The sequence below is a fragment of the Muntiacus reevesi genome, chromosome 20 (genome assembly GCF_963930625.1).
Source record: "Muntiacus reevesi chromosome 20, mMunRee1.1, whole genome shotgun sequence".
NCBI lineage: Eukaryota > Metazoa > Chordata > Mammalia > Artiodactyla > Cervidae > Muntiacus > Muntiacus reevesi.
Window position 1 is genome coordinate 28,127,903 of NC_089268.1, and position 121,896 is coordinate 28,249,798.

The window sequence follows — 121,896 nt, forward strand, 5'->3', positions numbered from 1 at the left end:
ATCGGCCCCGGGGAGACCTTCAGCACTGGAGCCTGAGCTGACCTCCACCCCTGGGAGGCTCACAGGCTCCTCCAGAGAGGGACTGCTAAGGGCAACAGGGAGCCCCTCACACCTTCCCACCTTGGAGCAGACTGTCAGGGACACATCTCCTGAACTAATCACGAAGTATGGAAAGAGAGTCCCAGAGAAGGAAGCCTGAGGGAAGGAGAAAATGTGGGAGCCATCAGCCATGTTGTAGAAGGAGACGTCCCCTGCCTGGTGGTCCAGGAACACCCCCACCCTAAGCCTGGGGTGGAAAGCCTGCATGAGGGATAGTGGTGTCTGAGGTACAGTACAGGCACAATATCCTCTTTCAAATCTCCCCACAGCCCAGAAACCCTTATCTGGGGACTCTATATACCAGCCTTTCCTGTTCACACCTTCCTGACAGACCCCCAGGGCCCACTCGTTTTGGTCTCCATCCCTGATCTCCACCTCCCAGTAACAGCGCCCTGATGTGATGCCCTCAAAGCCCAGTACACTGAAGGTATCTGCAGAGTTCACAAAGGAGTCCTTCAAGGTCACACTTGTGTTTTCATGAGAGATGACAAGGTCTGAATGGGCAGATGCTGGATCCAGAGTGACAGGCCCTGCAGAGAAAGTTATCTATCATTCAAGGTCCTCCCCTCCCCGAGAACACACAACCACCCCTCAAACCGGAATCCCAGCTGCATGGGAGGAAGGCTAAGCACCCTGACAGTAGGAACTTGTGATTCAAGTCTATGGGCCTCCAGGCAGGAAAAGGACCCACAAGACTGATTTCAGGGTGAGATATGTCACAGAGCCCTTGAGGACCAGCCTGCTCTCCAAGGACAGAAGGATGTCTATTTAGCATTCAATACCAGCCGAAGTCATCAACCCCACCTGTGTGTGACTATCAGCACCACATCCCACCCCACACTATTGCTGGTGCCAGAATCTATATCACCACTGAGAACTGAAGGAGAGGCCACGGGGACAGCAGTAGGAAAATCCAGAAAAAACACAGTCACTCACAGGCCTGGAACTTCTCCTTCCGCCAATCTACAAGGAAAATACACATTTCATATCAGGGGTTCGTAAAGACTGTAAAACACACATTAGGGTGGGTACCTAGGGTGGGTACTGAAGCTGCTAATGAAGGATTTGTGGGGAAAATGTTTGGAAACATTCACTTGATACATTTATTGCTCTTTTATACACACACATTCACAGAGAATGATCATTTTGCAACCTTTTGATGAAGACCTAGCCACAAACCTTAATACTCAGGGATTGAGAAGCAGGAGACTGACCTGAACAGAAAGATCTTTGCCATATTTGCCTACCAAATTATTCTATCTCAAGGCCTTAGCCACATATCTATAATGAAAGATAGGTTTTCTAGAGAAAGAATTGGGGAGATAAAAACTTTTGTTCACTATTGAAGAACTGATGGAGCTGAACTTGGAGGTTGTGTCTGAGCCATGGGTAGAGAGAACACAACTGGCTAAGCTGAACTTGGAGGATGACTAAGTGCCAGGAGAGAAGAGAGCTCAGCGTACAGCACTCGAGAAATCTGACCCAGGTAGAAGACAATGCAGAGGTTTCCAGAGATGGAGACATTCAAACAAGGAAGCATGACAAGCGCTGAAAAGATGAAATACGAATAACTTCTTCGATTTTTGTAGGAACAAAACCATCCCTATAGATATGGCATATGGTGAAAATATTTTAAAATGCTGACTCTAGTTTCACGGTACTGTTTCCTTTTTGTTTAATGAAAGGTATAGAATAAAAAGTATACATTAAAATAGACATACATTAAAACACATGCAACTTAAATTTGGCAGAGAAGGTGAGAATGGTAAAAGAAGACCACACAATTGTTACTGTGTAGTAACAAATCCCTGCAAGAATCAGTAAGGTGTCTGAGGTGGCTTCTCACCCATCTGGTACCCAGGCCTCCTTCACCCTCTGGCTTCCCCACGGTCTCTCACTATCTGTATTCCTGACCCTAAACAGAAGCATTCCAAGCAGGAACAGAGCCTATGACATAGGCTCAGAGGGCGCAGAGCCTTCACTCACCCCACGGCTAAGGGTCCTCGAGACCACCCTCACTGCACTAGCATCCCTGGAACCACACACCTGCCCCAGCTCCTCTGGAAGGTAGAAATGGCCTCATTATCAGAGGCAAACTCATTATATGCTTACCTTAAAAGGGCTTAGGAATGGAAGTTTTTCTGAAATATTTTAAAGAGGACTCAAGGAGTCCATTAAATTTCATGTCATGAACCTTGAAAACTCTCAGTGCACTTCCCAGATTCACACCATGTGGCTATAACTTTTGACCTTGTGACCTTTGGCCTCTCTTCATTCACTTGGTCCACTCAAAACCTCAACAGGGCATATCCCCCCCACATTCCTATACTTCCTTCACATCTCCTCCTCTCTTCCCTCTAATCTTTTCCTCAGTGATTTGTTCCCCTACCCCTTCTCCAGGAAGTAATTTAACCTCTCACTGTCTCCTTTTCCAATCTTCTACATTAACCCTGAAAAGGGGAGGAGGAGCCTGAGCCCTTCAGACAAATATTCTCCTAAAATGGAAGGTGATGGTCATAAATAATCCATCATATGTTACATTTTTAGCTTTGTGACAAAAAAACGCACTTTGGATTTTCCATATAATTTCAGATCTTTCACACCCTCATCCAAGGAGTCCATAAATATCCCAAAGGTGGTGGACCCCAGAGTCAGAACACCTCCTCCTCATCAACCAAGGAGGCTTGGAGGATGAAAGCCAGCCTGGACATGGGGTCAGAGCATGAGGAAGCAGAGACAAGACCAATATTCCACAGGACCAGGGAGAAACAGGGAAACCAAAACTAGAGCCCAAGAGAGTAGGAATTGTCGAGCAAGAAGGATTCAAACCAAAGGTCCCATAAGCAAGCGAGCATGACTTCTGAAATCTTCCAGAGATGAGCAAATTCTGATCCACACAGCCATTACCCTGCTGCCAACCCTCCTCACCACTGATGCCTCCTAGTCCCTGTCACAAGAAGTCCCGGTTACACCAGGTGTTGGGGAGGCGCTGCTGACCCTGACAGCGCCCTGCAGTAGAGGACGGGCAGGATGGAGGCACACCTGTGTTCCGAGGAGGAGTCCCTGCAGTCTCCAGTTGGAGGTTACAAAGGTGACAAGAAGACCAAGGACACCTACCCACCCTGGTGTGGGGTCCCCTCAGGGAGAAGGCAGCAGAGTCTAGGTTGGGGAGGGGAGGCCACAGGAACTCAGCGCCACTTACCTGCATACAGCTGGGCCTTCCTCCAGGCTGAAAGGGAACACACTCTGGTGAGACCTCAGCCAGAAGAAACCTGCTCAGTGTGAATCCACTGGCCGTTGCCTCCCCTCTGCTCTGCAGGTGAGGCTAACTACAGTGGGGGAGAGGCTCAGAGGAGGTGACCTCCTGCCACCTGTAGACAGCAGGTGAGGTGGGGAATCCCCTGGAGCACAGGTCAGAAGCCTGCAGCTCTCTGCACTGACTTCCACCACTGTCCCACTGCTGTGTGGCCTTTGGCTAGTTCACCTAATTGCTCTTCCCTCAAAATCCTTCAAAACTCCTGTTTCACCTGCTACTCCATGTTGCTACTCAGGCACAGAAGTTGCTTGTTTGAATATATTTTAGGGGAAAAAATGATAAATTACTCCACAATTTTACAATTAATTATTGCATCAGTATTTTCTGGAAAAATATTTATGAAAATTTGACATGGGGGATTTCTCTGGGGGTCCGGTGGCTAAGTCTCTGTGCTCCCAATGCAGGGGGCCCAGGTTCGATCCCTGGCCAGGGAACTAGATCCCACATACTGCAACTAAGACCCAGCACAGCCAAATAAAAATAATTATTTTTAAAAAATTGACATGAAGCAGGAATTTTAAAAGAACATAGATATAAGGTCAACTCCAAGGTAGAACTGGCCAAGCATTCCCAGAAGAAATCATTCTAGAGACACATGTCATTTTTCTGGGCAGCCCATGACTTTTCCATGCACAGTCAGCCCAGGTATCCCTTCAATCACTTTCTCATCATCATCTTGAGGAAGTGGAGAAAAGAGACTCTCCCTGGATGGTTGCTGGGATAGAGGAAGGAGGTCACACACAAACTTAATCACCATTTATTTGTGTAGCTCCTTCAGTGAAATCTCAGGGCATGTCGTTTTGGTCCTCGGGTACTGATCAAAAACCAGATGCATTCAGGCTACAAAGCTGTCAATAATTTTCAGGTTGATCATGGTTGGAATAAGACCCAGGGTCTGTGAGAAACTCTGAGGTGGCCATCAGACCCAAGTTCCCTGCCAGCACAGTTCTGCAAGGGGCCTAGGAGCTGGGTTCTGCCCCTCCAGCTTCCACTTCCACCTCACAAAAGGGGGTCCACATGTCTAGACAGAAACAAGGAAACGGACACCTTGGCACAGGTAAGACAGACCCAAGGACATCTGGAGAGTCACTCACCAGCCAGGTAAGCAGATTTCCTCCTCTCTGAAAAGCAAGAGACAGGAAAACAGGTAAGCTAAGAACCAGAATATCTCCTGTGAAGGGGGTGCAGAGAGCTCAAGAGGAAAAGTAGTTTACCTAGTTCTTCCTGAAGTTTAGCTGAAAGAGAAGGAAAACAAAAAAAGGATGAACTCCAACCCCTAAGAAAAAGAATTCACAAAACACCACCTCTCTGTGTGTAACCTCTGGGGAAGACGTTCCAACTGCAGACACATCGGAGCCTCCACCGCTCCAGCTCCACCCAGGTCTCCCCAGCCACCTGCTCTGGACTGGAATTTCCCCAGAGCCCTGGACTCAGGCCTGTGGTCAGCTCCTCCCTCTCAGCACCAGCCGCCACATTTACCAGCCTTGACCCGTCCTGCCTTACCTGCATCCTTCAGCACTTCCTCCTTTGTCTGACGGTCCTGCTCTCTATTCTGGCACAGAGTCTCCTTTTCTCGCATCTCCTGCACCTTCAAGGAATGTTCTCTCTTGGTGTAACATCCAGCCCCAAGGAGCAAGATCACCAAAACAGTCAGGCTCACCGAGAAAACTACCTTCCAGGGAGAGGCCTGGGGGAAGAAGGGCTCTGTGGCCCAGCCAGACACCCCGTCAGGGCCCCCGCCCAGGACAGCCCAGCCCAGAACACCCAGGAACACCCGGCCCCTCCTCCAGCCCTGCTGGAAGCTGGGAGCACCTCTGACCTGGGATGAAAATGGCCATGGCCTTCTCCTGGCCCAGGACAGGGTTGAGGATGGAGCAGGTCACGTTCCCCACAGAGCTGTCTCTCACCACCAGAGCCGCCTCCATACTGAACAGCCCTTCAGCATCCTGGGTGTGGGCCTCGGAGAATGCCAGGAACTTCTCTCCGCTGAGGTCTCTCCACTGCACCTGGGGCTTCGGGAACCACCCCAAGGCCGTGCACACCACTCGGACCCCATCTTCCTCAGGCCCTGTGATGCGCACCTGAGGGGCAGAGCCCACACCTGCGGGAGGCAAGATGTAGAGCCCAGGGACCCAGCAGTGCCTACGTGTGCGCAACTCTGGGGGTGCCCTGCACTTGGCATTCTGGGGGCTCTGGGGACAGTCTGCTCCCACAGGGAGCAAGGAGGCAGCCCTGCCTTGGGAAAGAAAAGGAAGGAGCATGGGGACCCCCAGCGTTTCAGAGGGCTGGGCCCCTTCTCCCTAGTCATGCAGGAAGAAAGGCAGATGCCATGTAAACAGGGGGAGGAATGTGGTCTCAGGTCCACCCTCATCCTTGACTCTCCACACCCCACACTCTCCCAGGGCGTCTGCTTCCACACCCACTGCCTCTCTTTGTAAATCACCAGGAAAATTAGGTCAGCTGACACCCCTGTGCCCTGAACTCCGCTTCCTTCCATCCTCAGGTTTACCTCCACCTGACTCCTCACATATACTTCCAACTCATAATTCCAGGACGAATATGTGATTTGGCCCCATCTCTGATGGCTTGATGATAAAAATATTCCCACGTCTCCACTCATCTTTATCCACAGCTCCCTGTCTGCCACACTCTTGTCCCTTCTGAACACCATGCCCCCTCACTCATGTCCACCAGCCATGACGAACCCATGTGTGCCTAGAACACACCAGCCACACACCCTCCTCAGGCCATTAATGTTGGCTGTTCCCTCCCCTTTGAACTTGCAACCCACAGATGTCCAAGACACTGAATCTTTACCTCCTTCCAGTCTATGTTCAGATACACTTTCTCCATCAGGACCAGCCTGCGCCACTGTGTAACACTGCAGCCTGGCCTCACCCCAACCCCCAGTCCTGATCCCCTTCCCCTGTTCCACTTGGCTTCTCATCCTCGGCATTTACCACATTCTAACATCACCTATGATCTGTTTATTCAGCATGACTGCTTGATCTTCCACTTGAGAATATACACTCATAACAACAGGGATCTTTATTAGGTTCTCTGATGTATCCAAGGTGCTTAGAACAGGGCCAGACACACAGTACACGCATGCTCAGTCGCTTCAGTTGGATCCAATTCTTTGCGACCATACGGACTGTAGCCCTCCAGGCTCCCCTGTTCATGGGATTCTCCAGGCAAAAATACTGAAGTGGGTTGCCAATTCCTCGTCCAGGGGAATCTTCCCAACTCGGGGATAGAATCCATGTCTCCTGCATTGCAGGTGGATTCATTACCACTGAGCCACCTGGGAAGCCCAGACACATAGGAGGGACTCATTTGCATTTAATGAATGAATGGATCAAAGAGCCTCCCTTCATCCTATGATAAATGTGGGGCTGAGTCATTACTTTCAGATTCCTCCCAATTCCAACACCCCAAAACTCTAATCTAGTTACCCAAGTCACCAACCTGCCACCTTTAGCTCCAAACCAGCCTTTTTGTAGAAGCCTCCTTTTCTGAAGAAGCAGGTGTACAGCCCATTGTCAGAAGCATGAACCCTCTGGATGCGCACGGCAGCATATCCCTGGTTGAGGAGGTCCCCCACCAGTGAGGTCCGCCCTGAGTAAGGAGCCATCTGCTCCTCCTTCTGCTCCTGTCGGTTCTGATAGACGAATACGGCTTCCAAAAAATTGGAGCGGTACCACCTCAGCTCCATGTCCTCTGCACTGACAGCCGGAAATAGGGAGCAGGGCAGCATAGCTTCTCCACCCAGCACTGCCACGATGGGGTCCAAAGGGCCAATCACCCGGAACTCCTCTGTGGACATGGAGACGGCAGTGAGAGAGGAGGAGAGAGGCAGACCGAGGGCAGGGGACACGCAACATCAGGTGGGAAGGCCCCAGTGTTGGATGAGTTGACCATGGGACTGATGGATTGAGCTTGATGACTCTGAATCTGGGCAACATCTCTGATCACATTTTTGTGACCCAGAAACAGTTTTGAGGAGAATCCCTCATCCTCCTATTCTCCTGGTCCCAGGTCCTTCTCTGAAGGCCTTCAGCGTGAATATGCAACAGAAGCATCATGAGATCAGGGGAATCACAACTGGCAGGGACCCCCTCCATCCCCCATACACCTTCTGATATTCTAGGTCTGAGGTGGATCAAAGGATGTGCCTTTGTAAATAGTTCCTCGAAGGCTGATACTGATGCTCCACGGACCACACTTTGAGAACCACAGCTCTATCCTGCCCCCCACTCCTTCGGCAGGACTGAACCCTGAATAAAGTACATACCCGGGGTCTAGGTCAGAAATTCTTGATCATTCAGCCACATCCGGGAATAACTCTATTCCAGCCCTAACTTTCTTATGTGTGTTCATGACTTCCTCCTCGGCTCAAATGCATGCTAAAAATCAGATCCAAATGCTAATTTCGTTAAAAAGCTGCCTTTCTTCTCATCACCCACAGGAACCCATATTCACCCCACTGACATCTTGCCAGAGCCTTTGTCCTTCTGAGACCTGATGGATGGGTCATGACATGACCCCTGTGCAAGACAGCCCTGCAGGATCTCTGAAGAAAGGTTTCAGCAGCTCAGAGTTGGTCTGAGTCACCATTGTCTCTCACCTGGAGGACAGTGGTACACTGTGCTCCCTGTGTGTCCTCTCCCCACTCCCATGGGGTGAGGACTCACAATCAGCCCCTCACCATGAAGGACAGGCTGCTCTTAACAGCTATCCGCCTTGTCCCTACTCGGCTCAAAGTCTTGCCATGGCTCCTCGGTCCCCTCAGTGGACCTCAGGCCCGATGGGGTCGACGCCCGGGACTCTCTGACTCCTGCTCTTGGTCTCTCCCTCTCACGCAGTCTGCTCCAGCCAAGACCTGCCTCCACGGTCCTTTGAGCATTACAGGCACACAGGCAGCTTTGCACTGGCTGTTCTCTCCTACAGAAACCATCCTTCCACCGGAACGGTCACAGACTCACCCCCTCCTCCAGGTCTTTGTTCTCCTCTCACTGAACCTGCTGCCACCTGCTCCCCACCTCCCCACCCCTGGCTGCCTCCCTCCAGCCTCACTACTTCACTGCACCTACTCTCATCTCCTACAACAAACTGTCAATTACACTCTTCTGTGCATTTATTACTCACAGCTTCCTTCTACATTGTAAGCTCTATAAAGATACGATCTGTCTGTTTTGTTCAAGAACAACACCTAATGGACTTCCCTGGTGGCTCAGACGGTAAAGAATCCCCCTGCAATGCTGGAGACCCAGGTTCAGTCCCTGGATTGGGAAGATCCCCTGGAGGACGACATGGCAACCCATTCCAGGATTCTTGCCTGGAGAATCCACATGGTCTGAGGAGCCTGGCAGCCCCCAGTTCACAGGGTCACAACCCCTTGGTCGAGTCGGACTCGACCAAGTAACTAACACTTTCACTTTCTTACTGTCACATTTTTGTTCTTTTTATTTTATTTTGGAGGATAGCTGGTGGCTCAGTTGGTAAAGAATCCACCTGCAATTCAGGAGACCTCAGTTTGATCCCTGGGTTGGGAAGATCTCCTGGAGGATATCATGGCAACCCATTCAAGTGTTCTTGCCTGGAGAATCCCCATGGTCAGAGGAGCCTGGCTGACCCCAGTCCACGTTGCTGCAAAGGGTTGGACATGACTGAAGCAACTTAGCACACAACACATAGACATTTAACAATGTTGTGATAGTTTCAGGTGGACAGCAAAGGGACTCAGCTACACATATATGTGTATCCACTCTCCCATGGTAACACTTTTCATAGTTGCCTTTTTTGCTGCAAGGCATTCATGACCAGGTATCCTAACCAGCAACAAACTTGTGCCTCTGCAATGGAAGCATGATGTCTTAAACACTAGACCCCCAGGCAAGTCCTGATACTTGACTTTTGAAAACATCATAATCTCCACATTGGAAAACTGTCAAGGTCCCTTACTTTATGGTTTAGAAACTCTTCTCAATTATACAATGACAATTACTGCCTGGGGAAGCATCATAATTATTCTAGAGAAGGGGTTCCTCGAATACCCACCCACTGCTGGTGGAGAGAACCAGCCTAGCTCCTGAGGACCCACACAGGAAGGGGGTGGGAACACACTCACCTGTGGACTCCCCAGTGGGCAGCAGGAGGATGAGGAGCAGGGAGGTGAGGTGGCTGAGCCCAGAGATTCGGGAGAAGTCCTTCATTTCCTCAGAGCTGGGGAGACACAGGGAGGGAGACGGGGCTGGCCCAGAGCTCAGAGACCCCAGTGGGGAAGAGGGCTCAGGGCCAGAAATAGTCCTGCAGGAGCAGAAACCCCCACTGGATCCCTGTGCTGATGAGCTGCTGGACTCCCCACAACTCTGACACCCACAAAGCACGGAGCCTGGGCTCCTCCCAGCCCTGGAGAAGCCTCTGTGTGGCTGAACAACCACAAGGTTTGCTTGGGAAAAGTACCCCCTTTCCCTTCCCACACTAATGGCACCTGCAGCCGAGCCCACTCTGCCCAGAACACCAGGTGCTTCCTTTCCTAGCACAGGGGACCCAAGGTGGGACCATCCTGCGTCTTCCCATTATTCACAAGCACCAGTGATGCCCCGGGACAGCGGCCAAGACTCAGCTCCTCACTGAAGTGCAGGCCAGCTCCCACTTGGGGCCCCACAAACGTGCTCCTCAAGGGGGCTCTGGGTCCATCAGAGGCACCATGTGCTGCCTTTGCTGCTGGGTTAGTTCGCCTGGACTTCAACCCCACCCCGCCCTTTCCTGCAGGGACCAAGGATATGGCCCGCTCCCTGGTGCCCAGTCAGTCCCCACAGACAGCTTAATCCTCATCTGCAGTCTTTGAAGAAGATTTCTGCATTGGGGTTGGACATCCCGGTGGAAACAGAGCAGCCGAGGAGAAAAAATGAGTCCTTGTCAGAGAAAAGACCCCAAAACACTTAATGTTTGAGGTGGGGGAGGAGGCAGCTTAGGGTCCTGGGAAGGACAGATGCTGGGGGCTAAGCACTGAGCCCTCCCCCCAAGACGGGGCCCCTGTCTGTCAAGTTTCTCAACCATCCTCGTGTTATTACTCATCTGCAAAATGAGGATATTAATGGCATTTCTATCTCAAGGTTTTCATAAGAATCACATGAATTTATATTTGTAGTCACTACATGGAGTTAGAAAGCAACCTATTACTACTAAGTGCTATAGCAATAACACTAAAACAAATGAATGAGGGTACACCCCTCACTGTGGTGGTCGTGGGTCTCCCTAGAGCAACTCCACCATCCAGCACCACCCTGCTCCCAGCCCCGCCACCTATTCAGCCTCCTCCTCAACCCTGATGCTCCCTGCTTGCTCTTCTTGCCCACAAGTGTCTTCAAAACCCACTTACCTGCTCTGAAAGGCCAGGATTTCAGAAGCGTCTCTAAACTCAGCATGAGAAGATTCAGGGACCCTGGCAGACCCCAAATCTGCCCTCAGAATTTGCACCTGAAATTAGTCATTCAGAGCCCCAATCCTGATGCAGATCCAAGTCTGAGTTTCTCATGTCTGGGGGCAGGTGGTCTCAGGAGAGTGGAGAAGCAGCAGAGCCTGGCCCAGGGGTGTCTGCAGAGACCAGACCGTGGGACCCTCGGAAATGATCCCGGACAGCTCAGTCCGCCCTTCTCTGGTTCCTTCACTATTGGAAAGGGAAACCTGGATAAAGCAGTCCCAGTAGACTCTGCCCTGCCCTCTGGACAGTCACCCAGTTATCAAGAAGAAAATGGCCTGATCGGAGCAGCAACAAGAGAGTAGATTCAAGTAAAGCTGAAACCACCCTGAGGGGGACAGATAGACACACAGGCTCAATAACCATTCTCGACAAGTGCTCCACTCCAGGTTGACAGGCATCTACCCTCGGAAGTGGGGCCGTGGGTGGCACAGCCAAGACTAACATCTAGTCCCTGCCTGGTCTGTTCGCACCAGCCTCTCACCACTGAAACGATTCCACGTCGGCTGGCAAACTGCACAGGGCATGGCCCCCAGCCTGGCTGATTTTTCTTCCCCAACAGATGACCCAGGAGCTCTCACAACCTGGCCCCCCATGGGTTAACCTCAGACATCAGATGGAGCTTCCAGGACCAGCGCCAGGCTGAACAGACAGTGCCCTAAGGCTTGTTAAGATTGTGTGTCACCCATTGCCTGGGTACAGCCGTTCAGACTCCCTCCCTGCCTGGTCCCAGTGAATACCAGGCAAAGCCTGATCCTCTGGTCTCAAAAAAAAAAAAAATGAACCCAAGGAAAATGGCTTTCCCTCTTCAGCTCATCCCATCCTGCATTTTCTTTACCTAGTAAAGGGCACTTGTGTTCACTCAGTTTTCTCTGCCAGAAACTTGAGGGGCATCTTTCACACCCCACTCTCCCACCCAGTGTGCTTCCAAAATGTTGGATTTTTCACAAATTCATGTCAATGGCCACTACATACTTCCAAACCACCGTCAATTCGCCAGAGTCTCAAGGAGTTGTCTCCTCATGGGTCTCCCACCCCATCTCCAGCCCCACCCTCTCCAGTTCATTTTCCTTCCCAGGTCATGAACCTCTTATTAGTAAGTTCTGTCACTGAGAACACTTAGTCCAGACCCCTCACAGAGAAGGGAGGGGTTACAGCTGCAGGGTAACAGCCCCCCAACCACAAACATCCTCTCCCAGCCTTCAAAGCCAGCCCAGCCCATCCCCAGCTCCACAGGACTCCACAGGAAGCAGCAGCAAGCAGGGACCTTGGACTCAGAAATGTCCCAAGATTTTCTGACCAGAAAGCTTATCTTACCAGCCCTTTGAGTCCATGTTGGGAGGGGGAATGGGTGGGAATGACAAAGTAGAGGCAATATTTAGCACACTGCAAGAACATTTGAACACAGTGGCAAGATGGACAAAAACAGCCAACTGCACTGCCAATCCCCCACTCCCGCTCCTGCCAAGGCATCAGTGGTCCTGTGCCAGCTGCGTTAACAAGAAAGACTGCTCACTGGCCACAAATGATTTTTCTTTTCCAAATTACAAATTATCCTAATGTTAGTGGGGTTATCCTAATTATAGTCAAATTCCAAGTTATCCTAATATTAATGGACTGTATAGTCCATGGAAATCTCCAGGCCAGAATACTGAAGTGGGTTGCCTTTCCCTTCTCCAGGGGGTCTTCCCAACCAAGGGATCGAACCCAGGTCTCCCACATTGCAGGCGGATTCTTTACCAGCTGAGTCACAAGGGAAGCCCAAGAATACTGGAGTGGGTAGTCTATCCCTCCTCCAGCGGATCTTCCCGACCCAGGAATTGAACCATGGTCTCCTGCATTGCAGGCAGATTCTTTACCAACTGAGCTATGGGGAAGCCCTTTTTTCAAATTACAAATTAGCCTAATGTTAGTGGGGTCAATATTTTACTTTCCTTTTTAACACACATAACAGATCTAAGCCATAAAACAAATGTGAATGTAAAATGAATTGTAATTTTAAAATGTGAAAGTTTATAAAAAGGATTACATCCCTTTTCTTAAAGATATAATTAATAAATTAATTGACAGTGTTAAGGTGAAAAGTTCACTGTACTGCAGGAAAAAGTTGAAGAACTGTTTTCTGCTTATTTACTTAAAGACACACAAACACAAGCACACACAAAGTGATGGCTTGTTTTGACTTTACCATTTGTCCTTTCTTCTCTCAGCACCAGTGATTCTGGCTGGTGAGCAAGCTTTGCCCTGGAAGTCTGCTGCGCAGAGCCCAAGGGCATAGCTGGGGCCAAGACCTTCCTCTGAACCTGTACTTCTGCCCCTTCTCTGAGTGAAAACAGCTCCTCCCAGAACAGGCTGTCATCTCCAAAACTAGAATATCCAGCAAAGGCAGCTCAGAACACCCTTAGGCCCCTCAGTCCTTCCTGAGAGTGAGCACTGCCTGGCCCACCCAGAGATCAGCTGCAAAGCCCACCTGGCCCACAGCACCAACCCCACCACCCTCTGAGTAGACAATCCACTCTGATTCAAAAGTTTCAGATTCCTTCCAGGGGACATATCTCCCACTCAAGCCCTGAGATGTGCAAAGGTAAAGGAGGGAGACTGGGGAGGAAGACAGTCTTATAGAAATTGTAATAAATTTTATTAATTTGATGAATAGCAAAAGAAAATAAAAGATTAGAAGGAAAGGAACCAGAAAAAGATAGTGTAAGGGAGGGAGGAAGGCAGTGATGAAGGGAGGGAGGGAGGAAGCAAAAAGGTAGGGATAGGATCCCCCCGGCATTCAGCCCTGGCAGGTCTGCCCAGAGTGTGTCAAGCACGTTCCCCAGTCACTGAGATGCCAGTGAACTTTGCAGAGATGAGTTACTGCACTGCGCACATGCGTGACTCACTCAGTGACCTGGGAAGTATTTACTCACTCTCCCAATCCCCTAGGTCAAGCCCACCCATGGCCAAGGGTAAATCAGGCAAGTCCTGCTTGGAGGCATTTGAGTACCAATTTCTGGGAAAGGACTGAATGTTTAGTCCTTTCTGGCACTTTGGCCTCCATCCGTGAGAGAATCAGAGGAGAGAGGTCTGGGGCAATAGAGGCAGGAGCAGCCTGACCAACCCTGAGAGGCTGGTTCTAACAGTCCCCAGGATGCCCACCCTGTTCCTTCATGTCAGACTTGTCTCCATAGGCCGAGTTGTGGGCTAAAGCACTGAGGCCAGGCCCTGCTCTCTAATGATGTCACCAGATACTTAGGCACACTGTTCACCCAGTGCCATTTTGCTCTGAACATCACATACTTTATTACAATCCTCAGAGGAAAGTCTTATTTCTTTTTACATAATGAGATTTTACAGCTGAGATGAGACTCATGAAGGGACCTGCCCAGAGTCATGCCCTTGTGTGTCAAACCCACAGGTTCCAGGCCCCCTAATGCTCAGCTGAACCCTAAACGGGAGCCCCCAAGTAGGGGCAAACCCACCCCAGGGGTGCTCTAGGGATCTGAAGGCAAGAAGGGAGACAGAAGAAATATTAGAAGTTCTACTATAAATGCTCTAACCGATCTCTTTTAGTGTGTTATTTGTGTTGATTTTTACAACATGTACAACATTTGTGTGTATATGTTAGGCATATGTTAAAAAATACATTACTGAAAGGAATGCATGATCTAGAAAGTCTGGAGACCCAAGCTCCAAAATTTCGCTCCAGAAATCCTCTCTAAAGCAGCAGGTTTCAAAGAGGGAGGCAGCAGCACCACCCTGTAGCAGCTCCCTGGGAAGCAGCCCAGAAAGAGGACGCTACCTGGGTGGAAGGAGAAACCGGGAGCCAAGACCGGGCTGCTCCGCTGGGTCAGCCCAGGTTCCACCGGGTTCTGCTGCCCCCTTGTGGCCAGCGCGGTGGACTGAGAAAGGGCTTCTCTGGTGAAGGACGCTGAGGGAAGGAAGGAAAGGAGATCCAGACAAGGAGTGTTAGAAAAATAGACACCGACACAGGAAGCCAGACACAAAAGACTGCAGGCTACTGAGTTCCTCATATGTGAAGTTAAATAATACGCAAAATGTGTCTGTCACAGAAGTCAGATGAGGAGGTCCCTGGCTTGCTGTAAGGTTTAGGGTTAGGGACCTAAGGGACTGTCCTGGGGTGGAGGAACTTAATTCAAATACTTACTGACTTACTGGAGAGTTAGCTCTTATTTATTTTATGTATTGCTTTTATTTTATTTGGTTATTTTTAATAAAATAGTGTTGTTTTAAGAACAAAATGGAGTTCCCACAGGAGGGTGTCGCAGCAATATCAGCATCTCTGTCCAACCCAGTCCCGCTCACCAGTCATGCCCCATGGCTCCCCAGTCTTACTGCTCCCCTGAAGTCTGAGAAGGGAGGATCTCCCCCTTCATGGACCGCTCTGCCAGACCCCTCCTAAATACACGTTCATGAGAGCACGCACGCATACACACACACCCTGACTTTGCAAAGGCCCAGCCTTGGGTCTGCCATTTCCTCCAAATGGAATTCTTTCTTCCTTCACCTGCCCCCTCCCCTTTCACCTCTCCCGGCATCCCTAATAGAAACTTACAGGACACACTCCCCACATAATCACTGGCTCAGTGGGCATTTGTTGATAGCCGTGGCAGGCAACTGGGGAAGACAAAAAGGCATGCTCAGGCAGCCTCACAACCTGGCCACCTGACAGGACTCATGGTGAAGTGGACAAAATCACAAAACAAGAGAACCTTCGGGTACACCAAACATAAGATACACCTATCGGAGGCCCTGGGCAGAGTTGCAGAAGAAGTGCTCTCAGTTTCAGCTTTGACTCCCAAACTCCAAATTCCTGGAACTAAGCTGAAAATTGGGCTTCCCTGATAGCTTAGTCAGTAAAGAATCTGCCTGCCATGCAGGAGACCCCAGCTCGATTCCTGAGTGGGGAAATCCCTGGAGAAGGGGTAGGCTACCCACTCCAGTATTCTTGGGCTTCCCTTGTGGCTCAGGTGGTAAAGAATCTGCCTGCAATGCAGGAGACCTGGGTTCAATCCCTGGGTTGGGAAGATCCCCTGGAGAAGGGAAAGGCTACCCACTCCAGCATTCTGGCCTGGAGAATTCCATGGACTGTATAGTCCGTGGGATTGCAAACAGTCAGACATGACTGAGCGACTTTCACTTTCACTTTCAAGCTGAAAATGGCTGGTCAGAGCCTGACCTCTCAGAAGAGACATCTTCCTCACTGAGAAGACTCGGAGAGCCGGGTAGAGGGAGAAGCTAAAGGCTGAATCCCAGAAGGCAGGGAGATGAAGATGAAGCTGTGAACTCTACCCTCCAGGTTCTGCTGAGAAAGAGCACAGTCCAGAGTGAGAAGAGAGTGTCTTCCCCACTATCCCACCACCCCCACCCCCAGCCCTGCCGAGGAGAAACTGGGTCCTGGTCCAGCCCCTGTGAGGACAGGAGGGAGAAAAATGAGAGATGAAGGGTCTCAGTGGGAAGCAGAACTCCACTGGGAAGTTTCAAGGACAGAGCTGTAAAGAAGAGGCTGTTTATATGGGTGAGGGCTGGGTGAAGGGAACAAAGGTGAGTCTGAGGCACTGGGAAGCTTTATAGCCCCCATCACACACACACACACACACACACACACACACACACACACACATGAGAGGACAATGCGAGGAGCCTGGACACTGACAGGGAGACAATGTGAGAGAAATACCCCCATCCTCCCTCCTTCCCACAGTGAGTCTCCCCCTATTGCCTACCATTGGCCAAACCCAGTGAGAAGCCACAAGCAAATTCCCACTCCCTCACTCCCTCACGGGTTCAATCCCTGGTCCAGGAAGATCCCACATGCCAGGGGGCAGTAAGTCTGGGTGCCACAACTACTGAAGCCTGCACGCCTAGAGCCTGTGCTCCGCAAGAAGAGAAACCACTGTGGTGAGAAGCCTGTGCTCTGCAACGAAGCATAGCCCTGCTAGAAAAGGCCCCTCAGGCAGAAACAAAGAACTAGCACAGACAAAAATAAAATAAATAAGTTATTCTTAAAACAAAAAAGCTCCAAGGACTAATGTGAGTTAGCAAGGTCACAGGATTTCAGATTAACAGACACACATACAAAAAGAGCCACCACCCTGAGGAGTCTTAGCACCTTCTAAATCTTCACAGGGCAGAAGACGCTCTTCTTCCAGCATGTGGGCGTGGGGACCCCAAACCACCACAGTTCTGTGCACCCCCACCTCCTTCTTGAAGAGAATGCAGGCCAGTCAGCCCCACCAGCCCCACCATCCACAGTGACCGTGATGGGAGCAGAGGGCTCAGTGCCACGACCGTGGACTGTCTTCCAGGCTCTGTGGACCCCAGACCTGCACTTCCTTCAATCGGCTTGTCCTTCAAGACCACCTCCATCAGCTTTTACCTTTATTATAAAGTGTTTTAAACTTATAAAAAGTAGACCAAACAGTATAAAGATGACAGTATAATAAATACCCACTTACCCACCTCCTAGCTTCAGCCATGTTTATTCCCACCCACTTCCCCCTCCGACTGGATTATTGTGAAGCAAATCTCAGGACTCATATCGTTTCATCTACCAACATGTCTGTTTCCTGGCATTTCATACCCCAGGAAAAACAAGGCTTCCTCTTGGATAGCATCACACAGTTAATATTTGGAGAAGAGACTCAGAAGGTTGGAAGCAGGAGACCAGCAGAAAGGCCACAGCAAAGACCCAAGCAAGACCAGGGAGGGGCAGAGCCTCTGCCAGTCCTATCTGGGCCCCACTGCTTTGACCAGTTGTGCCATGTTCGAAGTGGCCATAAAAAGGGGTCAGTGCTGGATTAATTTGAAGGCAAAGTGACTGGATTGGCTGGTGAACTGGATATGAAATGTGAGAGAAAGAGGATGATTGCCAGCTATCTGGCCTGAGCCATGAGATAACAGCTTTGTCAGGACTGGTGCGGGGGGAGGTGAGGCGTTGTGCAGGGCAAACCGCTGGAGCAGGGAAGCAAGAGTTTGGATTTAGACAAACTCTGTGGACTTCCTTATTAAACATCCAGCAAGAAGAGGTGGAGGACACAATTGAACATGTAGACCTTGAGGTCTGGGCTGGAGACATCATTATGGGCTCCAGGACCATCTGATGGTGGCCGGAGCTGTGGGGATAGAGAACCACAGGGCTTCTCCCCATGGCTTCCACCGCTAATGTTCATACCACTTCCCATCACACACAGGGCTCTACTTGTAACTGTCAGGATCTCCCACCTGGATGCGGAACCTCTGGAAGGTAAAGCATAGGAGGCCGGAGATCCTTGAGTGCAGACAGATTCTCATACCACCCAGAGCTGGGTCAGGCTCAGAGACCCCATGAGGAAGGTGGGCCATGGGTGGGTAGCCCTTGACCCTCAACCCCCAGGCTAGGGCCTGGGACACAAAGAAGTCACTGCCAGCCTCGAGGTCAGCAGAGGCCGTGGACTGGAGAATTTACCTACTACCCCAAACACCCAGGAATGACGGGTCATGAGCAGACCAGGCCAGCCTGGTGGTCTTACCACCTCCAGCTGCCTCCATCACATATTACAGCCTGACTGCCCCCTGCCCACACCACATCTTGGGACCCTCTGCTGCAGCCTTTCTAGACCACCCTCAGCTGCTCCAGGTGCCAGCATTTAGCAGCCTTCCAGATGTGACCCCCTTTCCTCCACCGTCATTGAACAGTTCAGCGTCTGGGTCATTGTCTTTTCTTCATCCCACTCTTGCTACCATTCTTGGTGATTTCTCATCAACCAAGCCAATCCACCCAGCACCCTGGCCACACACCCTGACCCCTGTATCTCCTCATCTCCAGTGATGCTATCCTCCCTGCACTGCAGCCCCCACCCCCCCACGGTCATACCTTGGTCTTCTTGTTACCTGGACCGGTAACCTCTCAATAATCTCAGCTTTAAGCCTCCCACCCTGAGCTCAACACCCCCCTGTTCTTTGCAAGTCACTCTCTCGTGGGCCCTCTCGCCAACAATTATTCTACTCCCCAGACTTCCCACCCCTTTGCCCCTGATACAAAAGATACTGCCCTGTTCCAACCTTACCCCTCTTAAATTTAATGACCCATTGCTATAATAGCCACCTTGCATACACAGTCTCCCTCACTTTCCCACATCATACCAGCCTGGCAAAAGCTCAGTTCTGGCTGAATCCAACTTCCCACCTCCTCTATCCCTGTACCCAAGCAGTTGAAGTGGTTGGATAAAATCATGGGGTATGTATCATCACAAGCCTCAAGTTGGCCATTTTCTTGGCCACTCCATCACAAACTTTCAAGGCAATTATTTCACGTTTCCTTTTTCTTCATTACACACCCTCCCTCCTCTTCACTTTCAACTGATAACCAACCCTCCACTCAGGCACTGGACCCATCCCCTCTCACCTACTCAAAGATATTCTTTCAGCAAAAATCCCTCTCCCACACCATCACCTTTACCTCTGCAGGGGATCACACCCATTACCAAACAAACATGTTATACATCCTATCTTAAAAAATAAAGAAGTAAAAACCTTCCCTTGCACCCAAATTGGGATCTTTTGTACCATTTCCACTAAAATATATATACATATGTAGCCATATAAGTACAAGATGATCTTGATGGCAAGAAGGCTATCAAAGGTATTAGAATCTTATCAGCTTGAGGCTCAAACTCACCAAATATGGGACAAATTAAGCATCAATAAAAATAATCACTGAAAGGGATTAACACATATTAAATGGATTTATTCATAATTATACTAAATAAAAATTCATTTGTTACCTTTGGAGAATACTAGAGAATGAACTCATTATTCTGAAATGTAGTAAAATGAAGAGTAAAGTAAATGCCTTTCCTAAATAAATCATACTGAAAGAGTAATTGAGGCATAATTTATCTGTATAAATAAAATAACAGAGACAAAGTGATAGAATTAGAATATCACCATTTCACAACCCCTAATAAAACCATGGACCTAGGCAATGCTTATCAATAACTGCCAACTAGAATTATATGCCTCCTGGTGGAAAAGCACAGCACACACACTACCTATGACATATCCGTGCCAAAAAAATAGATTCTGAATCATATCAAGCCTTTAAATTTAACTACCAGCTTAGAGAGGAAAAATGAGGGAGGCAGAAAAAAATGGTAAATGGCACAGGGTTGCAATTAGCAGATTTTAGAATGTGAAAAATTCTACAGGAAACAAGCCATTTCTTCAACAAATAAATGCCAAGGAAAGAAAGATTAAAAGAAACTTAAGCTTCCAATCTAACCATGAGAAAAACACCAAACTAATATTAAAAGAGGGGCATCCTACGAAATATCTAACCAGTACTCTTCAAAACTGCGAAGAACATCAAACACAGAAAAGTCTGCAAAACTGTCACAGCCAAGAAGGGCCCAGGGATACAGGACAACTGCATGTAAGGTGATATCTGGGATGTGATCCCGACACAGATAAAGAGCAATAAGTAAAAACTAAGAAAATCCAAAGCAACTATGAACTTTAATGATAATTTATCAATATTGATTCATTAATTACAACAAATATACTTTACTCATAAGATGTTAATAATAGTGAACACAGTGCAGGGTCCTTGACTCTATACTATGACCTCAATTCTCTATAATACTAAAACTGTTCTTAAAAACTGTTCTTAAGACAGAGAGACTAAAGAGACACATCAACCAAATGCAATGAGTAGATCTTGTTTTGACCCTGATTCAACCAAATAAACTGCATATGTATTTATTAGAAATTTTGGGAAACTTCAACATTGCATATTTTAGGATATTAAAGAATTATTTAAAATTGATAGACATCATAATAACACTCTGGATATGGATTTTTTGTTTCTGTTTGACTGTGATAGGTCTTTGCATGGGCTTTCTCTAGTTGTGGTGAGTCAGGGTTCTTCTCTAGCTGTGGTGCACGGGCTTCTCATTGAGGTGGCTTCTATTGTTGACGAGCACCCGCTCTAGGGCTCACAGGCTTCAGTAGTTGCAGCTCCCAGGCTCAGTAGTTATCTCACAGGCTTAGTTATCCCATAGCATGTGGAATCTTCCCAGACCAGAGATCAAACCCGTGTCCCTTATGTGCTGGTGGGTGGATTCTTAACCACTAGACCATCAAGGAAGTCCTGTGGATATATTTAAGAGCCCTTATCCTTAAAAGATACTAAAATATTTATCATAGAAATAGGAAGCAACCTAGATGTCCATCAGCAGATGAGTGGATAAGAAAGCTGTGGTATATATACACAATGGAATATTACTCAGCAATTAAAAAGAGTGCATTTGAATCAGTTCTAATGAGGTGGATGAAACTGGAGCCTATTATACAGAGCGAAGTAAGGCAGAAAGAAAAACACCAATGCAGTATATTAACGCATATATATGGAATTTAGAAAGATGGTAACGATGACCCTGTATGCAAGATAGCAAAAGAGACACAGATGTAAAGAACAGACTTTTGGACTCTGTGGGAGAAGGCGAGGGTGGGATGATTTGAGAGAATAGCATTGAAACACGTATATTGCCAAGTGTGAAATAGATCCCCAGTCCAGGTTCGATGCATGAGACAGTGTGCTCAGGACTGGTGCACTGGGATGACCCTGAGGGATGGGATGGGGAGGGAGGAGGGAGGGAGGGTCAGGATGGGGAACACATGTACACCCATGGCTGATTCATGTGAATGTATGGCAAAAACCACCACAATATTGTAAAGTAATTAACCTCCAATTAAAATAAAAAATAAAAATAAATAAAATATTTATCATACAAATAATATAATGTCTAAAATATCCTAGACACTATATTACTTCTGTGGTATGGAGACACATAGTTTCTTTAACCGTTCACCCTTTGCGGGTCATTTGGGTTCTTTACAGTTTGGAGTTGTTAGAAATAAAGTTGCTATAAAAATTCTTGTACAAGTTTTTGTGTGAGCATAAGTCTCCATTTCTCTGGAATGAATGCCCATGAATGCAATTTCTGGGTCATAAAGTAACTACATTTTTCAGTTCAGTTCAGTTCAGTTGCTCAGTCATGTCCAACTCTTTGCAAACCCATGGACTGCAGCATGCCAGGCCTCCCTGTCCATCACCAACTCCCAGAGTTTACCCAAACTCGTGTCTATTGAGTCAGTGATGCCATCCAACCATCTCATCCTTTGTCGTCCCCTTCTCCTCCCACCGTCAATCTTTCCCAACATCAGGGTCTTTTCAAATGAGTCAATTCTTCACATCAGGTGGCCAAAATATTGGAGTTTCAGCTTCAACACCAGTCCTTCCAAAGAACACTCAGGACTGATCTCCTTTAGGATGGATTGGTTGGATCTCCTTGATGTCCAAGGGACTTTCAAAAGTCTTCTCCAACACCACAGTTCAAAAGCATCAATTCTTCAGTGCTCAGCTTTCTTTATAGTCCAACTCTCACATCCATACACAACTACTGGAAAAACCATAGCCTTGACCAGACAGACGTTTGTTGGCAAACTAATGTCTCTGCTTTTTAATATGCTGTCTAGGTTGGTCATAATTTCCTTCCAAGTAGTAAGCGTCTTTTAATTTCTTAGCTAAGCCAAGAAATTACATGTTTAGTTTTATTTTAAAAAAAAACTCTGCCAAGCTATTTTCACAAATAATTTTTAGTATAAATAAAACATTGCATGAAACCTACTTATTCTAAAAAATTATTTATTGTTTATCTGAAGTTCAAATTTTATTGAGCATCCTGTATTGCTATTTGCTAAGTCAACATCCCTACTCCCAGGTGATGTCAATGTTCCTAGTTTGAAAACTACATTTTCAGTAGTTGGGCTCTAATCTGGTTCTTTTTCACAATTATGAAAAATTTTGAACATAAAATAGGTAAAAACAATATAATGAACTCTTCATACCCATATTCTAGAATTTTCAACTTTGTCTCTTTTATCTCATCTATCCCTTTATTTTCCCTGAACTATTTTGAAGCAAATCCTGGTCATTTTGTCATTTTACCCCCACAAATTTCAGTGTGTTATTCTAAAAAATAGTAACATTTTTTGAAATAAATTCAATCACAGAATCACAGTATTAACAATACTCCTCTGTTCATTGAAAAAACTGCCTTTTCCCCATTGCACTTTCTTGCCTAAAGAAAGCATAGATTTATTGATCACCTAAGTGTGGGTTTATTTCCTAACTCTCTACCCCTTCCATTGATCTATGTATCTGTTTTGTGCCAGTACCATCATGTTTACACTTGATCTTGGCCAAAAGTCCGAGAAGCTCCAAATCATTGCAGATGGTGACAGCAGCCATGAAATTAAAAGACACTTGCTCCTTGGAAGAAAAGCTATGACCAACCTAAACAACATATTAAAGCATTAAAGCATAGATTTACTTTGTTGACAAAGGTCTGTCTAGTCAAAGCTATGGTTTTTCCAATAGTCATATATGGATGTGAGAGTTGGACCATAAAGAAATCTGAGCACCAAAGAATTGATATTTTTGAACTGTGGTATTGGAGAAGACTCTTGAGAGTCCCTTGGATGGCAAGGATATCAAACCAGTCAATCCTAAAGGAAATTAGTCCTCAATATTCACTGGAAGAACTGATGCTAAAGCTGAAGCTCCAACACTTTGGCCACCTGATGCAAAGAACTGACTCCTTGGAAAAGACCCTGACTCTGGGAAAGATTGAAGGCAAGAGGAGAAGGGGATGACAGAGGATGAGATGGTTAGATGGCATCACCAACTCAATGGACATGAGTTTGAGCAAGCTGTGGGATTTGGAGATGGACAGGGAAGCCTGGCATGCTGCAGTCCATGGGGTCACAAAGAGTCAGACATGATTGAGTGACTGAGCTGAACCAACCATTATGTTTTGATTATGGTAGTTTTGTAGTATAGTTTGAAATCAGGAAGTGTGAGACCTCCAGCTTGTTCTTCCTTCTCGATTGTTTTGAATGTTCAAGACCTTTTACGTTTCCACACAAATTTCATAGTTATTTGATCTAGTTCTGAGAAAAATGCCATTGGTATTTTGATAGGGATTGCATTGAATCTGTGGGTTGCCTTGAGTAGTATGATCATTTTAACAGATAATCCTTTAGAGATGCAGACGTTAGAGGATGAACTTGTGGACACAGTGAGGGAAAGAAAGGGTGGGACATGCTGAGAGAGTAGCATTGATGTATGTACACTGCCATGTGTAACATAGATAGCTAACGGGAAGCTGCTGCATAACACAGGGAGTCAGCTCTGTATTCTGTGATGACTTAGAGAGGTGGGGTGGGGAAGGAGGGGTGGGAGGGAGGTTCAGGAAGCAGGGGATATATGTATATTTGGGGCTGATTCATGTTGTTGTACAGCAGAAATGAACACAACATTGTAAAGCAATTACATTCCGATTTTTTTTAATTTTAAAAGAAACAAAAAAAGAAAACAAAACAAAAACGCAATATTAATCCTTCTAATGCATGAGCACAATATATCTTTCCATTTGTTTGTGTCACCTTCAACTTCTCTCATCAATCTTACGGTTTTCCATGTACAGGTCTTTGACTTCCTTAGAAAGGTTTATTCCCCTGTTGGTGAGCTGAGACAGAGACAGAGAAGCGGTTAGATAGCTTGTTAGGTTCAACCTGGGACCGAAGCCAGGCCCTCAGCAGTGAAAGCTCAGAGTTCTAACCACTGGACCGCCATGGAATTCCCTGCCCATTTTTAAACTTTCATTATTGAGTCATAAGAGTTTCTTTACATATTCCAGGTACAAGTCCTTTATCTGAATTGTTGCTCGGTCTCTAAGTCGTGTCTGACTCTTTGTGACCCCATGGACTGAAGCACACCAGGCTCCTCTGTCCTCCATTATCTCCCAGAGTTTGCTTAAATTCATATCTATTGAGTCAGTGATGCTATCTGGTATATGATGTTAAATATTTGCTCCCATTCTGTTGCTTGTCTTTTCACTTTTTCAAGGTGCCATTTGGAACACAAAAGTTTTTAATTTTGATGAAGATCGGTGTGTGAGTATTTTATTTTGCTGCATGTACATTTGGTGTCACATGTGAAAACATCATTGTCTAACCCAAGATCTTAGGCACAGATAAGCAAAAAGTGGGCCGTGCACCTTCCTGACATTGTCCTTAAACTTAGCTTCTACCCACCACACTTTAGGTTCCCCTTCTACCTAACCACTCTTTCTCTGACTCTGTTACCATTTCCTCTTCTTTCTCTCAAGTTCCAGCCTAATGCTCCAGACTACTTTCCACAAAAAGTGTGAGGTCAAGAAGATGACAAAAATGGAAAGTTTAGCTCTTTCCACTCAGGTCTTCTTCAGTTTGCATGAGAAGTTTGGTGTCTTCTTATTTTCCTTTCCTCTCTCATGGTCAAAATCTACTCCCCAATCCAAGTCAGCAACCCAGACAGTGCAAAAGCAGGAACTTTTCATACTAGATTTCTTCTGCTTGAGGTCTCTACACCCACAGCTGTCTCCTTAACCAAGAAAAGTGATGGGAAAATGAAAATGATATGCGTAGAACAACAGGACAAAATCAAGAACAGACAACTCATGAAAGAAGAGCCATGAACAGCCATTAAACAGGTGAAAATAATGTTAACCCTACCACAAAATGCAACTTGAAACAACAATAAAGGACTTCCTTGACAGTCCAGTGGTTAGGACTCAGCACTTTCACTGCCATGGCCCAAGTTCAATCCCTGGTCGGGGAACTAAGAGTCTGCAAGCTCTGTGACATGGCCAAAACAAACAAACAAACAATTTTTTTCCTTTTTTTTACTGACTTATAACTGATGTACAATATTATATAAATTGTCTTCCCTGGTGGCTCCAAAGGTAAAGAATCTGCCTGCAAGGCAGGAGACCCAGGTTCAGGGTCTACAATATAGTGATTCACAATTTTTAAATATTATATTCCATTTAGAGCTATTATAAAATACTAGCTCTATTTCCTGTGTTGTACAATATATCCTTGTAGCTTATTTTATACATATTAGTTTGTACAATGAGATATTATTTGATCTACCAAGGTGGCATAGATTCTGACTCCCAGGGTTGGTGAAAGTAAGGACATATGCAGACATTACTGCCAAGAGTATGAAGTCCTAGGATTTCCCTGGTAGCCTAGTGGTTAGGACTGCTGTGGCCTGGGTGGGTTCAATCCCTGATTGGGGAACTGAGATCCCACAAGTCATGTGGGGTACCCCCGAAAAAATAAAGACAATATAAAGTCCTGTACTGCTTTCTTTCTTTTTTTTCCCCATTTATTTTTATTAGTTGGAGGCTAATTACTTTACAATATTGTAGTGGTTTTTGTCATACATTGACATGAATCAGCCACTGCTTTCTGAAGAATGCCCCTTAAGTACGAAAAACTTTAAAAATAAGTCTACTTTCATATAAGTAGATATATATAAGTGAAATATAAGCAATCTAGAACTTACTAACATTGTTTTGTTTTACTGAAGCTTTTTACTGAAGCTATTCCCTATTTACAATCAGACAGAAAAAGATCCCCTTTAAAATCTAAGTTCAAAATAGGAAAAGATTTTTTAAATATACAAAAGAAATAATAATACTGGTAGTGCACATCTATCATGTACATAGTCATGAAAGGCTAGTTTTAAAAAGATGTGACTAGTGCTGGAACTATTTAACTTCAGTGAGTGTTTAAAATACGTCATATTGAAAAAGGAAGGGGACTTACAACAACTAAATATATGTACTAATTCTTCTCAAAGCCAAAAAATATTTTTTAAAGTTTATCCTTTGACCCTTCGACTCAGTAGTTTCTCTTCTAGGAATTTAGCCTAAGGAAATATTTAGACAACCTTTCAAAGACATGTTCAAGAACGTGTATTGCAGCATGGTTTCTTGTAGTCTTAAGATTGAGAGCCACATAAATGCCCTACAATAGGAGACTGGTTTCAGTGAACCAGGGCTCCCAAACAGTGAAACACTAGGCAACCATTAAGAATGATGCTGGCTCATCTGTCCCCTGGTGTGATGCACCAAGGACACACCAACACTTCTGTGGGATTCCTAGTCAAAAATGCATAAACTGAAGAAATACTAGACAGACCAAAACTTAGGAACAGTCTGCAAAATAACTGATCTATATTCTTCAAAAGTATCAATATAACAAAAGACAAAGTCTAAGGAACTATATTTTTAATGTTAGTTTTGCTGCATCACTCGGTTGTGTCCCACTCTGCGACCCCATGGATTATAGCCCACCAGGCTCCTCTGTCCATGGGATTTCCCAGGCAAGAATACTGCAGTGGGTTGCCATTTCCTTCTCCAGGGGATCTTCCCAACCCAATGAATTTACATACAAAACAGAAATAGGTTCACAGACATAGAAAACATATTTATAGTTTCCAAAGGGGAAAGCGGGGAGGGATTAATTAGGAGTTTGGGATTAACACATACACACAACTAAATAAAAATAGATAACCAACAAGGACCTATTGTGTAGTATAAAGAACTATGCTCCATACTTTGTAATAATCTATAAGGGAACAGAATCTGAAAAATTATATATATATATATATATATACCTGAAAATTTGGCCACCTAATGCGAAGAACTGACTCACTGGAAAAGATCCTGATGCTGGAAAAGACTGAAGGCAAGAGGAGAAGGGGACGACAGAGGATGAGATGGTTGGGTGGCATCACTGACTCGATAGACATGAGTTTGAATAAGCTCTGGGAGTTGGAGGACAGGAAAGCCTGGCATGCTGCAGTCCGTGGGGTAGCAAAAAGTTGGACAGACTGAGTGACTGAACTGAACAGAAGCCTGAATTACTTTGCTATACACATGAAATTGATACAACATTGTAAATCAACTATATTTAATAAAAGGAAAGAGAAACTGTATCCTTTTATCCTATTAAAATAAAGGAGACCGAAAAGACAAGACAAATAAATGGAGTGCATGATCGTAGATTAGATCCTGGACTAAGAAAAAATAAACTTTATAAAGGACATCATGGGGCAACTGGCAAATTTTGCACATGGACTATAGATTAGATAATAGTAGTATATCAATTTAAGTTTCCTGCTTTTGATAGCTGTATCATGGTTTTGTAAAAGAAGGTTCTTGTTCTTAAGAAATTCACACCAATGTGTTTATGAGGAAAGGGATATATTATTCATAGTGAAAGTGTTAGTTGCTCAGTCATATCTGACTCTGTGACCCCATGGACTCTAGACCATCAGGCTCCTCTGTCCATGGAATTCTCCAGGCAAGAATACTGGAGTGGGTTGTCATTTCCTTCTCCAGGGAATCTTTCCAAGACAGGGATCAAACTCAGGTCACCTGCGTTGCAGGACGACCCTTTAATAAGTCTGATCCACCAGGAAAGCCCATATTATGTGTGACTTACTCTCAAATGCTTCAGAAAAAAAACACTAATGTGTATTTAGAGAAATAACAATAAGTGTGGTCAAATTATATCAATTGTTGAGTCTGAGTGAAGAATATCTTGGGATAATTTGTGGTATTTTTGCCTCTCTTCTGTGAGTTTTAAATTACTTCAAAATAAAGAGTTTAAAAAAAATAGAAACTTAAAAAAAAGAGAGAGAGAGAATGATGCTGGCAAAGTACACTCATTAGCAAGGAAAGGTACTCAGGGTGTGCCATTCTGGGCCATGGGGCCTTAACGCTGTAGCTATGCACAGTTACTGATGACACCTCCGGTCACCCTGGACTCTCAGTTCCCTGAGCTACTAGAGGAACTGGGTGTGTGGCTGAACCCAAAGCCATCCTGGGATGACTCGAGAAGGTTGGTTGAGTCAGGGCCCTGAATTCTCCTTTGTGATTTTATTTATTCCTATTTTTAATTCAATGACCGGCATTCCTTGCATCCCAGAGACATCTGGGTGGAGGGAGGGAGACGCGGAGGTAGAAGAATTCTCCCAAATGCAGTGCTTGCTATGGATAATCCAGACTGCAAAATTTAGCAGAGCCAGTGTTCATTTATCATTGAAGATGATCTTACACGTTCCCCTCCAAAAGAAGCCCAAGATATCCCCCCAAACCCGCCCAGCATCTTGCCCACCCCACAGAAGGAGAAAACGAGGTTCCCAGCAAGGATCGAGGTCCTGTGGGTTCTGTCTGCCAAGAATTAGTGGTTTCAGTTTATGGAGAGGTGTGGATTCTCCGAGAAGCATCTGTACTGACCGCATGAAACAATATCCTCTCCTCAGAAGGGGAAAGAAGATCGCTTATCACCCCACACCTCTGTTTCCAGGTCCTGACCTTCCCCCAGGGCACAGGGCAGTCACTGTGAAGTTCCCATCGATAGACAGGGAAGAGTCCACACTGACAACAGAAGGGCTACGGCTGCTTCAGGGGCCCCCGCCCACCCAGCTCCCCCTTCTCTCACTTGCCCTCCGGCCACACTGTCCTTCTTCCTCACCACCTCCCCAGGGGTGGTCAGGGAAAGAAAGCCCCTCCCTCATCCCCCTCAATGTTCCTCCACTCCCCCCCTCACCATCACTAGGGTGTCCAGGACATTGTGTGACTCAGGAAACAGCTCAGACGTAAGGTTCGCAGCAGGCCGAGGAGGAGGAAGAAGGGGCCGTGGGAGCAGAGGAGGTGTTGTTGCCTCAGCGAGGGGCTCTGAGGGTCCCGCTGGAGGGGGCAGGGGGCATCTGGGCGTGGGGCAGGGGCTCTGGAATGCAGCCCCCCTCCCCGCTGCTGCCGCTGCTGCTGCTGCTGTGCCGGCCAATCGTCAGGACCAGAGGTGAGGCTCGGGGGTGGCGAGAGGCCAGCCGACCCACCTTCCTTTGGAGGGGGTCCGGTGGGTGGGGGACAGAGGGCCAAGGTTCTCGCTTTGAGGCAACACTGGATGGAGAAGATTCTTGCCCCCAAAACGGGACAGTCGGCAGGGAGACCCAACTCTGCTCCTGCAGCTACACAGACCAAGGCTGTGGGCCTCGTGCCAGGGGTGGTGACCGCAGGGGATGGGTGAGCAGGTGCCCACCCCCGGGGAGAACCAAGTAGGCCCTAGAACTAGGGGACACTACGCTCTTGCAGTCACGTTTAGGAAGAAGAGAGGAAACAGGGTGACCACCTGCTAGGGGGAGAGATGAGAGGGAACAGGAGATGGAGACATGGGAAAGTCAAGGGCTCACCAAGCCCCTTTCCCGGTCCAGCTACCCCACCCCCGGTGGCTCAATGCTGGGCCCTTCCGGGAGGAAATCCCTTTAGTGTTTCAGCCATTCACCTCCCAGGAGTCCCCTCAGCCCCCCCTCCTGATCTCTGTTGTCTTGCTTCCGAGGGATGGGGCCTGAAGCTGGACTTGGGAGGCCAGAGAATAAACAGGAAAGGAAGGGTGGGGATTAGTAACCAAGAGACCTGGGATCTAGGGGGCTGGGGTGTGAGTGCCACGTGGGTACTAGAACAGGGGTGTAAAGGTGATGGTGGTGTGAAGCACCCTCGTGGGCTGCTGCAGGCTGGTCCCTCCCAAGCATCCAGAGGAGCGCGATGCTCCCTGCTCCCATCTCACCCTCATCTCCATCCCTAGGGCTGCAGTGCGGGAGTTTCCCAGAACCCTGTGCCAACGGAGGCACCTGCCTGAGCCTATCCCAGGGGCAAGGGACCTGCCAGTGAGTGCACCTCGTGGGAGTGGGAGACGAGGAAGGGGAAAAAGGGAAGGGATGGGGAGAATGGGAAACAAGGAGAAAGGAAGGAGGCAAAGCAGATGAAGAGAAACAAATGAAGGCAAAGGAGGGAGGGAGGCGGGAGCAGAGGGTCAGGATGTAAACTTTCCTCTCTCCACCCCTCCCAGGTGTGCCCCTGGCTTCCTGGGTGAGACATGCCAGTTTCCTGACCCCTGCCAGGATGCCCAGCCCTGCCAGAATGGAGGCAGCTGCCACACCTTTCTTTCCACGCTTCCTGGCTCCCCCAGCACCCCCTCTCCCATGGCCCCCAGCTTCTACTGCACCTGCCCCTCTGGCTTCACTGGCGATAGGTGCCAGGCCCAGATCAAGGACCCCTGTTTCTCCTTCTGTTCCAAAATGGGCCGCTGCCACCTCCAGGCCTCGGGCCGCCCACGATGCTCCTGCATGCCGGGATGGACGGGTGAGTGCTGATGGGAGAGGGAGGAACGGACAGGCGGGGGCTGTGGCTGGGCTGTGGGGTAGAGAGAGGAAACTGGAGCCCAAGAGACTGTGAGCCTTTGGAGGATGGAGGCCGCGAGAATCAACCAGCCAATTCTTGGTGATTCGTTCACAGGAAACTGACATTCACCAGCAGAATTGTAATGACTGCTAAAACATTGAGGTATTTCCAAGCCAGCTGGTAAAGAGCAACTGCTATAGCCCCCTTAGCACAGCACTCTGACCACTTTCCCAGCCCCCTCGACCTCCCCTGACCCAGGAGCTAGACGGTTAATGCCTCAGGGGACCTCCAGGACTCTGCATTCTTTTTTTTTTATTAATTTATTTATTTTAATTAGAGAATAATTGCTTTACAATATCATGATGGTTTTTGCCATACATCAGTATGAACCGGCCAGAGGTATACATGTGGCCCCCCCATCCTGAGCCCTCCTCCAACCTCCCTCCCCACCCCGTCCCTCTGGGTTGTCCCAGAGTATGGGCTTTGGGTGTCCTGCTTCATGCGTTGAACTTGCACTGGTCATCTATATTACATATGGTGTAGTGCTTCAGTGCTATTCTCTTAAGTCATCCCACCCTCATCTTCTCCCAGTGAGTCCAGAAGTCTGTTCTTTACGTCTGTCTCCTTTGCTGCCCTGCACGTTAGTACTGTCTTTCTAAGACTCTCCATTCTGAGCACCTGAGTGGCTCCTTTTCTGAGTGGTGGGAGTCCACACTGTCATTGGGGAAGGCTGCAGTGGTGGGAGGTGTGATGGGGATGGGAGGATCTGACCCAGAGAGAGGAATGTGTGCCCATCCCAGAAGGAGGGCTGCAGTCCTGGGGCACAAGAGCAGAACGTATGGTGGGCAGGTGTGCTACCCGGTCAGGGGTGCCAGGACAGAGCTGTGAGGACCTGGAGAGAAAGGCTCCATGGCACCTAAACAGGATGGAGAGGACTACACCAGGAAGCAAAGCCCAGGTGGCCAGGAAGTGCTTGGACGTGGGTGCCTTCAGGAGGGGTGGACTAGAGGCGAGGCTTCTCAGACTTGAGTAGGCACAGCAGTCACCTTTGACTGATTGGTGGGTGGATGGATGGATGGATGGATGGATGGATGGATGGATGGATGGTGTGTGCTCAGTGGTATCCAACTTCTTTGCCACCCTGGAAGGCCTTTAAAATGCTAGTGCCCCCAGCCCAGAAAGCCTGCTCTAGTGGGTCTGGAGCAGACCCAGGGAATGGAGATTCTTAAACTAACCAGGAGATTCTGAGGAAACTGGGCCTGCAACTGGGTGTAAGAAACCAGCATATATGACAACAGGAAGGATGGGCAGTGGCGGCTTGCAAGGCCTTGTGCTTCAGAGTAGGTGCTCTGGGCAGCCCCCTCCTCAAGCCCATGGCCAGCTCCGCCACTGACTAGACATGACCTTGCCTACAATATTTAAGCTGTCTGGATCCTCAGTTGTCAGCCAATGTCCACACTTCGTAAGGCTGTTGTGGAGAGGAAAGGGGGCGATGCTCAGAAAATGCTTACTTAGTTCAGTACCAGCAGCCACTGCTACCATTTCCACTAGTGCACATGGCTGTGGAATCTCTTTGCCATGATCCGTTACAACCACTTAAAGATCAGGGAATTGGGATGAGAGAGGAGGGAGCTGCCATTTCCTTCTTCGGGGGATCTTCTTCACCCAGGTCACCACTAAAGGGACACTGAGTCCCAAATTTTCCCAAGCAGGTTTGATTTTCAATACTCCCACCAACAGCTACATGTTCAGTTTTCAGTTGGGAAAAAAGGTGGTCATTCCAGAGAGAACCCTCCCCAAAAATGATAAAACTGAGGATGATGGACTAGGACAGGGAGCGGATGGGAAGAAGGGAAGGAAATATGGAGTTCAGACATAGAGATAACCCAGAGTGAGAGTGGGTCATTCTGGAGGAGCTGGAATATGTGCAGTGTTGGAAATGGCCCCCTCACCCTCCGTCCTCTACCTCAGGTGAGCAGTGCCAGCTTCGAGATTTCTGCTCAGCCAACCCCTGCGTCAATGGAGGGGTGTGTCTGGCCACCTATCCCCAGATCCAGTGCCGCTGCCCACCCGGCTTCGAGGGCCATGCCTGTGAACACGACGTCAACGAGTGTTACCTGGACCCGGGACCCTGCCCCAAGGGTACCACCTGCCATAACACCCTGGGGTCCTTCCAGTGTCTCTGCCCCGCTGGGCGGGAGGGTCCACGCTGCAGACTCCGGCCGGGACCCTGCCCCCCCGGGGACTGTCTCAACGGGGGCACCTGTCAACTGGTTCCAGGGAGAGACTCCACCTTCCACCTGTGCCTGTGCTCCTCAGGTGTGTCCTCACAGGGGCCCTCTCTGGGCATGGAGGTGGTGTCACGTGGGCCCCCTTCTCTCAGCTCATCGCACGACCCTGTCAGGCTTCACAGGCCCAAGCTGTGAGGTGAATCCAGATGACTGTGTCGGACACCAGTGTCAGAACGGGGGCACCTGCCAGGATGGGCTGGGCACCTACACCTGCCTCTGCCCAGAGGCCTGGACAGGTGAGTCGTCTAAGACAGGTTGCTGGCACCGGTGGCCCAGATGGTCAACCCCTGTTCTCCAGTCCTCACAGGGCCCCCAGCTGCAGCGCCTGTCCCCTTCTCACTCCCCGACAGGCTGGGATTGCTCTGAAGATGTGGACGAATGTGAGGTTCAGGGTCCCCCTCGCTGCAGAAATGGGGGCACCTGCCAGAACTCAGCTGGCGACTTCCACTGTGTGTGTGTGAGCGGCTGGGGAGGCGCCGGCTGCGAGGAGAACCTGGACGACTGTGTGGCCGCCACCTGCGCCCCCGGATCCACCTGCATTGACCGAGTGGGCTCCTTCTCCTGCCTCTGCCCACCTGGGCGCACAGGTGTGATGCAGAGGGTTCAGGGAGGCGGGAAGCGGAGATGCTAGGTGACCGAAGCACAGGAGAGCGCCTGGGAGCTTCAAGCAGCCTCTGAGCGCCTCGCCCCACCCCGCCCTCCAGGCCTCCTGTGCCACATGGAGGACATGTGTCTGAGTCAGCCATGCCACGAGGAAGCCCAGTGCAGCACCAACCCCCTGAGCGGCTCCACACTCTGCGTGTGTCAGCCGGGCTACACAGGGCCCACCTGCCACCAGGACCTGGACGAGTGTCAGATGGGTGAGGCACCCCCCCCATCAGACCCTCTCTAAGCCCCCACACAGCCTCTGCACTGAAGGGGAAAACAGGCAAACTGGGTTTTTGTTGCTGTTGTTTGCAAACTGTTTTTCAAATTAAAAATCATCTCAGGAATTCCCTGGCGGTCCAATGGTTAGGATGCCACGATTTCACTGCCAAGGGCCTGGGTTCAATCCCTGGTTGGGGAACTAAGATCCCACAGGCTGCACAGTGGCCAAATAAATAAATGAACATCTTTTTTTTTCCTGAATGTGTCCTTATTTGGCATCTCTTTCTTACCCAGTCTTCTCACCAATACTCAGCCCTCCAGACCCATTTAGTCATTTCTGCAGTTTTTTTCAGATTTTTTTTAATGTGGACCATTTGTTTAAAGTCTTTATTGAATTTGTTACAGTATTGCTTCTGCTTTATGTTTTGGTTTTTTGGCACCAGGCATGTAGGATCTTAGCTTCCTGACCAGTGAGTGAACCCACACCCCCCTGCTGGGAGGTAAAGTCTTAAGCACTGGACCACAGGGAAGTCCCACTCCTTCTCCACTTTAGGGTCACAACCCCTTCCCCCACTTTCATCTCGTTTGCCACAGACAGGCCCCCCACACCTTCCCCGCCACTCAGGCCTCCTTGCCCTTCCACCCTGAGCCCGGTGGACTCCCAGGTCATCTCTCCTCCCAGCTCAGCAAGGCCCCAGTCCCTGTGAACACGGCGGCTCCTGCCTCAACACACCCGGCTCCTTCGAGTGCCTCTGTCCGCCGGGCTACACCGGCTCCCGCTGCGAGGCCGATCACAACGAGTGCCTGTCGCAGCCCTGCCACCAGGGCGGCACCTGCCTGGACCTGCTCGCCACCTTCCAGTGCCTCTGCCCACCAGGTACCAGCTGAATGGGGCCTTGGGGGGAGGAGCCAGGGGACTGGTGCTAAAGCCACTGGACGTGACCCCTTCAGAGCATAGTTAGCCTGAGGCCAGTTGGGGTTAGATAGCAAAGAAGGCTTCTCCTCGTCTCCTCACCACCCCAGATGAAAACTTTAAGAAACCAGTGCCCACCCCCCCCCCCCAGGAAAAGAGCTTTCACAGATGATAGTGAGCTTGCACACTACTCAACTCTGTGTTCATTTCATGGTCACCGTGGCATGCACAACCTGATCCACTGTATGCAGAGGCCCATCAAGAGAGAGCAAAGCAGCAGTTAATAAACTTTTCATGCTGCAGCCTCTGCTTACATCAACCCAGAATGTTCCACCTACTCAGGGAAACTCGCCCCTGTAGAGACCAAGAGCAAACTTTTAAATTCCAAAGGGTCTGTATGCTTGAATCTGGCTCAATGGGAAAGGAATGCTGCAAAGCAGCACCCACCTGTAAGTTAGAGTTAAGGGGAGAAACATCTCCCAGGGAGATGGTGATGGAGCCAATAGCAGGGAGCTGAATGAAACTAGAAAAACAATAGCTTACTTCTGCCTGAGCATCTTGTGGGCATTATATAATCTTTACAGTATCCCTCTGAGGTCAGCATTGCTACTATGCCCATTTATAAATGAAGAAACTGAAGCACGCAGGGGTTAAGTGACTTGTTCAAGGTTGCCCAGCTAGTAAATGGTAGAGTCAGGATTCAAACCCGGAGCTTTGACAGTTTTGCCCACTACACCACACAGCCTTCCTAAGCTAAGAAGTGTCCAAGGAAAAGTGCTGAGAACACTATCCAGTAATCCAAGGGACAAAGTTGTAGATACTAAGGAGCTTCAGAGGCAGGCTCCCCAGGCAAAAAGAGGGAGGCAGCCGAGGTCCAGAGGCTGATCTGCGTCAGTTCAGGGTGAGACAGCGGAGACCAGGAGGAGCCTGGAGAAACAGGACAAGCATGGGAATGACACAGATTCCCAAACGCCCTTCAAATCCCCACCTTGGGGATCCCTGGTCTCCCTGGCATGGAGGCCTGCCCAGGTAGCATGGAAGGAGTGGATTACCTCCAAGCAGACGCCCATTTGTCACACTGGTGCCTAGAGAACCTCCAGGCTGCTCAGCCGTCCTGGGTGAGCCCTGCCTTCAGTCCACTGAGGAATGGCCCCTAAAGGCACTTCCCTGGAGACCTCCCAGAGGTCCTGGCAGGTGCCCTGCTCCCTGAGCTTTCATGCTTGAAAGGGGCAGAGCCACTGTCCAGCAGAGCAGCAGGGCCTCGGTTCACCTCTCCAACCTACATGCAGCGGCCCCCTAGGAGGGGCCCCTAGCAGGGGCTGCTATGGAGGAGCACCTGGCAGATCAAGGATAGGGCTGGCTCTGGAACCCGGCCTTTGGGGCAGAAAGAGGGAGGCAGCTGAAGCAAGGCTGACCTCACCTGCATGTCCTCAGGCTTAGAAGGGCGGCTCTGTGAGGTGGAGATAGACGAGTGCGCCTCGGCCCCCTGCTTGAACCAGGCTGACTGCCACGACCTGCTCAATGGCTTCCGGTGCATCTGCCGGCCAGGTGAGTGCAGATTCCGCTCCACGGTTCAGGCCTGGCGGTCGCCGGTGGCCTCTCGAAGATCTCTCAGGCCTGGCCAAGGAGTGCCCCATCTCTCCAACTCCCCTGCTCTCCAAACTGTCTTCTCTTACATCCTCCAAATCTTCCCCTGCTCACTCCCCCACCCTCATCTCTGTGCTGCCAAGTCACCCAAATGACCCTCCCCTCCAGCCCTCCTTCAGAGCCCTCCATACCCTCCCCCTGCCCGCTCGGGGTCCCTGCTGATAGCCATGGATGCAGGGAAAGTCATCCCAGACCTTCATTCTCCAGTTTCACAGGACATTCCTCTGTTTCCAGCTATGATAATAATGGATGTTTATTGAATATTTACTCCAAGCCAGGCACTTGGTTATGTACTTTCAGGCATTATCTCATTTAATTCTTTCAGTAGTACCACGATGTAGGTTATATAATCATTCCCCTTTTGCTGCTGCTGCTACTGCTAAGTTGCTTCAGTCGTGTAAGACTCTGTGCAACCCCATAGATGGCAGCCCACCAGGCTTCCCCGTCCCTGGGAGTCTCCAGGCAAGAACACTGGAGTGGGTCACATTTCCTTCTCCAATGAATGAAAATGAAAAGTGAAAGTGAAGTCGCTCAGTCCGACTCCTAGCAACCCTGTGGCCTGCAGCCCACCAGGCTCCTCAGTCCATGGGATTTTCCAGGCAAGAGTACCAGAGTGGGTTGCCACATTCCCCTTTTACAGGGGAAGAAAAGTGAAAAGTGAAAGTGAAGGTCGCTCAGTCAGTCCAACCCTTTGTGACCCCATGGACTATATAGTCCATGGAATTCTCCAGGCCAGAATACTGGAGTGGGTAGCCTTTCCCTTCTCTAGGTGATCTTCCCAACCCAGGGATCGAACCCAGGTCTCCCACACTGCAGGCGGATTCTTTACCAGCTGAGCCACAAGGGTAGCCCACAGAGGAAGAAAAGGGAGCCTAGAGAGGTTGAGTAGCTTACCCAAAGTCACATGGCTGACAATGGCTGAGTTTCACTTTTATGCATCACCCTCCTGTCATCTCCACCTGCTCCAGGTGTCTTTTCTGGAAGTTCCTCAGGTTCACTTTTCCTAGCAAGGGGAAAGGCCAGGACTTGTGTTTATTCTTTTGATAAAGTGTATTTCCAGCATTAGTACACATGTCCAGTTATGCCTTACTTATACGAAGGCTAAAGTTACCGAGTTATGCTCTGTTATGTCCCGAAATTCAAATCACTATTAGAGAAGCCCCCACATTGGTGCCTTTGTCACATAATGACACATTTATACAAAACCTCAAAACCCAAACCCTTTGAAACAAGATTCTCTCCCTTGCAATTTGTAACCATGTTATTTCTATATTTGTAAAGAGGAAGCTAGGTTTCTCCAGGGGCTCAGTGGTAAAGAATTCACCTGCAATGCAGGAGATGTGGAGACACAGGTTCCCATCCCTAGATTGGGAAGATCCCCTGGATGAGGGAATGGCTATCCACTCCAATAATCTTGCCCAAAACTCCTATGGACAGAGGAACCCAGCAGGCTATAATCCATGGGTTCACAAAGAAGTCAGACTGTACTAAGCAACTAAACAACAAAGAGAAAGCTAAATACCAGTGCTAACTCTTAATTTCTTGTTTGAATCCATGAAATCATGCCTTTAAATCTTAAACATTTGTAACTAATTCCCTCAAAAGTCTAGAGAAAGTAAAAAAAAAAAAAAAGAAAAGAAAAAAAGACCTTGATCATCTCTCCCCACTCACTCCCCACCCCACCAGGTTTCACCGGCCCCCGGTGCGAGGAGGACATCAATGAATGCCAAAGCTCTCCCTGTGCCAATGGTGGGGAGTGCCAGGACCAGCCTGGATCCTTCCATTGCAGGTGTCCCCCAGGTAAACTGGGGCTCAAAAACAGTGGAGGTGACAGTGGGGACAGGGGCACACTTCCATGAAGGGCCCTGATTCCCCTGTTGTGCCATAGGCTTTGAAGGCCCGCGCTGTCAGGAGGAGGTGGACGAATGTCTGAGCGGCCCATGCCCCACTGGAGCCAGCTGCCTTGACCTCCCAGGAGCTTTCCTTTGCGTCTGCCCCTCTGGCTTCACAGGTCAGCAGGGGAGAGGTTGAAAAGAACTGGAGGGATATTTGAGCACAACTGGGGTGGAGTCATTGATGAGTGTCTGAGGATCAGGATGTGAGAACAGAATGAGAATGGAATCCCTGGAAATTGTGCAGTGCAAAACCTGTACAACCATACAGGAGCTGAGGGTGTTACTGTAGGACTCACATCTGGCTCAATATGAATGATATGAGTGGAGATCGGGAGCAGAGGAGGAGATTCAAAGGCAAACCATTCATTTGCTTATTTAGCAAACATTTATTAAGTGCCTACTATGCCAGACACAAGACACAAAGTTGATTTTGCTATCCTTGAGTGGCTTTAAATCTACTGCAGAAAGACCAGAAGGTCTCTTGTTAATTATGGCCCAGAGACGTGCTCTGAGAGAGGAATGCATAGGATCCTATAAGAACACAAAGAATTGGCCACTCCAGACTAGAGATGAGAAAGGATGGCTGAAGAGAGTCGTAAAGAATGAGTAGGAGTTTGTCAAGACAGAATGCCAGACAGTGTGTTTTAGTCACAGATAACAGCATGTGCAAAGGCAATGGGTGGGGGAGGGGAGAAAAACACACCCCACTTAAGGAAATGTAGGACATCCAGAACTTGGGGTACCAGGGGCAAAGGTGAGAAATGCAGCACTTCTAGGAAGGTCATGTCATGCAGGACCCCACTTGTCATTCTGAAGAAGTTGGTATCCTGAGGCATCAGGGAGCCCCTGGAGGACAGGGTACTGGGGAGTGAGCAAGTCATGCATAAGAAGTGGCCTTCAACCTCATCAAGGACAAAGACGGACTTTGTTTTCTGACTCATCTCCCCACTGTAGGCCAGCTCTGTGAAATTCCCCTGTGTGCCCCCGACCTGTGCCAGCCCAAACACAAGTGTCAGGATCAGGAGGACAGTGTCCACTGCCTCTGCCCTGATGGAAACCCAGGCTGTGTCCCCACTGAGGACAACTGCACCTGCCACCATGGGCACTGCCAGAGGTAACATCTTCCAGGCCCTCCCCATTTACAGTCTCCTCTGGGTCCTCCTCAGCTAGGGCAGGAGGGGACAGCCAGTGAGGGGCGAGTCTATAGGAAATGACCAACAGGTAATAGGAAGGGGAGGACAAAGTTCTGAGATCACAACCAGTGGGAGGGCTTGACTGGTGAGTGTTATCCAATGAGGGGAGAGTTCATAAATAAAGAGGGAAACAAGACTTGGGAGGATCAAAGCAGAAAGAAGTGCATTAAATCCCAGGGCCAATTCATCTCATCATTCATTCAGTAAATATTTATTGAGTGTCTGTTACATGTGGATACTTTTCCAGGCACTGGGAAAATAGTACAAAGCAAGAGACCAAGTATTCATATCTAACCTCATGGAGCTTTTGCTTTAATGTGGAAAAACAGACAATAAACAAGTTATAGAAGGAATGAATGGATAGATAGACAGATCTAGTTGGAGAAAATTAGTGGGGTTTTTCAGGCAAAAGGGGGACAATGCTGAGAGCAAAGTCCCTGAGAAAGGGGCCAGAGTCTCAGGACCAGAAAGAGAGTGGTCATAGGGGTCTGATCAACGGGGAAGAGAGAACTCCCCCTCCTTTGTTTCTATGACCAGATCTTCGTGTGTGTGTGATGGGGGTTGGACAGGACCGGACTGTGACACAGATCTGGGGGGCTGTGTCTCCACCCCCTGTGCCCACGGAGGGACCTGCCACCCCCAGCCCTTTGGCTACAACTGCACCTGCCCCACAGGTTACACAGGTAAGCTGCTCCCTAAACTGTGTATACTCTGGGCTGACCACCATCTAAGTCAAGGGCAAGGCCAGTGGAGACATGTGTCAAAGGGCTCTGGGTCTCAGTAACCACCAAAAGAACTGGGACTTCCCTGGTGATCCAGTGGTTAAGACTCTGCGCTTCCACTGCAGGGGGCATGGGTTTGATCCCTGGTCCTGGAACTAAGACTCCACATGCATGCTGCAGGTGCAGCCAAAAAAAAAAAGGGAATTGAGCATGGGCTATAGTGCAGGAGGTGGCGAGAAAAGAAAAAAGGTTGGGTGAGGGAGAACAGTGGGGATGGGGATGAGGAAGGGAAGGAAAGGGAAGAAGAAAAAAGGAAGATTCGCTTTCTCAGACCCCACTCACTTCCGTCAGGGCCCACCTGCAGTGAGGAGGTGACAGCCTGTCACTCGGGGCCCTGTCTCAATGGTGGTTCCTGTAGCCCCAGCCCCGGGGGCTACTCCTGCGCCTGCCCCCTGAGCCACACCGGGCTCCGCTGCCAGACCAGCATTGACCACTGTGCCTCCGGTGAGTTCCCACCACGTCCTGGGGCTGGGCCACAGAAGGATGCAGAAGGGGGCCAGGGTACGTTGGTAAAAAATTAACTGGACACAGGGAGCCGTTGCTTGGGTGGGGAAGTTGGCAGGGTAGGGGGGGCAGTGCCCTGTGTGTGACTGAGGTCACAGGCCAGGTTACAGGCAAGGAACCCAACCCCTCACAGCCTCCTCTCTCCAGCACCGTGCCTCAATGGGGGCACCTGTGTGAACAGGCCGGGCACCTCCTCCTGCTTCTGCGCCCCAGGCTTCCAGGGCCCACGCTGCGAGGGAAGGACCCGTCCCAGCTGCGCAGACAGGTGAGCAGGGCACACAGACCCTTGGGGGAAGGGAGGGAGCCCCTGCCAGCCTGCCGCTCCATCTCCTCCGGGGCTCCACGCTGCCTCTCCCCCCATGCCCCGCAGCCTTCCACTCTGCCTTCCCTCCTGCTTTCCCAGCGGTTGCCTCCTCACGCGTCACACACTCCCACCCCTTATTTCCCTGACCCTGTTCCTCATATGCTCTCTCTCCTTATCCAGCCCCTGTAGGAACAAGGCAACCTGCCAAGACAGCCCGCAGGGCCCCCACTGCCTCTGTCCCCCTGGCTACACAGGAGGCAGCTGTCAGGTGAGGGGCCAGGAGTCAGGAGTGCAGAGAAAGGAGGAGGTGGGAGAGCTCCAGTGAGAGGGCCGTGGGCACTGACAGGGGGCAGCAGGGAAGCTTAGGAGAGGTGAAACGAGGTTTGGGAGCCTAGGACTAGAGCTCGAGACCTGTATGGTTCACTGAAAAGATTTTTGATCCCGGCAACTCTTCTGGGATGCACGTATCCAAGGAAACCAGGGAGGGTGACCTGGTCCCAGACCATTCAGGAGAGAGTTTTCGGGGGAAGGGATTTTGAGGAGCTGGCAGAGGACCAGCTCTGGGCTCCTTCCTGCCTCACGCTCCCTCCTAACTTTCAGACGCTGATGGACTTATGCGCCCAGAAGCCCTGCCCACAAAATTCCCACTGCCTCCAGACTGGGCCCTCCTTCCAGTGCCTGTGCCTCCCAGGATGGACTGGGCCTCTCTGCAACCTGCCGCTGTCCTCCTGCCAGAAGGCTGCTCTGAGCCAAGGTACCAACCCAAGACTGGCTAGGGAGCAGAGGAAGAGTAAAAGCATCTCCTCCTCTAACCCACCCCTAAGGACATTCACACACAACAGTTGGCCAACCGATTGACTAAAAGTCAAAGCAACACACACCAACCAGTTATTGAAGCTGCAGTTCAACACCCAGGACAGCCTAACACAACTCAACTCCTAGAACCACATTCAACACAACTCAAGCAACACTATGCAGCCCAGCCAATCAGACTCCAGTTTAACACAAGCACCAGGGACATAACCCAGTGATCCAAGGTGGAACAACTCAACACTGTCATTACCATCATAACTCAGAGTGAACCACACTTAACTGACCACACGCAACACACTTCACCATGACCCCCTCACTTGGATGTTATGCTAACTCCCTGGTAAAAGAATACCTTCCTTGCTCAAATAAGTTTTTTTTTTTTTAATTACTTATTTTATCTTTGGTTGTGCTGGGTCTTCGTTGCTACTCACAAGCTTTCTCTAGTTGCAGAGAGCAGGGACTACTCTCTAATTGTGCTGCATGGGGCTTCCCAGTGCAGTGGCTCCTCTTGTTGTGAAGCACAGACTCCAGGCGCATGGGCCTCTGTAGCTGCCATACGTGGGCTCAGTAGTTATGGCTCGAGGGCCTAGCTATTCCTAGGCATGTGGGATCTTCCCAGACCAGGGATGGAACCCGTGTCCTCTGCATTGGCAGAAGGATTCTTATCCATTGTACCACCAGGGAAGTCCTCAAATAAGTTTTAATATGAGAACTCAGGGGAGAGACCATTGTGGAGACGGTTGATGGGAATCACAGTGAGCAAACATCGGAGAATGGCAAAACCCAAGGGATGGAGTTAGACTGTTAAGCCAAGTGCCTCCACCTGAAGTTTCTCTTGAGTCCTTTCTTGCTTGAGACTTGTTTAAGGCCAAGAATACAGTTGCTTATAATGCTCTGATAAATCAAAGAGGAAGTATTTCTCTCCATTCTGACAAAATATGCAGGAGAAGGAACTTAATTTTTTTTTATTGGAGTATAGTTGATTTACAATGTTGTATTAGTTTCAGGTGTATAGCAAAGTGTATCTAAAAAAGAAAGAGTCTTTTTTTAGATTCTTTTCTCATATAGACCATTATAGAGTGCTGAGAAGAGTTCTCTGTGCTACACAGTAGGTCTTTATTAGTTTCTATTTTATACACAGAGGTGTATATATGTCAATCCCAATCTCCCAATTTATCCCTATCCCTCTCCCCCTCCTTAACCCTGGTAGTCTTTTAGTTTGTCTAGTAGTAATCTAGTAGTTTATCTTCTACATCTGTAAATCTATTTCTGTTTGGGAGATAAGTTCATTTGTATCATTTTTTTTAAGATTTCACATATAGGCAACATCATATGATATTCGTCTTTCTCTGTCTGACTTACTCACTTAGTGTGACAATCTCTAGGTCCATCCATGTTGGGAACTTGTTTAATCTCTTCAGCTTCAGGAGCCTACTGATTCCTCAGGCTCCAGGTGGCCTCCCCCAAGCCGAGAGTTGTTAGTGGCCCCTCCAGGGACCTCTCTGCTCAGTGTCTGGGGCCCCTGCGCATCCTCCCAACCCACTTAGCTTTATTGTCTCTCTTCCCAGGCACAGAAGTCTCTTCCCTGTGCCAGAATGGAGGCGTCTGCATTGACAGCGGCCCCTCCCATTTCTGCCACTGTCCCCCTGGATTCCAAGGCAGTACATGCCAGGACCAGGTGAACCCCTGTGAGTCCAGGCCCTGCCAGCATGGGGCCACCTGCGTGGCCCAACCCAATGGTTATCTCTGCCAGGTGAGAAGGTCTAGAGGAGGCGGGGTGGCCGGGGGGAGACAAAGTTGGACTGGATATGGAAAACAGCAGTCACGGGGCAGAAAGGGCGGGGAGAAAGCATTTTCATTTACCCCATACGTCCAACCAACCACCAAGTCAAGCTGTTTTACCTCCTGAATATGTCTTAGCTCTGTCCTTGTCCCTTCACCCTCAACCCACTGCCTTAGTCCAGGCCTTTGTTGAAATCCACCTGAACACCTGCATCCTCCTCCTAACAATATCATCGCTGCCTCCACACTTGTTCTCCTTTAAAGGTTCACCCTCTATTCCACCACTAGGGTGCTCTGTTGGAAACATTAAGCTGGCCTGTCACTCTCCTACTTAAAACCTTTCTGTGGGGACTTTCCTCCCAGTGGCTCAGCCAATAAAGAATCTGCCTGCAGTGCAAGAGGTGAGGGTTTGATGCCCTGGTTGGGAAAATCTCCTGGAGATGGGAAGGGCAACCCACTCCAGTATGCTTGCCTGGAGAATTCTATGGACAGAGGAGACTGGCGGGCTACAGTCCATTGGGTCACAAAGAGTCAGACACGATTGAGCAACTAACACACTTTCACTTTCACCAGTGGTTAAGACATGTTTCCAATGCAGGGAGCACGGGTTCGATCCCTGGTTGGGGAACTAAGATGCCACATGTCTTGCAGCATGGCCAAAAGATGGCCACATGTCTTGCAGCATGCAGTCACCTTCAGTGACTGCCCACCTCTTTCACAATGACGTCCCAAGCCGGCGTGACCCAACCCTGCCTCCCTTTCAGGCCTCATCTCTCTTCACCCTCCCCCCTGCTCAACCCTGCTCCAACAACACAAAACTGCAGTTGGCATCTCCACCCAGACTGGCCACTGGACGGTGCCCAGGAGGCACCTGCCTCAGGGAAATGTCCCTAACTTCTCTCCAGACTGGGAGGTGGTTCTCCTTGGTGGTTCAGGTCACAAGCAGGACAGGAAGGCACAGTTGGGTTTCAATTCCAAGCATCCTGATTCGTGTACTCACATGGAATAGAAGGCATGATCCCATAACTACCCTCTTTCTTTAAATTTTCAATTTTTTAACTTATTACAGGCATTTTCAAACATACACAAAAGCAGTGTACTGATGAGCAGTGAACCCCCATGCACCCATTACTCAGCTCCATTTCCTCTTTCATGAAACTCCTCCAGAAGTTTTCAAATCTCCCACCTCCCTCGTCTGCTTTTTCCAACCCTCTGGCCATTCCTCAGATGCTCTCTGAATCATTTTTTCTCCATCTTTCTGATACTTCCTGGCAGCCCATTCTTGCATACTCTCCTTCCTCCTGCAAGAACTCAGCACGTGGTACAGACCTCACAATGACCCTTTTCTCACCAGCAGGATATGAAACAATCAGAAAATGGTTAAGGTCATGAGTTACTGAGTCATAGACTTGTGCTGAATCCCAGCTCTGCCACCTACCAGCTGTGTGGCTTGTGCAAGGCACTTATCTTTCAAGGAATCAGTTTCCTTTTCTGCGAAGCGAGAATCAAATGAGATGACCCATAGAGCGGGTGGTCAGGAGAGTTCTAGAGGTTATGTGTATAAATCACACAATCAGTGCTAGCTGTCTCTTCTCTGGTTGACTGAGAATTTCATGGAAGCAGGGAAGCAGTTCTAATTTTCTTTGTATTCCTAGAGCCTGAAAAGATGCCTGGGCACAAAGTAGGCAATTCAACAAATGCTTGAAAGTGAAACTGTTAATCACTCGATTGTGTCTGACTCTGCAATCTCAAGGTCTGTTCATGGAATTCTCCAGGCCAGAAAACAGGAGTGGGTTGTTCCCGACCCAGGGATTGAACTCCTGTCTCCTGCATTGCAGGCAAATTCTTTACCATCTGAGCTAATAAGTGCTTATAAATTAATAAAGCATGAGAGAACCCAGTGGGTGTGTGGTTGGAAGAGGAAGATTTTATCAAAAGTGGAATTATATCTAGTGGTAATAAATTATAGAGATTGGGACTTGGGAGGGGACAAGGTCCATATTACTGAACACTAGTGTCTCATGTGGAGTTGAGGTGAAAGGGTTAGGCTACACGTGGCTACACGTGACAAGGTCCATATTACTGAACACTAGTGTCTCATGTGGAGTTGAGGTGAAAGGGTTAGGCTACACGTGGCAGTGATGGAGGGTGAGCTGAGTGATGCCTTGAGTTGGAAGGTGGGGTGCTAGGCAGACTCTCTTGTGCTGGGTTCCCTGGAGTGCCCGGAGGGGCTCCCTTGCTGGTTCCCTGTCTGACCTTCTTTACCTACCAGTGTGCACCCGGCTACAGTGGACAGAACTGCTCAAAGGAACTGGACGCATGTCAATCCCAGCCCTGTCACAACCAGGGGACCTGCACCCCCAAACCCGGAGGCTTCCACTGTGCCTGCCCGCCAGGCTTTGTGGGGCTGCGCTGTGAGGGGGACGTGGATGAGTGTCTGGACCGGCCCTGTCACCCCACAGGCACTGCAGCCTGCCACTCTCTGGCCAATGCCTTCTACTGCCAGTGTCTGCCTGGACACACAGGTGAGGCCTGAGATAGGGGCGTGCGCATCTCTAGCCATAGCTGAATTGCCCATGGAAACCCAGACAAGCCCCACCCACGAGGCAGCCTAGTCATCTGGCCCATTCCCTTGCCTCTAGACCCCACCCTAGAGGACATGCACCACCATCCCTGTGCCTGTGCAACTAGTGCTGGGCCAACTGCCCAGGAATGGGCTGGGAAGGAGGCAGTGACTGAAGTGGTCATGTTTAATCCCACCCCCACCGCAGGCCAGTGGTGTGAAGTGGAGCTAGACCCCTGCCAGAGCCAGCCCTGTGCCCACGGGGGGTCATGTGAGGCCACAGCAGGGCCACCCCCAGGATTCACCTGCCACTGCCCCCAGGTGAGTGACCACAGGCTGCTTCCTCTGTTGCCCCCAAAGCTAACACAAGAGAAACCCTGAGCCAGGAAACTGGGAGAGCACCCGAGAGGTAATTATCAGAAAAAGCCATCTCAGGTCCACAGGGGGACGTGGCCCTCAGAAGCAGTGATGGGAAAAGGCAGAATCAGAGGGAAGTTTCAATGGAACTTTCAGAAGTCACGGACATTGCCTGTGGGAAGGTCTGCAAGGCTGGCTGGGTGACTGTGAATAAGTTCTTTTAACTCAGTGTGTGTATTTGTTTAGAGACCTCAGATGCATGAAACTGGGTTCATCTTTTTTTATGTATATATTTATTTTTGGCTGCCCTGGGTCTTCATTGCTGTGCACGGACTTTCCCTAGTTGCAGACAGCAGGGGCTTCTCAATGTGGTGGCTTCTAATGTTGCCAAGCACAGGCTCTAGGTGCATAGGCTTCAGTAGCTGCAGCTTACAGGCTTCAGGGAGCAGTCTTGGTAGTTGTGGCACACATGCTTAGTTTCCCCCATGGCATGTGGGATCTTCCCAGACCAGGGATCGAACCTGTGTCCCCTGCATTGGCCGGAAGATTGTTAACCACTGGACCCCAGGGAAAGTGAAAGTGAAAGTCACTCAGTCGTGACCGACTCTTTGCAACCCCATAGACTATACATATACAGTCCATGTAATTCTCCAGGCCAGAATACTGGAGTGGGTAGCCTTTCCCTTTTCCAGGAAATCTTCCCAATCCAGGGATCAAATCCAGGTCTCCCACATTGCAGGCAGATTCTTTACCAGCTGAGGCACAAGGGAAGCCCAAGAATACTGGAGTGGGTAGCCTAGCCCTTCTCCAGCAGATCTTCCCAACTCAGGAATCAAACTGGGGTCTGCAGCATTGCAGGCGGATTCTTTACCAACTGAGCTATGAGAGAAGCTCTAGGTTAATCTTAAACCCTGGTTCATGGTACAGTAAAAGACAAATTAACATTAGTTTATGCATAGCCTTCCTTTCTTTAAAACATAACACTGGTGAACTTAATCCAGAAATTACATTTTCCCCTTTACTAGTGTTACAAATTACACTTTTTCCCCTTTATAACTGTTTTCCCCTTCATTATTGTTACAAATTACATTTTTCCACAGGGTTTTGAAGGCCCCACCTGCAGCTTCATTATTGTTACAAATTACATTTTTCCACAGGGTTTTGAAGGCCCCACTTGCAGCCACAGAGCCCCCTCCTGCGGTCTCCATCACTGCCACCATGGTGGCCTGTGTCTGCCCTCCCCCAAGCCTGGACTCCCACCCCGCTGTGCCTGCCTCAATGGTTATGAGGGACCTGACTGTCTGACCCCACCAGCTCCTTCAGGCTGTGGCCCTCCTTCTCCGTGCCTACACAATGGCAGCTGCTCAGAGACCCCTGGGCTGGGGGGCCCAGGCTTTCGCTGTTCCTGTCCTGCCAGCTCTCCAGGGCCCCGGTGCCAGAGGCCCGGAGTCAATGGATGCGAGGGCAGAAGTGGAGATGGGGCCTGCGATGCTGGCTGCAGTGGCCCAGGAGGAAACTGGGACGGGGGGGACTGCTCCCTGGGGGTCCCAGACCCCTGGAAGGGCTGCCCTTCCCATTCCCGGTGCTGGCTTCTCTTCCGGGATGGGCAGTGCCACCCACAGTGTGACTCTGAAGAGTGTTTGTTTGATGGCTACGACTGTGAGACTCCTCCAGCCTGCACGTGAGCCTGAAACTGATCTGGGATGATGGGCAAGGGATGCGGGGGAGGCAGGATGAAGGCAGAAGGAAGGACACAGAAGAGTCTGAGTTACAGTGTGACCACAGCCTCACGCTCCGGGAAGCTTCCACTCTAATAACCATTGCTAAATAGGGATAGAAGACACTAGACTCCAACCCAAGGGAATGAGGCAGCATGAATATTTAACGTGGGGACCAAGAAAGAGGGCACTGCCTGTCTTGGGCTACCCTCTGAGTGTCATGGGAACCCTGGCCTCAAGCCAGGCAACTCCTTTTGCCATGGAGTATCTCCCCTAGCAACCAGCATCCCTGAAGGAAAAGGGCTCCCTTTTAGGGAGCCAGGAGTTGGGGAGGGTAGAGACGGGGCAGTGTTAGGAAACAAAGGTCAGTAGACATTAGGGTGTCTGGACTAGCTACTGTCCAGGGAGTAAACCCACTACTCCAGAACTGCCCCCACTAAGCAAACAGGGCCCTAGAGGCTGTAGAGTATCAGGAATCCTTTCTGGGATGAGGGAGTCAGGTTTCTTTAGGGTCCTGAGCCCCCATCTCCTCACCCCACAGTCCAGCCTATGACCAGTACTGCCGCGATCACTTCCACAATGGACACTGCGAGAACGGCTGCAACACAGCAGAATGCGGCTGGGATGGGGGTGACTGCAGGCCAGAAGATGGGAATTCGGAGTGGGGGCCCTCCCTGGCCTTGTTGGTGGTGCTGAGCCCCTCAACCCTGGACCAGCAGCTGCTTGCCCTGGCGCGGGTGCTGTCCCTGACTCTGAGGGTAGGGCTTTGGGTGAGGAAGGACAGGGAAGGCAGGGACATGGTGTACCCCTATCCCGGAGCCCAAGCAGAAGAGGAGCTAGGAGGAGCCCCAGACCCCTCTCAGCAGGAGAAAGCAGCCCCCCAAACACAGCCTACAGGCAAGGAGACAGATTCCCTGAGCACTGGGTAAGAACGCTGGGGGGGACAAAGTGGGGGGGGGAGACCTTAGTTCTTTAACTGGCAGAGGGGAGCCAGGGACCAACCCAGGGGTCTCTTCCCCACAGGTTTGTGGTGGTGATGGGTGTGGACTTGTCCCGCTGTGGCCCCGAGCACCCTGCATCCCGCTGCCCCTGGGACCCTGGGCTCCTACTCCGCTTCCTTGCTGCGATGGCTGCAGTGGGGGCCCTGGAACCCCTACTGCCAGGACCCCTGCTGGCTGCCCACCCTCGTGCAGGCACTGGTAGGTGATCCCATCATTCCCCCAATTTTGCTCCCAGGCCAGCTTCCATGCCAGCAACCAGCAATGAAGCCAAATGAACAGAAGCACTGAGACCCCAGATGTTGTTTGTGGAGACTTACCCTTGTTAACCTTCTTCTCTAAGTAGATCTCCTCACAACCCATTTGCTCTGCAATCTCCATCTCCTTGAGTCTTTTATCCTAACCTCTATCACAGACCGCCCACAAACCTTGGGTTCTGGCCTATTCTCTCTAATAAGACAAGAGTTATCCAATCATCTGCAAATCAAACAGGTCATAGCCTTATGAAAGAATAACAACTCTTATATGCCACTTACTATGTGCCAGGCCTTGCTCTAAGCATTTTACAGTACTATTTAATCCTCCCAACAAACCCTGTGAGGCAAGTACTATTATTATTCCTTTTTTACAGTTGAGGAAACTGAGGCAAAAAGAGGCATCTGCACTTGCTCAAAGGTCTCACCAGAGTACCCAGCCTCACCAGGCATGGCCTTTTTTTCTGTGTCTCTTCCACCAGAGCCCTCCGCCAACCAGCTTCCCTGGCCTGTACTGTGCTCCCCAGTGGTCGGGGTCCTTCTCCTGGCCCTCGGGGCTCTTCTCGTCCTCCAGCTCATCCGTCGCAAGCGCCGAGAGCATGGGGCCCTCTGGCTGCCCCCTGGGTTCACTCGCAGGCCCCGGACTCAGCCAGTTTCCCGACGACGTCGACCCCCCCTGGGCGAGGACAGCATCGGCCTCAAGTGAGAGTGAGAAAGAACTGGGGCTCAGGGAGGGGACTCTTTTCCATGGAGATACTGGTGATCAGAAGCAATGAGATGCTATTGCAGAAGCTGAAGACACAGGAAGGGGAGAGAAGTGGGAAGACTGCTGGAAATCTCAGGGGCCCTGAAGGTCCTCTCCCCACCCACCCCCTTCCAGGGCACTGAAAGCAGAGGCAGAAATGGATGAGGATGGTGTTGTGATGTGCTCAGTCCCCAAGGAAGGAGTGGAGGTAGGCCAGGTGAAAGCACTGGGGTAGGAATGGTCCTAAAGTGATGGAGGGGTTGAAGAGACAAGTCACTCTGCCTTCACTGACCCTTGTATTGATTCTCAAGGCTGAAGAAATGGCCTCATCCCCCAAGTGCCAGCTCTGGTCTCTGAGCAGTGACTGCCAAGAGCTCCCCCAGGCAGCCATGCTGACTCCTCCCCAGGATTCTGAGATGGATGTCCCTGACATGGACACCCAGGGACCTGGTACGTGAGTCAACCTAGACCAAGAAAATGAAAACTCCCTTTGACCCCTTTCAGAATCACAAAGTCCTTTGATATCTGAACTGGATTAACTAATACTAGAGTAAGTGCTTCAGAACAGTCCAAGTGTGGTCCCAGGACAGAAACAGCAGCATCACCAGGGAAACTGTTAGAAATATTAATTCTCAGGCTCCACTCCAGAGCTTCTGACTCAAATTCAAGATACCGGGGAATCTGTGTTTTAACAAGCCCTGTAGGTGAGTCTGAACCAGGACTCAAGTTTGAGAACCACTGCTCTAAAATGTTAAAGTATTAAGGCCCGACACTTCCTTTTACAGAGAAGGAAACTGAAGCCCAGAGCAAAACAGAAAGTCACTGACACAAGCCACACAAAATCAAGACCCCAAGCTGGGCTTCTTGACACTTCAGGCTGTGATTCTCCCTGAGCCTCCATGTTCTCCCACTTCCCCAGTTGTCCCCCATTTCTCATGTCTCATCCACAGATGGGGTGACACCCCTGATGTCAGCAGTCTGCTGTGGGGGTGTGGAGTCCAGGACCTACCAGGAGACATGGCTGGGAAGTCCTGAGCCCTGGGAACCCCTGCTGGAGGGAGGAGCCTGTCCCCAGGTTCACACTGTGGGCACCGGGGAGACCCCCCTGCACCTGGCTGCTCGATTCTCCCGGCCAACCGCTGCCCGCCGCCTCCTCGAGGCTGGAGCCAACCCCAACCAGCCAGACCGGGCAGGGCGCACCCCGCTTCATACGGCTGTGGCTGCTGATGCTAGGGAGGTTTGCCAGGTCAGTGCACAATGCGGTTGCTTCAGGACTTGCAAACTTGCAAGTGAGGCTGAGCAAAATCCTTCTCCAGGGTTTGGCAAAGAGGAAGGTGATGATTGGGGACTGATAAGAGAAACAAGAACAGAAGAGTGAATATGGATTGGGAGGTGGGTTAGCAGTGCAAGGGGCCTTAGCTAGCAGTCCAGATATACCAGCAGTCACTGGTCCTCTCTGTCCCCTCCAGCTCTTACTCCGCAGCAGACAGACTGCAGTGGATGCGCGGACAGAGGATGGAACCACAGCCCTGATGCTGGCCGCCAGGCTGGCTGTTGAAGACCTGGTTGAAGAACTGATTGCAGCCCAAGCAGATGTGGGGGCCAGAGACAAATGGGGTATGGATCTGGAGAAGCTGATGTTGTGCTATAGAGAAGCTGAGCAAACGGGGTATGAGGTAAGATCTAAAAAATACGGGGGAGAGCAGAGGAACCAACCGGAAGCTGGGGCCTTCCCCTCCACCCTGCTGTCAAGGTGGTAAATCTGCAGGAGGCAGCACATAAGTCTGCCCTCAGCATCCTCAAACACACACACACACGCTGTCCTTGCCCACCGGGAACCAGGATGGAGGAAGAGTATCTGTGAAAACGGAGAGGGGTCTCATGGGAGGGATGCGGTCTGCCGGTCCCAAGGACCCCAGAACAATGCCCCATTGTCCCTCCCGCGCGCCGGTGACGTCACCAGGGGCAACGCTTCCTGCTGGTCGACGGTCACCTGGGCAACGCTTCCGCCTCGGAGGGACCCGGCGGGCGGAACAGCCCTTCCCCCAAGACCAGAACCCGTGGGAAACAGGAACCCAGGCGTCTGGCCCCCAGCCTCGCGGTAACTACCTCTCACGTGGTCCCCTAGGAAAAACAGCGCTGCACTGGGCCGCCGCCGTGAACAACGCCCGGGCCGCCCGCTCCCTTCTCCAGGCCGGAGCCGATAAAGACGCACAGGATGGCAGGGTTAGATGGGGGCCCTAACAATAAACTGGGAGCGGGAGAGGTGAACAGCGAAAACCCTGAAGAGGCGGGGCAGCGGTCAAGTAGGAGAGCCAGTCCTACGGGCGTGGCCTGCCCTGACCTCGCCCTTAGCTGTTTCCTCCCGCGCAGGAGCAGACGCCGCTGTTCCTGGCGGCCCGAGAAGGGGCGATGGAGGTAGCTCAGCTACTGCTGGGGCTGGGAGCCGCCCGAGGGCTACGGGACCAGGCCGGCCAAACACCCGGAGACGTCGCCCGCCAGCGCAACCACTGGGATCTGCTGACGCTGTTGGAAGGGGCGGGGCCATCGGAGGCGCGTCACAAACCCACGCCTGGCCGCGCGGCAGGCGCCTTCCCGCGAGCCAGGACTGCGTCCGGAAGCGTGCCGCCGCGTGGGGGCGGGGCTGCGCCGCGCTGCCGGACGCTGTCAGCGGGAGCCCGTCCACAAGCCCGGACTTTGTCCGTAGACTTGGCCACGCACGGGGGCGTGGCCTACTCGCACTGCCGAAGCCTATCGAAAGGAACAGGAGAAGGCCCGCCCCTCCGCGGCCGTAGGTTCTCGGCAGGCATGCGCGGGCCTCGGCCCAACCCTGCAATAGTGCGAGGAAGATCCGGGGTCACGGCCGGGAGCGGGGGCGTGGCCGCAGCTGTTGACTGGCCCTGCGATTGGGTGGCCCTAGGAGCCTGCGGCCCCGCCTCCAACACGCCAGTCCCGCCTCCTTGCCTAACACCGTCCCCTGAGCGGGGATCCCCTCAAGTTGCCTGGGGTCCCCCGGCCCACCAAGTAATACCCTTAAATGCAGGAGGCGAGGGTCAAAAATAAAAGGCCACATTTCAGGGAGGGATTCTAAAAGTGGGTACTCATTAAATGACAAGAAGTCTGGAAGGCCTCTAGATTTTAAGATCCTTGTGCCTCGAAAATGAGAGATAAGAGTGTAGTGTCCCTCACAAAATGATGTACATCACATCGTCTTACACGTGGGGAAACTGCAGCCCCGGAAAGAGGGTTCAGGGTGCAGGGATGAAGCACCCTGATGAGATGGCCAGCCTCTCAGAAAAGAAGGATGAGGGGTTACAGGAAGTACCCATGAACCAAGAACTGCACACTGACAGAATGTGAGATGTTCTTTTCTGTATATTGTTCCCAAAGGGAGCCTCTATCGCCTGATATCCCCAATACCCGCAAACGGCTGACAGATATTTATTGAGTGCCTACGGTGTGCCAGGCACTGTGTAGGCGCTGAAGACAGGGACAAGGGTTACTCCAACTGATGATTCCTTGCTTTCTCCTCCACCACACCATGCCCCCAAACAAACTACTGCAGGGATGAAGTGCCACCCTTCTAGCCACCACTATCTCTAAGAACCCCAAATCTGTCACCCCATAATAAAAATGATTTGAAGTATTACAGTCTTTTGGAAGGGTTGGGGAACGGAAAAAATATGAAATTGACTGCATCATGTTTTCAGAATTTTGGGCCCTAGGTTCAACATGTGGATGGAAGCTTTGAGTATAGTTTTAAGAGCAAAAATAAGACAGGGTCCTATGTTAGTTTAAGGAATCATCTAAAGTCTCTAGTAATCCAGTAAGAAACCACACACACTAAAGCATACATACCCTTCATCCCTCTTTGAAGGGCATTTTGTTATAGCCATTTAGATCTGATTCTTGAGGCCTCAAGTAGAGGGAGATGGAGAGAGCATCAAACTTTAACTACCATTCAGCAATATGGTTATGCCTCTTTCATGGTGATGGACCTGAAACACGCAGGCATGAAGCATTTTGAAAACGAATAATAACTACCATTTGTTGAGCATTCACTACAGGACAAATGCCTTATCACATTTGATCCTCATATCAACAGTATAAATGGTATAAAAAAAAAAAAAAAAACCCACAAAACTCCTTTTTACTCTTTGAGAATCTGAGGCAGAGAGATTGTATTTGCCCAAGATTGCAAGGCATTAAGCGGCAGAACCTGATCTCATCGTTGTATTTCATGCTCTAAGTCACTCAGCTAACGTGACAGGTTGCCATTAAGAGGTTCCAAATGTCTCTGTCTGTCCTGTTTCCCACTTTGGTGCCAGCCAGTCTGAGCAGCATTGATCAAAGCTCAAGTCAGGTTGCGGTCCTCTCCCTTTTCCATTTCATGATGAGAGGAAAGCTTTCCCTTTGTGTCTTACATTTCGTGCATATTTTGTGCCCTGAATAGACTGTAAGCACCTATGGGGCAATGGTAACTACTCAACCCATATTTGTTAAACACAGTGCTAGGGATATATGTATGTTTGAGGGCCTGACATCCTTGAATCTGTCTTCCTACTGGAAACATGCCCCTCCCCATCCCAGTAAGTCAGAGAAGCTGGGAAGCAGGTGGTGGGTCCTTCTTAGAGAAGGCACCTGGGGCTGGGGGGGGGGGGGGGGTTGGGGGGGGATTCTGAAGAGTGAAACCACTTCCTTTGTAGCTAGTTCCTGTGTTGACAGAACTGAAGGGGAGGAGGGGGGTGGAGGGAACACAGCTGGGGTTTAGGGGGCTACTGAGGCTCTGGAGATGAAAAAGCCAAAAATCCTTTCCCATTCTGAACCCCCACCACTACTGCAGCTGGAGGAGCTTTTCCCAGTCTCTCTGCTCCCCTGGGGCGAGAGAGGTCAAGCCAGCAGTTTGGGTGGGAAAAGAGAACTGGAGGAAGTTGACAGGGATGGGCGGGGCCCGTGGGGGGGCTGACCAGGAACCCAGCTTCCTGCTCAGTACCCAGGCATCCAGCCCCCGGCTCGCCCCCACCCCTTTCCGCCCCTACTCCCCTCAGGAACTCAGGGTTCCGGCCCTCCTCCCAAATCCCAGCTACCCCCTCCCCCATTGGTTTCTCCCCTCCAGGGTATGGAGGCTGAGAGACCCCAGGAAGAAGAGGATGGTGAGCAGGTGAGCTTGGCACTGGGTTGGGGAGGCTGACACTGGGGGAGAGAGAGAGAGGTGAGAGGACCTGGGGCAGAGACTGAGTAACGAACTCAGGGGACTTAGACGGGTTTGGGCACACTGAGGCAGGAACAGAGACACAGAGAGGAAATGGGCTGCTGGCCTAGCCCTCTGCCCACCCCACCCCCACTTGACTGGAACGGATGTCTCTCAGCATCAGGGCCCCCATCAGGATGAGCATGGCTGGCCCCCCGCGAGCTCCAGCACTCGACCTTGGAGGTCTGCCCCTCCGTCCCCTCCTCCTCCAGGGACTCGCCATACAGGTACCCCCAACCCCTCTCTGGGGAGCTCCCTGACCTGGTACCCACTTATTTCCTGATCCTATTACCAAGGCCCATTCCATTAGGGGCTTTCTCCCCACCTCCTCCAACTCCCCATGACACCCTGGTAGCCCTGACACCCCCAACACACACACACCCACCACTCCTTCTGCCAACCTTTCTGGGTCTGAGCCCTCGCTTCGTCTCCCCAGCCCTGGGGCCCCGCTCGGCCTCCCTGCTCTCCCTGCAGACCGAGCTCCTTCTGGACCTGGTGGCGGAGGCCCAGTCCCGCCGCCTAGAGGAGCAGAGAGCCACCTTCCATCCTCCCAAGAACCCCCCAAGCCTGGGTCGAACCCTGCCCCGGCCTCTTGAGGACAGAGAACAGCTCTACAGCACTATCCTCAGTCACCAGGTGAGACAACCCACCCCCCTCCCCCCAGAAGGAAAGACCCAGGCTTCTTGGTTCTGGCCCCTTTTCTCTCTTGGGTCCTACCCCTCCTTCTCCCCAGGCATCTGCCCCCTCACCAGGTCCTACTCACCCTATCCCCACATCACTGGTGTCCTCTATGCCCCTCACACCAGCCCTGGCTCCTTTCAAGGCCTGCTCCTCTTAAAACCTCACCATCAACTTCCTCTTACTCCACTCCTCCAGTGCCAGCGGATGGAAGCCCAGCGGTCAGAGCCTCCCCTACCCCCAGGGGGGCAGGAGCTCCTGGAGTTGCTGCTGAGAGTTCAGGGTGGGGGTCGAATGGAGGAGCAAAGGTCCCGGCCCCCCGCACACACCTGCTGAGACTTGAGCCCCCACCAGCCCCTCTGCATTCCTGGGGCTCAAAAGCTGGGCAGCCCCACTGCATGCCCTCACCCCTGCCAGGAAGGGGCACCAGAGACTGGAAGACCCAGCAGAAATCTCAATATTCATCACCCTCATCCACCTTTCCTGGGAAGTGGAGCGGGTGAAAGTCTGAAAGCCTGGGAATAGCCAAGGTAGGATGGATAATAACTCCCTCTATAACCAAGTGTGTTATGAGGCTATGAGAGGATCCCAGCCTCAGTGGGACACCTCACCCTCTCTTCTGATCTCAGGGAGTGCCTGAGAGTCTCCATCCTGAGCTGTGGGGACACCCCCAGTAGTCAAGCTACCAGGTGGGATCTCGGGGCTCTGTCCTCCATCTCCCCAGAGAACAGCAAATCTCCCAAGGTTTTGACCTGAGAATTCCACCCTCCTTCCCAATAAGGAGAAAGGAAGAGAGGGCACAGCAAAGACATAAAGACCATTCTCGCATCTCCATCACCGGCACCCCCTAGCCCCAGGACTGAGGGGCCTACAGGCTGTGAAAGGACATTTAGCCCTGCCCACCCTCCCTCCCCACTGCTGTTCTGAACTGTCTGATGTTTGGTTATATGAATAAATGTGATTCCCCTCTGGACTGAAGACTGGTGTCTGGGGTTGCCGGGTGGAGGGTAGGAAGGTGAGGCCTGAGGCTGCCCGCTCTCCCCAGTCTGGCCAGAGGCCAGCTCCCCTCCCTGGCTGGTTAATTACTGGCTCATTAAGCAGCGGCTGGAGACCTCCCTAATTATCCCCCCCAGCCCCCCTCTCCTGGTTTTAATTAAGTAGAACAGGGAGGGGAGTCATTAAGATAAGAAATATGAACTAAGCTGTCTGTGAACCCAGGCATTCCAGCGGCCAGGGTCCTCATCAGCTTGATCCCGGATTCGGAACCCGGGTGGAAGGACCCCCAGCCTCCAACACGCCCCCGCTTCAAGGCCACAGAAGTCCAGCCCCTGGGCCCTTCCCTCATTTTCCCCACGGGCTAGTCTCCTCCCTCGTCCCCTCCTCCACTCGGTCTCAGTTCCTCTGTTTCTGTGCGTCTCTCTCCGCCCCCAGCTCCTCCCTGTTTCTCCTCCCTTCTCCCCTCCTCTTCCTCCCCGGCTCCCCTCCCCCAGCCTCCCTCCCTCGCTCCCCCCTCCTCCCTCCTCCCTCCTCCCTCTCTCTCTCACACACACCCCCGCTTGGGCCTCCTCTCTCTCTCCGGCTCCATTTTCTCCGCCGCCGGGGGCCGGGGTCTCCTGTGGGGGGCCCAGACGGTACCCCAGGTCTCCCTTCAGGGCCGGGGTGAACCCCCGGGAGAGCCGGGAGCCGGGGAGACGGGCGGGGGTTGGGGCGGAGGGAGCAGCGGCCCCAGCGAGTTTGGGGGGGAAGTAACCAGGCGGGGGGAGGGGCGGAGCAGGGAGGGGGCCTCAGGGCCCCCCCCCAACTATGGACGAGCGGCTGCTGGGGCCGCCCCCTCCAGGCGGGGGCCGGGGGGGCCTTGGATTGGTGGGTGGGGAACCTGGGGGCCCTGGCGAACCTCCCGGTGGCGGAGACCCCGGTGGGGGTAGCGGGGGGGTCCCGGGAGGCCGAGGGAAGCAAGACATCGGGGACATTCTGCAGCAGATAATGACCATCACCGACCAGAGCCTGGACGAGGCCCAGGCCAAGTGAGTGCCCCCAACCCGGGACCCCACACAGACCCAGCAGAAGCCCCGTTCACAAGCTCTGAACCTTCTGGGAGCCCCCAACTCAGGACCCTCCCCAGGATACTACAGCTCTCTTCTCCTTACTCCTGGGAGCCCCAAGATAAGTGATCCCTCTCAAACCTCCCTTCACCCCCAGTCCCTGAAACCTCCGAAAAGGGGAACCCTAAGTGGTCTCACCCCCCCCACCTCTCCCTAACCACCCCACACTCCCCTGGAACATCCTTCCATCTCCAGAGACCCCTTCTGACTCCCAAACTAAAAACCTGCTGTGCTGTCTGCTCCCCTAACTCTCCAGCCCACCCTCTTCCTAGGGCTCTCCAGACCCCTCCCCAGGGCTCCGACCATTTCTCTCCACCCAGGGCCCAGCCTCCCAGGTCCTCAGGCACCCTTTGCCCCTGCTCAGTTGACACTATGAGCCCTGCTCAGTCCCAGGACCCTTCACACATCTCTATACTGAACTCCCCACTTCAGCTCAGCACCCCTCACCCCCTCGGGCACCTGAAGCTCTGATCTCCTCCTCCTTCTCCTCGGCCTCCGCCTGTCTTCCTCTGAAATCTACCTAGTCACTCTTATTTCTGCAGTCATTCCCATATCCTCTTTACCTTTCTAGACCGTCTCCCACAGTCCCCACCTGGCCATGGTGCCTTCCCAACTCGCAGCACCTTCCCTCCTTCCAGCCAAAGCCAGGTAGCTTCCCCTTATCTCCACATGGAAGCTGAACTCTTCCTAGGAACCCCCCAGACTTCATTCGGGCCCCAGCCTTGCTTTTTCTTGCCACAGATTTACCCACCACCTCCCTATTCCCACGCTCCCCTCTCTTACCCTCCTGGGTGTGTCGTCCTGTGGTTGTTTTTCCCCCTTGGCAATTCCATAGCCTCTCAACTTTTCTCTCCCGTTCCCCAAGGAAACACGCCCTAAACTGCCACCGCATGAAGCCTGCTCTCTTTAGCGTCCTGTGTGAAATCAAGGAGAAAACTGGTATGTGAGTTCCCTCCTCCAATTCCTCAACTCTGGGGACAGAACCCTGTTCCCTGGAGAGCTTAGGCTGAGTTTTGACAACTTGGGGCCCTGAGGAAAGTGTGGGTTAGGAAGATTGCTAAGGGGGGCTTGGGTGGGAACCCACGCGTGGAGACTTGGGTCTCCAGGTGGCCCCAGGAGGGCTGAGAGCTGGGGTGTGGGGTCCCTGGGTCCCTAAGTCCACTCGCCTGCATGCTAGGCCTCAGCATTCGAAGCTCCCAAGAGGAGGAGCCTGTGGATCCACAGCTGATGCGCTTGGACAACATGCTTCTGGCAGAGGGTGTGGCTGGGCCTGAGAAAGGGGGTGGCTCAGCGGCTGCAGCTGCCGCCGCTGCAGCCTCCGGGGGTGGAGTGTCCCCTGACAACTCCATCGAACACTCGGACTATCGCAGCAAACTTGCCCAGATCCGCCACATTTACCACTCGGAGCTGGAGAAATATGAGCAGGTGAGGAGAAGAAGCCGGAGTGGGTGGAGGGAGAGGCTCTTAAGGGGGATGCCCAGGGCCAAAGGGCTCCTGCTCACCAAGCCTCGGGCCCCTGCTGCAGGCGTGTAACGAGTTCACAACCCACGTCATGAACCTGCTGAGGGAGCAGAGCCGCACACGGCCCGTGGCACCCAAGGAGATGGAGCGCATGGTGAGCATCATCCACCGGAAGTTCAGCGCCATCCAGATGCAACTCAAGCAGAGCACCTGCGAGGCCGTCATGATCCTACGTTCCCGCTTCCTGGACGCCAGGTGGGGCCCAGGGCCCCCAACCGGCCCCCAGCACCCAGCTCCTTCCCATTCTTCTCCGAGCCTCGGGGCCCCCGTGTTGCATAGCACAACACTCTGCTCCGTGACACTGGTACCCTCTGAAGTGAATCAACAGGATGGACCGGCCAGGACACCAACACCCTCCTCACCATCCCCTCTCTCCTCTATAGACGGAAACGCCGTAACTTCAGCAAACAGGCCACAGAGGTTCTGAATGAGTATTTCTACTCCCACCTGAGTAACCCATACCCTAGTGAGGAGGCTAAGGAGGAGCTCGCCAAGAAGTGCGGAATCACTGTCTCTCAGGTACCGGGGAGGCTCGGGGAGGCGTTTGGGGGACACAAAGCTCTAACTAAGGTGTTCACAGAGGGACAGGTTTCCCACCTGACCCTGCTTTCTGCCCACCACCCCGCAGGTCTCCAACTGGTTTGGCAACAAGCGGATTCGCTATAAGAAAAACATTGGAAAGTTCCAAGAGGAGGCAAACATCTATGCCGTCAAGACCGCCGTGTCGGTCACCCAGGGAGGCCACAGCCGCACCAGCTCCCCGACACCCCCTTCCTCCGCAGGTGGATCCCGCTGCCACCCTGGCTGGCTCTTCTGCATGCTCCCTGCTTTTGTTCCCACTTCTTGTTTAGGCAGGATCAGAGCAGAAAGAGGGGGCCTTCTGGGGTGAGAGGGACCAAGCTGGTCAGATGGGTGGGGATGTCGGGGGGGGGGGGGGGGGCGGCAAGGCCACTCCAGTAAAGTTACTTCTGCCTTTCTTCCAGCAAATGGCCAGGGGAGGCTCAGAAACAGCCTGTTCCTTCTGAGTGTTTCCATATTGTTTTGTGGATAATTTGGGTATGGTGGCACACCTCCACCAAGCTAGTCCAGGGCACTCTTTGAAAACTGAGAGCTGCAGGGAGTCTCCCATCTGCCATCACAGGCTCTGTTACACTCTTCCCTACTTCCCCCTCTGCTCCCCCAAGGCTCTGGCGGCTCTTTCAATCTCTCAGGATCCGGTGACATGTTTCTGGGGATGCCCGGGCTCAACGGAGATTCCTACTCTGCCTCCCAGGTCAGGTGGTCCATTGCGCCTTGAGTAGGGCTTTTTCAAACTCAGTTTCCCTACTTTTGGATCTGAAAGTCTTTTCTTTCGAGGTTTCTCACTGTGTCTTCTCCTCCTCTGTTGCCTGCAGGTGGAATCACTCCGACACTCAATGGGGCCAGGGGGCTACGGGGATAACCTCGGGGGAGGCCAGATGTACAGCCCTCGGGAAATGAGGGTGAGTAAGCACCTGAAGCCCCTCTCCTCACCTCTCACTGGGATGGGGGTGAGGGGGGCGTTTTCCCTGGCAGCACTGGCCCCTGTGCTGGGTTTCTCAAAGCGCTACCCCAGCTGTCTGTCTCTTTTTTTCCCCAGGCAAATGGCGGCTGGCAGGAGGCTGTCACCCCGTCCTCAGTGACGTCCCCGACAGAGGGACCAGGGAGCGTTCATTCGGACACTTCCAACTGATCTTGCCCCTCAGGGCCAACAGGGGTGGGGGCTCACAAGGCAACTCTTGAAGAGGATACAGGCATCCGGAGGACGAAACCCAGACATGGGAGAAGCACAAGACAAGAGAAGGGCAGATGGGGCCGTCCCCTCCCCGGCCAGATTCTGTCAGTGCTGGGGGTGCCGACGACATGGCAGGGAAGATGGGGGTCCCCTCAGGGGAGAGTGGGGTCTGTCTACCCCTTTTTTCTTTCTTTTTTTTTTCTCCCCTTTTCTCTCTCACAGAAACACACACACCCTGTTTTTCAGATCTTTCCTCTCCTTTCTGTCTCATAAACACACCGACAACTATTCTGTTTCTCTCTCTCTGTCTCTCTGTGGGCTCCCCCACTCTCCCTCCCCCACCCCACTTATCTGCTCTGGGATCTGTGGAGACGCCAGCCCTACCCAACCAGAGATGCCAAAAATGGGGACATGACTTCTGGACAGAGGACATGGGCCACGCCCCCTGTGCCCCCCCACCTCCTGCCCCTCCAGACGGCTTTTATTACCTCATACGCAGCTCATCTTAAACCAATAGAATTGCTCGGTGGACGAGAGTGTCTGACTCAGATATCTACCTCGGAGGGAGTTTCTGCTACTTTAGGGAATTGTTGACTGGGCTTTGGGGTTGATTTTTTTTTTTTTTTTTTAAGGAAAGAAAAAATTAACCCTGGGTTCCATCTGTAGATTTTTTAATTCTTATTTTGGGGGGTTTTGTTGGTGGTGGTGGTGGTGGTGGTTCTTAATTTTTAATTTAGTTTGGGGAAGTAGATGTTTTTATAAATAATGTTGATTTTTTTTTTTTTTTAAGTTTCTTCCTTTCCCATATTAGGGGTAATAGCCAAAGGGGTCATGATAAGAGAAAGGGGAACAAATAGGCCTGCCTGGCTCCAGTCCTGTCCATCAGGAAGTAACATTTAGCAGAACATCAAGCCTACTCCCCCCACATACACACACACAATCACTTAGGTGTTCTCCTTTGCTTATAAAGTCACTTAGGTGTCCTTTGCTCATGTGGGCAGCTTTCTGCTGCATTTAGCGTGGAGGTAGTCGGGCTTGCTCTGTCGGCCTATCCCCCCTCTTCCTACATCCCTTGGGCAGGGCTGGACTTAGTAATTTTGAGCAAACGACACATCTAAAATCCTTTTTTTATTAAACTACTATTTACAGATTGGAGGAGGAAGAATGGGGAGGGGTTTATTGCCAAATATGTTAAATATGGGTTGGGGTGTTTGTGTGTGTATTGCCCTCAGTTTCCCCAGATATGAGGTATCTTTTTTTCTCAGTCCAAAATAAAGAGGGTGGGGAGAGAGAGGAAGGAGGCTGCAAACAGCCAGGTATGAGGGAAGGTAAAATCACCATCCCCAACCCTCGGCCCTGAACCCTACCATCTGAACCCCTCAAACATCCTCAGGCGTTTATAAGACTGTCACAGTGGGGAACCCCTCCCCTCAAAAGATCCAGGCAGGATTCCGGGGGGTAGGTTGGGAGTGTGATGGGTGGGGGCGGGAGGCATGGGCTGGGGGCAGTTCTCTCCTCACTTGTAAACTTGTAGTATCACAGAAAAAAAAAAACAACCACAGTTTTAAATAAAGAAATTTCTTTTTTTCCTGGGTTTAGTTGAGAATTCTTTTCAAAAACATGAGAAACCCCAGAAAAAAATTTTTTTTCTTTCTCAGAAAACCCTAAATAGGTGCTCCCTGCTCCCCACCCCACCCAGGTCTTCCAGTTTTTCCCTCACCACCCAGGCCCCAGGTTTCACCCCTGCCTCCTGGGAAACAGCCAGGCCTGAACCCTGTTGCCTTGCAACCTTGCTTAGTCATCCAATAGCCTTCAGTGGACTGGTGGAATAGGTTTGGGGTCCTGAGGGGTGAGAGACCCTAGGAGATGCACTCCCCACCCCCATGGATGTGGTTGTGCCCAGAGGCTGGCAGTGCCTTGGGGTGGGGTGACAATTGTTTCTCCTAGTACCTGAAGGACTCTTGAATTTGAATTCCTAGCATTCCCTGTGACGGGACAGGACGGGGGAGATGGGGGCAGGGGAGAGGGTACAAGCCCCACCTAGGGTGGTGTCCCCAGCAGCAAGGGGCAGACAGAGCCAGGAGCCTGGGAAGGAAGCAGGATGGCAGCAGGGGCAGCGGTCAGAGCCTGGATGCTAGTCCTCAGCCTGTGGGGTGAGCCACTCCCCCACCACCAACCCTCCCCGCAGAAGGCACCCCGCCCCGTCCCCAAATCTCACCCCCAGCTTTCCAGGAACCTGGTTACCGCTTTCCAGTCTCCCTCATCCGCCCTGTTCTAGTCTTACTAGCTCCCATCTCCCTGCCCTCCATCGTGGTGCTGTCTCCCAGGGGCAGTCACAGGGGACCAAAACATCACAGCCCGGATCGGGAAGCCACTGGTGCTGAACTGCAAGGGAGCCCCCAAGAAACCACCCCAGCAGCTGGAATGGAAACTGGTAAGTGGGGCTCCTGTGTCTCCACTTCTGGGTACACCAGTGAGATTCGCGTCCCCTCCCGCCCACCTCCCTTCTTCATCAGTCCTTTCCCAAAGGGCCTGCACTGTTGAGGCCCCTCTCCTCTGCCCCCAGAACACAGGCCGGACAGAAGCTTGGAAGGTCCTGTCTCCCCAGGGAGACCCCTGGGACAGCGTGGCTCGGGTCCTCCCCAACGGCTCCCTCCTCCTGCCGGCTGTTGGGATCCAGGATGAGGGGACTTTCCGGTGCCGGGCAACGAGCCGGAGCGGAAAGGAGACCAAGTCTAACTACCGAGTCCGAGTCTATCGTAAGGGTTCCCAGGACCTCTTCACCACCCACCTCTCATCTAAGGAAAAGCCTTCGACCCCAGCCCTTGACTCCTTGGCCCTGGCCTGGGAGAACTTGACTTCAGCTGCCCCCATTCCCACACCCAGGGTGTGAGAATCTTCAAAGCTGTGGCCTCTGATAGGACTTTTCCCTCCTTCAGAGATTCCTGGGAAGCCAGAAATTGTTGATCCTGCCTCTGAACTCATGGCTGGTGTCCCCAATAAGGTAGAGGATGATAAGGGGAGATGTGGAAAGGGGTCCTGAGGATGGGAGGGGAGTGTAGCTCTGTGTGTGTGTGTGTGTGTGTGTGACTCAGTTGTGTCTGACTCTTTGCAACCTCATGGACTGTAGCCCACCAGGCTCCTCTATCCATGGGGTAGCTCCATAGTGTATCCATAGTGTAGCTCTGTGTGTGTGTGTGTGTGTGTGTGTGTGTGTGTGTGTGTGTGTGTGTGACTCAGTTGTGTCTGACTCTTTGCAACCTCATGGACTGTAGCCCATATACATGGGGTAGCTCCATAGTGTATCCATAGTGTAGCTCTGTGTGTGTGTGTGTGTGTGTGTGTGTGTGTGTGTGTGTGTGTGACTCAGTTGTGTCTGACTCTTTGCAACCTCATGGACTGTAGCCCACCAGGCTCCTCTATCCATGGGATACTCTGGGCAAAAATACTGGAGTGGCTTGCCAGTTCCTTTTCCAGGGGATCTTCCTGATCTAGGAATCGAACCCAGCGGATTCTTTGCACATTGCAGGCAGATTCTTTACCCTCTGAGCCACTGGATTCTTATTTCCAGAGATGATGAAGTTGATTTTTCCCCAGGTGGGGACATGTGTGTCCGAGGGGGGCTATCCTGCAGGGACTCTTAGCTGGCACTTGGATGGGAAAACTCTGATTCCTGATGGCAAAGGTGAGTCCCAGAGTCTCCCCTCCCAGCTGCCTTCTTTCTGAGTCCTCTCCCATACCCACCCTGGAATGTCTCAATTTGTCTTCCCCCAACCACAGGAGTATCCGTGAAGGAAGAGACCAAGAGACACCCAGAGACAGGGCTTTTCACACTCCATTCGGAGCTGATGGTGACCCCAACTCGGGGAGGAGCTCTCCACCCCACCTTCTCCTGTAGCTTCACCCCTGGCCTTCCCCGGCGCCGAGCCCTGCACACGGCCCCCATCCAGCTCAGGGTCTGGAGTGAGCGCCAAGGTGGGGAGGGCCCCAGCGTGGGTGAGCACATGTCGGAATGTATGACCCTCAGGAAGGGGAGGGTTCAGCTCGTGGCCACTGGGACCACACACAGGTAGGACTCTCAACCCCATCACCTTCCCACCCCCAGACACTGTGCCACTGGAGGAAGTCCAGTTGGTGGTAGAGCCAGAAGGGGGAGCAGTAGCTCTTGGTGGGACCGTGACCTTGACCTGTGAAGCCCCTGCCCAGCCCCCACCTCAAATCCACTGGATCAAGGATGTGAGTGACCCGAGAGGGGGCTGGCAGGTAGCAAGATACATAATTGGCAATTCGGAAGGCAGGGGGTGGGAGCCTGGAGCTCTTTCTCTTCCACAATCATGGAGAGAGAGGCAGGCCAGGAGGTACAAGGGTATCTGAGGCTGTGGAGGCGAGGACAGAAGTATGGGATGTGTGGACAGGGGGTTTAATAGTCTCCTGTCCCTCCTTCCCCCACCAGGGCAGGCCCCTGCCCCTTCCCCCTGGCCCCATGCTGCTCCTCCCAGAGGTAGGGCCGGAGGACCAGGGAACCTACAGTTGTGTGGCCACCCATCCCAGCCATGGGCCCCAGGAGAGCGGTGCAGTCAGCATCAGCATTATCGGTGAGACCTCCCTCTGAGTCCCAGGCCAACCCTGAGGCTGGCTGAGGGACAGTGCAGGCCCCATTTCCCCACTCTACACTAGCACTGCCCCAAGAGCCACCCCACTCCGCCCTCAATGCAGCCACACCCAGGCCTCCTCTGCCCGACACAACCCAAGAGAACAGCCTGGCCCTTTAAGGGACACACTGGGGTTCCCACTAAATAACTGTTTTCCAAACTGAAGCCTTCCCTTTTGACCTTGTTTTCCAGAAACAGGCGAGGAGGGGACGACTGCAGGTGAGGGGGTTGGATAAAGGCAAAGAGAAGCAGATGGGCCTCACAGGACTGAGGGGCTGGTCCGCCAGAAAGGAACTGTGAGTGGTGGGGCCGTGCCCTCAGTTGTCCCCATCTCCACACAGGCTCTGTGGAAGGGCCGGGGCTGGAAACCCTAGCCCTGACCCTGGGGATCCTGGGAGGCCTGGGGACAGTTGCCCTGCTCATCGGGGTCATCATGTGGCATCGAAGGCGGCAACGCAGAGGACAGGAGAGGTGAGTGGAGGAGCCAGACACCTCAGACTGAGAACTGCCAGGCAGGAAGCAGGCAGGTGTGGGGGTAAGAAATGATGGCATGCTGGAAACCGCGTGCAGATTCTCCCCAATCCTCCTCCCCAGGAAGGTCCCGGAGAACCAGGAGGAGGAAGAGGAGGAGCGAGCGGAACTGAACCAGCCAGAGGAGCCCGAGGCAGCAGAGAGCAGCACAGGAGGGCCTTGAGGAGCCCACGACCACACCCCATCCATCAGCCCCCTTTTCTTTTCCCACACTCTGTTCTGGCCCCAGACCAGTTCTCCCCTGTATAATCTTTAGCCCACCTCCCCCAAACTTTCTTCCACAACCAGAGCCTCCCACAAAAAGTGATGAGTAAACATCTGCCACATTTGCTGTTGTGTGTTGTGTGATGCCCTCTCCCCCATGCTTCCCCGCACCACACCAGCATCTGCTCAAGTTGGGGAGAAGATGCTCCTGTCTTGAAGGAGGGACAGATACAGGTAGGCAGAGCAAATACATTTCACCATGTTTATTGAATTTATCATAAAGGAGGTAGTGAGGGGAGGGAAGCACTTGAAAGTCAGGACCCACATTAGACACTGGGGAGAGAAAAATTAAATTAAATCAAGGGGAACATGGGGGAAGAGTCAGAGGGAGCCTTGCCCACCTTTCAACATCAAATCAAGAAATATGGGGGAAAGCAAAGGATTGGGAGAGAGGAGAGACAGACACTGTCTTTAGTCCATCCTCCTCTCCCAGAGCCGGGAGTTAGGATGCTACTGAGGGAGCAGTTCAGAGCACAGGTTCTCCCATCCTATGCAAAGATGTTACTCCTCCACACATCCTCGTGGAAAGAGGCCAGGGTTGGCCTTAGCCAACAGAAATGAAGGGCTTGGGGGGGGGGGGGGGGTGGGTGTCCAGGAGTAAGGAAGGGTCAGCAGGGACCCCCAATACTGATTCTCCTCTGGCTGGTGGTAGGCAGGAAGGAGACACGGCTCAAATACTGAGCAGCCAGAAAAAGAAGAAGATGGCGAGAAATAGGAAGAGGGAGTCCTGCCAGCTGGAGGCCGGGTGACCCTGTCCCAGATCCACACCTGTGGGACAGAAGAGAGCTGTGAAAGAAGCATCCATTCATAGGCCAGGGGATTCAGAGGACTTGCTGGTAGCAGTTAAGGGCAGACTCTTACCTGTACCCCGACGGAACGGTTCATGGGTATTGAAGACGGTGGTGAAAAAGCCAAAGGGAAAAGCACCGACACCAAATGAGAAGTGAAAGCCCCCAGTATCGCCAAATGGCTGGAATCCCTAGGGAGGCGGAGAAGGTCAGTGGGGAACTAGGCAAGTCTTTGGCAAGGAAGGAACACAAATCAGACAAGACTCACCCCTCTGCTCTCCGGAGCAGGTCGCTGGCCCTGGGGGCGGGGTGGGGTTTTCAATCTGAGGAAGAGGAGAGGGACTATCAATATTCCCTCCTCTTCTACATCCCACTCCCCGGAATGAAGTTTCCACTTTCCTTCAGTACCACCTCCCTTCTGTTACCTGGGATCCTGGGGCTTCTGGCTCCCTCGCCCATAGAGGGGGACAACATTTTCTCTGCTGATCCCAGCTTTGCACACTGGGCACTCTTGCCTCTCTGGCCGTGTCTCCAGCCACTGGGGGGAAAAAATGTGGTTTCCAGTACACAGAAGGGTTCTTCCAGCTCCTCAGACCTCCCCATCTCCCTCTTCATCTCCTCTGAGTACGCACCTGATGAAGACAGGGCCAACTGCAAGGGGGAAAAGAAAGGTCAAACCAGTTGAAACCAAACACAAAAGCGATACCTACCCAACCTCAAGAGTCCCACCTTGCTGTTACCAGGTATTACCTGCTGTTTCTTTTCATATTTTCCACAACTCCTACCATGCCAGACAATCTGGCCATCCTGCTTCTCTAACCTTCCAAAGCTACATCCATTCTCATCAGGCTCAACCCTCACCTCTCTCCTCTCCCCCCACCGCCGCCCCCCACACCCCATACATATACAAATTCTCACCCCTTCCTTCTCTGCTTTTCAATTTAATTTCCAGTTTTCTTCAACCACCCCTTTCCAGGCTCCTTTCAGCCCCTGTCTCATCCTTGCCCCCATCACTCCCCAACCAAACCCCCTTTACCAGCACCTTCTCCCACTACTCCTTTTCCTATCTCCTATGCTCAATAAAGACCTTACTTCCACAATTCCTTAATCTTTGGAGGCTACTCCTCCACAGTGCTCTTGTCCCCAGGTTTCTCATACCACCCCTTGATACAGCTCATCTGAATGTGATCCCACGTTCTCTAGATCTCCCCTAAACTTGCAGTCTAATCAGTTCCCAACTGTACAGCTAAGACCCCTCAATTTCCAGAGGTAAGGTGGCTCGGGTCTCACCCGCACACATGTGCGGTGCCCACCTCCTGCGCCCCATTTCTTCTTAACACACTAGTTGGCGCCTAGTTCCTATGACTTTCCACGGGTCTCCTCTATACAGACGTGACCCTCTAACCCACACATACCCAAAAAGACGCAAGAAGCCCCCTCAGGCCTCACCTACGAAAATGTGCCCTCTGATTACCCGTATGACTGTGGCACCCCCACCCCAACCTCCCCAGTATAGATGTGAGCCCCACTTCTTTCTGCCCCTCTCAGATTCTCACCAGTACAGGTGGCCACACACACTGACCACAGCTTCCCGAGCAGTCTCCAAACATATATTACATTCGAAGGTCGCGCCCGCCCCGCCCCGCTCGCGGTTTGGCCCTTCGGGGCCCCCGTCCTCCTCCTCCGCTGCTGCCATGGCCGGTACTCTTTCGCCCCCCGCGTACCCCTTAGTCCCCCGAAACACACATACAAACGCCCTGCGAAAAGAGAAACCTCCTCCAGCCCACGGTCTTTGGGCAGGCTTCAAGGTTTTCTAATCACTATTGGCCTGAATGCCTGCCAATCATACAGAATCGGAAGGAATGATTGGTACAAAAGGCGGGGGCGGAAAGAGGATTACGCGGCTCCGCCCTTGCACAATGACTATTGGCCGACACAGTCACAGTTAGTCTGCAATGCCACGGGATTGGTAACAACTCCATACGGCCTGTCGACCAGCTAGGGCGGGCTTTATTCGTCTGAGTAACTGCCAGTCATAACCAAAGGCCAGAAGCAATTAGCTCAAGACTGCCTAGACCTCGCCCCCTACAATCCCCAGTCTTTCTTTTACTTCCTCTTTCAGAGAACGTCCTGATTCCTATTGGACTTTGGAGCGTTTGGCTCCGAAGCAACTGATTGGCTAGAACTCGACGGAAAATGGTAGCTAGGTAAACTGCGCGTGCGCAACAGGCGGAGGGACGAGGTGGGCCAATCCTATGAGGATTGAGCCTTCTCTGGTCCCACCCCTTCACCTCTATACTGTCGCCATGGTGACTGCTCTACAATTGGCGGGGTTTGGGGTTCAAAGGCCTCGGCTCGGCTTCATCCGGGTCCTCCGACTGCGGTCTCTCTCGACTGATTGGACCTCTTTTTTTGCCCCTGATTGGCCGAGATCGGGAAAGACGGCGAAGAGCTCGCAAAAGAGGACAAATACTAGGGTCGCAGGGTTCAAAATGGCTCCGGGCTCCTTCGGTGACGTAGAGAGCAGAACTTGGGTCCGCCCCTCCCTCTTAGTGAAGAAGGGAGCAGGACTAGGATTAGCCCGACGTTTGGATGGTGCGAACATCGATCTGCAGCGCTGGTGTTAACCCATCTCCCTCGGCTGGACGACTCAGCCCGCCCCTCTTTAGGTGATTTATAGAGCAGAACTGAACTGAGGCCCATCCCCTTTTTAACGTGGCACATAGTAGAACGAGTTGACCTCGACTCCGTTTTACATCTTAAAAGCAGAAAAGGCCTAGCCCCCTCCCTTTGTGAGTGGGTGCAAAAGAGGCAAGCCCCCCCCCCCCCCCCCCCTTTTAGGCGGCCCGCTCCTTCTTTCTCCTGTGCCCGGCAGAACTGGAGTCTTCCTCCTGGGCTGGACCCCTGGGGCTTAGGCAGGCTGCTTCAGAGCTTGGGCCTTTCGCACAAGTTTGGGCCTCTTCTACAGTCAGTGGCCCTCATTGTAGCCCAAGGAGCGGAACTGGGTAGCAGTCCTGCCATTACCAGTATTCTTTACATCCTGTTCAGGGGCATGGAAACTCTTTTAGGGCAAAGGTAACTTGGGGCTGGAGGCCAGACACAAGTTGAGGGTTCTTCAACAACATCCTGATCAAAGCCCTCACATGACTCAAGTGAGGAAAGATGAGAAATTAGGAGTCGCCTATGGCAGAGGAGGTTAAGGTTCAGGCGACGACGTGTAGAGGTTTAGGGAAAAGGTCATTGAGGGAGAAGAGGAGACCAATAGGAGTGGAGAGTGATGGGATGATCCTGACAAGGGGATGATGGGAGTATGATGGAGAGAGAGCTAGGTACATGACTACAAAATTAAGGAGGCATGCTCATCCCAGAGGAATCAGCATTCTTTCTCACTTTTTCAAGAAATTAAGCCTAATTTCCATTGGAAGAAAAGCATACATCTTTTCTATGTTGCAGAGATGGGTAGTCTCAGCGTGGGTGAGTAAGGAGACTGATACGAAGGAAGAAAGTAGGAAAAGTACTGAGGTTAAGGTACAGCCTAGAAGGACAAGGGCCTGAGAGTGTTCCTTCTCCCCAAAGACCAGGATGGGGGGCGGGCAGTGGAGGAGGGAGCTGGACTGCTAGGAGATAGTGGCAGGGACAAAGGGCAGAGATCAGACGAGGGTTGGAAGGTGAGGTGGGGTGACATCTCGTCTCCATCGAGCCCTGGAGAGAAAAAGAAAAGAGGTGAAGAATCCAGGGCTTGGCATATAGTAGGTGCTTGATAAATACTTGAACTTGAATAGGGAACAGGAGGGGGTAGCTGGAGAAGGGTTGAAGTCAGAGGGAATAAGCAGCAGGTGTGGGAGTTGAGGAGAAAAAAAAGAAGCCAATTGACAAAATGAGGAGAACTGATGGAGAATGAGAAGGAATACAGCAGCAAGGGACACACAACCCAAGTGTGCCGAAAGGAAGTTGGAAGAAAAAACATGCAGCTGGAGCCAGAGAAGGCCAGAGAGACCTAAGCAGAGCCCCGCTGAGCCCTCGTGGGGCGGAGCTAGCCAGAAATTGAAAGATGTGGGGAGGAGATAACAGGGTCTCCGGGAGGCGATTGGCAAAACTGGGCGCCCATCACCGCCCCCTACTTCCTGGCCAGCCCCGGAAATCAGCGGGCGTGGGGAGGGGTGGCGGGGGATAGCGGCAGCAGCAGCAGCCCCAGCCCTCAGAGAGACAGCAGGAAGGGAGGGAGGGAGGGAGCTAAGGGGACAACCCCCCACCATTCCTACCGCTATGGGCCCAGCCTCCCACTCTCACCTCCCCTCCTTCGGCCGGGGCTAGGACACCCCCAAATCCTGTCGCCCCCTTGGCACCGAGACCCCGACTGAGGCAGAGACACAGCCACCCGCCACCACCGCTGCGGCAGCCTGGCTGGGGAGGGGGCCAGCCCCCCAGGCCCCCCACCCCACTGAGGTGGGGGCAGGAAAGGGATGGGAGGAGGAGGGAGGAGGGTGCTAAAAGGGACGTGGAGGAGGGGATGGGGGAGAGATTGGGTCTGGGAGGACGGGCTTGGGGAGAGGGTTGATGGGAAAAGGATAAGGGCCGATGGGGAGAGGGTTGCTGGGGAAAGGAGAGGGGGCCTGAGAGGGAGGAAGGATGGAAGAGACACAAGAGGGAGGAGAGATGGACACCCTGTGAATTTGAGATGGGGGTGTGGACAGGGAATCTTGGAGAGGAAATTCCCATCACCTTCCCAGTTCCTTTTTGTGCCCTTTGGCCCCACATAACTCTTAGGGGGTTGTGGCAGTCAGAAGGCAGTTTACTGCCCTCCTTTCCCCAGCAGAATTGGCTTCCTAGGAATGCCCTCAGACACCTCTGTTTCTGTGTAGGCACAGGACCTCTTGTTTCTCAGTGGCCTTCGGTACTGTGTTCGACCCTTACTGACATCCAGATGCCTCGTAGGGGGCCATGTTTCCTACGCTGAGTGGGTGTGCCTTTGACATGTTCAATGGCTTCTATGCCGGTAGTGTGCCCAGTGCTATCCACAGGCTGTGGAGAAATGATGTGTTATTTTCCATCAGAATTGCCTATTCTCGTATCTTATGTCCACGTCTCATAAGGCAGTCTTGACATGTTCACGTCTACGTGTTCTCATCTGTTGCCTGTATTGTGTGGTTTTGTGTTTCTTGCCCGTGTTATGTATTTGCACGTTTACTTTCGCATGTAGAAATCATACCTTACTTTGTTCAGGCCCACAGGTGCTGTGTTTAGTCCCACTATATGCAGGTGTCTTCGTGTGTGGGATCTCATGGCTTAACTGACTAGCGCACACTCGGTTGTGATCAGATTGGCCTGTTGACTGCCTGTGTTTTCTTAGTCTGGGTTCACACCACCCACACGCATGCCCCTTCGCATGATGTGCTGATGTGACGTATCCACACGCGTGTGCTCCTGGTTAGACATGTATTTCATAATTTGGGGGCTAGTATAGTTTGTGAGCCATATGCTCATTAGCTCCCTTGGCACTCCATTGTGCTTATGAATCCTCGGACATTTCCTGTTCTGCAGAGGAAAGGAACATCACATGTCAGAGAAGAAGATAACTGGGCCTCCATGCTGCTGAAGAGCCACCCCCATATACCTTCCCTTGCTGACCCCCCTGGCCTGTGTCTCTTCATACACGTTATCTCTGGTGCCTGTGCACAGTCTGTCCATGAAGCTCAGTGCATAGCACAGGGTTAGCCCTGCCAGGCACATTAGCTGTTCCCTGCTCTTTGCACTGTTGGCACACATTTGATGACACCGGCATGTTTCCCCTGTGGCATGTTAATCCCCATTCTGTATGTTTCTCTTGTGCGAGACGGTGTGTTCCATCTTGTCTCAATTGTTCTTCTGCCGTCACCGTGACCCTGTCTTGTGTGTGTTCATCCAGAGTAGGTTACTGTTAGGTCTGTGTGTTCATTGCCTTCTTGGTGCCTTTTATTTTCCTAGTTAATAGTCCTCAAGAGAGTAGCTATCTGATTCATGTTCAGAAGTGTTGTCCCGTTAATTACAGCTAGGTGGGTATGTACACATCCTTATAATCTGTTCAGCAAATGTTTATTGAGCATCTTCTCTGCTTCATTCTGTCCTGGGCGTTGGGAATAAGACAGTTCCTTCCATCAGGCTGCCTGCAGGCTAGGGAGGGAAACACAGTTGACCTCAAGCAGCTACATGCTGTTTAATGTTGAGGTTAGTGGTTCTCAGACTTAACGTGCACGTCGGATTCACCTAGATGGCTTGTTAAAACACTGGTTGATGGGCCCAACGCCCAAAAGTCCTGTTTCAGAAGATCTGGGGTGAGGGCCAAGGATTTGTATTTCTACACTTTGAGGACCAGTGATCAAGATAAAGTATAATGAAAACATGAGCCTGAAGGAGTTCGGGAAGAACTCCAAAAAGTAACACCAAACTGGATGAGGCAAGTGAAGAGGTGGAGGAGCATCCCTGCCAAAGGGAACAGCCTGTCATGACCTAGAAGCATGAAAGATCATGGTGTGTCTGAGGAACTGCAGTTAATCGGTGTGCTGGAGCGAAAAAGACTCTTGTAGGGATCTGGTCAAAGATGTAAGCAGAAGTCAGCCTGTCCAGAAGGGCCTTTGGGCAAGAGATATCCTCAGATTGGTGTTGTGGAAACATTCTGTGGTTGCCGTGTGGAAGATGGATCGAAGGGGATGAGTTAGGAGCCTGTGGCACATAGTCCAGGGGAGAAACACTGGTTCCAGCTTGTGGGGAAAAGTAGGATGAAGCCACACTGAGAGCCTGCTGCCCTAGAGCTGGCACAGTCCTGTTTCCCCTATCACCTGTTACCTTCACCCTTGGCAGTGGACTTACCTAGGAGCACAGTCCTTCTGTCGTGGAAGGGAGTGCCTCTGGCCTTGATATGAGTGATAGATATTTACCTGAACGCCGTTTTTGTGAATTGTGACCCTGCCCCCAACAGTGGGTCGGGGTGGAGGAAGGAGGAAGAGCCTAGAGAACAGATTCTGCATGCTTGCGCTTCTTCCTCCTGAGCTCCTTCCTCTCCCAGGCAGGTGGTATGATGACCCTTTTACTCTTTCGCTTTCCTCCTCTCTCTTGGTGAGGCCTTGCACACTGCCTGCCGGACCACTGTGCCTCTAAGTGTTGCTGGAAGGTGGGGGGGGAGGGGATTTGTTTGCCTGTCTGTAGAGGCAGGGTTAATGGACATAAGTATGTCCATGGGTTGATCTGGGAACGGGGAGCCTGCCTGGGTGGAGAGGGGTTTTACTGGGTATGCATTTTGCCATGCCTTTATCTGTCATGATTATAAATTTGCATGTGTGCATGAACAGGTTGGTCTTTGTATGACTGTGTGTGTCTGGGTTTGCATTAGTGACAGCCTTTATTCTTGCCAGTCAGCCCTTGAGAATGTCTGCGTTTTGTCACGTACATGGTATCTACTGTGTGCTGTGTGTACACTTGTGTACAGATATTTATACAGACAACAGCATAACCAAGTGGCTAGGAGCACAAGCTGCTTAGGTTTAAGCTAAGAAGTACCCGTTGGGGTCATATCACCTCAAGTAAGTTTTTTAACCTCTCTGGGTCTGTTTCCTTTCAAATGTATATTGTGTGTTTTCATATTTAAGGACTTAACATGGTATATGGGCTTGAACCCACCTGCCAGTTCAGGAGACATAAGAGACTTAGGTTTGATCCTTGTGTTGGGAGGATCCCCTGGAGGGGAGGGCATGGCAACCCACTCCAGTATTCTTGCTTGGAGAATCCCATGGACAGAGGAGCCTGGCGGGCCATAGTCCATAGGGTCACAAAGAGTCAGAAACAACTGAAGTAGCTTAGCAGCAATGGCAATGTAGTATATAGACCAGCCCTGTCCAACAGAACTATAAGCCACGTGTGTAATTTTTAATTCTCTCTTAGCTACATAAAAAAGGTAAAAGCAGGATGAAATTAATCTTGGTATACTGAACCCAGTATGTCCAAAAGGTTATAATTTCAGAATGTAATCAATATAAAAGATTACTAATGGGATATTTTGCATTGTGTTTTTATTCAACATCTTCGAAATCTAACATGTATTTGATACCTCTCAGCATCTCTCAGTGTAGAACAGGGCACATTTCAAGTGCTCAGTAGCCATATGTGGCTGGTGGCTACCATATTGAACAGCAGAGAGATAGACCATTATAAGAGCCTTAGCAGCTGCAAGTGTTAGCTATGATTAATGTCCCTGTATTGTCGTGTGTCTGTGAGCTGTGGATGTCCATGTCGTGTGTCTCTTGTGTGAATATATCTGGCGCCTTCAGGGACGGGTGGGAGGGCGGCCCTGAGCTCCCATCCCCCCCCCTCGCCCCCCCCACCTTGCCGCCCCGCCCCCCCCTCCAGGAACCAGGCCCACTGCCCTTCGCCCCGCCCCCTGCAGGTGACCAGAATGGAGCTGTGGCCAGGGGCGGGGACTCTGCTGCTGCTGCTTCTCCTGCTGCTGCTCCTCCTGCTGCCCACTCTGTGGTTCTGCAGCCCCAGTGCCAAGTACTTCTTCAAGATGGCCTTCTACAACGGCTGGATCCTCTTCCTGGCTGTGCTCGCCATCCCCGTGTGTGCCGTGCGAGGACGCAACGTCGAGAACATGAAGTGAGGGCCCAGGGGCTTGGGGTGATGGAGGGAACCTCAGGGTCAGAAGCACGCAGTGGGTGGGGAGGGCTCTGAGTGTGCAGGAGCCACTGAGCCAGCCCAGGGACGAGGAAGGGAAGACTGCCAAGGTGCCCAGGAAGATGGTAGGGTAGCGGGGAGCTGAGCCCTGCTGGTGGATGTATGTCAGCGGCTCCCGCTGGAACCCCTTGCCGTATGGGACCCCCGCAGGATCTTGCGCCTGATGCTGCTCCACATCAAATACCTGTACGGGATCCGAGTGGAGGTACGAGGGGCCCACCACTTCCCTCCTTCACAGCCCTACGTCGTCGTCTCCAACCACCAGAGCTCCCTCGACCTGCTTGGTGAGCAGCCTCTCCTAGCCACACTGGGAACCTTCCCTGGGATCACCTCCCCAGGGGTCCTCCACCCGCCCTCCTCTGGGAACGTTGGCCCCTTGCTCCCTCCACAGGCCTCATTCGCAGGGCTAGAGCTGCCCTCAGAAGCGGGGTGATACACCTTCAGTCACCCTTTCTTTCTGGGGCTCCCCCTGCCGTCCCCCCGTCTACCCCTTCCTTTATCTCTGGTCCCTGGCGGTGTGGCTGAGGTAGGCCCGCTTCCTGTGATGCTGATCTCACCCTGCCCCACCCTTGCCCCAGGGATGATGGAGGTGCTGCCAGGCCGCTGTGTGCCCATTGCCAAGCGGGAGCTGCTGTGGGCCGGCTCTGCCGGGCTGGCCTGCTGGCTGGCGGGAGTCATCTTCATTGACCGGAAGCGCACTGGGGATGCCATCAGTGTCATGTCTGAGGTTGCCCAGACCCTGCTTACACAGGACGTGAGTCACCCTGGGGAAATGGGGCTTAGAGGGTAAACAGCTGTAAACTGATGTGCAAGGTCCACAGGCCTCAGAAATCCCACGACAGCATCATAATCATTTTCTGACCTCTCCACGTGTGTCTTCCTTGACCCCATTTTTCCCCCAGGTACGGGTCTGGGTTTTTCCCGAGGGCACAAGAAACCACAACGGCTCCATGCTGCCCTTCAAACGTGGCGCCTTCCACCTTGCAGTGCAGGCCCAGGTGATTCCTACTTCCCCTTCTCCGGACCCGCAGTCCCCCACATCCCTTCCTGTCCTGGCAGAGGCTCGTCATGGGGGCCTCAGAAGGGAGCTCTGGGCTGACTGCTTCTCCCTCACACCCCACCTTCAGGTTCCCATCGTGCCCATCGTCATGTCCTCCTACCAAGACTTCTACTGCAAGAAGGAGCGCCGCTTCACTTCGGGTGAGGGCTCTGCGCAGATCTGGGGTTGGGGGTGGCAGGAAGGGCCATGAGAGAGGCTAGAGGGACATCCCCACGAGGCAGGAACTTCAGTCAGTGTCAGAACGGTGAGATGTCCACCCGATCGTGTAATGCGACCCCACATCAGCTGATACGTATTTATGAAGCAGCGCTGTGCCCTGCTAGGTGGTAAGACTCCGTCCTTCCAGTAAGGGCCATTACTATCTAGCAGGGAAGATAAGCCTGTGTGTGCAAAGTTAGAGCATCAGGCGGTAAACACTAGACAGTGAGGGCTGGCAGGGCACTGCGGTGTCTGAACTAGGGTTGGGGAAGGCCTCAGAGAGCACCTGGCAGTTGCCCACGGCAGAGGGAAGGGAACTGAAAGGTGGAGGACGGGAGTAAGCAGCAGGAGAGCTCAGAAAGCAGGCTCCAGCGGTGGGCAGAGTCCCAGCAGACGGCCCTGATGGTGCTCACCCCCCTCCCAGGGCGATGTCAGGTCCGGGTGCTGCCCCCAGTGCCCACAGAAGGGCTGACACCAGATGACGTCCCAGCTCTGGCTGACAGAGTCCGGCACTCCATGCTCACTGTTTTCCGGGAAATCTCCACTGATGGCAGGGGTGGTGGTGACTATCTGAAGAAGCCCGGAGGGGTGGGCGAGGCCGGGCTCTGAGCTCCCTTCCCATCTTCCCTCCCCACCCCCTGCCCACCCCCACCTTCTCCACACCTCCCAGCCCACTGGCCTGAAGCCGGGCCAAACTCCTCATTTCCCCTCTCCCCACTTGTTCTCCTCTTTGGAATCTTCAACTTCTGAAGTGAATGTGGTCACAGCACCGCTCCCTGCCCCCGTCCCAGCCCCCTCCCCACAGACTCCATTGCCTCGGTGCAGTCTCCACTCTGACCCCTGCCTCCTGTGCCATCTTGTCTGTGGGACAGTTGCCTCTCCCTCATCCTCAGTGGTTCAGCCTACACAAGGGTAGGAACACTCCATTCTGTCCCCAGTGGACCCTCTTCCTCTGTGGTCTTCTCTCCCACTCCACCTCACGTTGGCCAGTGGACTCATCCGTTCTGTGGAACAATTCCTCACTCCCACGTCCACGGACACAGTGGACTCATCCGTTGGTGAGGACATTCCTCACGCTGTGGCTGGAAGCTGATGCGTGGAATACTTCTCCCAGGCTCACCCTGGGAACATTCCTCAGCACCTTCTCCCTTCTTTCCGTGGAGCCTCCTGTCAGTGGAGGCTGGACTCTTCTCACCCGGAGGTCTCATCCCTGCCCTTGCCCAGGTGCCCGGGCTTGAGCACACTCTTGGACGCCACATTTCCACTTCCACCCATCCCCTGGGTACAGTTGTTCAGTGGTCCTGGCCCTCCAGCACCCTGCAGCCCTCCTGTGCCATCCTAGCCGGGCACGAGGGGAAGCAGCAGCTAACAGGTGCTGCACTCACTTCCCCCCCAGGAGCTGGGAAAAGGACCTGAACCCTGGCTGGAGGGGATGGGGAGGGCTTTTAATTTATTTCTCTTTTCTTTTGAGGCTTCCCTTCTCTGAGCCAGTTTTCATTTCCTCCCTATGGCAGTAGCCACTCCCTGCCTCCCACCCCAGACCTGTGCCCCAAAAACCGGGGAGGTTGGCTGGGAGCAAAAGGAGAGGGTGGGACCCAGTTTTGCGTGGTTGATTTTTATTAATTATCTGGATAACAGCAAGAAACCAAGAATAAAGATTGAGCGAGATCTGGGCACGTTCTGGCTGTTTTTGTTAAGGAGTTAAGAAAGCAGTTCTCACCCAGGCATCAGCCCTGGCCGGAGGATTCAGGGGCAGCAACCGCCTTCCTCCATTCTTTAGCTTCGCACGGTTTCCATTGTCCATGGCTCCTCAGCGGCAAATAGCCTTATCTGCAGCTCCCTAGCCAGCCAATCCCAGAGGATTAGTGAGTCCAGTTTCTGTATAAATTAGAGGGCAGGGGCTCTGCAGAGGCTCCTTATCTTCGCCCTTTGAGGCCTGGGCCCAGGCTGTTGTCCTCACAGGAGCCTGGTTAATGACAAGGAGACAGGCAGACACATCGACTGTGTACCTCTGGGATGCCTAGAGCAGGCCCTGAACGCTGAACAGATTGACAACCTCTCTCAACAATAAGTGGAACCACCACTGAGCTGGAGAACAGGGTACCAGAAGGAGGGGGTGGTGAAGTGCAGAAATCTGGGAAGGTATGGAGTGAGTGGGTGCAGAGGAAGGGATTTTGGATAAGAGAAAACTTGTGTTGGGAAAAGGTGTCTTGAGGAGCTGGGGGGCAGTTGTAGGGAGATGGGGGTCCCCACCGAGAGGCCCATGGGGACTCACAGGTGCCCAGTCTCTCCTCCAGCAGCAGCACCTGGTCACTGAGAGACTCGATCCTATCGCCCCGACCCCACAGCTCCGCCACCTGTCCGGGCTGCAGCTCTTCCGGGGGCACGGGCAGCACTGCTCGTACCCAGGCCCCAGCCTGACCGGCCCACTGAAAAGGAAGAGATGCCTCAGCAGGGCAGGGAGGGGGACTGTCAGCTCTGCAAGTGTGGCCTCCTGGCATCTCCACTCACCTGCTCCAGCCTCTCCAGGCGTCCTCGCAGCTCGCGAATCTCCCGCTTCAGGGCACGCTCATCAGGTCCAGCCTCACGAACTGGGACCAAGGAGAGCGAGGGACCCAAGTCACTGCTGCCCAGGCCTTGCCTCCTCCCGCCCCTGCTCCCACCCACTCACCGGCCACGTTGAGGATGCTGGCACTGGTCGGGGGCTCTGGGGCCCCCTCCGCGCAAGTGCGCCCATCAGGGCCCAGCACCAGGCCGGGCGGGCAGCCACAGGTGAAACTGCCCGCCGTATTGAGGCAGCGATGCGAGCAGAGAGTGACGCCGGTCCTGCATTCATCCACGTCTAATTACCGGAAAGAGGAGGGGGCTGACGGGGGCGGGGCGGGGATGGGCGCCACCCCCGAGGGAGGGCTAGCCGACTCACCCACGTGACAGTGCTTCCCACCCCAGCCCGGGGCGCACTCGCACTGGTCCGGCCGAACGCAGACGCCTCCGTTCTGGCAGGGCTTGGCGCAGATGGCTGAAGGTGCAGGAAGTGAGGTTCAGAACCCAGCAGAAGGCCTGGCTCTCCGCCCAGCGGGGCGCACCTCCCCCCAAGGCCCGGGAAGCCCTAGCCTCACCTTCATCACAGGTGAGTGCCCCGGGATGCCGCTTCTTCCAGCCCTGGCAGCACACGGCGTGGGTCTGCCGCACCTCCCTCCGCACCTCCCTCCAGGCCACGCGGTACGTGGTCCTGGAACACAGCGCCGGGCTCTGGGCATTGGCCTGTGTATGGGTCCTGGTCCTAGCTTTGGGGGTTTCCTCTTGAGAGACCCCGGGGTCCCGGCGGGGGACCCATCCTCACCTGTAGGTGCTGCAGACACGCCTTCCAGAGCACAGGGTCAGATAGGGCTTATATACAGGTTGGCTGTAGGACTCATTGTAACGGAGTGGGACCACCAGGGTCTGCTTGGAGCAGACCCCCTGACTGCACCCATGTGAGAGAAAGTGAGACACTGAGTGGGCCAGGCCCTGGGGAGCCAGAGCCCCACTTCCCTTCAGGCTCCACTGAGGCCCCACCCTCCCTAAACATGACAGCCTCACCCCCCTCCTCAACTTGGTTTTGCCCCCTGTGAAGCCCCACCCCTGGCCCTGCCCCTTCTGTTGTCACCTCTCTTTGAGGGCTCCACCCTTGGCCCCCTCGCCTGTCATCAGTAGCAGGAAGAACCAGAGTCCGCCTAAGACAGTGTACTGCTCAGCCCTGGACCCCATGATTCTCCTTGACTTCAGACTGCCAGCTGCAGGCAAGAAGAGGTTAATAGAGGCCCTTCCCCTCTCCTAGTAACTTCTCCAGCTCCAGCACTCCCAAGAACAGTCTGCTGGTACCCTGTAAACCAGGCAGGACATTCATTTGCACACTTGGACTAGCCACCAGGATTGTCACACCTGCACATATATTTAACACCCACCATCCTTTAGCACATTATGGTCCATGCAGCACCATACACGCTCACAGTCTGACACACTCCCTCCATCTCCCCTCAGGCCCCTCCTATCTCTGATGTGCCCTCTTCCATCCTAATCTTCTTACCTTCAAAATCTCAGATATTCACCATTACACTCCTTTACACCTTGGACACAACCCACGCACCTGGAGACACCACCTTAAACACACTCCTACTACCCTCACACACCCCCACCACCACAGACACCCTGGACCCACTCCCCTTACTCAAACAACACCTCCAACTCACACTCACTCTAAGACTCTTAGTGACCCCCACTCTTTCCCCATTGACATTCTCTCCCCACCTGTCTTTGCCTTTCTCCAGGAGACTTCAGGCCAACCAGCCTCAGCAGCAGCCGCTCAGACTAGTGGGCGGGCTGCAAAGGGGAGGAGGGGCTGGGCCAGACAGAGCCCTCCCATCCCTGCCCCCTCCCATAAGCCTCCTCCCATAGCTGGAGCTTGGTCAATTCAGTGGGGTCCAAATCCCCACTGACCTTCACCCCCACCCCCTGCAGCCAAGTAAAGAGCCCCCTAGAAGTTTCTTCTCAACCCTGAGGCCCCTTATTTGGAACTCCCCCAAGTCAACAGAGGCTACTGGCTTTGAAACACCTGGCCTTTGCCCTCCGCCCTTCAACCCAACACAGATGGGAAGAACTGAGGGGCAGGGAGAGGCAGAGCTGGCAGAGAAGAAAGTAGGGTTAGGTCATGGGAGAAAAGGCAAGATCAACTGAGGAAAGAAAGAAGCGAGATACCACAAAGGTGGGGGAGGTTGGGGAGGCTGCCCAGGGCACTGAGGGAAAAATTGCCCCCATTTCTTGATGACATTTATTAGCGCCTGGGGGGCGGAGAAGGGGCAGAATTGAGTCAGCCACCGCCCCCCATGCCAGAGCAGACAGGGCCTTATTGTCTCTACCAAGATTCCTTCTTTCAAGGAAGAGGAGGCTCATTGTCCAGCCCCTCACCCAGCTCTGGTCTACAAAGGTCGAAAAGGGGCACAACAAATGCCCACCCTGACCCTGAGTCCCCTCGTCTAGCCTGAGGGTGGCTGGTGCATTCCACCCATGAGGCTGGGGCCCAAACCATTAGGGCCCTGGGCTCAGCCCCGCAATCGCAGGCTGGAACAGGAAGAGAATTGTCTTCAGCAGGAAAGAACCCGCAGAGAATCAGGAACCCGCACAGAATGGGCATTGAGAGAGCGGAAACACCAAGGGGGTCCCACCCCAGACCAGGCATCCGGGCACCCAGGCCCCAGGCTCTCCATCCCCACCCTCCTGGGGGAGCCAGGCCCCCCTCACCTGGAAATGAGGCAAGCCACACTGAGTAAATGGAACTTTATTTTCATAAATACAGGGGTAGTAACACACCCATTCAAGGGTAGCTAAAAGAGGGGCTGGAGCCTCAAAGAAACTAGGCTCCCAGAGGGCACCCCAATACTGAACATAGGGACTGGGGGATCCCCAAACCTGAGATGGGCCTCACAGGCCACAGATATTCCCCAACACTGACACTTTAAGAACAGAACTGTCCCCATAGTGGAGCCTCAGAACCCCACTCTCACAGGTGGTCCTTCCTGGGGGGTTGGGAGGGCTCACAACAGCGGAGTTCAGAGGAAAAGGGAACGTAGGAAAAACAGAAGCTAAAAATGTCCTGAGTGGCTTGGAAGGAGACCCTGTGGTGGGCAGGGGCTGGGTTCTCCTCCTGTAGAGCCAGAGGCAGAGGAGCAGCAGCAACAGGAGCAGCCACAAGTTAATCTTGTTTCCCACTTCCCAGCCTTGGCCTTGGCCTTGGGGGGCACGGGAGAGCATGGAGCAACCCCCAAAGGGAGGGCACGAGATGGAGGAGACCAGGACGTGTCGTTCACAGAGGAGGGGCCCTGGAGCCCTGGTTGGTGGGGCAGTGTGGGACCAGTGAGGTGGTCACAGGCACGCCAGGGCCTGACATCCAAGGCTCCACTCAGTCTCTGGGCGGGGAGCTGCTGAGGGGTCCCTCAGGAGAGCCAAGGCTCAATGCAGGTCTCATAAAGGGTACGGTTGGAGTGCCAGGCCGTGTGGGAGATGCCAGCCATTGGACACCTCACTATGGCCCCCCGGGCCAGGAGAGTCTTCAACCCAAAAGAGTCCCGCAGATAAACCTTCAGGGGTCAGGGGGCAAGGAAGAAAGACACAGGGAGAGACCAAGTAAGTTCCCGCGGGCGTCCCAGACCCCCTCCCCACAGGGCAGACCCTTCAGCTTCCATGTCAGTGGCAGAGAGAACCACAGTGTGTGCAGAAAGGGAGAGTAATTCCAGGGCACTCACCAGTTGCTTCTCCATCTCTAAGACTGTCTCATTTGCATCATAGAAACCAAAGAAGCTGCAAAGAGATTGGGGCATAAGAGGGAGGTTATCAGAGTGGGAGAAAATCAAGGAGGGTAGGGACCTTCAGGAACTCATGGCCTGTTGGGGACACAAGCAGCAAGGGAGACACTCAAAATATTTAACTGGGTATCATGTACCTCAGGCTTCCCAGGTGGCGCTAGTGATAAAGAACCTGCCTGCCAATGCAGGAGACATAAGAGATGTGGGTTCAATCCCTGGGTCGGGAAGATCCCTTGGAGGAGGTATGGCAACCCACTCCAGTATTCTTGCCTGGAGAATCCCATGGACAGGAGCCTGGAAGGCTCCATGGGGTCCATAGTCCATGGGGTCAAAAAGAGTTGGACACAACTAAGCGACTTAGCACACACACATCATGTACCTCAGGAGGTAATGGATTAAGGATACAATATCACTTCTACAAAATTTCCATCAAAAATGCATAAGCTGAATCTAATCATGAGGAAATAGGCAACAAACCCAAACTGACGCCCATTCTATAAGATAGCTGGCTCGTTATGTTTCAACAAATATCAGTGTCAGACTTCCCAGTGGTCCAGTTGTTAAAAGACTCTGCACTCCCAATGCAGGGGTATGGGTTCAATCCCTGGTGGGGCAGTTCTGCATGCCGGGGCCCAAAAAAAAAAAAAATCAGTGTCACAGACTTACTCCAAGGAATTATTCCAGATTAAACAAAACTAAAGAGACATGAGAACCAAATGCAACATGGGATCCTGAGTTGAATCTTTCACTGGATCTTTTTCCTATCTGGATGATTTTAGGAAAATTTGAATAAGGTCTACAGAGAATTTTATCAATGTTAATTTCCTGATTTTGATAATCATATTTTAGATACATAAAAGAATGTCCTATATGTAGAAAATAGACACTGACATACTGAAGTCTTAAGGGTTCATATATACACATACTCCACATATATATATGGATATCCAGAGGGAGAGACAGAGGACACTAATATAAACTTGGTAAAATGTTAACATTTGGGAAATCTAGGTGAAGAATATACAAGATTGCTTTGTACGACTTTGGTAATTTCTTGAGTATGAAATTATTTCCAAAGAAAAAGTTTTAAAAAATTTTTTAAATTAGGAATATTTAACTGTCATGGGCACTGAGTGGACACAGGCCAAGAATAACTGAACAAAGGTTAACAGTACTAAGTCCAGTGGGCTATGGGAACAAAGAGGAGAGGTTACTACCCTAGTTTTAGAGGGTCAACAAAGGCTTCCCAGCGATTAACCTGGACTAGGGAAAGCTGTCCCAGGCAAATGGAACAACAAGAGCAACACAGAGGTATGGCACAGCTGGGTACATTGGGGTGCTGGGTTGGGGGCATGGAGGCCACACTGAGGGACTAGATTTCTTAAGCCATAGGAAAGCAGTAGGGGCACAAAGACCTGGATTGGAACTCCAGCTGTGCCACACACTCCCCACTGTGTGTGGTTGATCATGTTGCTGATTTTCTTTGTCCTATACAAGAATACCTCCTTTGTAGAGAGGAAATAAAACATTGTGGTTAAGTCAGACAGCCTGACTTCACCACTTACTAACTCTATGAATGTAGGCAAGTTATTTAATCTCTTTGTACTTAAGTTTCCTTACAAGTCAAAAGAGGATAATAGTAATTACCCTATAGGGTTGTTGTGAGGATTAAATGAGCTTTATTTGCAAAGTACTTAGAGCTACTTCTTATCTTCATAGGGCTGTAGTAAGTGTGAAATGAGATAAAAATAAATCCCACCTTTAACTACTATAAGGCATGTTACTCCTTCATTTATAACCTTCCAATGTGTTCCCATCTCACTAAGAATTAAAAAAAGAAAAAAAAAAATCAAGGGTCATGGTTGCCAGGGGCCAGGGAGTAGCAGGGATAAGGAAGTTACCATTCTTTAAAGGGTTATGGGGTTTCCGTTTGGCAAGAAAAAACTGGAGATAGATGGTGGTAAGCTTACACAAGAATTTGAATGAACTTGAAGCCACCAAACTTACCCTTAAAAACGGTAACTTTTATGTTGCATATATTTTAGAAAAAGTGACATTACTTTGCCCCACAAAGGCTTTCTGTATCTGGCCCCCTTCTACCTCTTTCACCTTCACCCCAGCTTACTGCCCTCTAGCCGCATGGACCTCCTTATTCCTCAGGCCTGCCCCAGTGTCTTTGCAGGTGCTACTCCTCTTCCCTAGAAGAACAAACCTAGACATTCCAAGCACATTAAAAAGCAGAGACATCACTTTGCCCACAAAGGTCCATACAGTCAAAGCTATGGTTTTTCCAGTAGTCATATATGGATGTGAGAGTTGGACCATAAGGAAAGCTGAGCACCGAAGAATTGATGCTTTTGAACTGTGGTGTTGGAGAAGACTCTTGAGAGTCCCTTGGACTGCAAGGAGATCAAGGAAATCAACCTTGAATATTCACTGGAAGGACTGATGATAGAGCTGAAGCTCCAATACTTTGGCCACCTGATGCAAAGAGCCAGCTCACTGGGAAAGACCCTGATGCTGGGAAAGATTGAGGGCAAAAGGAAAAGGGGGCAGCAGAGGATGAAACAGATAGCATTACTGACTCAATAGATATGAATTTGAGCAAACTCCGGGAGACAGTGGAGGACAGAGGAGCCTGGCATGCTGCACTCCATGGGGTTGCAAAAAGTCGGATACAACTCAGTCTCGGCTCAAATGGCAGCTCTTCCAGAAGGACTTCTCTGGCCACTATCTAAAATAGGCCCCAGCCATCCTCTAATCCTTTCCCTGCCTTATTTTATCACTGTCTGATATATGTATTTACATTTATTATCTGTCTCCCGTACTAGAATGTGAGCTACATAATAGCATAGACTTCTCTTTCATTTACTACTGCATCCCTAGGGTCCAGAACAGTGCCTGGGCACACAGTGCTTGATGAGTATTTGTTGAATGACTAAAGTAGATCAGGTGACATTTCAGATCACTCATGATGATCAGAGGCAGACACATAGTGCCATGAAGCCATGGGTTTTCCTGAGGAATAGGATAGAGGGGACAAGGTTGGAGCAATTTACTATTACTTCCAGGTAAGTGAAAGAGCTGGTAGGAAATGTGATTACATGGCGTGTAACTATAGACATGTGTTGTAGCGATTTGTCAATTTCCTGGTTTCACTATTGTGCTGTCGTTACATAGGATGCAGGCATTGGGGGAAACTGGGCAAAAGATACACAGGACTTCTCTAAACTATCTTTGCAACATCCTAAGAATCTGTAAACAGTTCAGAGTTCAAAGTTTTCACAAAGCGGGGCTGGTAGGGATAGAAAGGAAGCAGAGTCAGCAAGGCTTAGTGACTGGCTAGATTGGGTGGCTAGACTGGCTAGACTAGACTAGAGGTTGGGACATGGCTCCCAGGTTTTGATCCTGGGTGACAAGATGGATGGAGGGTGGGGGGGTTAACTGAACAGTGGAAGAAGCAGGCCAGTTTTAGAAATGAGATAAAGACTGGCTGGGATTGGGGTGTCCTTAGCCAACCTTCAGGCCACACAGTCCCCTATTACCTGGACTGCCAAGGAGTAATGACACCATCATCAGGGCCCCCAATCAGCACCAGGCGGCCCAAACGCAGAAAGTTCTTCCGCCAAGCTACAGGGTGGGAATAAGAGAGCCTGAGTTAGTCACAGGGGTCAGGCCAGGTTGGAAAGGGGAATATAGGAGATCAGAGAAGCAGAAAATGGGACCAAGGTAGGAGCCTGGGGTCTTACCAGTGGCATTGGGATGATCTCTTTCCCCATTGATCAGGGCCAGGAAGCTGCTGGCATTGAGGTACAAGTCATCATGGTGGGGGTCTGGGTACAAAGAGAAGTTAGATCGTCAGAGAAGCAGGGAGAAGAGGCAAGAGCAGATGCTGGAAGACCAATCAGAAGGCTACAGTAATAGACAAGGTGCACAGTAATATGATAGTAGCAATAATAATCATAAACATGATAGCAAATACCTTTCTCTAGCACCTGCTATGAGCCAGATACTGTTCAAAGCACATGACATTCATTATTTAATCCTCATAAACACAATAAAAGGTACGTACTATATCTTTATTTTAAAGATGAGGAAAACTGAGTTGCAGAAAGGTTGAGTAACTTCCCCAAAGTCATGCAGCAGGACTAGGCTTCAAACCCAAGTAGTCTGGACCCAGCATCCATGATCTTATAAACTATAACCAGGTGTTTGCAAACTATGACTCATTAGCCAAATCCAGCTCACTGTTTCTATAAATAAAATTTTATTGCAACACAGACACATTCATTTACATATGGTATATGGCTGCTTTTACATGACTATGGCAGAATTGAGTGGTTGTGACAGAGACTATATGCCTGCAAAACCAAAAAAAAAAAAAAAAAAATTTACTGTCTGGCCCTTTAAGGATAAAGTTTGCCAACCCCTGCAGCAAGCTGTATTCTCTAAGGCAACAAAGTGAAACACATAAAGCATTTTGAACAATAAATGTAAGTTATCATCATCATTGCTGTTAGTTATGGTAGAGGTGGGAGCAGCAGGCCCTACCGTCCAGGATGCCCTTAGCATGGAGGCCCCCGTTTGGCATGTCCTACTCACCGTGCCAGTAGTTGCAGATGGAGAATTCCTGGCCCCACGGGCTGTAGCAGATCCGGTAGAGGTTAGACCTCATGGAGGTGGGGAACAGCCACTTCAAATAGTTTGTGTCTGGCAAGAGAACAGCAGTGCCAAGTGGCCCCGAGCTTTGTGCCCTCAAGACTCAGGGCCCCCCTATGGAGCCCTGAGTGCCCACTCACCTCCATACTGTCCCATCTGTGGAGAGGAGAGAGAGATGAAAGAATCCACGTTGTGTTCATCCATCACAGACAGCAGTGCCCGGCACACCAGGCCCCCTGCAGGCAAAACACCACACTGGGCAGGACTTAGGGACAGCCAGGCCAACAGTCCCCCCTCAACTCATTACCCCCCCACACACACACCATGTACCTCAAGGAAGCTGAGACCCTGAGAAGGCACACGCCCTGTGTCAAAACGCCCCACGTCAGGTAAGTGACAGAGCCAGAATTCGATTCTGGGTCTTCCGACGAACCCTAGGGTGCTTTTTACTGTCCCCCACCCCCATCCCTTATGTCCAAGAGCCATGGATGATGGGGAAGGAAAGGGGCAACAGTGTAGGGAGCGGCCTTCCCACTCAGGACACTCACACAGATAAGACCCAGGTGCTGAGGGAAGTCAGAAAAGGAGGCAATGCGGCTCAAAAAAGGGGACACTAGGCAGCGTCCCTCAGATAAGGATCAAGCCTCAGATAGGGCTTAGAGGCGGGGAAGGGGGGAGGATGCCTACCCTGGGAGTAGCAGATGAGGTGCACCCCTTGAAGAGCCTTTGCCATGATGGGGGCCACAGCCTCTCGGAACCCTTGCACCTGTTCCCACAGGGGTCGCAAACTCTCTCTCCCATCGAAGAGATCGAGCACTGTCACCGCAGTCCCAGGGTGTGTCTGTGGGAAGGGGGTGATGCCGCAGCCGGGATGGACTATAAAGACCCCCCTCCACGCCGCCCCCCCCAGCCGGCGCCCACATGCCTATTGTGCACCCCCCAGAACCAGGGATCTCTTGTCCCACAACTTTCCCCACGCCAGCACCAGCTCTGCGAGAAACTGGGCAGGCCCAGCGTCCAGTTCCCCATTCTCCCTCCCCAGCCTCTGTAGCCGCCACCAGCCACCAACGCCCCACAACCGGGGCGTCCCCGGCCAGACCTCATTGATGTATTCCAGCAGGTGGCGGAAGCTGTACGAACTGTCAAAGAGCCCGTGCACCACGATGACCGGCTTGTAGGCAGCCCGATGGGGCGCGGGGGCGGCGGGCAGCAGCAGCAGCAGGAGGAATGGCAACAGGAGCAGGAACTCCGCCGAAGGGAGCCGCCGCCCCGGGAGCCCCAGCATGCTCCCGCCTGAGAAGGGGACGATGAGGGCCTGTGAGAGAGATGACAACACCCCCTTCCCTTCGGAACAGACGCCAGCGATCACGCCTCCCCCGTCCGTTCCCACACCAGGTCCTTGTCACAAAACATCCTACTTTTACTCCAGTCCTCTCCACAAACACACACCCCCACCACGCTGCAGACGCACTGACGCGCAACCAAGCCCCGCCCCCAACGCAGCGGGGACTCGGTCCCGAGGCCAGGAGCTTGCTAATGGATCAAACCAGCCATGCAAGACTGAAGATTTGCAAGAAGGACCTCAGAGCAGCAGCGCAGGACCCTGGGAGAATGCAAACTCCCACCTGGCCTGGGTCCGCGAGCCCCACTCCGCCTGCTGTTTACTTCTCCCCAGCTTGGAACCCACGTGGGGGAGGGCAAGGGTGTAAGGAGAACGCGCGCAGGGGAATGACGGACGGGAGAGGGGAGGCTGCTCAGGGTCGCATTTAGCCGTCACGTCCGGGGCTTTCCCTAGCAACCGTGCCAGCGTCCCCCGCAACGCTGGCCGGAGACTGGAGGGGCAATGGAACAATCCATTGCGCACTAAGAGCCGGGGGGCGAGGGTGGGGGGAGGGAATAGGCGGAGTAACCCATTTAGATCGGCGGGGAGAGGAAGAAGCCGCAAACGTGTCCCGGGAATTGAGAGAAGGCCTCTTCAGGCCCCGCGGCAGCCGCGACCTAAGGGTCCCATTTCCCGGCCTTGATTTGCCCTACTTCCCAATGCAGGCGTCCGGCTCCGCAACGGAACACGGAGTTCTCTTTCCCCAGGGAGGCGCGCTGGAGGAATAGACCCGGGAAAGGCAATCCTTGGTATTTTGTCCTCCGCCGGCTGAGGGCTGAAGGTAGCCCAGGCGGACCCTGCTCCCTAACCCTTCCCTCCCGCCTGTGCCAGGCCTGAGTCTTACAACTCTTCATCCTGAAGTGCTTGTAATGCCCTTGTCTCCAGAGACGCGGAGAGTCCTCGAGTCCCCTCGAGGTAAAAGTGCGGCTTGGCCCACTTTCTTCTGCCCTTCTCTAGGACGGAGCCCATCTACGACCCACCCCCCAAGGGGCGGAGAGCCCCTTGGGCAGCGCTGACTCACGCTCCGCCTAGTTTCTGACGAGTCTCAGTACCTTAGCGACCCCACATCCCCGCCCTGAACCTGGAGGTCCTTGTGGGCGGCTCCTTACTCAGACCTTCCCACCGGGGCTGGACTTCTAACTCCTGGCGTCTCCCCTCTCTCTCCCTGTGATCCCTATCGGTACCCAGGTGCCCGTGTTAGGGCTTTTACTGAGCATTTAAAGACGTTTGCCTTGATTTAAAAAAAAAATAAAAATTTCGCAGCTCATCTGAATTCCTCTATATTCAGGTCTTTGACAGTCTTAAGTCTCTCCCAATAAAACTAACTTGCGCCCCGAATTGTGTACAGGACGGTGTGGCGGAAGGGGGTTAGGGGCTCACGCGAACACCTCAGAAGCCAGAATGAGAGGTGTGGGGCCGTGATCTAGATCACTGGGGCCTGGGGCTGGCCCTGACGAGCGCCGCTATTACAGCTCGGTAGTCTCCGCCTGCAGTCGGATGGGGGAGGATACAGCGCCCGGAGAGCGACTGCCTCAAGAAGGGGCTGGGAAGCACTGGTCTAAACGGGGGGTGGTATCTCGGCTCTGCTTTTGCAAATAGCCCAATTCTGGTTAAATCTCGGCCGACTGCTGATTTTCACCTCCCCTCCCCATGTTCAAACTCCCAAGATGCAATAAGCAAAATAAAAAGACTGCAATTACCGCTGGGCCCCCGGGTCGACTCAGGCGATGGCGCTGCGTCTTGGCGGGGGTGGTGGGTGGGTGGGATTTCAGGAATGGATCTGAACACTGCGGGCCCTGGAAACTCTTTAAGAAGCCCAGTAAGCAAAGAGGGGGAAGGGGGACCAAGCATGTACTGCCAAACAGATGCCGGCAATGAGCAGTTGATTCGTTCTCTCCTCCCAACGCGCTACAGCGCCTACATACCGAAGGTAAGAGGTAACTAAGTATCCCCCAAGCTTCCTCTTCGTCCTACCCCCGACCCCCAACACACCACAAGCCCTACTACCTCCCAACGGCTATAGACTGGGGCCTCTCACTTTACCTCCGGATTCCTCCCAGGCCAGGGCGGCAGGTCGAGATCATAACCCTGGGAACTTTTCCATCGCTGCTCTCAACTGCACACGGTTCTCTCTTTTGTTGTTGTTTTTATGGTTCTCTCTCACACAGGCATCTCTGGCACAGATAGGGAAACTAGAGCCAAGGATTTGGGAGAAGATCCCGAGATCTTACAGGGACTCTGAGGGAGGCTGAGTGGGGGTGGGGGGGGGGAGGCCTGACTGGGGTGAAGAAGATCCAGAGGGAACTGGGGTACTGAATCCACTGAGCACCTGCTCGCTTCCTCCCACAGTATAATCACTACAGCCAGTCTTGAAGGGGAAGACTCCAGAGGGTTCTTTCTCCCTCCTTCCTTTCCTTAGTACCACCCGCCTTGCCCGGTCTTGCTTGCCTCCCAGTTTCCATGACAACTCCAAAGGAACCCAAACTGGGGGCTTGAATGCCGGGGTTAGAGGAGGCGAGACATAGTCCAAAAGCGGAGAGAGACCAAGTGGGGGTATCTCTGAAGGGTTCCCCCTCCCTCGCCTCGGTCCCTTTAAGCTCCCCCCTCTCAGCTTTCCCTCCGCCCCCCGCCGCCACAGTCTTCATCTCTCCATCTCTGCGCTGCTGCCGGCTGCGCAATCTGCGCACCCAGACTCCGGTGCTAGCCAGGGACCCCGACTCCGGACTCCGGCTGCACGGATCTTGTCCCAGGGAGAGCGAAGCATGTCGTCCGAAAAGTCAGGTAGAAAACAACAACAAAGCCCCTCGCCCTCTCCACTGCCTCCTGACTACCCCCCCCCCTTACCCCTCCCTAGCGGGTGGTTCTGTTTCATTCCCCTTCTATCCAGCTCTCCACATCCCTCCCCCCAAGCCCCTTCCTCTTTCTATATCCTTCCCTTCTCTTCCTTTCCTCTGGCCAGTCTCAGGCTCGGTCCCTTGCCAACAACATGGGTGGGGGGCAGGTTAAGAGGGTGAGGGAAGTACAAGACTGGCTTAGCATCAGCCAGGTACTGCATGGATAGCATCATTGGGAGTGACAGATGGACAGATAACGCTGGCTCGCATGGAGACATCCGGGGGGGGGGGGAATATGGAGAGATGATCAGATGGGGATTGCCTGGGGAGTAAAACCCAGAGGACCCTTCTTAATCTGCCCTAAAAGAGGTTGGGAGAGTCCAAGAGAGACTAGGGGACCCCCTCCCCACGGAAGGAATGGCAGAGTGGAACATGTTATCCTACATGTGTTTATACAACTGTTGGACTGAGCACATGTTCACACAAGTGTTGCATGTCTACACATGTGCATATGCAGGACTAGCTCAGACAGGCAAACCCAAAGCAGCCATAAGCCAAGAGGGATAGGAGCTTGGGTCTGCAGGTTAAAGCTGTGTGCCCATTGCTGAAGCAGTGAGAGGAGTAGAAGAGAGCTATGACCTCAAAACTAGATTAAAGGAGGGGGGACGGGCTGTTGGCCTAGATACCACCCCTCTCCTGCCCCAAGAATGAGAGATGGCTTCTCACTCATCTCCTCTCTGTCTCTCCCATTATCTTTCTCCATCCCTGACCGTCTGTGTCTCCCCCTCTCCCTCATCTCATCTGTCTATCTTCTCTCTCCCCATGCTGGCTCCTCTGCTTACCGCCCCCAGGCCTCCCTGACTCAGTCCCTCACACCTCTCCACCACCCTACAATGCCCCCCAGCCCCCCGCGGAACCTCCTGCCCCGCCCCCACAGACAGCCCCTTCCTCGCACCATCACCACCACCACCACTACCACCAGTCCGGCACGGCCACCCTCCCGCGCTTAGGGGCAGGGGGCCTGGCTTCTGGGGCCGCCGCTCAGCGCGGTCCCTCGTCCTCCGCCACCTTGCCAAGGCCCCCACACCATGCCCCTCCTGGCCCGGCCGCTGGGGCGCCCCCACCCGGCTGCGCTACCTTGCCCCGCATGCCACCCGACCCTTACCTGCAGGAGACTCGCTTCGAGGGCCCACTGCCCCCACCGCCGCCCGCCGCCGCCGCCCCGCCCCCGCCGGCGCCCTCTCATACTGCCCAGGCCCCGGGCTTCGTGGTGCCCACGCACACGGGAGCGGTAGGCACGCTGCCGCTGGGGGGCTACGTAGCCCCGGGTTACCCTTTACAGCTGCAGCCTTGCACTGCCTACGTGCCGGTCTACCCGGTGGGCACGGTGAGTACTGGGCTGACGGGACTGGAAGCAGGGGGCTGGGGGAAGGATGGAACAGGACATGGAATTGGAGGCACACTGGGAACTGGTGGGAAAGAGGAACAGAACCAGGGCACCAGGCGGCGATCTGGGGGCAAGGGAGAGGAGAGACGAGAAAGATCTGGGAATGGGGTGGGTGGTCTGTTGGAGTCAAAGATCAAGATCTGGCAGGGGAAACAGCCTTGAAGTCCAGAGGAGGTTTAAAAGAGGGAAACAACCTTCTTTCTCTGCCAGAAGTGGAAAGCTGGTGGGCTTAGAGAGGGTAAGAGTGATAGACATCCCCTCCCCACAACCTTCTTTCCTTCCACAGCCCTATGCAGGTGCGACCCCGGGGGGAACAGGAGTAACCTCCACGCTCCCCCCGCCACCCCAGGGCCCAGGGCTGGCCCTGCTGGAGCCAAGGCGCCCGCCCCACGACTACATGCCCATCGCGGTGCTGACCACCATCTGCTGCTTCTGGCCTACAGGCATCATTGCCATCTTCAAGGCAGTGCAGGTGTGTGGGGGGTGAGGGTGGGGGAGGGGACGGAGGCGGAGGATGGAGAGGAGGACTCAAGAGGTTCTTCTTATTCCCAGGGAGTGCTGGACGTTTGCGGAAGCATCTTAGAGGGAGGCTGAGGCGTGCAGCCAAGGTATCGGCTCTCTGATTTTCTCTTCCTCCCCCTCCGCAGGTGCGCACGGCCTTGGCCCGCGGAGACATGGTGTCAGCTGAGATCGCTTCACGCGAGGCCCGGAACTTCTCCTTTATCTCCCTGGCGGTGGGCATTGCAGCCATGGTGCTCTGTACCATCCTAACCGTAGTCATCATCATTGCAGCGCAGCACCACGAGAACTACTGGGATCCGTAAGGACGTCCACGGCCCGGCCCCCACCCTGTGCCCCTCGACGTCCCAAGCACGTTTTGCCGTCAAGCCGGGGATCCACAGTGGGCGCCCCGCACACCCGCTTCTGGGGCTACTGGACTTGGTTACATCCTAAACTAGGCCTCCACGGAAACTCTCGCCTCGCGAGCACGCTCGGAATCCAGTTCCTCAGGAACCTCGCCAAAACCCACACTAATAGGGACGCCACTTCCCGGCCGGGCCCTCAGTCGCTCCAGGCCCCCACCTCCTCTAAATACAGCACCCCTAGCCGAACTCCCTAGGTCACGGCTCCCCAGCCAGAAACTGGTCCCTAAAGCCCCGCCTCCTCTATAGGTTCCGCCCCGGCTCTGATAAAACCCCGCCTCCAGGTCGGCAGGCTCCGCCTTCTTTTCTTCCCTGCGGGGTGATTCAGTCCGGTGATTGGTTTGTGGCTCCAGGCCTCGCCCCGATAGTTGTCAGTATACTTGTCACTCCACACCTTCTCCGTGCGTGAGAGCCGAGCCCCAGGTTAGCCATAACCACCACCCTCACCTCCAGTTCTGTCTCTCCTCCACTCCATCCCCGTCTATTTTCATGCTAATCCCAGGACCTCTATAACTTTTGGGGTTCTTTATTTTTTTTTATTTTTTATTTTTTGGAATGAGATTTAGGAGGTTACCGGTTTCGGAACCTTCGGAACCTGGGATGAAGATTACGTCCCCGTTCTCTGTAAATACTCCCTTCCTCCTATCCCAACTGGGCAAGAGGGCAGAAAGAACCGAGGGTACAAACAATATCTGGAGGGAGCCAGCCCAATCCCCGTTCCTCAGTAGCCCTCACCTTGTTCTGATCTGTGTGTGAGTGTGTGTGTGAATTTCTGAAAGACAACATTAAATAGATTAAGTGGATTTATCACCCGCAATCCCGAAGACTAGCAAAGACCCGGCTCCTTTGGTTTCGCCTTTCACTTCTTATCTCCCCTTCTGGGGACGTGGGGGAGGGGCGGACAAAAACTGACAGAGACAATAGTGAGTGGAGACAGATTCCGGCCCACCACAAAGATGGGAAAGGAAGGCCCGCCTGGGAATCCTATTGGCGAAGACCTGGGGATCCATTCTTAGTGGACGTTTCTTTAGCCAGCACACCTTTTCCATTCCCTACCAGACTGGACCTAAGACTTTGGAGAAGGAGGATTTACGAGCAGATCCAGGGATCTATCCCTGGAATTCCAGGAAGGCAGGAGGAAAGTAGGCAGAGTATTCTGAAAAAGTTGGCTAAGGATAGGAAGGCCTGGGGTAGGGAAACATGCCCAGCTGCCCACAGCTGTTCCTGCTCACAGGCTGGAGGGTGGCAGGCAACTCCGGTTAGAGCCCTGCTTGGTGTGTTGTACCAGTGTAGGCAAGGCAAGGGGAGCGCAGAGCTGCTGTGACAAAAATACCATCCCTGGGTGGCTTATAAAGAACAGGACTTTCCTGGAAGTCTGAGATCAGGTGCCAGGACGGTCAGGTATAGGCCCTCTTCTGAGTTGTAGATCTCTAAATGTACACCGATCCCTGTCTCCTCACTGTATCCTCACTTGGCAGAAAGGGCTAGGGAGCTCTATGGGATTTCTTTATTTCCTTATTTATTTGGCCTTGTGGGATCCTATTTCACCCCTGTTCAGCAATTGAACCACACCCCTTGCCTTGGAAGCATGGAGCCTTAACGACTGGATCACCAGGGAAGTCCTTGTAGGGTCCCTTTTACAAGGGTACTAATCCCATTCATGAGGGTGCTACTCTCAGGACCTAAGTGCGTCCCAAAGGCCTCACCTCCCAATACCATTGTATTGCACATTAGAATTTCAACATATGTTTTGGGGCAGGAACACAAATATTCTGACTAAAGCAGAGTGCCAGGGAGAAAGTCAACAGCCTCACACATCCACCTGGGCTAGTTGCCCTCATCCAGGAGACCTCTTGGGGAGGGGGAGGTGCCACAAACAGTGGACTTGGTATCTTCAGCTGTGCGCTGCAGGACAGGGTCCTATCCTGAATTCCATGCTGGTGGGATGCTGGTGAGACATCCCAGCTGGTGAGATGCTGGTTGAGACATCATCTCCGACAGTGGGTGTAAACCCTGAAACTCACAAAGTTTATAACCTAAAAGGGAAGCCATGCACTGTGATAGGAGACATGAGACGAGGATGGGATCGTGGGTTCTTCTTTGGACGGTTCAGGTTTACTGTGCCCTCCTTACCCCACTTCATAAAAAAAGAACTTGCATTTGCAGTTTGCACTTCCTCACTACCTACTCACCACCTCCAACCCCACCCTCCCCTCTCTCACCTCCGTTCAATAGGGTCAGAAATGTCTAACCTTCATATCCACTGCTTCTTAACCCTTTGGAATATGCTTCCAATCCAAACTTTACTGAAATGTTTTTTTCAAATAGTATTCAATGACCCGAAGTTACCAGGAGCCAAAACCCATGGTATTTTCACAGTACACTGCCTCTCTGAACCCTTCCATGTTTGCCCCTTCACCCTGGATTCCCCACTTTCCCAGGTTCAGGGATATATTACCTCCTCCCCCTCTACCTACACACAAACCTCACTTCATCCTTCCTCCTCTCTCCCCGCCTTTTTTTTTTTTTCCCCTCCTGTGCTTTAAGCATCTATATATGGACTTTTTTTTCCCCTTCTCTGAGAATTTCCCTTGAAAAATCTCATCCACTCCACATTCAGACCTCATTTGTAACCAAATGCTTCTTTGCTACAGACCGAATGTTTGTGTTTCCTCAAAATTCATCTATTGAACCCTAATCCCCAGTGTGATAGTGTGGCATTTGGGAGATGATTAGGTTTTGAGGGTAGGCCCTCATGGATGGGATTAGTGCTCTTATAAAAGAGACCCCAGAGGGACTTCCCTGGTGGTCCAGTGGTTAAGTTACCACACTTCCAAGGCAGGGGATATGGGTTTGATCCCTGGCCTGGGAACTAAAATCCCACATGTCCCGTGGCATGGTCAAAAGATTTTTTTTTTAAATTTTTTAATTAATAAAAGATCCTCAGAGAGTTCCCTTACCATTCCACCATGTGAGGACATAGCTAGAAGGTACTCTGTGAACCAAAAGAAGCTCTCACTAGACACTGAATCTGCCAGCACCTTGCTCTTGGAATTTCCAGCCTCCAGGACTTGAGAAATTGACTTCTGCTGTTTATAAGATAGCCAGTTTATGGTATTCTGTTAACAGTCCAAGTTGAGTAGAACACTCTCCAAACTCTGTACTTATAAGCATTCCTCTGGTGTCTGTGGAACATGTGGACTATGTGTGAAAGTCGCTCAGTCTGATTCTTTGCGACCTGGAATTCTCCAGGCAACAATACTAGAGTGGGTTGCCATTTCCTCCTCCAGGGAAGCTTCCCAACCCAGGGGTTGAACCTAGGTCTCCTGCATGATAGGCGGATTCTTTAGAGTCTGAGTTACCAGGGAAGCAATGCAGCCGTCCTCTAAACTCAGCTGGTTCCAAACCAAACAGATAAAATGCCACTGAAAACCAGCTGTCTCCCTCTGTAGACAGCACCAAATCCCCAGTGCCCTTCCTTATTTGAAAACTTGATGCCTGTTCCACCTCCTTCCTGCCTTTACTTGTGGTGAGCTGTTAAGCCCAGTCAGTTCTGCCATCATGATGTCTTTTGAATCTGTAATTTTCCCCACTTCTTGCTGGAAAAATGACCTCATCTAGGATCATTATGACATTTCCCCTAATAGGTCTCCCTCTTTGCTACCTCTTCCTACTCCAGGTCTCCCTTGACACTGTTGTCGGGTTATCCTCCCTAAACACGCTTTTTACAAACTCTTAACATGCTCCTCAAAAGCCCTTCAAGATTCCCTCTTGCTTACTCAACTGTTCACAAAATTTTAATCTGGCCTTTGACCTCTCCCATAATTTGAAATTATCCAGCTTTCTGTGGAACCAAACTGTATTATTCATCATGCCCACCTCCAGATCTTTATTTACCCAGCTGTCCTCAAATCTAGGAGCTCTTTCTCTAATATTTGCCTGTTACAAACCAAATTGTTTGCTGCTTGCCATGTGTTTCAGACCACATCTAAGCTTAAGCTCATGATATTTTCCCTCTTTTCACATCTGCTTCTCCACTTGGCCAAAATGTACCAATCCTTCAAAGCTCAGATCAATTCACTCCTTAACTGCAGCAAGAAGGAATCTCTCGGGACTTCCCTGATGGTCCCGTGGTTAAGAATCCAGTTGCAAAAAAAAAAAAAAAAAAAAAAAATCCAGTTGCCAATGCAGGGGACACAGGTTCAACCCCAGGTCTGGGAAGATTCCATATGCCACAGAGCAACTAAAGCCCATGCCCCATGACTACTGAACCTGCATGCTAAAACTACTGCAGCCGGTGTGCCGAGAGCCTGTGCTCAGCAACAAGAGAAGCCAACTTAATGAGAAGTCTGTGCACTGCAGTGAAGGGTAGCCCCACTCACTGCAACTAGAGAAATCCCTCAAGCAGCAACAAGGATCCAGCCCAACCAAAAATAAATAATTTTTTTAAAAACTGAGTATAAGTTGTCTTAAAAAAAAATAATAAAGCAGTGGGTTTCTAAACACAGCTCCAGGCATTCCTTGAAGTCATGATTCTTGCCTCTGGCAATACATTATAGTCATCTGGGGAGCATTTAAAAAGCCCAAAGCCCAGGTCACATTCTAAACCAATTAAATCACCATCTCTTGGGTCTCAGGCATCAATATTTTTAAAGACATCCCCAGGTGATTCCAAATCCAACTCTGTCTGCACCATACCTGCACCTAAGTGCTGAATATGTCTGGGGAAAAATGCACAGTCATACCAGCTAGTCTCACTTCCTTTGAGTCTTCAGGGTGGCCTGCAAGCCTGCATTTTCCCACATTTCCCGAATCTGAGATCACAGTTTCACAAGATGAAGACCTTCCTTCCTATCTCAGTGAGAAAATAGAAACTCTCAGAAGAGAACCCCCTCTGGTCCCAGCTCCAAATCTACCAGGCCACATGCATCTCTGTTGAATTCAGTGACTTCCCCTTGTTACTGCAGAGAAGCTGACCTGTTCCCCAGTCCCCACCCTATGTGGGCACTAGGATCCCAGCCTTCTCACCTACACAGAAATGGAACTCTTGAAATGATCCCCTATCTCTCTCACATAATCAGTTTTCCCCTCATTACTGAAACATTCCATCACCATACAAACATGCTATAATTATATAGCTCATCTTTGAGAAGAAGGGAAAAATAAATTCTTTTGTTACTAACCTATATAGTAAAAGCACAAAATTCAGAATAGTGGTTAGTCCATGACAAGAGGAGAATTCTTTTTTTTTTAATTGAAATATAGTTGATTTACAATGTTGTGTTAATTTCTGCTGTGCTGCAAAGTGATTCAGTTACACATATATGTGTGCTTAGTTGCTCAGTCAGGTCTGACTATTTGCAACCCCATGGACTGGGACCTGCCAGACTCCTCTTTCCATAGGGATTCTCCAGGCAAGAATACTGGAGTGGATTGCCATGTCCTCCTCCCAACCCAGGGATCAAACTCAGGTCTCCCGCATTGCAGGCGGATTCTTTACCATCTGAGCTACCAGGGAATCCCTACACACACACACAAACACACACATATTATTCTTAATATTCTTTTCCATTAAGGTTTGTCATAGAATACTGAATATAATTCCCTATGCTATACAGTAGGACCTTGTTTATCTATTCTATATATAATAGTTTGCAGCTGCTAATCCCAAATTCCCACTCCATCCCTCTCCCAACCACCCATCCCATCCAGGAGAATTCTGATTGGAAAGAGATACATAGGGAGCTTCAACAATAGCCAGAAGATTTTAGTCCTTAAGCTGAAAGAGGTTTAATTACTTTAGAATATGTATGGTTGAGGAAGTCTGGTCTAGAACCATTAGCAACATTTGACACAGTTGATCACTTCCTCCTTGAAGTGCTTTCTTCACTTTGAACACTCTTTCTGGATCCAGCTTAAGAAAGTATACACTAGCTCCTTATTTGCAACTTCTCAGCCTTCATCCACTCTTTCAAACTCCTAAATAAAAGAGGGCTCAGGCCTCTGCCCTTGGCCCTCTGCTCTACCTTGATCCAAACTCCTGTGCTGCTGTTGTTTCTTGGCTAGCCCTTTAATTGGATTTTCTGCTTTTATTTTTGACTTACGTAGTCCTTCCTTCATGCTGAAACCAGAGTGATCTTTTAAATTACCAGATCACTCACCTTGCTCAAACCCTCTGATGGCTCCCAGTCATACTCAGAACAAAACCTTTACCTTGGCCTACCTGACCTGGCTTCTCCCCGCCTCTCTGATTTCATCCTCTCCTACTCTTTTCCTCACTTACTCTGATTCATCCACTCTGGCCCCATTATTCTTCTAGCAGCTATGATTTAATATAAAAATATAATTTCTTCTTGCCTCAGGGCCTCTGCGTTTGTGTCTTTCTCACCCTGGATACTGTTCCTTCAGATATCTGCCTGCCTGCTCCCTGACATCATTCATATCTTTGAACAAATATCATCTTTACAAGAAGGCTTTCTCTCATCATTTGATTAAAAACAGCGTCATCTAGACTTCCCTGATGGTCCAGTGGTTAAGATGTCTCACTGCCACTGCAAGAGATGCAGTTTCGATCCCTGGTCAGGAACTGAATAAGTAGCTCATGAAATTGTGTGAGAAGAAATGAGGTAATACACAAAAGACACATAGAGCAATATCTGGTAGCATTGTGGTCATAATGCATGGTCACACACTGGTACACAGCATCTTTCATAATTTAACATTTTATTATGGAAAAGGCTGCCCTTCACTGCCTCACCTTGCCTGAAAACCCTACCTATAAGGGAAGCACAAGCCAAATAGCTTGGAAGCAGAGAAGAGAGAGGAACTATTTTGACATAAATCCCAGCAGAACTAAAAAACTAAAGCTAAACAGAAGGGAAAATTTATTTAGCCTTTGGAAAACTAGAACTTTTGTCTCCTATTTTGATGATAAATGACAGAGAATAAGTGCAGCATATGGATCCATGTGATGAGTATGGAGTGCAGGGGAATGTGAGGGGTGTAAAAACTTTCAGGCAGCTTGATGCCTGGTGACAGTATAAAGAGATGCTGAAATTGACAAGCTGGAGATGAATAACACAGATGTAAAGCAGTTTTCCTTTCCTTTTATCTCCTATCTTGTGCGGCTTCCTCCACCTGCGGTAAATCAATCTCTGCATGTCCAAATTATGGCCATCTTCCCCGGTGGCTTGGACGGTAAAGAATTTGCCTGTAGTGCAGGAGACCTGGGTTCGATCCCTGGGTCAGAAATATTCTATGGAGAAGGGAATGGCAATCCACTCCAGTATTCTTGCCCGGTGAATTCCATTAGCAGAGGATCCTAGTGGGCTACAGTCCATGCAGTCGCAAAGAGTTGGATACAACTAACACTTTCCAAGGCTCAACCCTTTGAAGTCCTTTTCAGATCACCTCCAGTTGGAAATAACTTCCCTGCCACTTGTCACTTTTTGCCTTTCATCTGGAGGTTTTGTCAACTATAACTCTTTACCCTTGTTACATGGGGAGTTCTGTATTTACCTCCATGGCTCACTGACTAATCTTGAGTATTCAGTAAAGATTACTGAATAAATAAAAGAATTGTTACCCCAAAACTGGGTTCATCTCTTGGTGGGTGTTGATCCAAAAGCCCCAACCAGCCAAGGACTGGTAGGAGGAAGTATTTACTACTTATAGCAGGTAAGGAGAACACTGGGGATCTTTCCCAAAGTTGTGTCTTTTTGAACAGCAAAACCGAGAAAGTTTTCAGGTAAGGGTACCTGCATACTCGTGAAGGGACGTGGGCATAGTATGCATATTCTTTTCTTTTAAAAAAAATTTATTTCTTAATTTATTTTTGGCTGGGTTGGATCCTCATTGCTGTGTGGGCTTTTCTTTAGTTGTGGCAAGTGGCAGCTACTCTCTAGTTACAATGCACAGGCTTCTCATTGCAGTGGTTTCCCTTGTTGTGGAGCACAGGCTCTAGGGCACACGGACTTCAGTAGTTGCGGCTCCTAATCTCCAGGACACAGGCTTGGTAATTGTGGCACATGGCTTACTTGCTCTGAAGCATGTGGGATCTTCCCAGATCAGGGATCAAACTTGTGTTTCCTGCATTGGCAGGCAGATTCTTTTCCACTGAGCCACCAGGGAAGCCCTGTTATTTATACTCTTGAAAGGGACTGAACAGAGGAGAATTCAGTATAGAATTGGGGCAAAGGTCAACAGAGTTCAAGTTTTAGTTGACTGAAGTCATGAAGGTCAGAAGCATCAGCATCCTTCAGGTACTAGTTGATCTGGCTGTTGAGCACATGTGAGGGATGTTGAATTCTGCAAAGTAGCTCAAGAAAGTGCTTCTGGCTAATTCATATCATTGAAACAGACTGGAAGTCTTTATGATTGATTTATTCTTTGCTATTGTTACTTCTCTTGCCTGGTAATGAGGTAGGCTCATGATGAGTTCCTGGGCTGGTGTCTGTCAAGTGGAGTAAAATTCAAGCTTTGTTCTCACCTAGACACTCCGAGGACAAAACTGGTGGCAAAAGCTGAGCTCTGCTAAAGAGATAAAGTGCCCACTCTTGAGGTCAAGGAAGACTTCCCTGTCTGCACATGCGCAGGAAGGCTTCTTGGGAGTTGAAAAGGGAGGAGGCCTCATCCCATAATAAGTGTGGAAATGCACGCACAGACCTCTGTGGTGGGAGCTATCTTAGCAAAGAGCTGTACATGCATCTTGATAAGTGTCCAAGGACCAGTCAGGTGTAAGGAAAGAGACAAGACAATTGGTCAAATGTAAACAAAGAGCCAGAAGGACTATCCTATATAAGTAATTAACTCACCTCTTTCTTACATGCTCCTCACTCAGGACCCCTGCATTCCTCTTTGAGTATGTATTTCTGCCTTGCTTCCGTCTTAAATAAACAGACTGCTTCCCTCTGTGTGATCTCCCAGTGTTGTGCTGTCTCTCTAACTTTGTATCTGTTTTTATAGTTTTGGCCTCCTTGAAACATTCTTGCTTTCAAAAGGGGATAAAGAGCCAGGGTCACTTTGCTTCTAATCTCTAGCCTGTGCTGGTCTGGTGGCTAGGGTTCTTTCTCATCTAGATTCAGTTCAGTTCAGTTCAGTTGCTCAGTCATGTCCGACTCTTTGTGACCCCATGAATCACAGCACACCAGGCCTCCCTGTCCATCACCAACCCCCGGAGTTTACTCAAACTCATGCCCATCGAGTCGGTGATGCCATCAAGCCATCTCATCCTCTGTCGCCCCCTTCTCCTCCTGCCCCCAATCCCTCCCAGCATCAGGATCTTTTCCAATGAGTCAACTCTTTGCATGAGGTGGCCAAAGTACAGATTACCCAGGTTCAATTCCTGGGCAGAGAACTAAGATCTGTCTTTAGGACCACTCACTGCTGCCTCTCTGAGGTCATTAACAGTCATTGTTCTCGTAAGATCATTATTACTGAGACTTGTTCAAGGGCAAGCATTATGGCCAGGCTTAGATCACAAAATGTCTTGGGCCTAAAGTGGCTTCTCTTATGTTAAAAAGCTGTTACCTGATTCTTTTCTTCTGGGGACCACCCTCCTCTATCTGCTTACAGAATGGAACTTCACCTATTAGAGGGCTCTGTGTGTGTGTTAAGACAACATGTAACAACAATCAGTTCACAAGTTACCTTGCACCAGCTCCTGAACCTCTCTCTCTTTGCAGTCTCCCATCAGACCAGGTCTTTATTTATTTATTGACCTCAGCAGAGCAGCATGTGGAATCTTATTTTCCCAGGGATTGAACCTGTGCCCCTTGCATAGGGGGAGTCTTAACCACTGGACCATCAGGGAATTCCCAGGATTAAATCTCTAATGAAGGTAAAACAATGCCTTTATGGGGTCAGGCAAGGAGAGCAGTAGAATAAGGCCAGATCTTCTGAGATCCAATGATCTCTAGACAGGCCTGGGGATATAATCCTCCAGGCTTGTTTCTCTTCTCTTTTTTCATTCCTTAGTGACTATCTCCAGAGAACTGAGCCCTAGAATATAGGATGCGAGGGTAGGGGAACTGAGAGAGAGCAAGTAGTGTGTCCGTCAACATTCATGTTGTAACGATTTAGGGGGACGGCCGATACTATTTCCCATTTCTGAGTCTTCACATCTTGACCCCTTCCTAGGCCTGTGCTTCCCAAGCTGAGAACAGGGGGGATTTACAGATCCATGAATGTCTTTTCTGGGGACTTTTCAGTCCTCTTATGAAACTTAAATTTTGCATTTTCATTTTAATGGGTCATCTTTTTAAAAATAAAAATATTTTCTTCCTGGGTGATTTTGATTACTATCTTTAGCGGTCTGGGGGCTTTGTTGGTGTATTTGCTTGTTTTCAACCTTTTTTTTCTTTTTGGTGAAGTCGAACAGCTCTTAGTTCCCTCACCAGGAAATAAACCCATGACCCCTGCACTGAGAGCTTGGAGTCTTAACCACTGAACCACTAGGGAAGTCCCTTATGTTTGTTTTTTACATATAGTCACAATGATGACAAGGGACCGCCCAAAGAGACAAAGTTAAACTTCTAATTCAGTGTTTCTCAGTATGTGGTCTATTGTTGCGTTCTCAGAGGTTCAGTTCTAACTCATTCTTTAAATGGTAACAAAAATGTCTCATCCTTGGGACTTCCTAACAGTAAGGGTAGTTAAGATTCTGCACTTCCAATGCAGAGGTATGAGTTCAGTTCCTGGTTGGGGAACTAAGATCCCAAAATACTCCGAGGCTCAACCAAAAGGAAAAAAGTCTCAGCCTCAAGGGATATTCCCTCACCCCTCATTCACTCTCAAAGCATCTCTCACTTCATACAACTTATTCTCCATGCCCCAACTATAAGGTCCATGAAAATAGGGACTGTCTGTCTCATTCATTTATGTATCCCCAGTTCCTAGCATCCTGTCTAGAACATAGGAGGTGCTCAATAGATATTTATTGAATGAATGAATGGAGGAGATGAAACACAAACGAAATAGGGGCACTTTATTCAGCTCGCAGAGAGACAGTCTGACCCAGTCCACCTGTCAATGGCTGCAGAAAAGAAATTAAAACATTCCCTCCTATTTTAAAGAAAAATGGCCTTTTTACTTTACTTCCTCATCTCCTCTCCCTCTCTGTTCTATAAAACAAACTGGCATCTAGACCCCGATAAGATGGTTATTTTGAGACATTAGTCTGCCATCTTCTTGGTCTGCTACTTTCCAAATAAGGTCTGCTTTCCTTGCCTCAAAAAAAAAAAAAAGAAAAGAAAAGAAATAGAGACAAGGCCCATGCTTTGTGGAATCTGTTGGAACTGAAACATATACACACAAAACAGTAAGAGACCATTACAAAGCAATACATTTGTAGCAGAGTAGTTTTTTTTTTAATTGAGAGAAGCTAATCTCTGAAGGGTCATTGGAGTGGACCTTGCAATTAAGGCACACATAATAACAAATTAGCAAACTTTGTCCAGGGATCAGAATGTAATCAAATCCTCTGTGACTGATTCTAGACTTTCTGTCTTTCCTAGAAATTCCTGAAATGGAACAGGGAGGGAGAAAAAGGTAGATCAGCTTTCAAAAGGAACATAAGGATTCCAAGAATCAGAGTATTTAGCCTTAGTTGAAGTGGACTAAGGTTACACTAGCACAGAACCTAGTAATAAAGCTTGAAGGGAAAAAAGGTCTAATTTAGTGATCTGAGACTCAACACAAAATGAATGGAGAGGGCTGTTTTGACACAGTCTGTGGCTAATGATGACATTACTTCCCCTCCTGGCTGTCCTGGCATGGTCCTTTAGTCTGGGACACAATTGTGAACTGAACAATTGCAAACTGAAGAGGGAGCCAAAGTGAAAACTAAGAATGGAATTCTCCTTCCCTGAAGAGCTGTCATAGCCTGCCTGTGCAGGGAGCTGGACGAGCAAGCCTGAATCACAATAGGGACCTACATGTTTTATTAGGAAGAGGCGGACCAGTTTTTCCACTGATATGTCCAGTGGATCAGGTTATACTAGTTATACATGTAAAACACTGGAGTAGGAAATGGCAACCCACGCCAGTATTCTTGCCTGTAAAGTTCCATGGACAGAGGAGCCAGGCTGGCTGCAGTCCATGGGGTCACAAAAGAGTCGGACATGACTGAGGATGTATGCATAAACAAAATACTTGAACAAACTAAAAGGACACAGACTAAAAGGTCAAAAGAACAGGATGAGGTTATTCTGCTGCTGCTGCTAAGTCACTTCAGTCGTGTCCGACTCTGTACAACCTCATAGACAACAGCCCATCACGCTCACCCGTCCCTGGGATTCTCCAGGCAAGAACACTGGAGTGGGCTGCCATTTCCTTCTCCAATGCATGAAAGTGAAAAGTGAAAGTGAAGTCGCTCAGTCGTGTCCGACTCCCAGCGACCTCATGGATTGCAGCCTACCAGGCTCCTCCATCCATGGGATTTTCCAGGCAAGAGTACTGGAGTGGGGTGCCATTGCTTCTCCGGAGGTTGTTCTAGCATCACACTATTCAAAGTGTGTGGTCCATGGGACCACCAGCAGCAACATCCAAGAGCTTGTTAGAAATGCAGAGTAGCAGGTCCCACCTTAGACTTCCTAAGTCAGAACATGCATTTAACAAGTTCCCCAGATAATGTGTAGGGTCATCAAAGTTTGAAAAGCACTGTCTATAAGATTCCTTGAGGGAGAAGAGCTCAAAAGGCATTGACGAACTTGAGGCAAAGGTAAGGCAAGTCTCAGCTTGATGGAACCCCAGCCCCCTGCAGAGGAAGCTCGGCATCCTAACCATTGGACTGTTAGGGAATTCCCCCAGGGTTTATTTTGAAGGACCTTGGACAGAACGGGCCACTCAGACCGGGTGTTCTAAATGTAGTGAAAGTCACTCAGTCCTGTCTGATCCTTTGTGACCCCATGGACTGTAACATGCCAGGCTCCTCTGTCCATGGAATTTTCCAGGCAAGCATACTGGAGTGAGTTTCCATTTTCTTCTCCAGGGGATCTTCAAGACCCAGGGATTGAACCCTGGTCTCCTGCATTGCAGGCAGATTCTTTACTGTCTGAGCCAAACGTAGGTATACGTAGCCAAACGTATTAATAGAATAGCACACGTGGTTTTTGGTGGCCAGATAAAAGGACTGGTCACAGCCGCGATCAGTCACCCCAACTCCATCATTCCCCATCATATCCTCTTTGGGCCCAATCTCCCATTCCAGACCTTCTCCAGACTTTGACGCAGCCGTACCTCGCCTAGCTCGGTACGATTTGTCCTAGTCCGGTCGCAAAGGCCTGGAGCTTCTCGGTTGCTGGGGTGTGGCGGTGAGTCAGTGGGGGAAATGATGTAACGTCCAAAAGGCGGGCTTAATCAGACTTCTCCCTCCTCCCGATTGGCTGCCAGGAATTTGACTAGATTCTCTTGTCTCTCGGGCTCCAGGGTTAGCTGTCAGTGTCTCTGCCCAGCTATCCCGTGGCTCCCCTTTCCATCTTCTCCACCTGGGGAAAGACTCCAAGGACGGTACTCAGTAGCACTTGGCTTCGGAAGAAGAGGTGATTTGAATGGTCTGGCTATTGCCATCAGGCAAGGCGCTTCGGCACCCCCCAGGTATTTTTTGACTCGATCGGGTGTCCGTAGTTGCGAATGGCTACCCAAGCCGCAGGGAATTGTGGAACTTGTAGTTCCGAGTTAGTTCGGGGTTGGAGGGGAGACTGGACCCGACAGAGATTCGGGAAGGGGGAAAAAAAAAAAGAGGACTTTGAGGACCGCGGTTCGGGGTCCCAAAAGGACGGAAAAGGAGTCTAAATAAAATTCTGCCAATAGCACTGCTTTGATTTTTTTTAAATCAGGTGCTGACCTGGACTCGGTCCATCCCTTTCTATCCAAAACTGTTTACCCACGGTGGAAGGGGCCAGGCACCCAAATGGATACACCACCAGTCATTTCAATGGGAGAGAAGGACAGCTGTCACCCGCAACAGCAAAGGGAAAAGAACCTTGAATTACCTACTCAGATTAGGCAGCATCCGCGAGACTCTCCTACGGAAATCCTTGAACTGGGAGTGAGCCCAGATCCAGCTAGCCAAATTCTAGAGAATCCTCAGGAAACTGAAAAACTGGCCGCTGAACTTGAAAGAGACTCTGCTAAGTCTCATGGGTCAGCCAACGCGATGTCAGAGCCCCTTCATGCTTCTGATCTCTGGTACTGTCCTGACGGCAGCTTTGTGAAGAAGATCGTAGTCCGTGGCCACGGCTTGGACAAACCCAAGCTGGGCTCCCGCTGCAGGGTACAAGCTTCTGGATTTCCTTTGGGGTCAGGGCTGCCAGAGGGCTGGACAGAGCTAACTGTGGGGTTAGGCCCATGGAGGCAGGAAACTTGGGGGGAGATCATAGAGAAATGCTTGGAGTCCATGTGTCAAGGCGAGGAGGCAGAGCTTCAGCTCCCTGGGCGCTCTGGACTTCCTGTCAGGCTCACACTGGCCTCCTTCACTCAGGGTCGAGACTCCTGGGAGCTGGAGGACACCGAGAAGGAGGCCTTGGCCAGAGAAGAACGTGCAAGGGGCACAGAATTATTTCGAGCGGGGAATCCGGAAGGAGCTGCCCGATGCTATGCACGGGCTCTTCGGCTGCTGCTGACCTTACCCCCACCTGGCCCTCCGGAACGAACTGTCCTTCACGCCAACCTGGCTGCCTGTCAGTTGCTGCTAGGGCAGCCCCAGTTGGCGGCCCAAAGTTGTGACCGGGTGCTGGAGCGGGAGCCTGGCCACATAAAGGCGTTGTACCGAAGGGGCGTTGCCCAGGCTGCTCTTGGAAACCTGGAAAAAGCAATGGCTGACCTCAAGAAGGTGTTGGCCATAGACCCCAAAAACCGGGCAGCCCAGGAGGAGCTGGGAAAGGTGATCATTCAGGGGAAGAAACAGGATGCAGGGCTGGCTCAAGGACTGCGCAAGATGTTTGGCTGATTAATAAGTTAAACCTTAAAAGAGACAGGAACCTGTGAAGTGTGGTCTTATGCTGTGAGATTTGGTGGGGACCAAGGGAGAGTTGCACCATATCCCACTCCAAGCTTCTGCCTTCCTAAGGGAGGTAGCTGTGGTCTCAGCGTCCCTTTTAACCATTAAAAAGCTATATAATCACGTGTGCTATGTTTTGGGGGGGCTTGTCCATCTCCGAAGATAAATCGATGAGCTAAACTTCTAAATTTAGGACTGGCTGGGGCAGAGAGCGGAACTCCAAAGCCTGAAAGCCACACTTCCTAGGCGCTTTCAGGCGTTCTGTTTGGCGCATGCGCAAACCTCACAGTCCCGTACTGTGGAAGCGTTAGCGTCCTGCCGCGCTCCCATTGGCCCAACCTGTACACGGCCGCTTCTATTGACGCCTGTGCTCAGTACCCAGGTCTCTTACTGGTCGGTAGGACTTCCGGGACGCCCCTTCCCTTTTTAAGAGTCTATTGATTCGTTGATGATGGGGAAGAGGCGGGCCTTGGGGACCGTCTCATGGTTGGGGGGCGGGGGGAAAGATGGCGGAGCTGATGCTCCTCAGCGAGATTGCGGACCCGACACGCTTTTTCACCGACAACTTGCTGAGCCCGGAGGACTGGGGTGCGCGGAGTGAGGCGCCTCAGGGAAGGGATAGGGCTGTGGCCTGCTGTGCCCCTGAGGCACGTTGGAGGAAGCGGAGGCTCGAAGAGGAAGATTGGGCAAATACAGAATCGATCGTCTAAAGAAGGGCGGAACAGGGGGGCTAGTTGTGCTTTGGGGGATGCGGGAGTCGGGGAAAACCTCCGCTCCCGCGGAAATGTGGAATTGTTCCGGGATTGGGGAAGGAGGGACTGAAGTTCTTTAGCTATATCACTTTTCAAGTGGGCGGGCGGTGGGTCTGGCCGAGCTGAACCAATGAGGGATGGGGCGAGGGCTCTGTGAGGATCTGAAGTTTGCGCTACCGGCCGATCCCCGACCCTCCGCACCTCTTGCAGACAGCACTTTGTACGCCGGCTTGGATGAAGTGGCCGAGGAGCAGACGCAGCTCTTCCGTTGTCCTGAGCAGGATGTCCCGGTATCGCTCCCCAAGCCTTGTCTCACCGTTGGTGGGTGGGAGTGGTCCCAGAACCGGGACTCCATTCCCAAGCCAGCGCTCAGCTGGAGCACCCCTTCATCCTCACACTTCTGCCTTCTAATACCCGGCCCCCTTGTACAGTTTGGCAGCAGCTGCCTGGACTTGGGGATGGACGTCAGCCCTCCTGAACCCCCCTGGGACTCTCTTCCTATCTTCCCAGGTAAGATACCCTTTGTGATTCCCTCATCCTTTCAGAAACCCTCATCTTCCCATTGTTTCCCAGAAACTGTGCAGTTCCTCTTATCCTCAAGCCTCCTCCACCTGAGTGCCTGTGTACTCCTCTCCGCCTTTGGCCCCTGAAATGTGCTCCTTCTCCCTTGCCCAGTGAGGGGTTTTTACTCCATGTCCTCGGGCGCTTTTTGGTCTCTTGTCAGGCTCCGCTTCGTGGTTATTTTCTAGCCCCTTTTCCTCCAGATCTCCAGGTGAAGTCTGAGCCATCCTCCCCCTGCTCTTCCTCCTCCCTCAGCTCTGAATCATCGCATCTTTCCACAGAGCCCTCCAGCCAGGTGAGAGTCATCTCCCTCCTACTCTCTGTGGCAGGGACTCGTTCCCTTGCCTTCATCTATTGATGCTAAGGGAATGATGTGTGGGCTGCAGGTCTTGGAGTGGAGGGGGGAGGTTCTTTTCTACCTTTGCCATTTTTTTAATATCTTCATTTTTTTTACTTTTCCACTCGATTGTCTAGAGTCAAAGATGGAGTTTTTTAATATATAGAGAAATGTGGCAGCCATTGCAGGGTAGGGGGACAGGAAAGAAGAGAGTTGTTAACTGCTGAGAATTGTGGAACTGTTCTTGTCCCAGTTGTCCACTGCAATATTTGAAATCATGAGACTTTATCCACCTTCCTAGGAATAAAATAGAGAAGAAGGGGCCAGACACCGCTTAGCAAGATGCTGACTACCATTCAAACCAGAATGTCAAGTAACTGGTGGTTTGTAAGCTCTAAGGCTTCTGTCCTGGCTTTTACTCTCAACACGTCCTTTTTGTTTTCTTTCTTGTTTCTGTCCCCCCCTGCTTCACCCTCACTCTTACCCAGGCCCCTGGTGTAGGGGAGATGCTGGTTGTGAAGTCAGAGTCCTTGGCACCCCCACTCTGCCTCCTGGGAGATGATCCAACATCCCCATTTGAAACCATCCAGATCAATGTCAGCCCCACCTCTGATGATCCTTCAGGTAATAATAGCCTGCATCATCCCTAGGCTTTACCAAGATAGAGTGTGTGTGTGTGTGTGTGAGTGTGTGAGTGAAGAGGGAGTGCAGTCAGCGGGACGAGGAGGAGAAGGTGGGGAGGGGAGATGGCAGATAACCAGGAGGGAGGCCAGGAGCAGGAGGGAGGATTTCAGGAAATCACAGTAAGGGCAGCACTGAAGAGATGGGAATAATTTTTCTTTCTTTTCTTGTTTCTGTTGCTTTTCATATTTAAAAACTTGCAGACAGTTTAGGGCATATTTATATATGTGACTTTCCCTCCAAAGGTTTTATTATTAAAAAATTTTCAAGCATACAGAAAAGTTGGAATACCATATACCTGCTCCTGCATTCTACAAGTAGCATTATTTGTGCTGTTTCTAGACGTGTTACTGAGTTTATTACTCTTGCATGTTTATTCAGCAAGATTTATTGAGCACCTACTCCATGCCAGATACTGGACAGGGTGCTGGAGTTGCAAAGATGAAGTCTTACCACCTCACTGACTTAAGGATCCCATACTATAATGTGGGAGAAAGACAACTAAAGTATGGTAATTCTAGGGTAGAGATTATCACAGGGTGCCATGAAAGCTCATAAGAGGGGGCATCTCACCCAACTGGGGATAGATTAAGAATGTACTCATGGAGGAGGGGTTTCCTGAGCTGAGTTTTGAAAGATAGACTGAAATTAGCCAGAAGAAGACTGTAGGGACTAGTGTGTTTATAAGGAACCTGCATCTCTTTTGAGTGGATGTAAGGAGGGGGAGTAGGGAAGGACCAGGAGATTCAGAGGCTTTCAAGGCCAGGTAGGAACCCTGCTTAGGGACTCTTAGCTTTTTCCCTGTGGGCAGTTCTGTGCCTTTGAAGAGTCAGGCAGGAGAACAGTGTGATTAGGAAGATGACTCTGGTGGCAAAGTAGACACTGGACTGCAGAAACTCAGGACCAGAGGCAAAAGGAGGACCAAGAAAGAGGTCCATGCAGTTAGTCAGGTAAGACACTCAGAGAAGAAGGCAAATTTGAGAAAGAGTGAATTAGAATGGATGAGTGCAGTGACCTCCTGGGCATTGAAGATGAGTAGGGGTGAAAGAACGTGCCTGGGTTTCTGACAAAGGCAGCCACCCTATGGGTGAGGGTACCAATCGCTGGATAGTGACTGTAGGAGCAGGAGCCTCCTGGCAGGGAGCATAATGAATTCAGTGTGGGACTTGTTGATTGTTGCTTTCAAGGTGACTTCAGGGTTTCTTAACACTACCTCCCCTTGGTTGAAGTTCAGCCAGAAGCTTGAAGACAAGAGAGCCACTTATGTTTTCCTCCTGGGCCTCAGAGCAGGGCAGGGGAGGGTGGGGAGGGATTTGGAGGGACAAACAGCTCATATCCAGCATATGATTAAGTATTACAAAGAGGAGAAACAAAATTAGGATTGAAAAGCCTATACCAGTGAAAAGATTGTTGATGATTTTGCAAAGGATAGTGTTCTTGGAGTCAGATTCTCCGCTAATATAAAGGTATTTTTTGAGAGCCTGTACTTTACCTGGGCTCCCCAGGTAGCGCTAGTGGTAAAGAACCTGCATGCCAAATACAGGAGACTTAAGAGATGTGGGTTCAGTCCTTGGGTCAGGAAGATCCCCTGTAGGAGGGCATGGCAACCCACTCCAGTATTCTTGCCTAGAGAATCCCATGGACAGAGGAGCCTGGAGGGCTACAGTCCATGGGGTCACAAAGAGTCTGACCTGACTGAAATGACTTATCATGCAGGCACCCATGCACTTTACCCATCCCTTTGATAGACATGAAGCACAAGACCTAGTCCTTGCTTTTGGAGAGTCTCATGAGGGTTAACGCGTGGTTAAATAGCTCAGAGCGTGATCACCTCTGTGGAGAGGTTCTGGATGGCTGGTGGACAAGGAAGGAAGGAGATAAACTTCTCACTGAATTTCTCTTTGTTCCCTTGGGATCTTATATGACTGTATTACCTATTGAAATAGACTTGAGATTTTAAAATAGCAATATTGGTAATCATATAATTAAGTATCAAAATCCAAGCTATGAACCAGAGGTAGTAGTGGACCATTGACCTTGGGGCTGAATCTGGCCTTCAGCTAGGTTTACCTCCATGGGGCAATCAGCAAGTCTTACAGATAGATTTAATAGAGGCTGTGAAGGCTCAGAGGTGACTGAGCTTTGAAGGCTAATGGTAGGAAGGGGATCTGTATAAAGGGACAAACAGTGAGCCCTGTGTTAAGGCCAGTTGAATTTGGGTGAATGGAGGGGCGTGAGAATGGAAGTGACCAGCAGGCAGCTTTGGAGTCATAATCTGGGCGCAGGGGAGCAGTCAAGGGTAGAGATGCAGGCCGGGCAGTTGTCAGCGTGACGATGCATGATCGTGTTGGGCCAGGATGTGGAAATCCAGCCAGACAGGGATTTGGGCCCATGAGAATGCAACGGAATCCCCCTGTGTGGACCTCCACCATGTGAATGAACAAGGTGTGTGAGGAAGAAAGGGGCAGCTGACGCGCATGGACAGCCTTGAGTGAATGGCAGTGGTGGAAACAGCTGAGGGGCCAAGGAAGGAGAAGGGAGTCCTTTCTGAGAAAAGAGGTCGGAGGAGAGGCAGTAGGTTAGCAGCTCCAGTCCCCCTCCTCTGGATTGCCCTCCTGAGCCAGAAATAGTTTTACTTCCAGGTACAAGGGGAAGTGACTGTGTCTCCCATTTCCGCGTCTTAGCCCTCTTCCCCTTCAGTGTTTATCTGACACCCAGCTCTCTGTCTCATCCTGCCATCCCCCAGATGTTCAGATTAAGATAGAGCCTGTCTCTCCATCTTCCTCCATCAACTCGGAGGCTCCCCTGCTCTCTGCGGAGTCCCCCAGCCAGGTGAGCATGCACTCTGCTCCTCCCTCCAGCACACGGGTGAGTTCCTCCTGACTCTCAGAGGTGTGAGGGCTTTCTCTTCTTCGGCTCCTCCTCCTCAGCACTCTTCCTGATTCACATGTCTTCTGGAATGCCCCATGTAGGCTTTCATAGGAGAGGAGGTCCTGGAAGTGAAGACAGAGTCCCCATCCCCTCAGGGGTGTCTCCTGCGGGATGTCCCCGGCCCCCCTCCTGGAGCTGTCCAGATCAGCATGGGCCTGTCCTCTGATGGCTCCTCAGGTAATGAGTCTCCTGACACCTGAGGTCCCTGGCCAGAGGCCTGTTGTCCTGACATCCCTTCCTTCTTTCCTTTCACCTTCCTTCAGCCAAAGCCTTGCCCACCCGGAAGCCACCACTACAGCCCAAACCTGTGGTGATAACCACTGTCCCAATGCCACCGAGAGCTGTGCCTCCCAGCACCACCGTCCTCTTGCAGCCCCTTGTCCAGCCACCCCCAGGTACTGAAGGAGGGGAGGAGGCAGCCTGGGCTGATCTCCTCAGGGAGCTCACAGCCATCTGGCGTCCTGACCTTTGGGTGCTCAGGTGTGGGTGTGGACATGAGGAAACCACCTGACTTCCAGCTCTCAGACCTCCCTCTCCTGTCCACTTGCCCCAGTGTCCCCAGTTGTCCTCATCCAAGGTACTATTCGAGTCCAGCCTGAGGGACCAACCCCTCCTACTCCACGGCCCGAGAGGAAGAGCATTGTTCCAGCCCCTATGCCTGGGAACTCCTGCCCACCTGAGGTGGATGTAAGTTATTTACTGGGGAGAGGAGGAGGAAGGCTTAGTAATGGGGAGGGGAGAGAACTGTGGAGTGAGAAGGGAGCAAAACAGTGAGCAGGCAGGCCCATAAGGTGATCCTCAAGGTCGGAGTGGATCCCTTTTATCAACCCTGTGTAGTTTTAGGATCCTCAGGTTTGCTGCCCCTGCAGATGGAGAAGTGGGAGTGGTCTTAGTAAATCAAAGCCAGAGGAGTCATCCTGTGTTATAGAAGAGGGAGGCTGCTTCCTTGGGGGAAGCAGGTAAACTGTTCTCTAACTATAGCAAGCTTAAACTTTGGGTCCTAAAAAAGGAGAATCGCAAAGAAGGAAGACCACTCATCAAGGAAAAGAACTGAGGGTCTACCAAGAACCTGGATGGGGAAGTTCCTCCTACAGTCTGACTTCTTGCAGCTCTGAGGCACAGGAGTAGGAAGTGGTGGAGAGAAGGGCCCCTTCCCTGAAATGTTTTAGCAGAGAGGAAGAACCCCTCTCTGGCTCTGCAGGTAGAGGTTAAGAAGGCAGGAGAGTGGCCCACATGAATTTCGGGTAGTCAGTCCCTGGGGTGGGGAGCGTGTTTCCCCTTCCACACCCTGCTTTCACTCTCCCTCTGACCCTCCGGTGCCCAGGCCAAGCTGCTGAAGCGGCAGCAGCGGATGATCAAGAACCGCGAGTCAGCCTGCCAGTCCCGCAGGAAGAAGAAAGAGTACCTGCAGGGGCTGGAAGCCCGGCTGCAGGCTGTGCTGGCCGACAACCAGCAGCTCCGGCGGGAGAATGCTGCCCTCCGCCGGCGGCTGGAGGCCCTGCTGACTGAGGTGAGACCCGGGAGGCCTGGGGAGACCCGTAGGAGTGTGGGCTCCCTGGGATGACTCACCCTCTCCTGCCTCTCTCTCTCTGCATCTTAGAACAGCGAGCTCAAGTTAGGGTCTGGAAACAGGAAGGTGGTCTGCATCATGGTCTTCCTTCTCTTCATCGCTTTCAACTTTGGGCCTGTGAGGTGAGACCTTCCTTGTCTGCCCAGAACCTTCTGGGTGGAGCCCACCTGTCGGCCGCTTGATTGCCTCTTCGGCACAGTCCCTTTGATTACTTGCACACAGACAGCTCTGGTGTCCTTGGCACTGATGGTGTAGCTAGCTAGTCCCTAGTCCCTTCATGTTCCATCGTTTCATAACGGGTCATAAATGGTATGTCCCGGAGGAGATGGTCGTGAGAACATTGATAAACATAGTGACTATATTAAGTGCTTACTGAGTTTTGGGCCCTCGGTCAAGCACTCTCCTTTTCTAGTGTTTTCTGGCTCTATGAGTGGGGCTTGTTCTCAATCCATCTTGCAGATGAAGAGAGTCAGTCTTGTAGCACAAATTGGAACCAGGCAGGCTATCTGCAGAGCCCTCCCTCTTACCCAGGCCCTCAGTTAAGCTGGAATTCTTCCTCGTGCTCCATCCTTTTCTGTTCACAGCATCAGTGAGCCTCCTCCGGCTTCCATCTCTCCTCTGATGACCAGAGGGGAGTCTCGACCCAGGAGACACTTGCTGGAGTTCTCGGCACAAGAGCCAGTTCATGGAGCCGAGCCCCCCCAGCATCCCCTCCAGGACCCTGAGGAGCCCCAGCCCAGCCCCGTGGGCCACCCAAGTTTCAGGTGAGGAGAGGACCCTCTCTCTTTTAGGGGTGCTGAGTGTGTCTTCTCCCCTAAAGTTACTTTTCCTTTTTGAGGGGTAGCTGGGTTTCCCAGTTGAATCTGCTTGCCCAGTGCAGGAGACCCAAGAGACATGCATTCAATCCCTGGGTTGGAGAAGATCCCTTGGAGAAGGGAATGGCAACCGACTCCAATATTCTTGCCTGGAAAACTCCATGGATAGAGGAGCCTGGAGGGCTACGGCCAGTGGGTTCACACAGGGTCAGACATGACTGAGCACGCACACAGCAACAAAGTTGTTCTCATGCCAGCGTGGCCTTTCCTGTTGATGGGGCAGCATTGGGCACCCTGGGTCATGCCCCCTCTCTGCCTCACTCCAGGAACCTGACAGCCTTCCCCGGGGACACCCGGGAGCTGCTGCTGAGAGACCTGGACCAGCTCTTCCTCTCCTCGGATTGCCGGCACTTCAACCGAACCGAGTCCCTGAGGTGAGGGGGGTTCGTGACTGGGGCATCCTCCCTGTGTCCCGAGGCCCCTCCCCGATGGTGTGGCTGACCTTGTGTGCTGAAGCGCCAGCTCCCCGTGCCCTCCCCTTCCCTCCAATGTGTGGGGCAGAAGAGTGGGCGTCTTGGCCCGGCATGGAGGTGTCCCCCTCCTCTGCTTCCCCAGGCTTGCCGACGAGCTGAGTGGCTGGGTCCAGCGCCACCAGAGAGGCCGGCGGAAGACACCCCAGAGAGCCCAGGAGAAACAGGTAGGAGGGGGTGGGGCTGGTTCAGGGAAGGCCACTTGAAAACAAGGGCTAAACATCCTAGGGATTGTAAGTGGTTTGGGGTGGTGTGAGGTGGTGTCAGTTTGTAGGGGCCGTCTGTCTCTTCCCTTTTCCCTTCATCCTCTTCAAATCCTTAGATACTTCTCCTTCCAGAAGTCTCAGCTGCGGAAGAAGTCACCTCCAGTTAAAGCAGTCCCCACCCAACCCCCTGGGCCCCCAGAAAGGTGAGACTTGAAGAGGATCCTTATTTATTAAGTGAGGTTACATTCTAAAAGAGCCGTCCTGTGTGTGTCATCATTACCCCCAGGGCATTATGCTTCCCACATCCCCTGGGGGTCTCCTGTCTCCCTCTCACCCTCTCCCCTCTTCCCTAGTGGAAACTGGTCCCTGGGCTTGGTTCCTCGCCAATCCCATTTTCCTACCTGTCCAGGGATTCTGTGGGCCAGCTGCAGCTGTATCGCCAACCAGACCGTTCGCAGCCTGAGTTCCTAGATGCAATTGACCGACGGGAAGACACATTTTATGTTGTCTCCTTCCGAAGGGTGAGTTTCTCCTGCGGGCCCCATCCCCTCACCCTGGGTTCCCCAGCAGTCTCTCTGCAGTTCAAGGCTATAGAGCAGGGCCAGGGAGCCTGTCAGCACCTTTTCCTCCACCCTCCCGGCCTGGCCTCTCTGTCCCCAGGACCACTTGCTGCTTCCAGCCATCAGCCACAACAAGACCTCCCGGCCCAAGATGTCCCTGGTGATGCCAGCCATGGCCCCCAATGGTAATTCTTTCCCTGCCCAGTGTGGGGACGGGTCCTGAAATTGAGAAATAAGGAAGTTCCCATGGGGAGATCCAGCATGCAGAGTTGAAGGGGGAAATGACAGGAGCAGGGATTCCAGAGTGATGCTAGATACATGGGTGAGAGGAAGCCAGAAATGGTTGAAGAAAAACAAAATGCAGGAGACTGATGGGAGGAAGATGAGACGTGGGTCCTCCCTAGGTGAAGGTGCTTGGGGCTGTGGGCCGGGGTGGGCAGGGTGGACTGGGAACCTGCCAGAATCTTACTCCTTTTTTTCTTCTTGATGTCCTCTTCTCTGCAACCTTACGTTCATCACCGTCATCCACCCCTACCCCCCACCCCCACCACTTCTTTCTTCTCCCTGCACCAACTCCATCCCTACCTTCTCGTTTAACACCCCCTGGATCTGCCTCCCCTTCACTGCCTGTTCCTCCCTGTCCACCTCTGCGCCTTCCCCTTCTCCTCTCCCTTAACTCTCCCCTTCTTACAGAGACCCTGTCAGGCCGGGGCCCCCCTGGGGACTATGAGGAGATGATGCAGATCGAGTGTGAGGTCATGGATACCAGAGTGATTCACATCAAGACCTCCACAGTGCCCCCCTCGCTCCGAAAACAGCCGTCCTCAACCCCAGGCAATGCCACAGGTGGCCCCTTGCCAGCTTCTGCAGCAGCCAGCCAGGCCCACCAGGCCGCCCATCAGCCCTCTACCTCAATCATCTCTGACCTCTATGACTCACACTGACTTAGAACTGGGGGGTAGGGGTGGGAGCAACCAAGTGGGACTGTTTTGAATTTTCCTGATCCCTGGGCTTGCGGCAATTCGTAAAGGGAAGACAGGGTGTGGGGGTTAAGCACTTATTTGGAGGTGGGTGGAAGTTTTCCACTCTTCTCGCCCCTTTTTTGGAATATAGAACTCCTCTCATTTCTATGAACCCCCCCCAGTCCCTGCTTCTTTCCTTGAGGGTGCTGAATGAGGTTAAGTTTTGGGGTGAGTGGGCCCCGATACACTCTTTATTCTTGTGTTTCTGTATGGGGGGTGGAGGTGGGAATTTAGTCCCCAGGCGGGACAAGGGAAGTTTTTACATTTTGAAGCTAGTTCCTGGTTGTCGAGGAGGCACGGCAGAGGGAGGTCAGGTGGATGTATGGGCATATCTTCTTTTTTATTATTAAATAAACAATTTGGAGGGAGTTGAAGGTATGGTGCCTGCCTTGTGATGGGTCATTTGGGGGAACGTGGCTGCTGTAGGGCCAGGGTGTCAGAGAGCCGAACACTGAGGACAAGGCTGGCTCTGGGGTGGAGTGGGTGTGTGATCACAGACCTCACGTCATCCCCTTCTCCCCAGCCCTGCAACACGCAAGGGTTATGTCTGGTGTCTGTGGGGGAGCGGGGGAGGGATGTCCCATGCTGTGACAGGCTAAAGAGTGCAGATTCTGGAATGTGTCTGAGTAAACAGGAAGGACAGGGGGCCCCACGCCCTTCAGGGTGAACGGGCGGGCGGCCTCCCTGGGTCCCCTGCATTCTAGCAGGTTCTTCCCCCTAGCTTTCCAGGAGGAGCAGCTTGAAAAACAATGGAGCTGGGGCCAGGGGCTGTGAGCCCAGAAAGGAGGAGCCACAGTGGAGAAGGAGGCAGTGTTTGGAGGGAAGAGGGGTGCTGAGAAGCATCTCCTTAGCCCCAAACTGGAGGAAACTGAGACTTGAGGGTCCAGTTGAAAGAAAAGGACAGTTGCGGGGCCAACAGGAAAGGCTGTGCTTTCTAATTAGGAGGAAGGAGAACAGGACAACGGGTGAGGGCCCAAGTCTCCCTCAACCTGGGGGGTTCCCCTCAGGGGCTCCTGTCCAGCAGCACCTTGGACCCGGCCCTGCGGGAGTGTCCTGGGTCAGCGGGAGGACGTGGGCTGGGCCTGGGCCTGGGCTTCACGCCCAGATGACTGGACAGGGGCCACCCGGGCCACAAGCCCAGGCCTGAAAGTGGGGGAAGAACCTCACGTGTTCAGCCAGGCTCCCCTGCTT

At 51.5% G+C, this 121,896-nt stretch overlaps 11 protein-coding genes and 2 long non-coding RNA genes across 19 annotated transcripts; 8 read left to right on the top strand and 5 right to left on the bottom strand.

The window, feature by feature from the left end:
* Nucleotides 1-571: 571 nt before the first annotated feature.
* LOC136151745 (uncharacterized) lies at nucleotides 572-3,365 on the bottom strand. Its single transcript, XR_010660083.1, has 3 exons — nucleotides 3,302-3,365; nucleotides 1,036-1,062; nucleotides 572-629 (listed from the first exon to the last, which is right to left on the bottom strand). It is a non-coding gene; the product is annotated as an uncharacterized lncRNA (long non-coding RNA).
* A 20,929-nt stretch (nucleotides 3,366-24,294) lies between these two features.
* Nucleotides 24,295-59,603, bottom strand: LOC136151744 (uncharacterized). Its single transcript, XR_010660082.1, has 3 exons — nucleotides 59,471-59,603; nucleotides 37,643-37,751; nucleotides 24,295-24,478 (listed from the first exon to the last, which is right to left on the bottom strand). It is a non-coding gene; the product is annotated as an uncharacterized lncRNA (long non-coding RNA).
* NOTCH4 (notch receptor 4) lies at nucleotides 29,466-54,302 on the top strand. Its single transcript, XM_065913112.1, has 30 exons — nucleotides 29,466-29,651; nucleotides 30,435-30,516; nucleotides 30,699-30,991; nucleotides 33,002-33,349; nucleotides 33,435-33,557; nucleotides 33,672-33,908; nucleotides 34,026-34,181; nucleotides 34,871-35,065; nucleotides 36,536-36,649; nucleotides 38,435-38,548; nucleotides 38,637-38,759; nucleotides 39,598-39,757; nucleotides 40,374-40,519; nucleotides 40,910-41,062; nucleotides 41,270-41,387; nucleotides 41,607-41,694; nucleotides 42,027-42,180; nucleotides 43,808-43,992; nucleotides 46,294-46,546; nucleotides 46,793-46,905; nucleotides 48,099-48,622; nucleotides 49,201-49,584; nucleotides 49,683-49,858; nucleotides 50,394-50,613; nucleotides 50,792-50,864; nucleotides 50,968-51,106; nucleotides 51,607-51,902; nucleotides 52,126-52,273; nucleotides 52,785-52,882; nucleotides 53,030-54,302. The coding sequence occupies exons 1-30, from the start codon at nucleotides 29,585-29,587 to the stop codon at nucleotides 53,717-53,719; spliced, it is 5,970 nt and encodes a 1,989-aa protein (XP_065769184.1). The 5' UTR covers nucleotides 29,466-29,584; the 3' UTR covers nucleotides 53,720-54,302.
* On the top strand, nucleotides 55,441-57,558 carry GPSM3 (G protein signaling modulator 3). The gene is made up of 4 exons (XM_065912658.1): nucleotides 55,441-55,817; nucleotides 56,026-56,134; nucleotides 56,344-56,543; nucleotides 56,784-57,558. The coding sequence occupies exons 1-4, from the start codon at nucleotides 55,776-55,778 to the stop codon at nucleotides 56,919-56,921; spliced, it is 489 nt and encodes a 162-aa protein (XP_065768730.1). The 5' UTR covers nucleotides 55,441-55,775; the 3' UTR covers nucleotides 56,922-57,558.
* On the top strand, nucleotides 58,374-62,497 carry PBX2 (PBX homeobox 2). The gene is made up of 9 exons (XM_065913114.1): nucleotides 58,374-58,609; nucleotides 59,553-59,626; nucleotides 59,865-60,112; nucleotides 60,213-60,403; nucleotides 60,592-60,727; nucleotides 60,837-60,990; nucleotides 61,393-61,481; nucleotides 61,603-61,689; nucleotides 61,827-62,497. The coding sequence occupies exons 1-9, from the start codon at nucleotides 58,389-58,391 to the stop codon at nucleotides 61,917-61,919; spliced, it is 1,293 nt and encodes a 430-aa protein (XP_065769186.1). The 5' UTR covers nucleotides 58,374-58,388; the 3' UTR covers nucleotides 61,920-62,497.
* A 398-nt stretch (nucleotides 62,498-62,895) lies between these two features.
* Nucleotides 62,896-67,421, top strand: AGER (advanced glycosylation end-product specific receptor). The gene is made up of 11 exons (XM_065913115.1): nucleotides 62,896-64,114; nucleotides 64,289-64,395; nucleotides 64,528-64,720; nucleotides 64,901-64,965; nucleotides 65,559-65,646; nucleotides 65,742-65,957; nucleotides 66,067-66,197; nucleotides 66,415-66,556; nucleotides 66,806-66,832; nucleotides 66,955-67,084; nucleotides 67,208-67,421. Exons 1-11 carry the CDS (start codon nucleotides 64,063-64,065, stop codon nucleotides 67,305-67,307), a joined length of 1,251 nt encoding a protein of 416 aa, XP_065769187.1. The 5' UTR covers nucleotides 62,896-64,062; the 3' UTR covers nucleotides 67,308-67,421.
* A 175-nt stretch (nucleotides 67,422-67,596) lies between these two features.
* On the bottom strand, nucleotides 67,597-70,004 carry RNF5 (ring finger protein 5). Its single transcript, XM_065912501.1, has 6 exons — nucleotides 69,753-70,004; nucleotides 68,829-68,847; nucleotides 68,622-68,734; nucleotides 68,465-68,519; nucleotides 68,270-68,387; nucleotides 67,597-68,176 (listed from the first exon to the last, which is right to left on the bottom strand). The coding sequence occupies exons 1-6, from the start codon at nucleotides 69,890-69,892 to the stop codon at nucleotides 68,079-68,081; spliced, it is 543 nt and encodes a 180-aa protein (XP_065768573.1). The 5' UTR covers nucleotides 69,893-70,004; the 3' UTR covers nucleotides 67,597-68,078.
* A 694-nt stretch (nucleotides 70,005-70,698) lies between these two features.
* On the top strand, nucleotides 70,699-79,825 carry AGPAT1 (1-acylglycerol-3-phosphate O-acyltransferase 1). 2 transcript variants are annotated; one of them, XM_065912941.1, is made up of 7 exons: nucleotides 70,699-70,865; nucleotides 76,613-76,821; nucleotides 77,050-77,183; nucleotides 77,478-77,653; nucleotides 77,802-77,897; nucleotides 78,027-78,099; nucleotides 78,582-79,825. In XM_065912941.1, the coding sequence occupies exons 2-7, from the start codon at nucleotides 76,622-76,624 to the stop codon at nucleotides 78,764-78,766; spliced, it is 864 nt and encodes a 287-aa protein (XP_065769013.1). In that variant the 5' UTR covers nucleotides 70,699-70,865; nucleotides 76,613-76,621; the 3' UTR covers nucleotides 78,767-79,825. The 2 variants fall into 2 exon arrangements, with proteins under 2 accessions (XP_065769013.1, XP_065769012.1); XM_065912940.1 differs by lacking the exon at nucleotides 70,699-70,865 and adding an exon at nucleotides 72,385-72,642.
* A 138-nt stretch (nucleotides 79,826-79,963) lies between these two features.
* On the bottom strand, nucleotides 79,964-82,595 carry EGFL8 (EGF like domain multiple 8). Of its 3 annotated transcripts, none has more exons than XM_065912938.1 (9): nucleotides 82,448-82,595; nucleotides 81,807-81,933; nucleotides 81,501-81,623; nucleotides 81,277-81,389; nucleotides 81,081-81,176; nucleotides 80,829-80,999; nucleotides 80,669-80,748; nucleotides 80,433-80,586; nucleotides 79,964-80,123 (listed from the first exon to the last, which is right to left on the bottom strand). In XM_065912938.1, exons 2-9 carry the CDS (start codon nucleotides 81,905-81,907, stop codon nucleotides 80,074-80,076), a joined length of 888 nt encoding a protein of 295 aa, XP_065769010.1. In that variant the 5' UTR covers nucleotides 81,908-81,933; nucleotides 82,448-82,595; the 3' UTR covers nucleotides 79,964-80,073. The 3 variants fall into 3 exon arrangements, with proteins under 3 accessions (XP_065769010.1, XP_065769009.1, XP_065769011.1); XM_065912937.1 differs by having other exon boundaries at nucleotides 81,807-82,022; nucleotides 82,448-82,593; XM_065912939.1 differs by lacking the exon at nucleotides 82,448-82,595 and adding an exon at nucleotides 82,227-82,248.
* Nucleotides 82,596-83,458: 863 nt separating this feature from the next.
* PPT2 (palmitoyl-protein thioesterase 2) lies at nucleotides 83,459-92,687 on the bottom strand. Of its 3 annotated transcripts, none has more exons than XM_065912723.1 (9): nucleotides 92,582-92,687; nucleotides 90,257-90,450; nucleotides 89,845-89,998; nucleotides 89,298-89,393; nucleotides 89,101-89,208; nucleotides 88,248-88,331; nucleotides 88,044-88,128; nucleotides 84,439-84,493; nucleotides 83,459-84,273 (listed from the first exon to the last, which is right to left on the bottom strand). In XM_065912723.1, the coding sequence occupies exons 2-9, from the start codon at nucleotides 90,440-90,442 to the stop codon at nucleotides 84,130-84,132; spliced, it is 912 nt and encodes a 303-aa protein (XP_065768795.1). In that variant the 5' UTR covers nucleotides 90,443-90,450; nucleotides 92,582-92,687; the 3' UTR covers nucleotides 83,459-84,129. The 3 variants fall into 3 exon arrangements, with proteins under 3 accessions (XP_065768795.1, XP_065768793.1, XP_065768794.1); XM_065912721.1 differs by lacking the exon at nucleotides 92,582-92,687 and adding an exon at nucleotides 91,383-91,617; XM_065912722.1 differs by lacking the exon at nucleotides 92,582-92,687 and adding an exon at nucleotides 90,783-91,165.
* Nucleotides 92,358-96,465, top strand: PRRT1 (proline rich transmembrane protein 1). The gene is made up of 5 exons (XM_065912724.1): nucleotides 92,358-92,468; nucleotides 93,177-93,319; nucleotides 94,224-94,759; nucleotides 95,106-95,291; nucleotides 95,467-96,465. The coding sequence occupies exons 2-5, from the start codon at nucleotides 93,301-93,303 to the stop codon at nucleotides 95,641-95,643; spliced, it is 918 nt and encodes a 305-aa protein (XP_065768796.1). The 5' UTR covers nucleotides 92,358-92,468; nucleotides 93,177-93,300; the 3' UTR covers nucleotides 95,644-96,465.
* A 12,441-nt stretch (nucleotides 96,466-108,906) lies between these two features.
* Nucleotides 108,907-110,863, top strand: FKBPL (FKBP prolyl isomerase like). Of its 2 annotated transcripts, XM_065912423.1 has the most exons (4): nucleotides 108,907-109,052; nucleotides 109,168-109,335; nucleotides 109,578-110,014; nucleotides 110,222-110,863. In XM_065912423.1, exons 2-4 carry the CDS (start codon nucleotides 109,290-109,292, stop codon nucleotides 110,687-110,689), a joined length of 951 nt encoding a protein of 316 aa, XP_065768495.1. In that variant the 5' UTR covers nucleotides 108,907-109,052; nucleotides 109,168-109,289; the 3' UTR covers nucleotides 110,690-110,863. The 2 variants fall into 2 exon arrangements, with proteins under 2 accessions (XP_065768495.1, XP_065768494.1); XM_065912422.1 differs by having other exon boundaries at nucleotides 109,578-110,863.
* Nucleotides 110,864-111,224: 361 nt separating this feature from the next.
* Nucleotides 111,225-121,079, top strand: ATF6B (activating transcription factor 6 beta). The gene is made up of 18 exons (XM_065912999.1): nucleotides 111,225-111,328; nucleotides 111,703-111,782; nucleotides 111,924-112,002; nucleotides 112,257-112,348; nucleotides 112,879-113,014; nucleotides 115,818-115,903; nucleotides 116,044-116,179; nucleotides 116,266-116,397; nucleotides 116,556-116,689; nucleotides 117,327-117,512; nucleotides 117,603-117,694; nucleotides 118,157-118,336; nucleotides 118,714-118,821; nucleotides 119,003-119,084; nucleotides 119,256-119,326; nucleotides 119,533-119,644; nucleotides 119,784-119,868; nucleotides 120,377-121,079. The coding sequence occupies exons 1-18, from the start codon at nucleotides 111,247-111,249 to the stop codon at nucleotides 120,625-120,627; spliced, it is 2,124 nt and encodes a 707-aa protein (XP_065769071.1). The 5' UTR covers nucleotides 111,225-111,246; the 3' UTR covers nucleotides 120,628-121,079.
* The last annotated feature ends 817 nt before the right edge of the window (nucleotides 121,080-121,896 follow it).

Coding starts and splice junctions, on each gene's coding strand:
- NOTCH4 (XM_065913112.1), top strand. CDS start 29,585: ATGCAGCCCCCCTCCCCGCTGCTGCCGCTGCTGCTGCTGCTGTGCCGG. Junction 49,585..49,682: donor ACAGATTCCCTGAGCACTGG/GTAAGAACGCTG, acceptor TCTTCCCCACAG/GTTTGTGGTGGTGATGGGTG. Junction 52,883..53,029: donor AAGACGCACAGGATGGCAGG/GTTAGATGGGGG, acceptor CCTCCCGCGCAG/GAGCAGACGCCGCTGTTCCT.
- GPSM3 (XM_065912658.1), top strand. CDS start 55,776: ATGGAGGCTGAGAGACCCCAGGAAGAAGAGGATGGTGAGCAG. Junction 55,818..56,025: donor AAGAAGAGGATGGTGAGCAG/GTGAGCTTGGCA, acceptor GATGTCTCTCAG/CATCAGGGCCCCCATCAGGA. Junction 56,544..56,783: donor GCACTATCCTCAGTCACCAG/GTGAGACAACCC, acceptor CCACTCCTCCAG/TGCCAGCGGATGGAAGCCCA.
- PBX2 (XM_065913114.1), top strand. CDS start 58,389: ATGGACGAGCGGCTGCTGGGGCCGCCCCCTCCAGGCGGGGGCCGGGGG. Junction 58,610..59,552: donor CTGGACGAGGCCCAGGCCAA/GTGAGTGCCCCC, acceptor CCGTTCCCCAAG/GAAACACGCCCTAAACTGCC. Junction 60,404..60,591: donor TCCCGCTTCCTGGACGCCAG/GTGGGGCCCAGG, acceptor TCTCCTCTATAG/ACGGAAACGCCGTAACTTCA.
- AGER (XM_065913115.1), top strand. CDS start 64,063: ATGGCAGCAGGGGCAGCGGTCAGAGCCTGGATGCTAGTCCTCAGCCTG. Junction 64,721..64,900: donor CTACCGAGTCCGAGTCTATC/GTAAGGGTTCCC, acceptor TCCCTCCTTCAG/AGATTCCTGGGAAGCCAGAA. Junction 66,557..66,805: donor AGTCAGCATCAGCATTATCG/GTGAGACCTCCC, acceptor CTTGTTTTCCAG/AAACAGGCGAGGAGGGGACG.
- RNF5 (XM_065912501.1), bottom strand. CDS start 69,892: ATGGCAGCAGCGGAGGAGGAGGACGGGGGCCCCGAAGGGCCAAACCGC. Junction 68,520..68,621: donor CAGAAGCCCCAGGATCCCAG/GTAACAGAAGGG, acceptor CCTCTTCCTCAG/ATTGAAAACCCCACCCCGCC. Junction 68,388..68,464: donor CTGCTCCGGAGAGCAGAGGG/GTGAGTCTTGTC, acceptor CCGCCTCCCTAG/GGATTCCAGCCATTTGGCGA.
- AGPAT1 (XM_065912941.1), top strand. CDS start 76,622: ATGGAGCTGTGGCCAGGGGCGGGGACTCTGCTGCTGCTGCTTCTCCTG. Junction 77,654..77,801: donor AGACCCTGCTTACACAGGAC/GTGAGTCACCCT, acceptor TTTTTCCCCCAG/GTACGGGTCTGGGTTTTTCC. Junction 77,898..78,026: donor ACCTTGCAGTGCAGGCCCAG/GTGATTCCTACT, acceptor CCCCACCTTCAG/GTTCCCATCGTGCCCATCGT.
- EGFL8 (XM_065912938.1), bottom strand. CDS start 81,907: ATGGGGTCCAGGGCTGAGCAGTACACTGTCTTAGGCGGACTCTGGTTC. Junction 81,390..81,500: donor CGTGTCTGCAGCACCTACAG/GTGAGGATGGGT, acceptor GCTGTGTTCCAG/GACCACGTACCGCGTGGCCT. Junction 81,000..81,080: donor TGGGAAGCACTGTCACGTGG/GTGAGTCGGCTA, acceptor TCCGGTAATTAG/ACGTGGATGAATGCAGGACC.
- PPT2 (XM_065912721.1), bottom strand. Junction 89,394..89,844: donor CCTCATCTGCTACTCCCAGG/GTAGGCATCCTC, acceptor TTTTGCCTGCAG/GGGGCCTGGTGTGCCGGGCA. Junction 88,129..88,247: donor AGATCATCCCAATGCCACTG/GTAAGACCCCAG, acceptor CCCACCCTGTAG/CTTGGCGGAAGAACTTTCTG.
- PRRT1 (XM_065912724.1), top strand. Junction 94,760..95,105: donor CGGTCTACCCGGTGGGCACG/GTGAGTACTGGG, acceptor TTCCTTCCACAG/CCCTATGCAGGTGCGACCCC. Junction 95,292..95,466: donor CCATCTTCAAGGCAGTGCAG/GTGTGTGGGGGG, acceptor CCCCCTCCGCAG/GTGCGCACGGCCTTGGCCCG.
- FKBPL (XM_065912422.1), top strand. CDS start 109,290: ATGGTCTGGCTATTGCCATCAGGCAAGGCGCTTCGGCACCCCCCAG. Junction 109,336..109,577: donor GGCGCTTCGGCACCCCCCAG/GTATTTTTTGAC, acceptor TTTTTAAATCAG/GTGCTGACCTGGACTCGGTC.
- ATF6B (XM_065912999.1), top strand. CDS start 111,247: ATGGCGGAGCTGATGCTCCTCAGCGAGATTGCGGACCCGACACGCTTT. Junction 111,783..111,923: donor GTCCTGAGCAGGATGTCCCG/GTATCGCTCCCC, acceptor CCCCTTGTACAG/TTTGGCAGCAGCTGCCTGGA. Junction 112,003..112,256: donor CTCTCTTCCTATCTTCCCAG/GTAAGATACCCT, acceptor CTTTTCCTCCAG/ATCTCCAGGTGAAGTCTGAG.